General features: G+C 42.0%; 4 protein-coding genes across 17 annotated transcripts in view; 2 read left to right on the forward strand and 2 right to left on the reverse strand.

Annotated features, from left to right (window-relative positions):
- Positions 1 to 6509: 6509 nt before the first annotated feature.
- LOC140519555 (uncharacterized) lies at positions 6510 to 25542 on the reverse strand. Its single transcript, XM_072632679.1, has 7 exons — positions 25284 to 25542; positions 24958 to 25048; positions 20957 to 21117; positions 15582 to 15744; positions 11683 to 12130; positions 7266 to 7366; positions 6510 to 6720 (listed from the first exon to the last, which is right to left on the reverse strand). The coding sequence occupies exons 4-7, from the start codon at positions 15692 to 15694 to the stop codon at positions 6687 to 6689; spliced, it is 696 nt and encodes a 231-aa protein (XP_072488780.1). The 5' UTR covers positions 15695 to 15744; positions 20957 to 21117; positions 24958 to 25048; positions 25284 to 25542; the 3' UTR covers positions 6510 to 6686.
- Positions 25543 to 26633: 1091 nt separating this feature from the next.
- Positions 26634 to 52631, forward strand: NTMT1 (N-terminal Xaa-Pro-Lys N-methyltransferase 1). 10 transcript variants are annotated; one of them, XM_072632670.1, is made up of 6 exons: positions 41853 to 42385; positions 48820 to 48888; positions 49041 to 49262; positions 50292 to 50544; positions 51156 to 51289; positions 51462 to 52631. In XM_072632670.1, exons 2-6 carry the CDS (start codon positions 48835 to 48837, stop codon positions 51567 to 51569), a joined length of 771 nt encoding a protein of 256 aa, XP_072488771.1. In that variant the 5' UTR covers positions 41853 to 42385; positions 48820 to 48834; the 3' UTR covers positions 51570 to 52631. The 10 variants fall into 10 exon arrangements, with proteins under 10 accessions (XP_072488775.1, XP_072488779.1, XP_072488772.1 ...); XM_072632669.1 differs by lacking the exon at positions 51156 to 51289; XM_072632676.1 differs by lacking the exon at positions 48820 to 48888.
- Positions 52632 to 52849: 218 nt separating this feature from the next.
- Positions 52850 to 62049, reverse strand: ASB6 (ankyrin repeat and SOCS box containing 6). 3 transcript variants are annotated; one of them, XM_072632665.1, is made up of 7 exons: positions 61948 to 62049; positions 59145 to 59327; positions 57683 to 57864; positions 56441 to 56547; positions 56102 to 56210; positions 55156 to 55242; positions 52850 to 54925 (listed from the first exon to the last, which is right to left on the reverse strand). In XM_072632665.1, exons 2-7 carry the CDS (start codon positions 59255 to 59257, stop codon positions 54258 to 54260), a joined length of 1266 nt encoding a protein of 421 aa, XP_072488766.1. In that variant the 5' UTR covers positions 59258 to 59327; positions 61948 to 62049; the 3' UTR covers positions 52850 to 54257. The 3 variants fall into 3 exon arrangements, with proteins under 3 accessions (XP_072488766.1, XP_072488768.1, XP_072488767.1); XM_072632667.1 differs by having other exon boundaries at positions 57077 to 57864; positions 61948 to 61966; XM_072632666.1 differs by lacking the exon at positions 61948 to 62049 and adding an exon at positions 61320 to 61817.
- Positions 62050 to 120935: 58886 nt separating this feature from the next.
- The window catches only part of PRRX2 (paired related homeobox 2), a 62796-nt gene continuing 52618 nt past the window's right edge, over positions 120936 to 131113 (forward strand). For 2 of the 3 annotated variants that reach the window (XM_072632681.1, XM_072632683.1), the window contains exon 1: positions 121052 to 121492. In XM_072632681.1, coding sequence (XP_072488782.1) covers positions 121204 to 121492 — 289 coding nt within the window. In that variant the 5' untranslated portion in view covers positions 121052 to 121203. Of the gene's footprint in view, positions 121493 to 131113 lie in introns of all 3 variants that reach the window. The other variant, XM_072632680.1, reaches the window with a different exon arrangement.

A 131113-nucleotide genomic window follows, 5' to 3' on the forward strand; every position in this document is an offset into this window, starting at 1 on the left:
TTTTGATCTCAAGTTTGGTAATATTCATTCTATTTTGATGTGCTGCCCTTAATATTTTTTAATATATTTATGCCTTGTCACTCCTAAGTAGAAAATAAGCGTCTTGAGGGCAGTGATCTTGTCTTTTGTACATTGTATCCTTCATAGCCCTGGCATGCTGCTTTGGATTCTTAGTTGGCTTTTCATGTTGTTTATACTTGTCTTACACAGTAGATATTAAGCTGGTTGAGGACAAGTTCTATGTACTGTGCCCTTTTAAAAAAGAATTCCTCTTCATAACTCACATTTAAATATCAATTCAAGGCTTGGAGTGTGTGCTCACAGCCACCCCATTAGGCATGTCCCTTCTAGTGCTGAGCCTTGCCTCAGGTAAATTGTATACACTTTTAAAAATACAAGCTCCCTAGCCTGACTTTTAAGGTCTAAGATCACTGGCTCCTTTCCAGCTTCATTTTAGTCCCTTTGCTTTCACATACTTTACAATACAGTCAAACTGGACAACTAACTGTTCCCAGATCTCATCTAGCATTCTCTCCTTTGTCTGTACCTTCATGGAGCCCATCTCTGTTGGCAGCTATCTACTCCCTCACTGCCTCAGCTTATCGAAATCCTTCTCAACCTTCAAGGTTTACCTCCTTTCTGAGGTCTTCTCTCATCGCCCTTAGCTAAAATTGGACTACTCCAGTTATATTTCTCACAGCACTTTGTCAGGCTCTGCTCCCTTACCATTTTTATATTCTCACTCTCATTATTTTTGTGTACAAGTCTTCTTCCCATCTCCTTAACCCATCACCCCCACATACTAGATTGTGAACCTGAGCACAGGAATTAGTGTCTTTTCATCTTTGTCTCCCTACCCACAATCACAAAACCTTGCACACAGTAGGGACTTAATACTTGTCTACTGAATCGAATTGTTGATTTTTAAGAGAGTGACCACTGGGGCAGCTCAGAGAGAGGAAGGCTTTTTGTTTGTTTTAAGGTTTGTTTTAAGAGGGGAACAAAAAGTCCATCAATTGTTCTTTGACCTGCCCCCCCACTACCTTCCCAGGACCCCCTGCTGCCTGGGATCCTGGGGGCTGCAGTCCTAGCCCAGATGTGGGGAGCCCCTGGCTGGCTGAGCAGCATGGACCCTTGCCCTGGAGCTGCTGGGAAGGCATCGAGACAGAGGCGGTGTTCTGTTCCTGCTGAGCTTTTCCATGAAGCCTTCTGAAAGGATGCTGGCTCCCTTCCAGCCGTTAGAAATGGAAATGTACCCGTCTCTCAGTGAAAAGGGACTTGCTCTTTTTCTCTGGCCCCCTTGCTTCTGTGATCCCAGGGTGGGCAGGAGCCCCTACCTTCCCCTCCCTCAGGGTTCCCAGTGAGTGAGGGGAGAGGGAAACAGAGGTCACTATGAGTCCATTTTGAATTGGAGGCTCCGGCCTATGTAGTGGCTGAGAAAGGGAGGGGAATTACCTTAGTCCCACCCATTCATTGCTGTGACCCTCCCCTCCCCTGTTGTTCCCCTTGGTCCCCCAGTGTTAATGGTCCAGGTGACTTCCCAGCTCAGCATAGGCTGGTTCCTTCGGGAGGTGGGGATGTAGATAGCAGAAGAGCTGGCAGCTGGAGTCAGAGGATCAGGTTGAAACCCTAGCTCTGTTACCTGCTGCCTGTGTGACCTTGGGCAAGTTACTTCTCTCAGGGCCTCACTTTCCCCCTATGTAAAATCAGGTTGAACTAGATGATTACCAAGATTTCTTTTTGCTCTAAATTCTAGGACTCTAGGACTATTCCTGTTAGTAGAGGACGACTATTTAGGGAGGGCCAGGGTAGAGAGGTTGGGGAGCCTGGAATGTTTCACTCACATCCTCTCTGAGAACAGAGGAGCCCAATGAGCCAAGGGCTCCAAGCTCAGAAGGAATATGGCTTGGTGTCAGACCCAGCACAGGCAGTCTTGTAAGGAGGAGGAGGGCAGAGAGACGAGTAAAGAGGAAGGAAGATCCTAGTTGGCTTCTCTCCTTTGTGTGCACTGTGAGGCAAAAAGAATTACCCAGTGAGTGACTAGGGCAGTACAGCCTGGAGGAAAATGTACTGAGGGAAATGGGTTTGGGCATCGAAGCTGAGACTTCTGAAAGGTCAAAGGAAAGACTTGAACAGTGGTCCTAGAAATTGGAAACCTGGCTGCCCAGGACAGGGGAAATGGAATTTTAAGACCCAAGAGGGAATTCTGACCACAGGAGACTCCATTCATCTGAACCTAGGGCCCCTGTGAACTCATCTGTTGGGTGGATTTTGCAGTTGGACTCGCCAGGCAGGTTCAACCCCTGCCAAGGAACAGCTCTGGGTCTTGACAGCACTATCTGGTATGGCCCCATGCCAAAGATCTGGAGAGTGAGCAGTGGAAGGAAACAGTACCCTGACAGGAGGGGCAGATCAGGGGCCAGGGCTTCCCAGTAGTATGGGGGTGCTGGGGAAAGAGCATTGGTTGTGGAGACAAGGGACCCAAGCACAAATTTTAGCTCATGACCTTGAGAAAGTCTTTTAACCTCTTGGCCTTTTTGTTGTTGTTCAGTCCTGTCTGACTCTGTGACTCCATTTGAGGTTTCCTTGGCAAAGATATTGGGGTGTTTTGCCATTTCCTTCTCCAGCTCCTTTTACAGATGAGGAATTGAGGCAAATAGGGTTAAGGGACTTGCCTAGGGTCACACCGCTAGTCAGTATCTGAGGCCAGATTTGAACTCAGCAAAATGAGTCTTCCTGATTCCAAGCCCAGCACTCTATCCACTGTTCCACCTAACTGCCCTAAAAGCCAGTTAAAAGACTATTCTTTATAAAATGAGGGGTTTGGATTAGATGACCTTAAAAATTGCTTCCAGTTCTAAATCTGTGATCCTACTACCCTAAATCGTTTAACCTCTCTGGTCCTCAGTTTCCTCATGCACAAAATGAGGGGATTGGACTAGACGATCTCTAAAGTCCCCTCCATTCCCAAATCTATGATTCTGCCATGTCTAGGGCATAGTTACCTTCTGCAAATCTTTCCCCATACAGCCTTATCTCCTTCAAAACCTAAGACCAGTGCTTAGCACAGTGCCTACATAGTAGGCACTTTTATGTTCGTTGAATTGAATCTGCACTGCCTGGTGGGAGAAGGACTGGGTTTGGACTCAAAAGATCTGGGTTCTAATCCAAGTCTATTTACTTCTCTTGTGACCTTGGGCAAATCATTTCTCCCTCTTTTAGCATCATTTCCTTCTCCTGTAAATCTACGGACTGGACTGGATGATCTCTAAGGTCTCCTCCAGCTCCAGCTAACATTCTGTGATATGTGATATTGGGGGGCTGGGGTGGAGGTGAAGAGCGTTGGAAAGCAAGAGGAGACAACTCTGCCGTGCAGCCCTTTCTCTGTGCCCAAAGCAAGAAAACACACGGCTAACCCTGGGCTCCCTCACTCAGGAACTTCATTATTCACCCAGTGGGTAAAGTGCTTTGAGATCTTGGGGAAAGATAACAGTGGAACACTGGGCTCGTCTCCAGCGAGGCGGAGGAGGCAGGGGAGCCGAGGGAGGGAGGGCTGGGCGGCGAGGCTCTCTGCGTGCCTCCTCTGTGAGTTTCAGAGCTCGATCGTGACTCAATTTCCAGGGGTCGTTGCTGACAGCAATGTGCCAGCCTGAAGATTTTTGTTTTTAAAGAAAGGAAGGGGGCCGGGGATGGGAGGGGGGGGGGAGAGCAGGGGAAAGTCATGCATTTCTTCTGTCCCCTCACCCCCGCAAAGGGGGAAAAGCCAGGGCAGGTAGAGGAGAGGATGCTGAAGGTAAATTCATGATCCACACCAAATCTGTTTGAACAGTCCCAGTGCCCAGCTGACTAGGGCTGGTATTATCGCCTGCAGCAGCGAGAAAGCGGAGGGAGGGAGGAGGGATGAAGGGAAAGAGGGAAGGAGGGAGGAGAAAGGAAGGCTGAGGATGGGGGTGTGGGGGGGGGGAGGGAGTTAGGGAGGGAGATGGAGGAAAAGTTTCCGATCTATTAGTAAGAAGCAAAGTTTAACACAGCTCCAAGAGACGAAGGCAGAAAGCAAACCCAGGCCAACACTGCCCTCATGTGGCCTCCCTTGGACATTGCGGCCAGGCTCTGCATTAACAGTTGCATACAGGTGTGTTGGGGGGGGGGTCGGTAGAGGGGTGCGGCGGGGCAGAGGTGACCCAGTGGGGAGATGCTGGGATTATACAGGGAGTCTAACGCTGCCTTTAGCTGGGACTAGGAGGGGTCTCTCTCCACCCTCCCTTGCTCTCACCTGAAACTGCTGCTTTATAGAGGATGGTGGTCGGTGATGACAAAAGCTTTCTCTCTTTTCTCTTTCCATGTTTTGGGGATGAGATGCGGACTTGTTGTGAGGGAGGGAGGTTTGGAGTGAGGAGAGAGGAAGGGACAGGAAGGGAGTGAAAGCTCAAGCTCACCCAAGCAGCTAAGGTATTAGAGCTTAGGCTGCTGAGTGGAGGGGGGAGGGGAGAAAGGAAAAAGTGCAGGATGGAGAAGGTCGGCAGCAAGAGGAGAGGGAGGGAGGAGACACGTCATCCCTGCCCATGCTATTTGGTGTGTTGCCACCAGGAGTAAAATGTTTAACTCTACAAAATTCAGTCCCCTTCCCCAAGGGATAGTCCGAAAGCTAGCATTCCCTAGGCCTCTATCTCATCAGCAGAGAGGGGTCGGTTCCAGTTGCTCCTGCTCACATCATTCCTTTCTTCCTGAAAGTATAAGGAGAAACCCTTGGTCTTCAGGATGCCCCTCCACTCTTCCCTCCCTGCCTCCTGAGGAACCTGTGCTGCTGTTCAGCTGATTCTTCACCACCAGTTCAATTCAGATCCACCTGATGCATTATGGTACAGTGCAAAGAGCATTAGTGCTGGAGTTGGTGGACCCCAGGGGTTCAAATCCCATTTTCAGCAGTAACTCCCTGCATGATGTTGACCAAGTGACTTAATTAAACTTCCTGCGTCTTAGTTTCTTTATTGTAAAATGAGGAGATTGGACTAGTTGGCCTCTGAGGTCCCTTTTTAGCATGGCTGTGTCAACATGAGACAAGGTCTTACCCTAAAGGAGTTGAGAATCTCCTAGAGATAAATGCCCAGATAAAGAGAATATAAATATTGGAGGATACAGGATGAGTGGAAAGGGAATAGGGTACAGAAGAATGGCCTTCTTCAGTAGTCCTGAGCTACTAGTTTAGATAGGAAGTTCCCCCTAACCAAAATTATAGCCAGTAGCATTTTACTCAATATTCTGATGTTGGTGAGTCATTCCTTTAGGTTATGTGTTTCTTTCTCACTGGGATCCTCTTTTAAAATAGATTCACCATCTTTCCAGCAACCCCAGAGGTAAAAGGGCAAATTCCTAACATTGAATTTATGTGAACATGTGAATGAATTTGTCCTCACTGTTCTGAAGACAGAACAGAAACACCAGATGTCAGAGAGGAAAAGAACAGGAATGAGGAAGAAGGAAAGATATCAGATTTTTTTTTCCAACCTGCTTGACCTCTTGGCCAGCTGTTGATGTGAGTGCCTGTCACAGCTGCATAGTCAGCTACAGCCCAGAGGGCAGGTCCAGGTGTGCTCCCATGGCCATAAGCTAATCCAGATATATAAATTGCTAGTGAGCCATACCAACCTGCCCACCCACTCTTTCCACTTTTGGCATAAATCTTACTTTCCCTCACCTTCATATCTAGGTACAATTCTGGGCCAGGGGGAGACAACCCCTCAATATCTTCCTATTCTTCACACATATCCCCAAAACCCTAACACCTGATTGTCTATCCTTTTTTTTGCCCCAGAATGAGGACTTCTGGTTCACATGTACCAAAGCTTTGTCTATCCATATGGCACTGGAAGCAAGGTGAACCTGGGCATGGAGCACACACATCCATATGGAATCTAGAAACGAGGCCATATCTGGTACCCAAGGCTTTTCCACTAGCAAGGGAGAACAGAAACTCTGCATTTTCTAGCTATGTGACTTTAGGGAAGTGAAGTCTCAGTTTAAACGTCTGCAAGGTGGGGATAAGTACACTTATGGGGCTAAGAGGATTGAGAGCTGGGAGGGACCTCATATCATTTAGTCCAACCCCCTCATTTACTGATGAAAAAACAGAAACCCAGATTGGTCAAGTGACTTGCCTAAGGTCATACAACAAGCAAGGAGTTCAGCCAGCATTCAGACTCCAAATCCAATGCCCTTTCTATTTTATTGTGGGAAAAGTGCTTTGTAAACCCTAAAGTATTACAGATGTGTGATCTATAATTGATGTCAGTCAGGGCTGGCTTGTTCACCCAGGGAGGGGAACAGGCTGGAGAGATGAAGAATTTAAACTCAGAGCTGGGGAGTTCTTCCTCCCATGGACTTTTGGAGCATATGGCCCTGGGAAAAAGTCAGAGGGGAGAAGGCCTTTCATGGAGCTGAGATATGTCTTCAGAGAAGACATTTGGCTCTTGGTTTTTGGAAAGGCTTCATAGCCTATGAGCTATTGGTTGTTTGTGTATCTGTTTTTAGTTAATTTTATTTGGGGGGAGAGAGGGAGTGTCAGGGAAAAAGGGGCAGAGGGAGTTGCTGAAGTTGTCCCTTTCTTCTGCTCTCCACCCCATGTCCCTGGGGTTGCCATGTTGTTTTTCATGTCGCCTTGTTCTTCAGGAGCCACTCTGGCTAGCTGTCTATCTGGGAGGCTCAGAGCTGCCTTGGTTGGTACTTCAGTCCCGTTGTAAGGGAACAAGGGGTGGGAGGATGTTAGCACTCTGCATCTGAGTGGCTCTTTTCTTCCTCCCACATCCCACAAAGAGGCAGTTGGCAAAAGTCCAGCTTCAACCCAACCCCAACATCTCCCATCAACCTCAGTTCTGACTGGTTGGTGACTCCCCTCAGCAACAGACAGGGAGGAAGACAAGGCTAAGGATGCCCACAATTATTTGTCCAAGTTACCTCCCTATGTAACTGGGAGGTCTCTTCCTTTAGGACAACCCAACCACTCATCTCCTGCCACCTCCCCAGTCCATAAGCTCTCTCCCCCCAGCAGGGTCTGACTAGAAAGGTTTGCCTTGGGGTTCTGTCTGCTGTGGACTCTGTGACTGCTGGGCACCTCCAAGCAAGTGTATGCCATGATAGCCATGGATGGGGAATGGGTCCTACCCACAGTGTGAGACAAGTTAATTTGGTTCTAGAATAGTTTCTTCTTCAGTCAGCATTGTGACCACTGTCTTACTTCTCTAGTCTTTGAATCAAAGTTTCTAGTTTACCTTTGAGTCCGGAGTGGGGTAAGTGGAGGAAAGAACTGGTAAGCTCCTGTCTGTCCTCCCTTCCGGCTAGTTGACATCATCAAGTGAGGTATAAAGGTATCCTGCAGGGAAAGAGGAAATCCAGAATGGCCCAGTGGAAAAGGCAATGGGGGTGAGGGGGGAAATCAGAGGATTTGGGTTTAACTCTTGTCTCTGCTACTTAGAACCCCAGTGACCTCTGACAGGATTTCCACCACTCTGCCCCTCTGGACTACCAGGGACCCTAGGACTCATGAACTTGTTTTTATGTTTTGATAATCATTTCAATAGAATTGATTTCCTTTGTAATCCTAACTATTTTATTTTGTGCATTTAAAAACAGTATTTTGAGGAGTCCATACGTTTCACTAGATTCCCCAAGGGGTCCAGGACACAATAAAGGTGAAGAACCCTGGCACCAAATGATCTCTAAGCTCCCTTCAGGTTCTGGGAAAACAGAACCCTGACTCCTAACTTATCTTTGGGGGAAGAAGGAAACACAGACGTACCGGGCAACTCTGAAGGTTACATGCTGAATTTGTCTTGGAGGGAAAAAACAAGCTGTATGTGGTGGATATAAGTGGTTTTCTTGTGTGGTTCTCTTTTTCTGTTCTGCTCTGTATATGGAAATGCTTATTTGTCTGGTGGTTGTTGGGTTTGGAATTGATAAAATAAAAATTATTGGGGTGGTGGGTAAGGCATAGGAGCTCTGGCATTATTGAGAGGAAGGTGTGGCTAATCTAAATTGTCCTTGCTTTTTAAATTGAGAGGAATGCTTAGTTCACTCCATAGAACAGAGTGGAAGAGGCAGTAAGGTATACTGGAAGCAACAAGGGACCCTCATAAGAATAAAGAGACCTGGATTCCAACATAACTAATATCACTAACTTACTGTTTGACCTTGGACAAATTACTTCACTTTTCTGAGCCTCAGTTTCCTCATCTATTAAATAAGAATAATCCTTCCTTTGGCTACTTTACAGGGTACTAGAGAAGATTCAAAAGTGATCATAGATGGGGGAAATGTTTTGAAAACTGTGAAGAGCTATACAAAGCACGTGGCCTAGTGATAGGCCAAGTATGGGCACAGTCCATTAGCCTTACTCTGTTCCCTAGCCTTACAAGGTAGTTTCAATTCCACCTAGCCAATGGTCACATAGAGGCACAATTTAAGGCCACACCCAGGGGTGTGCTGGAGGCAGTTCAAACCATTTTGTGAGGCAATTGCCAAATTTTCAGTGTGACCATTTTATACCTTGGAAATCAGCAAATACTACAATTAGAGTTTGATTTATTCTTTTGCTGACTGTCTTGAGTTCAGACTTAAGAAAGTGACAGAGAAAATGTTACTTATGGAGGGCGGAGCTGAGATGGCAGAGTAACAGCACAGACTTTCTAGAGTGCTGCCCCAAAGCCCAGCCAAATACCTGTAAAAAATGGCTCTAAACAAATTCTGGAGCTGCAGAACCCACAGAATGATGGAATGAAGCAAATCTCCAGCCCAATACAGCCTGGAAGGTCACTGGGAAGTATCTATCATGCCACACTGGGAGCAGAGTGCACAGAGGGGATCTGAGCAGACCTTGAGGAGACTGAATCTCTCACACTTGTGGTGGTTTCCAGACTTCACAACCCTAAAACACTAAGGATAAATTGGAAGGTCAGTGGGAAAAGCCTGTGGGATCAGTGCAAGAGAGTGGAGAGGTCTGGCCCCAGCTCCAGGACAGCTGAGGGGCTAAGGGAGGAACCCAAGGCAGCCACAGCAGCAACAGGGGTAGCTACAGCCACTGTTTCTGGAGCTCTAGACCCACAGATTGTGGGGGATCAAGAGGCTGACAGTACACCCCCTACCCCCACTGGAAGCAGAGAACTACCTTGACAAAGAGCTCAAAAGTTAAGTAAATGGTTGGGAAAATGAGCAAAAACTAGAAAAAGAATCACACTATAGAATTTTACTTTGGTGACAAGGAAGACCAAAGCATGTAAACAGAAGAAAACAAAGCCAAAGTTCCTCCATCCAAAGCCTCTAAGAAAAATATGAATTAGTCTCAGATCATGGAAGAGCTCAAAAAGGATTTTGAAAATCAAGTAAGAAAAGTAGAGCAAAAACTGGGGAGAGTAATGCAATAAAATCATGAAAAAGAGTCAACTGCTTGCTAAAGGAGACCCAAAAAAATGTTGAAGAAAATAACACTTTAAAAAATAGACTAACCCAAATGGCAAAAGAGATCCAGAAAGCCAAGGAGGAGAAGAATGCCTTAAAAAGCAGAACTGGTGAGATGGAAAAGGAGGTCCAAAAGCTCACTGGAGAAAACAATTCCTTAAAGATCAGAATGGAGCAGATGGAAGCTAGTGACTTTATGAAAAATCAAGAAATTTTAAAACAAAACCAAAGGAATGAAAAAATAGCAGACACTATGAAATACCTCATTGGAAAAACAACTGACCTGGAAAATAGATGCAGGAGAGACAATTTAAAAATTATGGGACTACCTGAAAGCCATGATCAAAAAAAGAGCCTAGACATCATCTTTCATGAAATTATCAAGGAAAACTGCCCTGAGATTCTAGAACCAGAGGGTAAAATAAATATTGAAAGAATCTACTGATCACCTCCTGAAAGAGATCCCCAAAGAAAAATTACTAGGAATATTGTAGTCAAATTCCAGAGTTCCCAGGTCAAGGAGAAAATATTCCACACAGCCAGAAAGAAATAATTCGATTATTGTGGAAATACAATCAGGATAAGACAGGATTTAGCATCTTCTACATTAAGGGATCAAAGGGCTTGGAATATGATATTCCAGAAGTCAAAGGAGCTAGGATTAAAACCAAGAATCAGCTACCCAGCAAAACAGTATAATACTTCAGGGGAAAAAATGGTCATTCAATGAAATAGAGAACTTTCAAACATTCTTGAGGAAAAGACCAGAGCTGAATAGAAAATTTGACTTTCAAACACAAGAATCAAGAGAAGCATGAAAAGATAAACAGGAAAAAAAAAACCATAAGGGACTTACTAAGCTGAATTGTTTACATTCCTACATGGAAAGATAATATTTGTAACTCTTGACTTTTCTCAGTATTTGAGTAGTTAAAGGGATTTTATATATATATAGATATATATAGATATAGACAGAGGGCACAGGGTGAGTTAAATAAGAAGGGATGATATCTAAAAAATAAAATTAAGGGATGAAAGAGGAATATATTGGGAGGAGAAAGGGAGAAATGGAGTGGGACAAATTATCTTATAAAAGAGTCAAGAAATAGTTTTTTCAGTGGAGGAGAAAAGGGGGGAGGTGAGAGGGAAAAAATGGAGCTTACTCTCATCATATTTGACTTAAGGAAGGAATAACATGCACACTCAATTTGGTATGAAAATCTATCTTATACTACAGGAAAGTAGAGGAGAAGGCCATAAGAGGGGTGTGGGGGGATGATAGAAGGGAGGGCAAATGGGAGGAGGGGGTAACTAGAAGCAAACACTTTTGGGGAGGGACAAGGTCAAAAGAGAGAAAAGAATAAATGGAGGAAAAGATAGGACGGAGGGAAATAGTCAGTCTTTTGCATAACTACACATGTATAACCTATACTGAATTGCTTGTCTTCTCAGTGGGGACGGGTGGGGAGGGAGGAAGGGAAAGAAGTTTTTAAAACGAATGTTAAAAATTGTTTTTACATGCAGCTGGGAAATAAGAAATACAGGTGATGGGGTGCAGAAATCTATCTTGCCCTACAAGAAAATAGAGGAGATAGAGATAAGGGAAAGGAGGGGTGTGATAGAAGGGAGGGCATATTGGGGAAGGGGTAATCAGAATGCATGGTGACTTGGGGTGGGGGGAGGGGAGAGATGGGGAGAAAATTTGGAACTCAAAATCTTATGGAAATGAATGTTGAAAACTAAAAATAAATAAATAAATTTTAAAAATGTTAATTATGCAAATCAAATTTAAAAGTAGGTTGTGCACATTGTAGGCAGCTAGGTGTCACAATGGATAGAGCCCTGGGCCTGGAGTCAGGAGACTTGAGTTCAAATCTAGCCTCAGACACTAGCTGTGTGACCCTCTTCTAGGCACTTAAACTGTCTGTCTTGGCGTCTTCAACTGTAAAATGGGGATAATAATAACCTCTACTTCCCGGAGTTATTGTGAGGTTCAAATGAAATAATATTTGTAAGGCACTTGACACATAAGTGCTTAATAGATGCTTGTTCCCCTTCCCTTTTTGCCTGCTTTTTTCCCCCAAAAAGCTGGTTGTTAAATATTTACCAGTGTACTGCTGTACACTTCAATGAGGCCTGTCTTCGCGTTTGAAGAATAGCTTATCATAAGAAAGAATGTGATCTGGGAACCAATGAAGGTAGGGCCCTGGGCCTAGGAGATGGCAGTGAGCTCACCATTCTGGGAGCCCACAAGGAAGACGCGCTCTCATTCAGTGGGGAGGCTCCGGTGCTGAGGGTTCGGCTCCTTGGCCTGTCGGTGTTGATTACTGGGCTGCTGAACAGAGGGGTGTGCTTAGCAGAGTCGATGGGCAGATCCTGGAATGACCTAGAGCTAGAGAAATCAAGGTTAGCCAGTGTGTTGGTGTACAAATTGCTGAAGTTAGAGCTCTTCTTAGGGGAGTCGCCGGGAAGGTCTTGGAATGGCCTGGTAACCGAGAAGTCAATGCTACTAGAGGTGTTGGTGTGCAGAGAACTGTAGGTGGAACTCTTCTTAGGTGGATCAGTGGCCTGGTCCTGGAATGACCTGCTACCAGAGAAGTCAAGGCTGGACAATGGGCTGGTGTGCAGAGAGTTGTAGGTGGAATTCTTCTTTGGATTATCAGCAGACAGCTCCTGGAATGACCTGGAACCAGAGAAGACTAGATAAGTCAGTAAAGGGCAGATGTTCTCACCTTGGTCTTGGCTAGGGATTGGAGATCTGATGATTTGAAGGGGGTGGGGTAGAGGGGTTGGGTGTGGGGGTGTCATCTTTGCTTTTGGATTTGCACATAGTAAGTGCTTAATAAGTTTTTCATTCATTCATTCATTCACTCACTCATTCATTCATTTACCTATCCATTCATTCATTCTTCCAGTCCTATTATCTTGCAAGTACATCTCCCAGAACCATCTTTATATAAAATACATTAGGTACCCAGAAGACTCACTACAGACAAAGCGGCTAGGGTAAAAACATATATTTCCCACCAACAAACATTTTTCTGCAGGCAAAATCAAGTTAACATTCAATTCCAATAACAATAATTAAGCACCCACTACTATGAACAGGGCCCCGTGCTAGGTAGGCATTAGGGTAGACACAACAATACACAAAACATTGACCTTGCTTTTACAGGAGGAAGTCTAATAAGGAGATAAGATAGGAAACACAAATAACTGCAAAAATAAATAGGATGATTAGCTGGTAGAAGAGTCATGAAGTGTTATAGACAGCCTAAGGCTCAGATACCCCCCTCCCAGTTTTGTTTTGTCTTAGAAGGGGAGCTGTTGGAGGGAGGGGGTCCCACAGTAAGTATCCAAGGTGGGATTTGAAACCAGGTCTTCTCAAATCCAAGACCAGTGCCCTATCTACTACACCAGGGGTGTCAAACACAAGGGCAGTTGGTCCAGGTAACATTCTCAAGTGCAGCCCAAACTGAATTAAAATATAACTGCTATTTGAGGTGTTGATGCACAGAGATTTACAGATGAAACTCTTCCTAGGTGGATCAGTGGCCTGATTCTAGAATGACCTGGTACCTGAAAGTCACGGTTGGCCAATGGGCTGGTATGCAGAGAGTTGTAGGTAGAATATAAATAAATAACAAATAAAACATAACAAAATAAAAAATACAATAGAACATAGAGAATGTTAATATGTGGTTTTCTTTAATATGTATTTAGCTTTTTTTTTTTTTTTTTTTAGGCAATCAGGATTAAGTGACTTGTCCAGGGTCAGACAACTAGCAAGTGTCTGGGCCCAGATTTTAATTCAGGTTCTTCTGACTGCAGGGCCTGTGCTCTATCCACTGTACCACTAGCTGCCCCAATATGTGGTCTTCTAAGTCAATAGGTAGCCAACAGAAATCTTTATGTACTGTCTAGTTTAGTGGCTACATCTGAGTTTGACTCCACTGGATTATACCACACCAATTTGTGATCTTGAACAAGTTACTTCAGCCACTCTGGGCTTAAGTTTGTTTATCCATAAAATTGGGGGGGGGGGGCCTACTGATTGGATAGGTTTTAAAAATATCTTCCAACTGTAAATTCTGTGATATAATGACCTTGGACTTCATTGAGTGGGAAACTGCTGAAGGCTTTTCGATAGGGGATTAACATGATCAGAAATTGCCATTAAGAGTTCCCTGAAATCAGAAAAAGTGGTGTCCTGTTCCCCCTAACTATCCATATACAATCAATTGGGAATTGTGAGAGGACTTTGCTGTATTATTTGAAGTAGCCCTGCATGGTTGGGAAGCTGGACCATCTCTACCTGCTCCTTAGAGACCTTTAATTAAAGACCTAGATTATGCTAACCAAATTCAAAGACTGATGAAAGGAGCTTTCTCATAATTATACATTTCAAGCAGCCCATGCATCATATCTGAAAACGGGGCCAGTACTGATCAATCTGTTATTGTTTCCATGTTCCTTTGATTGCATATAGACACTTGGGGGGAGTGGGATACCCCTCTAATTTTAGGGTATTATACTTGTTTGCTTTTCCCTTTCTAAATTGAAAAGTCTCTACTTTTTCCTTCAATTAGAAATCAGATTACCTAATTCTGTATCCTGGTTAACCATTTTCTTTTAATTAATTAGTCTTATTTGATTGTTTTTAATTCATACAAGTCTGTCTCCTCCTGTGTTTGGGGTCCAGCGCCAAAGCTGAAGAGACCTGATCCCAGTTTGTTGAGCAACTGGTATGCATTGCTTAATAAATCAGTATGCCCAGAAGTTTGAACTTTTGTTGCCTTGGTCATTTCATCTTTCACCCACACCACAGTATGTAGTATGGATGCCAGGATGGAGAGATTTTGAGGTACAGAGACCATTGGTCCAGGTGAGGCAGAGAGGTAATTATGGGGATGTAAAAAGATTGATAGGACTTGGCACCTGATTGAATTTGAAAAGTGAGGGAAAGAGCTAGGGTTAGGAAAAGATGGGTAAAGACAGAGATTTTGAGGAGTGGGGTGTGGAAGATGGTCAGGATTAGATAATCTCCTCCTCAGTTAAGTTAATAAACCTAGAAAAGCATAGATTTTTGAGCTGAAAAGCACCTCAGAAATTATCTAGTTCAACCCCTTCATTTTCTAAATGAGGAAACTGAGGCCCAGAGAGAAAGTGACTTGTCCAAGGTCATACAAACAGTAATAAGAGAAGGATTTTAAGTGGCAGAGTAAGAATTTGAGCCTAGGTCCTTTGACATCAAACTCAGCCTCTTTCTACTGTATATCTGAGAGGAAGCGAGACAAAGTGAAAATGGAAGCTTAGAGAGAGTGGACAAAGTTTGGAAGAATTGACTTGATAAATTTGATAAGGAGTCAGTAAGATAAATTAAAGGACTTCCAGGCAGCAGTGAAGGACCAGACAGGGCTAGAGAGCATAAATTTTTAGTGGATCTGGGTAGCAATTTAGGGCAGCCTTGATGGAGGAGAGAAATCACAGAGGAGGAGCCTGGGACGGGATATGGAGTATGTTTATCTTAGGGAGTTCAACACAAATCAATTCAAAAAGCATTACTGGTGAAGATAGGGACTCTTATGAGCTGAGTGTATGTATATGAGCCTCAAATCATCTTTTAAAAACAGCTAGTGGGAGCTAGATGACTCAGTGGATAGACAGAGCACTAGGCCTGGAGTTAGAAAGGCCTGAATTCAAATTCGGCCTCACACACTTACTAGCTGTGTGACCCTGGGCAAGTCATTTAAGTTCTCTTTGCCTTAATCCACTGGAGAAGAAAATGGCAAACCGCTCCACTATCTTTGACAAAAAAAACTCCATGAACAGTATGGTCCACAGGGTCATAAAAAACCAGACATGATTGACCAACAACAGGGGAAGGTATTTCCTTCCTTTCCACTAACCAGTTGTCAACAAGGGGATTTGGCCCAAAATGCAGTCAGAAGCCATAAAAGTATCACAAATAATTATTCTCATGACTATTCTTATTATTACATCTACACAATAGGGCCTCCTCTGGAGTTGCTATTGGGAAGAAGATCTAGGTCAGACCTAGTCTTATCACCATGGGCTCTAAGAGTCCCTAGAAACTAGAACTGATCCTAGCCTATAAAAGAGAAAAACCTTACATGGGCATGGTGTCCAATCTCCCAGCACGAAGGAATTCGTCTCGCCACATGTTTGTTTGCTGAGATCCACTCCTTGGGATTTTCTCCATCCAAACCCCCAGTTTCCCTGACATCTCTTCTGGGGACTTAGATGATGTTGGGCTCTTCAGGAGGCTCCTCTGAACTGGCGAGAAGAAAACAACAGTATCTGAATACCTATTATACTAAAGAAAATGGGAATTCTGAGCTAGGGAGCAAAAAGTAGAGGACCCTGTACATTTACTACTCTAGAAAGATCAAGAACTATAAAAGAGATGGTCCTCCCCCACCAAGCCATCACTGCTACCATACCACCTTCCATCATTAGCTCACAGATATCTTCAAAAAACAAAAACAAGGTCAAATGATATGAACAGGCAGTTCTCAAGAAATCCAAGCGACCAATCACCATATGAAAAAAAGGCTCCAATTCACTAATAGAAAAATGAAGATTAAAACGACTTTGAGGCTCCCCCTCATAGCTACCAGATTGACAAACATGACAAAAATGGAAAATGATAACTGCTGGAGGGCTTGCAGGAAGATAGGCACACTAATGTAATGGTGGAACTGTGAGTCCAGTTCCTCTGGAAAACAATTTAGAATTACGCTCTAAAATTCACTTTACACATATTCGGTGATGCTATTAGGCTCACATACAAAAGAAAGATTTCAAGAAAGAAAGGGAGAAGACACGTATTCCAAAAATATTTATAACAGCTCTTTTTGTTGTAGTAAGGAAAGAGAAACAAAATGGTAGCCCTCAAATGGTGAATGGTTAAACAAACTGGGATATGAATGTAATGAAATATTATACCTTAAGAAATTATAAAAGGGATGATTTCAGACTTGAATACAGAATGAAGTGAGCAGAACTGGGGAAAAAAACTTATACAGTTAACAACATTATAAAGAAAAGTAACTTGGGAATACTTAAGAACTCTGATAAAATGACCAACCACAACTCCAGAATTGTGAGAAAGCATGCTACCCCCCTCTTGATAGAAGGACAGAATGAGTTATATATTTTTGGATGTGGCAAATTGTGGATTTGTTTTGATTATCTATGTTAATTTCTTTTAATAATTTTTTTAATTTGGGGGAATTTGAAGTGGGAGAAGGGAGCCACTGTACTACCAAAAGAAAAAGAAAGAAAAGAGGATTATTGATACATTTTTAATGCACATAAGAAAATAGAGGGAAAATGAGACAAACAAAACAGCATTGAGAGAAACATGTTGAGTTTACCATATATTTCAAAGAAAGAAAGCTATACATAAGAGACTCATGGTTTCACAATGCCACCTATTAAATGAGATAATTGTAAAGCACTCAGCACAGTGCCTGGCACATAGTAAGCACTATACAAATGTTATCTGCTATTATTATCCTCTTTTTCTGTTCAGTTTTGTATATGAGAATATTTTTATGTTTTAGTATTTGCTAAAATTCAGAACAAAAAAACTCCTTTTGTTTTTTAGGTCTAGTCTAAATTGCTAGAAAATTCTTCCTTAACAATCAAGTGAAGCTGAATGCTATGTGATTATGGTGCCCAATTCTTGGCCGTTGGAAAAGAAATGAAGAAATAAACTTTCTCCTTTTAGTTGAGGAGGCGGGGGACTACGGGTATGGAATGGTGCATTTCATTTTAAATAGGGAAGATATGCCAGTTAAGTTTTCTTAACTTTTTCCCCTTAGTTACAAAAGAAGCAAGAAAGAAGGAAGGAAAACATCCAGAATTAACTGTGATGTAAAAGGAACTTTAAAAGCATCAATAAAATTTTTAAAAGAAAATAATGTTCTATTGAGCAAAACTGTCTCCCCAAAACTTTGCAGACCACAGATTCCCCACCCCTGTCCTAGCTGTATCTCCCAGATCCACCCAGGACCCACTTGTGGAACCAGAGTGTTTTGGATTAAAGAGGTTGAGCTAGGGATGAAGTTGTCATAATTCCGCTCTAGGGTGGGGGAGGCATTTTCTCCGCACATTTACAGATAATAGTCTTCATTCCCACCTCTTGTTGCCTGCCCACTTTTCAAGATTTCTGGAACATTTGTGCCAAAGTGGAGCATCCTTGCATCATCAATGGTTGAGAAAGAAAATCCTGATTGTTGATGGCTTCATTTTACTTTATCTTCGGCCCAGTTCCCCCCACCTCAGGGTCTTAGTTGATTCCTCCTTCTCCTTCACACCCACGCTCCTCCAGGGGCCAAGTCTGCCCACATCTTGTCCATGCCTCTTTCCACTGCCAGTCCTGCAGAACAGTTCAGTCCAGGGATGACAGACCTCTAGTCCATTTTGTATAGGCCGCCAGACTAAAGGATAGAGACTGGACCCATTTTAATTGATATATGGAATCTGTTAAAGTAGTTGTCACCTTCTCTGCAACTCATAGCTATCCCTCACTCAAATCAGTCAACTGAAAGTCATGTCATCATTTCCCTGATGCCATGGTCCTCTTTGAGAATAAAGGACAAACACTAGTTGTCTATGGGGCTGAGAAGTCGTCACCTGCCCAGCATCATATATCCAGTATGTGTCAGAGAGAAGTAGGATCTGGCTCCACGGCCAGCTTTCTGCCACCATGTGTGAATCCATATCACTTTTTTACAATCCCTAAACTTTCTGGAGTTCTCGTTTGATTACACATCTAAACTTTTTTGCTTGTTATTCAGTAGTCCTCAGTGATTTGGCCAGAGTCAATATCTCTATATGTTTTAAACCATCTTCCTCCCACAAATCCTATATTTGTGTCAAACAGGACTGTAGTTATCCCTTATATAGCAGGGGTTAGAGGTGTGGAGTCCCTGAGATCTGGAAAATCTGCATAGAATTTTTGACCCTCCTTTCATACAAGAGGAGTTGAATTATTAAGGTATTAAAAGATAGAATATGTTGATATCATACAACACTATACATATATTTCATGCATTTCTGAGTTTTTAAACTTTTTCTGTGTCATTCGCTGGCCTTGCATGTCACCTACAGCTTCTACGTAACTCCCAGAAAGTTCCCATTTAATTTCACATGCCGACCTGCAATGGGGAAAGTTGTGATGTAGAAAGGATAACTGTAGTTGATTTTCTTAGAGCACACACTGCATTTTCCCTGCTCTGTGCCTTGGCTTATACTTCCGTCTCCACCTGGAATGTTTTCCTCCTCCCTTCTTAGAATCTGACCCATTCTTCAAGCCCCAAACTCAAATGTCACCTCTTTTATGAAGCTTTCTTCCATTCTCTAATCAGATGTAATCTTCCCTACTTTCTTCAGACCTCCATAGTATTTATCATATTCTACTTTGCAAGACAGTTATTGATGTATGTCTTATTTTTGCTAGGATCATAGATTTAGAATTGGAAAGGGCTACAGAGGTCATGAAGTCTGACCTTCATTCACAAATGAGAAAACTTAAGCCCAGAGAGGTGATTTGCACAAGGTCAGACTAACTGGTGAATCATCCAAGGCAGAGATCATATTTTAACCCCTCCATGTCTAGCAAAGGATTTTGGATGTACTAGGTACTTAGTAAATAAATGCTTGTTGAATTAATGAGTAGGGTCTATTTCTTACCTCTGAAGACATGAATTTGACTTTTGCTTTTGTCAAGATCCCCTATCAAAATTCACACACACGCGCACACACACACGGGAAGGTCTCAGAAGTGGTACTGACCATTATCACTCAGTCCTTTGGTGTCTGTTTTGCCAAAGACCCCAAGCAACGTATACCACAGCCGAACGCACAAGACGCACAATGCAAGGAAAGTTACTCAGGCAAGAAAATACCCTGAGCCTCAACAAAGGTCTCACCTGATTCCCTTGCTCTTTTTTTTTATAACCACATTAAGCGTTTATAGAACTACAACCACGGAATAAGGTCAGGGTTCTTCATGCTTTAGTGTGGAGTCTAGAGCTAACATCAGAATACAGCTAACGACAGAGACCAGTGCCCTTGTTTGAGCTCCTGGAAGAAACCACTGCCTTCCTGCACCCATAGCTTAACTGCTCTGCTATCCTGAAAATAGTCACAACTTCAATTACTAGTGAAATGAGTACCAGCAGTCTTAAGGCCACATGTGGCCTTCTAGATCCTTAAGTGTGGCCTTTTGACTGAAGCCAAATATTTGTCAAAATACTGTCAAAAAGGTCACACTTAAGTATCTAGAAGGTCACATGTGGCCTCAAGGCCTCAGGTTCCCCACCTTTGGAGGTGATCTCAAAGTAATTATTATAGGAGTGAGTTTAGAACCATATCCCCAAGGGCCAATTGTAACAGATCATGAGGAGGTTCTGGGAAAGAAAGGGACCTTTGGGATATCCTTGTTGACTCTAGATTTGGCTTCTGAAAAGTCCTAAAAACCTCTTTTGCCATCCTCATTTCCAAATATAGAAAGGAAAGTTTCCTTGAGAAGGAGGAGGGAGGAGCAGAAATCAATTTCTTTCATACCTTCTTTCAACTTTGGGAGTAGAGACAGAACCAATGTGCATTCTCTGAAGTTTGAGGGGACATGCTTCCTTGATATGGGTGAAAGATCTCTGTTTGGGACAAGTTTCAGTATTCTGGTTCTTATGCCAAGATTATAGCTGACCACAAGATATTTGAGGGGCAAGAAGAGATAGCAGGGAGATGGAGGCAGAGAAAATTTTAAATTCAAAAGCTTATGAAAGTGAATGTTAAAAACTAAAAATACATAAATCAATTAAATTTTTTTAAAAAAGAATAGATAGCAGAAGCTCTGGATTCATGCCAAGTAGACCTCATCTTTAGCAAATCCTCCAAGAGCTCCCTCTCCTTCACGCAAAAACCTTCATTGCCATCTCCCAGCCTCCCCTTTCTCCTCCATACCCCAAGAGTGTCTGGCATCTAGTATTTATAATCATTCATCAATTGTCAGAGCTAGAAGGGAGTTTATATAAATTGTGTGGTTTTCCTTTATTTTTTCAATTCCTTCATTTGACCAATGTGGAAATTGAGACTGAGAGGTGTGATGTGACATGCCCAAGGTCACACAGCTAGAATACAAACCCAGGCCTCTTAACTCCTAGTCCAGCGTTCCCTTAATTGTACCCTGTTCTTTCTTTGATTTCCTTCAGAGAAGCCTGGAATCATGGAAGAATCATGGAAGACTGAAAGGGAGATTGCACTAGTTATGTCTCTGGCCCTTTAGCCTCAGGATTATAAGAGTATTTCCCCCAGCTACCCGCTTTGGCAGTGGACACCAGACACTAAGTGTCTGCTTGGTTCCTCCATCCTGATTGAGTACAGGGTTCTAAAAGCCAGAGGACCCTTCAGAGGGAACCCACAGAAGACACAGCCAACCCTGAGGCCCAGACACATCTCCCTCCCTCCTTCTCACCCTCATAGTTCCTCTCCCAATATCGCAATGCTATGTCCTTGGGGCTCTCGTCTGCAAAGCGCACCCGAAATGGGCGGAACCGTTTCTGGGATCCTGACGCATCGTCTGAGCAGTTGGTAATAAGAGCTGGTTTCAGCTTCACAGTCTGCCTGTTCTTTGACCTGTGGGATACAATGAAAAGTAGGATATATGAGGAAGAGGGGGGGAAAGGGGCACAAGCCTCTTGCCTACTCTTCTTCCTAGAAGCTGACCATCACCCTAAAACCAAGATTTTCACTCCCTGCTGGGTAATTGGAACACTCATTCATTCATTTAAAAATATTTGTTAAGGGTCTACTGTGTACAATCAATATAGGCCACAAGGAGAACCACCATGAGTCCATCACCTTGCTGTTCTACTGCCAGAAAAAGCCCTGAAGATGGGCCCATTTGGTACTGATGGCTCTACTCCAAATTTATGTTCTCTAATCTCAACCGGGCCCTCACAGCCTCCAGGCAATTCTTCTATATTTCCCTAATCGACTCTTTTACAAACCCCACAAAAATAGTTCCAAATCTTCTCTCTTCGTGCTTTTCATACCACCCTCCTCACCTGCCCTCAAAGCTGCTGATTTTGCCTCATACTTTACTGAAGAAAAGAGGCCACTGATCCTGATCTCCCCCTTCCCTTCTTTGCTACATCCCCAAACTTCTCTAGTTAATCTCCCATTCTTTTATTATCTCCAGTTTCTCATGAAGAGGTGTCCAGTCTCCTTGCTAAGGTCAGTCCTTTTGCTTACACGCTAGCCCTCACCGCCTCTCGTCTCTTCAAGAATATTGCCCCAACAATCACCCCTCTTTCTCTACTGTGCTTACAAACACACCCAAGTTTCCCCCAGTCTTTATATCCAGCTGTAATTCTATGTCTCACCCAGCTTCTACAGGAAGCTGCCTCTAGTCATCCTCCACACCTTGCAGACTGGCTTCTGAACTCATCACTCAACTGAAAATGCTTCTCTAAAGCTCTCAGCGATGTGGCCATAATTGGTGGCTTTCCCTCAGTTCCCAGGATTCCTAACCGCTCTGCAGCATTTGACATTTGCCCATCCTGTCTTCCCTGGATGCCCTCTCCTCTCTGGGTTTTTGTGACATTTCTCTCTCTTGGTTATCCTCCCACCTATCAGACCCATCCTCAGTCTCTCTTGCTGGATCATCATCTATGTTAGCTAGTGGTAGAGTATTGGACCTGAAGTCAGGAAGACTTGAGTTCAAATCCAGTCTCAGACATTTTCTAACTATGCAACACTGGACTTAATCTTCATCTGCCTCAGTTTCCTCATCTGTAGAATGGAGATAATAATATCACCTCTTTCTCATCGTATTATCTCATAAATGAGGTAACATTTGTAAATAGTTTTACAAACTTTAAAGTGCTACATAAGTGCTAGCTATTATTGTGTCCTATCCACTAATTGTGGATGGCTGTGGACTCTTCTCTCTTTACACTCTTTCTGTTACTAATCTCATTAATTTAATGATACTCCACATGAAGATAACTCACAGATTTATACTTCCAACCTTACTCTCTTCTCTCCCAAACTTTATTCCCATATCACCAAGTATTATGGGACGTTGCAAAATGGATGTCCCATATGTATTTCCAACTCAAAATATCCAAAAGGGAACTCATTATCTTTCCCCTCAAACCCACCTTCCTTAATATTTCTGTTTCTGTCAAGTAGATCACCATCTTTCTAATTACCTGGGTCACAACCATAGAGTTCCCCTTGGGTCTTCACTTTCCCTACCCCACTCCCTCCCTTACCCTCTATCCATTCAGTTGATAAATCTTGTCAGTTCCATCCTAGTTCAGGCCTTTACTATCAACTTGACTTCAAACCCTAAAAGCCTCCAACTCCACCTCCAACTCTGACACTAGCCCTAAATCCGACTCTTTTGCAGTATTAGTCTCCTTGCTTCTAGTCTCTCCAATCTCCAATTCATCCTTCACACAGCTATCAAAGTGAGATTCCTGAAACATAGGTCTCACCAGGTCATTGCCCTGCTCAAGAAGCTTTCATGGTTCCCTATTACCTCTACAACTGAAAGCAAAAATGCCTCTATTTAGCATTTAAAGTCCCTTTACCATCAGTTCCAGCCTATCTTTCCAGATTTATTATACATCCTGTGCTCCTTCCCCCAAATATATACACACTCAGCCTGCCCCTCAAACACAACATTCCATTCTCCAGTTTCCTTACATTTGTACAGGCCATTAGCCCATGCCTGGAATGCACTCTCTACACATCTTAGAATCCCTTGTTCCCTACAAAGCTCAGTTGAAGAGCTACTCTCTACATGAGGCTTCCTGATTCCCCTCAGCTACTAATGCCTTGACCAACCTTGACATGACCTTATATTTACTTTGGATATATTTCATATCTGCTGCTGTGTATATATGCTATCTCCTCAAAGGCAGGTATTGTTTTGTTTGGTCTTTGTGTCCCTGGTGCCTACTACAGTGTTTAGAACATAATAAACACTTAAGAGCTGTTGGTTGGGTGGTTGATTGGTGTGCTGGATGGAACATGAGCTCTGGAATCAGAAGAACTGGACTCAAATCTCAGCCATGCTACTTCTTACCTAGATGATGTTGAGTTATATACTTCCACTCTTTCAGCCTGCTTTTTTATCTGTTAAATGTAAGGGTTGTCAAGGTGATCTCTAAGGGTTCTTTCTCATTTTAAATCCAATGATCTGTAGGAACCTTGGGCAGACAGAGTTGTCCACTCTGACATGAGCCTCCAAATTCATGTCTATCAAAGACTGACCCTTAAGACTCAGTTGTGATTCTGTCATTTAGAAGCAATCATGCTATCTCTCTCTTTCCCCTTCCCTCCAATTTTAAAATATAACTAACTCATTTCAATTTTCCTTAGTTTTAAAGATAGCTATCAACGCTGCCTGGTATGCCTGCAAGGCATTATTTCTTCTCCCTTACCACATATCCTGAATTACTCCTCTTATAGTTTGGCTAAGCCCCTTGCTTTTCCTCCTGCCTCTGTGTTCTCTATTCCTGAAGCTGAAAAAAGGATACGTCTGTGTAGGATTGAGTACTGGAAGAGACCTTACACATTATCTATTTCAATACTGATATTTTAGAAGGTCATACAAGTATTCCCCTAAAGAGTGGGTGCAGAATTTGAATCCACGGGCCTTAACGACAAATCCAGTATTTTATTCTACCATACTGCATATTTCTGTAAGCACCTGATGTCAATACCACTCTGGCTATTTGGCATTCCTTTTTTTTTATCCTAATCTATTTAAAGTGTAAGTTGGATGCCCATCCAACCATAATCTTCAGAGTCAAGTATAACTTGGGATATAACCACTCGCCCCCTTTCTCTCTCCACTCAATCCAGCAGAACTATTAATTCCTCCTCCTTTGATCTCTCAACTTTCTCCCAGACCCACTACATACCATCTTGTTCTATGAAGCCTTCAATCTCTCTCCCTCACATTCTGTCTCCCTTGCTTTCTGTCTTTCTCTGTCTCTCCCTGTCTCTCTCACTCTGTCTCTTTCCCTCTCTCTTTCTGTCTGTCTGTCTCTGTCTCTCTCTGTTTCTCTCTCTCTGTCTCTCTCTCTCTGTCTGTCTGTCTGTCTGTCTGTCTGTCTCTCTCTCTCTCTCTCTCTCTCTCTCACACACACACACACACACACACACACACACACACACACACATCTTTCTGTAACTCACACTTTGGAATTCTTAGCCATAGTGGACGTATTAGCATTGGCATTCGGGGAACTCATTGAGAGATGGTTCAGCAGCACAATCTTCACAAGGTTCCTGGAGAAGGCAATTCCTGAGGATACAGTGACTGAAACTTCTGAGGCAAAAAGCACCACTTTCCTCCACACCACCAAAAAACCTCCGGAGGTCAGGTCACCTTCCTAACTTGAGGAAGCCCAGGGAGAATGGGTGACGCCCCCAGTCCTAGAGTACCATGGGACTTACCAGAGGTCTGGAGGCTCAGAGCAAAAAGAACAGCCAGGTAAGTCACAGCTGCAGTCTGAAGAGCTGTCTCTTAAGGAGGGAGATGACGTTGCTGGGAGTAAGGAAGGGAAGAAAGCTCAGTCTACTTTTCTTTCAAAGGTAGGTTCCGTATTGTTGCTGCTGCATGGGGCTGGGAAGGGGTTGGTGGCTATCTTTGGGGGACTTGAAAGCCTGTACCCAATATCTTGAGTGAACAGGGAACCTCCAAATACTATGGGGACCAGAATCCGCCCCACCTCCCTTGCCCCTCTCCCACTTCCCCCAAGGGGCTCAGGGAAGGGGCTTACAAAATTGTGGATTCTTTCTGCTGGCCTTCTCTGTTGGTTCCCGCGAGACTTGGGGCCTGTTGGGGAGTAACTCTCCCAGGACTGGGCTCGGGGAGTCCTTTGCTCCCCAGCCTACGCTCCACTGGGGACCCTTTCTCTCACTAGTGGCCCAGGTCTGTGTCCTTGGGAATGCATGGCCTGTTTTTCCACCCTGGACACTGTTGACCTGTCCCCGGAATGATAAGACTTTGGACTTCAGCTTCTCCTGCTTCTGCTGGACCTGCTGTGTGAAGGTAGGCAAGTAGTGGGCCTCCGGATTTCTCTTGGAGCCCTGTCCTGCTGGGGTCTGGGGCCCTGGCTTGAAGTCCCAACAGAAGCGCACATCCCCATCAGGAGACAAGCCTCTTTGGCCCTGGGGTATTTTCTGCTCCTGCCTTCTTGGGAAGTAACTGGATTTCCTCGGGTCGGGTTGTGGTGAAAATACAGGTTGGAGCCTTGGCGTCAGCTCCAGCTGCCTTCTTTTTCCATGATTGGTAACTTGCACAGCAGGGAGCTTCTGATGGTGATCATAGGAAAACCCTTCTGGTTTTGACCCCTGGCCCCATAAATTGGTGTGACCCCAGGGCATACCTGACCTCTCCCTCGATGGTGCTCATCACTCTCCAGCCTGGCTTGAGGGAGGGGGTAGTAGGGAGGGTAGCAGAAGGCAGCAGGAGGAGGCAGAGAATAGCCCCCATACACAGACTCCCCCCACTTCCCCCTGTCAGCACACGGGAACTAAGCATTCAGTAGGATGTCAGAAGGCAACTGTGGTGTAGCAGACGGACCAGGAGACCTGGGCTCTCTGAGGCATCTTCCTGCTGGCCTCAGGACCAGGGTCTCAGGGGCCGTTGCCCAAGGTCAGGACCAAGAGGAGTTTGTCCAGAAGGTTGCCACGGGGACGTGTCACACTAATGGTCACTCTGTCCTTTTCCCTAATCTTATTTTTCCAAGTGAGCACCCACCTTTTATTTCCCTAACCTCCCCCTTTAAAGGCTTAAAGAGGCAACCCTAGACTAGAATGCAAGAAGCTTGGATTCTAGTCCTGGCTGGACCACTAAGTAACCCAAGGCAAATAACTTCTCCATTGGCCTTCAATTTCCTCCTCTATAAAATGAGCAGATTGGACAAGATGACCTAAATGGTCCTTTCCAATCTCAAGGTTCCAAGTTCCAGACTCTAGGTTCTCTTTGTTTCTATGACTTCTCTACCTCTTTGCCTCTATTCCCTTTCCTACTCCTCCATTTGTCCCTTCCTCTCTAATTCACACCCCACCCTCCCCAGCTTGTTGTCCTCTATGAGCTAGCTCAGCAGGTCATACTCACCCTCTGGGCCCTGTAGGTGGGGCCCAGAGAAGATCCTGTGAGGAGGCCCCTCTAACCCAGGGACTTCACTTGGGCAAGGAACATCTTCCCTGCTCTGTGCCCTCCAGACTGACGCCTCTGCTGTTGCCTGAAGGGGCAAGTTCAGGTTCATTGTGATTCATCCCTCTCCTCAGTACCCCAAGGGCAAAGTGAGTATGGCACATAGGGCTGAGGGGAGAGAGGGCAGTAGTCAGAGGAGACATTGCTTTGAAACAGTGATAAGGATGGAGTCAACCCCACCAATCTAAGAATAAAAGTGATTAAAAAAGAATAGAAAAGACAGAGAGGGAAGAGAATCAGTTCAGTAAAAGTAACTAGCACATCAACTAAGTCTGACGATACATGTCATGTTCTATACCTACAGCACCTCATTTCTGTAAAGAAGGAAGCAATGAGGATTCTCGTGTCTCTCCTTCCGGGGCACGTTCAGTGTTGATTTTTTTGGTGGTGGTGGAATTCTTTCCATTCATATTGTTGTAGACATTGCATATATTTTCTTTGTTGTTGTTCTGAAGATATTTTAAAGTACAATTTTATATTTTTTAATTATCAAACTTTTCTTTCTCTTTCCTACATTCCCACCTTACTAGCGGAACCCCCCCCCTTTTTTTTTAACAAATAAGTCAAGAAAAATAAATTCCTATATTGGAATTTATGTGTGTCTAAAAATGTGTATCTCATTCTGCATCCCCTTTCTGTCAGAAGGTGGGAATATGCTTTATCATTGGCTATCTGGAATCATGATTGATCAGAGTTCTTAAGTCTTCCAAAACTGTTTTTTAATTTAATATAGTATAGACTGTTCTCCTGATGCTATTAGCTTTGCTCTGCATCAGTCCATATAAGTCTTCTCATGTTTCTGAAAATATTTCATTTCTGATATCATGTTAATATTCCATGACATTCATATGCCATAATTAGTTTAACCATTTCTCAATTGAGGGACAACCCCTTAATTTCCAATTCTTTACCACCACAAAAAGAACTACTATGAATATTTTTGTACATATAAGACGTTTTGGTCTTTTTTTTTATTTCTTTGGGGTATAGGATGAGTAGTGGTATTGCTGGGTGAAGGGGTATACATAGATCAATAACATTTGAGCATAGTTCCAATTTGCTCCCCAGAATGACTGTACCAATCTACAGCCCACCAACAGCTCATTTAGTGTGCCTATTTTCCCACAGACACTCAAATATTTATAATTTTCTTTTTGGTCAACTTTGTCAATATGATGGATATAAAGTGGAATCTCAGAGTTGCTTTATTTGTATTTCTTTAATTTAGTAATGATTTGGAGAATTTTCTTCAAATGGTTATACATAGCTTGGGCATCTTTACTTTAAAACTCACTTTTCATATCCTACGTCCATCAATTGGGGAATGGTTCTTATTCTTGTAATTGTAATCAGTTCCTTACGTATCTTGTAAATGAGATATTTATCAGAGAAAACTTGTCAAAAATATTTTTCCCAGTTAACTACTTCCCTCCTAACCTTAAATGCAATGAAATTGTTTACATAAAACTTTAAAATTTTATGTATTTCCCTCCATTCTATTTTCTTATGCTTTTTCCTTACTCAGTTTGCTCCCCACCTCTTCTTTACGTAGAAGAGACTCATGGAACAGGGAAAGAGTGTGCTCAGCCCTGATGGTCAATGCTCCATATGAACAACTTCCACTCCCTTGCCCCTCTTGTCTTCCTCTTACCCAAAACTCAATCACAGTTTCTTGCCTTTCTTTCCTTTTGAACTCTTCTTCATGATATCACCCCAAAATTTAGGGTTTATTTCACTTATGACTAATCTCTTCCCAGATCTACCTTACCTCTTATTTCTCCCTTTTTCCTTTTTTCTATTTCCTCTTGTTTTCCTTTTATACTGAATGAATGTATTATACACCAAGCTCTATTTATGTAATCTATCTTCCCTTGACCAGTTCAGATAAAAAAGGAGGTTCAAATGATACCTGCTCATCCCTTTCTTCTTTCTGTCGACTTATATTTGTACTCCCTAATGGTGTGAAATAGGTTTTCTCCCCAATCCTCTAACACCCATTCCTCCTTTACTTTTCTTCCTTAGGGCATCCTTTCCCCCCTACTTAAGATCATCAAAACATAACAAACATCACTTTTAGTCACTCTTTCTTATTTGAATTATAATGGTGCCATAATTTTTAGGGGATACTTGCATTATCCTCCCCTCCCCCACTAGAATGCAAACCCTTCATCATTATAAAATCACTTAGTCTCTATGCAGACATTCCCTAACTAGTCCTAACCTCTTTCCTGACCTCATCTTGCATCTCCAATTGCCAATTAGGCATCTTGAACTGGTTGTTCCAGAGATACCTCAAATTTGACATGTTCAAAACTGAATTCGTTATCTTTCCCCCCTAAACCCTTTCCCTCTTCCTAACTTCCCTGTTACTATTGAAGGTACCATCACCCTCCTAGTCACCAAGATTCACAACCTAGGTGTCATCCTTGACTTTTCACCCTCTCTTATCCCTCATATCCAATAAATTGCCAAGTCCTGTCAATTCTACCTTCAAGACAACTCTCATATAAAACCCCTTCTCTCCTCTGCCACTGCTTCCACCCTAGTGCAGGCCCTCATAATCTCACACCTAGACTATTGCAGTAGCTTTCTGCTTGGTCTCCCTGCCTCAATTCTCTCTCCCACTTGATCCAATCCATACTCTGTTCCATCTGTCAAGCTGATCTTCCTAAGGTGCAGGTCTGATTACTTCACCCCCATTCAATAAATTCTAGTGGCTCCTTATGTCTCCAGTAACAAATACACAATCCTGTTTATCTTCTAAAGCCCTTTATAACATGCCCCCTTCCTATCTTCTCTCTCTTCTTACATCTTACTCTCCTCCACATATTCTACTACCTAGTGACACTGGCCTCCCTGCTATTCCTTGTACAACACACTCCTGGTTGTAAGCCTTTTTTTCTTTTGGTCTTTTGGAATATCATATTCCATGGTCTCTGTTTCTTTAGGGTGGTAGATGCTAAATCTTATGTGACCTTGACTGTGACCTCTTGGTACTTGAACTCATATTATTTTTCTGGTTCTGCATACTTCACTTTGTAGCAACTTTGTATCAAGTCTTCCCATGTTTTTCTGAATTCTTCTTATTCATCATTTCTTACAGCACAAAAATATTCAATTACATTCTTGTTCCACAATTTATTCATCCATCCCCCTATATTTACTCGATATATATTTTGTATATACATATGTGTGTATGTTATTTCCCCTTGCAGAATGCATGCTCCTTGAAGGCAAGGACTGTTTCACTTTTATATTTGTATCCTCGGTGCCTGGTATAATGCCTGGCACCAATGTAAGCCTTTAAGTGTTTGTTCATTAATAAGAAAAACACACTGTGTACAATTACAAAAGTTCCAACTGGACCTATTTAAATAAACTATTGACTTTGAAAAATAAGAACAGTTTATTTAGAAGATTTGCCCAGGAGAAGCCTGATCCAGATTAATGGTACAATGGACAGAACAGTGGCTCTAGAGTTAGAGGACCTGGTTTAAATCTCAATTCTGAATCTTCCTACCTGGGTGACCTTGGATACATCAGTTAAGTTCCCTAGGTCTTATTTCTTCATCTCCAAAATGAAGGAGTTGAACTGGGAACTGGGATGGCTCCTGAAGTCCTTTACAGCTTTCTGTCTATGATATTAAAGGATAATACTTTTCTTCTGGTATTGAAACTGTCTCCCTAAACAACATATAACCATTCCCACATTTTAGACTTTGTTCTGGCATTGATGATGCCTTGACTAAAGTATGAGCTCACTTTGCCTTGGGAGTTTACATTAAGGGTGATTGAATGAGTCATGACTAGGCATGCACCAGAGGTAAGCCTTTGGACTTGGTCCTTAAAAGGGAGACTAGACAGAGAGATAGAGAGAACAAGAAATAAGATAGCCAAAGAGAAGTCAGGCAGATACAGCTCCTGGAGGGCCCCGCTGCCACTCCAGGAAACCAGGTCAATCAGGGAACCATGTAGCTCCAGAGATAGCAATAGATAGAGCCAGTGTAGCTGCAAGGAATTTCTGGAAAAGCAAATGTCCTGAATACACTACCCATTACTTGGACAAAACAAATGCCTAAACTAAGCAATTTACTGAGAAGAGAAATTCATGATCCAAGGAGAGGCTTATTAGGACCAGGAGAGATGGGCTAAGAAGCACTTAGGAGGTGTAGCTGTGTTGTAGAGGAGTAAACCAAGACTTTGCCCCTCATTAGTAATAGTTACGACTCTCGTATATCCAAGGGAAGGAGGTTACCTCCAGAGGAGCCTTGAGTGTTTGCTGAGAAGTTTCTCTACTCAAGGGTGATGCTATAGACCCTGAGGATTGTCTATTACCTTAAGAGAGGTGGGACTCATCACTGGGACAGTTTGTTTCACTCTCTAACAGCCCTACATGCTTTCCCCCTTCTAAGGGCTGAGGAATTGGGGAAACTCAACCAGGGTGCTACCATAAGTCTGAAGAACTATATAAATCAGTGGGAAGAAAGGGCTGCTTGAGTCTTTAGAATAAGTGCTCCCCCCTTGTGAGAGGGGGACCTTAACCAGTTTAATACTATAATTCAAATGGGGATTGTGTCACTTCCTGGGAAGGTAGGACTAGTAAGTCTGAGTGCTTTCTCCTTGCAAAGGGGAAAGAGATCACCTAAGGTGCAGTATTTTAAGGCTATGTGCCTGGGAGAGATGATTTACCAGAGATGAAAAAAGAATTATCCTTACAATTTATGGGCTCAGATAAAAATCTTTTCTCGTGTATAGGAATTAGAGCTAGAAGAGACCTTAGAAGCCATCAAGTCCTGCCTCCTTTTTTTTTTTACAGTAGAGAAAAATGAGATCCAGAGAAATTAATCAGGTCATATAGGTAGTGATAGTAGTGGTAGAATTTGAACTCAGGTCTTCTGACCACTGTTCTTCCACTACCATTGCACCATGATGCCTCCTCAATCTAATCATTTCAGGAGCATTTGTAAATTAAATTGGAAGGGAAACAAGAAATATATTTGAAATGGAACATGTCTCCCAATGTTTCTATAGTAATCTGTTCTCTTCATTGATTATAGTAAAATCATTACATGTGGATTCTAACATGTTCAGTACCTAGTAGACCTCATTTGGGGTTTTCTTGTCAAAACTATTGGAGTGTTTTGCCATTTCCTTCTCTAGTTCATTTTACAGATGAGGAAGCTGAGGCAAACAAGGTTAAATGACTTGCCCAGGGTCACATAGCTATTAAGTGTCTCTTTCTACCTACCTGTCCTTTTATCTATGATAGAGTTATACTAAAAGTTTCAGATGTTTTGTTTTAAAACTGATTTAATAAATACATATGTATTATTATTATGAACCAATACATTGTGATAATGATTTAAAACGTAGTTGACTTCACATGTATAATGGGCATCATATAACTTGCTTTCTTGGGGAGGAAACATAGGGAGAAAGAGAATTTAGAACTCAAAAATTTTTTTAAATGAATGTTAAAAATAAATAAAAAAAGAAAAAAAACATTTGGCAACAATTTGACTGATCTATCTCAGTCTTAAAATACTCCCAATAGTCTTCATAATCTTTACTTGTTATTAAAAGATAAATTTATTGTTTATTATGAAATTTTAATTATTAATTGTTTATTATTAAATTTATTGTTATTAAAGATACCTAAAATCATTTAATAAATAAGAAATATTAAGTTTAGTAGTATTTACAAAGAAGTGTAGCCTATACAAAATATTTAAACACTGAAAAAAGCCAGCAAACATTATTGAAGAGTATTTTAATACCATTCAGATCTCTTAGTAAGGTTAACAACACTGTATAGAATCACATGTCTGAATTATCAATTTAAGGATTTATTTTGCTTCTCCAACTCACTTCTTAGATTACCACTCATAAGATTTGCATACTATGCAATAAATTTATTGATATTTATTTTATTTGCAAGAATGATTCACCATCAGCAGCAGACAGGGCCATGAACACATACTTAGAGCATCTTTGTGAGTTTCTGTGGTTGACGGTCAACTAGGAGAGGAGCCATTCCAAATTCAACCAGGTTGATCCTTGGACAGCAAACAAAGTCTATTGTGGGCTCTGTACTCAAACATTTCCCGCTTGGTCCTCCTACCAAAACTCATGCTCCCCTAACTTAGCCTTGCAGAATCCAGGGCTTCTCTGAAAACCAAGTGTATGTCAATCATTTGGGTAATGAATGGAAAAACTTTGGAATGTGAATTAATGGAATAATTTCAAATTGTAAGAAACAATGAATAATAAGAATTCAAAAATACACAGGAATGTCTGTATAAACTATTGTAGAGGGAAGTAAGTAGAACCAGGAGAACAATACATACATTGAGGTATCAGAAGGGGATTTTAGTAAAGGAATCTGTTTCTTTCTTTAGGAAGTGATTTGAGTAGAGCTGAAAGAATCCAACACAAAAGTTGTCAGCTCTACCCTACCTCTCTAGCATTTCTAACTAAAGTTCCACAATAATCTGTATGGCCCTGATGAAAGCTTTCAGGAATATGCTTGAAGTTGAAAGGAATTTACTCATGCCCACTAAGTATCTATTGGGACTAAAAGAATTCCTGACCAAGCAAAGAAATAAAAATAAAAAAGTGACCTAACCCAATGGACTTTTTTTGTGCTGACTAGGCGGAACTGTGAGGAAGAAGAAGAAGAAGAAGAAGAAGAAGAAGAAGAAGAAGAAGAAGAAGAAGAAGAAGAAGAAGAAGAAGAAGAAGAAGAATTATTGAAATCCTCTTGAAGCTACAAGCAGGCTCATGAAAGAGCTGTAAAATTCTTGCTGTGGGGGGAAACAAGCTACCTAGCAGCTGCAATTCAGCAGAGAAGCAGCAGATGGCGGCAACATCTTAGTGGAGAAGCAGGTCCCAGTCAGACAAAAAAGCAGATGTTATCTGCAGCAAAGTGGAGAATCAGACCATGACAGCTCAGCACTGGGCATCAGCAGATCTGAAGGAAGCAGCAGCTTGGCCGGCAGAGAGACATTCTAGCCAGGATACAACTCTAGGAGCATGAGGTTGCAGGCTACAAGTATTCCCTTTCCTGCCAGGGACATGGGAATCTTTAGGTTATTTTGCCTAGTATGTGTGGAATGATTTTTCCTTGTTATTTACCTTGCTATTTAAAAAAACTAAATGTCTTTGCTTTGAATTAATGTGTCCTCTGGTTTGGTCTTTTAATAGGGGGGATAAAAGTTGGAGGCATGTGCACTATGGTTTCGAATACATGCTGAACCAGAAAAGACCTTGAACCTGGGTATAGCTTTCAGGGGCCCTAAGCGATATCCATGACAAAATTATGCCCCTTTTCTATTATGTCATTTTCATTTGAGGAAAAGCAGTATAGTATAGAAGATAGGAAGATGGAATTGGTGGGAGTAAGCTGTGGATTCAAAAACCTTCTTCTAGTACAATAGCTGTAAATCAGAATATCTCTGACCCTTAGTTTCCTCATCCATAAAACATGGATAATACCCACAGTAACTACCTCACAAGGGTTATTGTACGGAATGGGATAGTAATAAGCATTTATGAAGCACCTACAATATCAGGCACTGTACTAAATACTTTGCAAATATCTTGGATGCAGCTAGATGGAGCCATGGATAGAGTGCCAGGCCTGGAGTCAGGAAGACTCATCTGCCTGAGTTCAAATCTGGCCTCAGGCACTTACTAGCTGTGTGACTCTGGGCAAGTCATTTAGGCCTGTTTGCTTCAGTCTCTCACCTGTAATTGCATGTGTCTGTCCTTTGTTGCTGAAGAAGACCATGACATCAGAGAAATAATGACATGACTTGCACTTGACTTTCTTTTGAGTGAGGGAGGGCTGTGCAGGTCACCCAGCCTCACTTCTCCTCCAAAGCCATCTGAATCCAGTGACATCAGGGAGATGACCCAGGATAAAGCAATTGGGGTTAAGTGACTTGTCCAAGGTCACACAGCTAGTGAGTGTCAAGTGTCTGAGGTGAGATTTGAACTCAGATGCTCCTGACACCTGCACTGGTGCTCTATCCACTGCACCACCTAGCTGCCCCCTCCACCTGAGCTGGAGAAAGAAATGGCAAACCACTCCAGTATCTTTGCCAAGAAAACCTCAAATATGATCAGGAAGAGTTGAAGTAGTATTTCATTTGATCATATGAACAGCCTTGTGAGGTAGGTGCTATTATAATCCCTATTTTATTATAGAGAAAATGGAGGCAGATAGAGATTCAATAACTTGCTAAGGGTCATAGAGGTAGTAAGTGTCTGAGTCCAGATCTGAATTCAGTTCTTCCTAATGCCAGGCCCAGTGCTCTAGCCATTAGGCAACCTTGCTACCTCCGAGGAAAGTTCAAATGAAAAGCACTTTGAACTTATTATGTGAATGACGTTTCCCATGAGAACATTTCTCTTACCTTTTCTATTACCTGCATTTTATTATGGTTTTCTTTTCTAATTTTGAACAACCATAAGAAATGTTTCCTTGGTTGATTTTCTTGATTTCCAAATATGGAAACAAATCAGGTCATGATCACTGCTGTGTAATACAGCTAACCATGATGCCCTACCAGGGCTTATGCATGATGGTACACTGGTGACCTGGAAAACAGCAGAATTCAGAGGGCAGAGCTGAAGACAACCAGACTTCTGAGGGCAAAGGAAGAAATTCTGACAAATACGCAGTCAATTGGAGGTTTCTAAGGGAGTTTCCAATGTACTAGATCACAAGCTTCATGAGGGCAGGGGCTGTGCTTTGATCTTTGTTATCTCCCCTCAGTGCTTAGCACAGTAGTAAGTACTCAAAGAATGCTTGTTGCATTAGATGTATGAAAAACAGAATTCTCTCTCCTTTTGGAGGTAACTTAGTGCTGGGGATCAGAATCCTTTGTAAGTATGTAAGTAGGTCAAGTGTGGAGACAGGGCTGACCTTGGACCTCAGGATGTACAGGAAGCCCAGAGTCACTAGAAAGGGTTGATGGGCTGGGTGAGATGCGAAGGTCTTAGTAACTGGAAGTCACATGGGAGGAAGCATAGGTTCAGTGAGTATGTGTGTATGACGTTGGCGATTGGAAGAAGTAGCATGGAAAGAGGCTGTGATGGAGGAAATAATAAAGATTGAGTTAGAAAGCTCAGAGGTGGAGCAATGCCCCCTGATAATGAGTTGCTGGTTGTGGCCAAGGCCAATACAGGAGTGAAGATGGAAATCAGAAGATGCCAGGGGCCTTGGAAGCTTACGCCAGTAGTGCCTGTTAGGACCTCACCATGGCTTCTGGTATTTGAGGGGGGATCTGGACTGGTGATTTCATCAGTGGAAGGTATTCTCTGTGTGGAAACTCCTTGTTAATAGTATTTTATTTTTTCCCAATTAGTCATTTTTAATATCTTTTTTTTTTAACGTTGAGTTTCAAATTTTCTTCTTCCCTCACTTCCACCCCTCCCCAAGAAAATAATCAATTTCATACCGGTTATAAATGTGCAATTATGTAAAGCATATTTCCATATTAGTCATGTGAAAGAAGAAATAGACCAAAAGAGAAAAAGTGAAAAAAAGTAACCTTTGATCTCCATCAGTTCTTTTTTTCATCATGAGTCCTTTGGAACTGTCTTGGATCACTGTTTTGCTGACCATTGTACAATATTGTTACTGTATACAATATTCCCTTAATTCTGCCCACTGCTTTGCATCAGTTCGTGTAAGCCTTTACAGGTTTTTATGAAATTGGCCTGCTCATCATTGTGGAAACTCCTTCTACCAAAGTAAATCTTAGATTCTTATCTAGGAATACTGTAAATTAGATCACATGGCTAGTATGTGTTAAAGGCAAGATATGAACTCAGATCTTCCTCAGTCCAAGATCTGACCTCTAACCCAGTGGTTGATCTTTTTTTTTTGGTAGGTGTGTCTCTTGGGCTTCTCTGGCAGTCTCCTGGCATTCCTCCCCACAAACCCTCATATGAGACAGGATTGCAGAGTATAGAGTGCAAGATTTGGAGTCAGGGACAATCAACTTCAAATCTATCCTCTGACACTTACTAGCTAGGTGACCCTGGGCAAATCACCTCTGTTAAACCTATGCTTGCCTCATTTTCCCCATCTGTAAAGAGGGGATAATAACAGCACCTACTTTGCAAGGTTGTTGTGAGGATCAAATAAGATACAACTTGTAAAGTGCTTCGCAAACCTTAAGGCACTATATAAATGGTAACTATTATGACAATTCTCAAAATGATCTTTTTAAATAATTGGAGCAAATGCTAAATTTCAATTAAAGGGTTAGTAAAAATAAAGATATTATTTTTCCCCAGTCAGGTTCACATAACTCATGAAATGTGTCCACAACTGGACCCCAAGTTAAGAATCCCTGCTCCAACCTCTAGGCAATGCTGTTATGACAACAATTCATCTTTACGGAGTGCGCTAAAGTTTACAAAATGCTTTTCCTCACAACAACCCGAGGTGGTAGGCAATGTAAGCATTATTTTTCCCATTTTAAAGCAAGGCACAAAGTAGGAAAGTGACTTGCCCATCATCACACTACTAGTTAAGGTACAAATCCAGGTCTCCTGACTCCACACTTTGCCCTTTCTCCTAGCAATGCCTCTCTTGGAGGATGGTAGAATAGGATCGCTGAGGATGGTAGTAGAGACATGGCAAAAAAAAAAAAAAAATGGATGAAGAGTCAGGTGTCGATGTTTCCTAGAGTCAACTGAGATGACTGAAATAGGTCCTGGAGGACCACAAACAGTGGTAATACTATAAACAGACAGCATGGACTTTTGATGAAAAGAAATATGGAGAGAGTGCCCAGAAGTGATCAGGAGAATAAAGAGTGGGCTAAGGGGCAACAGTTCTAGCAGGGGGGACTTCAGTTAAAGCTGTGACAGAACTTATTTACATGAAGGCTTACTTGGCATTGAGACAGGCAACAGGTAGGCTATGGAGTCTCCCCTAAAGGATTTAACAAGTAATACTCTCATCTGGCAGGGAGAGCTCAGTTAGAAACAGCCTGGACATGGAAGGAGAACAGAGGGGAGATGACTTCTCAGCACTGGGGTCATTGGCCCCTGTATCTGGTGCCCAGACCAGAGTGCCTTTGGTGCTGGACTCTGCTCTGGCCCCTGGTGCAGGTGGCACAGCTGCAGGACCACTCCCTACCAGTCCTACCTCTGTCTCATGTGAACTTATTTTCTTTTCTCCTTCACTTGGAGGCTTGTATTTGCTTCTTCTTCCCCCTTCACAGAGGCCTCGGACAATAAGGGTGGAGACAAGAAGGCAGACTCAAGAGTTTGAGTTGTGGGCTCTGGGGATGGGCCAGTCCTGTCTCCTTCACCATTTTTCTCTTTTCTTTTCCTTCCTTCCTTCTTCCCTCCCTCTCTCCTTTTCTTCCTTTCAGAGACTTTAGAGAGCTCATTCCAAGCCTTACCTCTTCTGGGTAAGATGTTGCAAGGGGTTTGCCCATTATGTGCGTAAATGCAAGTTTGGGGTTCAGGTCCTCAGGTTGTTGGGCTGGGACCTATACTTCTGTGTGATGTGACCCAGATCAGCTTTGGAGAACAGAGATCAGTTTGAGGGAGGCAGTTGTGACCATGACCTGAATCTCTACTTGCAGCATCAGGACAAGAATTGTGGTAGCAGTCTAACCAGGAGCAGTGAACCAAATCCAGAGTCCAGAGGGGTTAGACACTGTCAGTTTTCACGAAGCTGATAGCAGGAGTGATCTGAGGCCAGGGGAGCCCACCTTTCTTACCATGATGTCCTGGTAATCCTATCTAAAGTCCTAGGTCTAGGTCTGAAGCTGTGAGTGGATACTGACCTCTTCCCCCTTTCCATCCCTTTTTTCCATCTCCAGGACACAAAGAAGCAAGTATGCAGGACTGTCCCCCAAGCTTCTCAAACAAGAGGTACAACAAGAAGGCTGGGAGATGGTTAGGGCAAACATTCCACTCTGGGGTTTTTTTTGCAATTTTTCTTTACTATAAACCATGTGCTCATAGGAAAGTCGATTATATATGCCTTATAGAGAGGGCTGGACTGTGCTAGGAAATTTCACAGATATGAGGTAGGGGCAGGGCCAGTAGGGTTCCCCATAATTCTCCAGTGATTCAGAGTCCATATTTCACATTACCCCTAGATCTATGTGGAACCCAGGTCATTAGATGTTTTCTTGTGGTCCAATCATCTGAAGCAGCTCTGCTTGGTGGGGTGGGCAACAGGTACTCTTACATACAAGCCCATAGGGAGGGTATTCCTCATTAGTTAATTAATTGAAAAAGTGACAAACTATTTCCCATAGCCTACCTCTAAAGGGAATACACCTGCTGGGTGTGAGCTTCCCTGTTAATGCACTATACTTTGTTTCATATGGGATAATCCCTCAGTGCCTGTCAAGCTAAGCCCAATACAGCCTCACCAGGGAGACTGCTCTCTAGGTGTTCAGATCTCTTCACCTCTGGACTTCCTGTCTGTTGTCCCTCATACGGGGAGCTTCCCAAGAGTTAGGGTCTGTATCCAGTTTTCTCTGCATCCTCAGGACATAGGGTACCACACACGGGGATGAAGGGAGTGATTTATGACTCAGATTTGATCTTCCTGGGCCTCTGCCCAGATTTCCTTAGGTTAGAAATGGGAGAAGCCACACAGTGGTCCTGAACTTCCCATCATCTCATTCCCTAGCTTTTGTTCCCAAGATTACAAGCTTGCTGGGGGCTAAGAGAAGTAAGGAGCCCTCTGGTGCCTTCAAACACATGTGGATGGTGCACATGTGATTCACCTAAGAGTGGTATTCACTACTCTTCCACTCATAACCCTCCCCTCCCTAGAAGGCAAGAATGACTTCATCCATCACCCCAGGATGATCAGTACTAGATCAGATACCCTCACCAAATTGAGCTATCAGCTCTTACAGCTTAGACTGTAAGAGGTTATCTTCCCCACTGTGTGTAATCTAGGTTTAGGCCACAAGGTGGCAGCACTAGCCCAGATCCCTGCAGAGTAAGGGGCTATTGTAGAATGGTAGAAGTTTGTAGGGTCATAGGTTTAGAGCCAGAAGGGACTTTGGATACCTTTTAGTTTAACTCATTCATTTTACAGATGAGAAAACTGACGACAAGAGAGGTTGATCAATTTACTCAAGGTCACCCAGTTAGGAAATGGCAGAGCTGTGAAGGTGGTGGCTGAAAGTGGATTGGAGTGTTATAAGACCCCCATCAGTTCCACCATTTGGCTGGTAGGACAGGGCCCCTACAGGACTTGAGTCCCTCTGACCTTCTAAGAACCAGGAAGAATTGTTTTGATAGTCTGTATCAGTCATTCCGTTATTAGACACTTACTAGATTTTATTCTTCTCTCCGTGGTAGCCACACAGTTAGATTTATCTTTTAGCAAGATCACCTTTCTATGACTTGAAGCACCCCCCTACTCATCAGACAACATCACTCACTGCATTTGGGACAATCATCTAAGTTTGGCCCCAACCAACCCTCTCTTTGGCCAAACTTCACCTGCTTTCTAATATGGGCCCTACGTTCCAACCAAACTAGACTAATAATTAGGTATGCCTTGGCCTTTCCTCTCCACTTTTGTTCGCTGTCTGGAATACCTTTCCCATCCCAACCCCCTAATCCAACCCATTGAACTTATCCAGTTCAAATTTTACAGATAAGGAAACTGGGTCATGTATAATGCCTTCCGGAGCTGGGGAATGGATAAGACAAGTCAATTTGGAGCTTTAAAATTAATTCTGAATAATTAGTGTCAGTTGGGTATGCGGACTTTGACCTGAATTAAGCCCCATGAACCCTTGCCTGTCCACATAAACCAGTTAGCACTAGCAAAGAGGGCTAAAGGGACTGAAGATGCAATAACCAGGTTAAGCATCTGGTGGCTCAGGAATTGGCAAGGCTGAGTTCTCTGTCATTTTGCTTCCCCAAAGCAAAGGAGATATGGAGCTCAGAACTTCTGAGGTCAGAGAAATAAGCCAGTCAATGCTGTAAGGCGTTTTCACAGAGAACAGGGGGAGAGGGAGAAATGTGGGATTCAAGTGTGTCCTCTGTACCTTAACATTTATGGGAAGGGGAAGTAGGTCTTTTCCTTTGTGCTATGCCAGCCCAACAATGGATAAGACAGAGGGCACCAATAGCCCATACAATGGTGCCCCCTTGAGATTTATGAGATACTGGTGCAGGAGAAAGATAAGGCAAAGAATTAGGAGTCTGCAAGGTTATGGTAGAATAAGGAGACTTAACTGGCAGGGTAGAGGGAGTTTAGAGGGAGAAGGAGGTAGGGTGATACATAGAAACTGGAACAGAGAAGTGGCTAGGGGTAGGTGGCAGAATGCAGGTGGCTTAGGAGGGTGGTTACGTAGCCTGGCACATAGTGAGGGTTCAATAAATGCATGTTGTTGACTGTGGGGGGAAAGAGGAGGCAGGGATTAGAAAGCAGGTGATGGGAGATGGAAAAGAAGATGGGATGTTGAAGGGATAGGCTAGATTAAAGGGGGAGGTCAGAAGGCAGCGGATCCCATCTCTCCCATGGGGATCTGAACGCCCACAACACCGAAGCCCTCTCTAGGTCTTGGCTGCAGTTGCTGTCTCAGGGGCCCAAAGCTTTTCTGTTCTGTGGGATTACAAAACTACCCCGATGGTTAATAGCTCCAGTCAAAGGCCATCCCAACTAAGCCCGCTTAGGGTGCCATGACAAAATATGTTCCTTTAAGGATCCACAGCGGCTCCTCTTCCCTCCCATCCCTGCCCAACATTTTGCCCCCCTCCCTTGGTTACCCCCTCTTCCCAGCTCTATGGGCAGTGAGAACATTTCCCCCATTCTCTTGTCTTTCATCAGCTTGACACAGGGCCCAGTCCTCTGGGCCGGTCCTGTCTCGCTGGGCCTGGCCAGAACGGGTCACTCACTGTGCCGCCTCACCAGGGGTGGGAGAGTCTGCCGACTGGACAAAGCAAACGTGGCCGCTCCTCACCCCGGGCTGCCAAGGACCCGGGCTCGTGCTGCCACCCTGCGGCCCTCCCTGGTGCTGCAGCCGCTCAGGTGCTGCACCTGCTCCCGGTCAAACACCGGACTTCCGGGCCACCGCGGCCGCCAGGGAGGGGGAAGCGTTCACGTGCACGCGGAATCCTCCCTAAGGTTCCGCCGTTCGGTGACGCACTCGTTACCGCGGCTCGGACTCCGCACCGGCGGCGGCCGCTCGTGCGCTGCACAAGGTCGGGCAGTACGTTTCTAAACGATGCGCACCCGCTGGGCGGGCTCACGGAACAAGGACTAGTGCACTTGGCCAGCCCACTGCGCACCGCGGCCTTCGAGCCTAAGACGTGGCAAAAAACGTCCTGGACTGGCGGCACACGGGGAGGACTCGCTCCCGCCCAGCACACGCGGCATCCGTTGAAAGGCGGGGCCAATCGGGTGGGCGGTGCCCGGAAAGGACCACGCCCTCTTAGGGGCGGAGCCAGCTCTCGCCCCGCCCCCTCGCTCCCCGCGGAAGGAAGTGACGTAGCTAGGACAAAGGGAACGCACGCTGGCTGGCCACGGACGCCAAACTGAAGTCTCGGTGTTGAGGTTGAGGTTTCCTGGGCTGCTGCGGCCGCTGCCTTTGCCACCCTCCCCCCCTCCCACTCGGCCCTAGGTGTCTCACCGCCCTCTGTCCGAGGGTGAGTAGCGTGGGGGGAGCCCTTGTGAGGGCGGCGACAGGTGAGGGTGGAGGGGGGGGAAGTTTTCCTCCCAACGGCCTCAGCTTCCCCAGCCCATCCCCCCCGGCGCGCGAGCCCCCGCCTGACCGCGTGACCCTTCGACCCTCCTGCCAGCCCCCCGCCCTCCCTCTGGGAATAGGTGTTTACGTGACCCTGCGTTTCTGGGAACCACGTGCCCCCCCGCCCTACGAAGAGTGCGTGCCGCAGAGACCCGCCTCTCCTTAGGTTCACCCCCAGCCCCCTCTCGCCTCCTGCAGCCTTCGGCCTCCTCGCCGCTAGCTGGACTCAGGCAGCTAAGTCTCGTTCCTCCTCCTCTCCCCACGCTCACACCCACCCCCCAACTTTGTCCCATTAATGGGGGGAGCTGGTGCGAAGCCCGAGGCGCCTGCGGCCGGGAGTTTGGGGGGCTGGTACTTGACCTTCCGGCCCTGAGGCATTGGGGTTATGGAGGAGAGGAATGAGGACTCGTTACCTGGGATCGGGCCAGCCTCCAGGAGAAGTGGTTACAGAAAGGAACCCAAACGGACCAGGCGGCACTGTTGAACGTAGCCCCCCAAACCCCCACGTTCTGCCCCCAGACAAAGAAGTGGGGCCTGCCTGACCCTTGCCACGCATTAAAGACTGAATTTTGTCTGAAGGTGATTTGTTCCGGCCTTGTACCCTGCTAGAGACAAACCTGACATCACTGTTCTGGCCGAATGCAGGGATCATTTCAAAGACAGTGTCTACTTGTGCCGTGGTGGAAATATCACTGGCTAGGGATTCAGGGCCCACCCTGTGTATTAATACTAAGGTAGCACTTTAATGTTCGCAAAAATTCTTTCCCTATGACAACCCTGTACAAATATTATCTTGCAGAAGAAATGTAATGGGAAGAGCACTGGATTTGAAGTCAGAAGACTTTACTTTTACTTGCTACCTTAAGGGCCTTAGACAAGTTTCTTAACCTCTCTGGGCCTTGGTGTATTGGTATATGTGGGCCTTGGGGATTGGAGTAGATGAGCTCCATGTAACTAGAGAGGAGAAGGCATCTGCTCATGGGTCAGACATAGGATTTGAACTCATGTCTTCTCTAAACCTAGCCTCCTTTCTCTACATACTGTTAATGTTTTCACCACTAATTCACCTGGTGACCACTGTGGGTAAAGTCTGCCTCTGTGTTTTATATAAAATGAGAGAGACCCTTCTTAGGCTCATTGGGCTGTGACTTTTCTGATTCTGATATCACAGAGAGATGATAGAAAGGAGTGCCTTGGTAAATGGTAATAGCTTCATCTCTATCATCGTACATACATTACTATCTCATTTGATCTTCACAGCACTATGATACAAGGAGCACAAGTAGTAGCATCCACATTTTATAGCTCAGAAAACTGAACTGCAAAGAAGTGGAATGATTTGCCCAGTTAGTGTTACAGCTGGGACTAGAACCCATATCTCTTCATTCTAAGGCTGGTATTTATGACCAGTAATAGTTTCTCATGCCTCATTTTCTGTAGCAACATGAGTTGCCCCTAGCAGGTTGGCAGGATATAAAATGCCCCTCAGCTGTAGATTATTTGCTGATGTTGGACCTTGATGGTGTTCCTAGCCATCATATTGAGAAGGCAAACTTCTTCATGTTAGAAAGCCAAGTTAAGTCAGGGTCCAGGTTGATTCAAGGCTTAGTTCTATCAAGTATCAGAGGTGACATGGTTTCTGTTAAAAGCCATTTCTTTGTAACAGATACATGTCATGTTGTATTTCTCAAAACTAATCAAATGTTTTATCAATCAAATCATATATGTATTGGTGGACCTAGTGTAGACAAGAATCCTACTGCAAGTAAAGCAGTACTGACCATGCCCCCCAAAAATTGTTTTATGAATATCCTGTAGTATACGCCTTACATGGTTGAATTTTTATCTGCAGAGTCAACCCCTTCCCCCGTAATGTTGTCCTGCCAATATAGGTTTACATTAATACCATTAATGTAGTATGACCACATTGTAAGAAAATATTACAAAAACCTGGTAGTAGTAGTACTGGTAGAAGGAGTACTGGATTCAAATCCCACTTACACATCCTACTCACCTTCTTTGTATTTCATTTTCCTAATCGATTTAATGGGAGATTGGTCTAGAACAGGTATCAAACTTGTGACCAGTTGCTGGCTACTTTTGAAGTGCAGCCGAACCAGATTAAAATGTAATTGGGAAATGTTTTAACAAAAATAAAATAACAACGTTAGATAAATGTTAATTTGTGATTTCCTAAGTTAATCTGTACCAGTAGGGATCATTTTCTATTTCATTTTGACACCACTAGTCTAGAATACCCCTAAGGTTAGTCAAGTCATTAAACATTTTTTAAGTGTTGTCTTGTGTGCCAAGGACTGTGCTAAGCACTGAGAATGCAAAGAAAGGCAAAATACAGTCCCTACTCTCAAGGAACTTGTAGTCTAATGGAGAGAGACAACTGTGTACAAACAAGTGATACTCAAGGTAATCAGCAGAGGGAAGATCCCTTCCTGCTTATGTTGAACTGATCTTTAAATTCATATTTTTGCAGAACTAATTATTATTAGGTAGAGTGCGTCTGTTTTAGGTTTTTAAAAGCACAATGTGCTCCATCCTGCCTCAAGGGAACTCTGGTTCTTTTACTGGTGCTTTTCTACCTTCAGACCTCAACCAGATGAAGCAGCTCCTCTCTCCCTCCCCGCCCCCATTAGGTGAATATTAGCTGGGCCATTACTCATTCCTGTTAGCTCCTGAGGAATGGAAACTTTTGAGGGAGTGAAGTGACATTGTTTTGGATGTTGCCTGATTACTGTGTTCTTAGCCTACCATAACATACCTCAAGACACTGAAAAGGTTCTAGGATTCTTTCAGCTATTCTGAGCAGAATGCCTCCTTGCCAGGATATACTTATGAGTGGTAGGGACTCTGACATAGGATTACAAGGGGCAGTTGGATATATTTATATCCATGATCATCACAGCCTGTTACTCAGCACAGTCACATAATGGCCTGTCTTCCAATTTTATATCCCCAGTTGTTAGTTTGTGCATTTTTCTCCCCCACCACTTGACAACTGAAATCCTGAGTTACAACTTTTATTAACTATTCCATTGCCCTTCCCCTCCCTCCTACAGCAATATAATGTGTTGAAAGACATAGATATGTTGTAGTTCTGTATTCAACATAATTTATTCAAATCCATTTATACACTTACCCCAGGATAACATTTACAGCCTATTTCATAGTCATCACCTGGTTGATCCACGCAATTTGACATGCAGTGCAAAAACAAAACACTTAACACTACTTTTCTGTATTTGTTTTCAAGTTATTTTATAAGTTTATGTCCATGGTAAAGAAAGAAACCAGTTCTGGCTCCTTGCTCTGTCTATGTCACACAAAACCGTGACTCCCTATTTACTTTGACTTGAGTTTCCTAAGAGCAGGAAGCTGTAGTCTGGGTTAAATAATTTCTGTTCCTGTGGTGACTGCAACTTCATTTTTAAAACTATACATATATCAGCAACATTGTGTGATGAGCAGCTATGATTGACCTTGCTCTTCTCAGCATTACAATGATTCAAGACAGTTCCAAAAGATTCATGATGGAAAATGCTGTCCATGTCCAGAGAGAGAACTGTGGAGTCTGAATGCAGATCAAAGAATACTATTTTTACTTTATCTTTTTCATGGTTTTTTCCCCATTTTGTTCTGTTTCTTTCATAACACGACTAATATGGAAATGTTTTACATGATTGCGCATATATAATTGATATCAAATTGCTTACCATCTTAGGGAAGAGGGAAGGTGAAAATTTGGAACTCAAAATTTTATAAAAAATGAATGTTAAAAACTGTCTTTACTGTAATTGGAAAAAATAAAATACTGTTTAAAAAAACATACATGAAAGATTGGAAGGAAGCATAAAAAGAATAAAAAATTAATCTCAATGTATATAAGACATGGGGGTGGATTTAGACAAGTAGATAGTGCTTGGCAGGCTATAAAAATGAGGAAAAAATCAAAAATTTCTCTGAGTTGAGCTTTGGTGATAGGGAAAATGATGATGTGGCTATTAACATAGTGAAATCAGAAGGAGCAGATATTGAGGGGAAATGATGAGGTGGACTTGGAGTATGTTGAGTTTGAAGTGCTACCTAAAGATATAGCATGTTTCAGTAAAACTCAAACATTGATTTAGCTGTTGCTGTGTTTAAGACACTGCACAGCTTTGGGGGCACAAAGACAAGACGAAAAACTCTCCCTGCCTTCAAAGATCTCACATTCTACTGGAGAGTTACAATATGGTAGTATGTGCACAAATGACTAAAATTAATTTGAGGAGGGATGGCACATTTGCAAGTAGTAGGATCAGGAAATGTTTTCCTATGCAGCCTTTTTGGGAGAAGCTAAGGATTCTGGGAAGTGAAGAGAGTGACATTCCAGCCTTGGAACGTTGCAGCAGCTCAGACTGGGAAATTGAATGTTGAGTTCAAGGAATAGGCTGGTTTGACTAAAATAGAGAAATGAAGGGGAATAATGTGAAATAAGTCTAGAAACAGCCCAGACCCGGAATGCGAAAGGCTTAAATGCCAGTCTGAATACTTGGTATTTTATGCTAATGCAAGTAAGGAGCTGCTCGAGATTGGTTAACTGGGAATTGACACAGTTAGATCCTGTGCTTTAGGAAGATTGTTTAACAGTTGTGTGGAAGTTGGATTGGGTAAGGAAGATCCGATGGGAAGCAATAGGTCTAAAAGGAATTACTAGAAGTTAATCTGTTAAAGTGGCAACTGACAATAGGTTGATCTGAGAGTGAATAGTTGGGCTGTTTAATTAGGACAACGTTGCCTCTGCTTTGATTTCTAACTCATATCATACCCCTTACCCCAATCCAGTCTGTTGCCAATTTTTGCAATTCCGCCTCTTCAATTTTTATATCCTATCATCCCTTCTCTCTGTCCCCACCAAAACCACCGTTTGATCCCTTTTTACATTTCACCTAGAGACCCTTACAATAGCTTCCTAAACGACCTTGTAACCTATCTTTCTCTCTCTAATAGAGTTTTCACACAACTCTCAGGTTAATACTCCTTTTAGTGGCTTCCCATTACCTTTAGGGTAAAATTTAAAAACTTCCGTTTTAAAAATTAAAAACTTCCGTTCCAGATTGATTATACATTATATTCCTCACATTCTACACTCTAGCTAAACTGCCATTCTTGCTATTTCTTGTAAATATTAAATTTTATCGCTCACTTCCATGCCTTTGCACAGGCTGTTTATTCATGACTAGAATGTTCTCCCTTGTTACTTCAGACTCTTGGAGTCACTACCTCCCCCTCAGCTGTTTCCATCTCAAGGACAATCCAGCTTCAAGAAGTGTTTCCTAAATTCCCTTAGTTGTTAGTACCTCCGATTATTGTTTGATCTATTTTAATATATGTCCTATTTTTACATATCTGTGAACATGTTTCAGTCCTTATTGGAATGTAAACTCTGAGGACAGGTTTTGTCTCACTTTGTCATATTTGTGTCTCCAGAGCACAACACTTTGCCTGTTCTATAGTAGGTGCTTAGTAAGATGCTTGCTCATTAGTGGTGGTACACTAAAAACAGAAATGAAAGCTTAGAGAAGCAAATTTGTTTTGGATGTACTGTTTGAGACTGCTTATGAAACCTTCAGGTAGAGACGTACAGGAAGCAGTTGTGACTAAAGCTTAGTTAGGAGAGATGGGACTAGTTTATATTAAGAGTCTTTTAAGGCACCTAGAATAGTGTTCTGTATTTCAGTATTTACTAGTGTATGATTGTGGTCAAATGCTTTACCCATTGGGTGTCTGGAGTTCCTTAGTTCAGGGCAGCCTTTATGAGATTAAACAAAAGTAAATACATGTGCTTTAAAGGTGAGTGAAATAGATTGTTGAGCCCATGTGTGTTACCGTGGAAGGTCCTTTGGAATCAAAGGACCTAGGTTCAGATTCTACTTCTGACATTCACTTCGTTGGAGACTTTGGCAACTTAGCCTCCCTGGGTCTTGATTTCCTCATCTGGAAAATGAGAGGTTTGGATTTAGATGAGCTTTGAGTTTCTTTTCATCACACCAATTTAAGATCCTAAGATCCTTTTTGGTCTGTAACCTTCATAACCTGTACATGTGAAAGAGAAACATAGGATGTGAGCCTTCTATTTCCTTCTCTCCCTGTTGTGGCCAGGGCATAAATATTTAAAACTTTCTATGAACTTTAAGCCTGTGCCATAATTAGAAGTTAAGTTTGTCTTCATGTGTACCATGATTGTTATTTTCCCCCAGTGCTGTGCTGCTAGCATGACATCCTTTTTAATTCCATCTTCTATCCAAAAATGTTATTTTGAATATTTTTGTCCAATTCCAGACATTCATCAGTAGAATGAAGAAGGAATGCTCACCTTTTCATACTCCCTCAGTCAGACCCTGTTCTCCTGTAAGTAGGAGTAGAAATTTTTTATTACGGAGGAATATTATCCAGAAGATAGTGTGTACTTGCATTTTAAAGGGTAAATTATGTGAGTGCAGAATAGAGAACCTTGTGATTCTCTCCTACTGTTCTAAGTTGCTCTTTTCTTCTTTCTTGAGGAGGGAAGATCCATAGCTGATTGTGTTACTGTCCAGGAAACAGCCCAAGTTGGTTGCAACATGACAAGTGAGGTTGTGGAGGATGAGAGCCAATTCTACTTGAAGGCAGAGAAGTACTGGAAAGATGTCCCACCCACAGTGGACGGCATGCTTGGAGGGTATGGCCATATCTCCAACATCGACATCAACAGCTCCAAGAAGTTCCTGCAGAGGTTTTTGAGGGTAGGCAGGTCTGGGGTGCTCTACAGGCAGGAGTGGGGTGGAAACCTTATTGGCTATCATGGTACAACGTGACTTGAATGGGAATATCATGAAGCGGCTGCTCTAATGTGTTGCAGCTCAGACCAGCTCCCTTTTTTATGTTCAATGCTTATAGACTCTTCTATTTCCTTCCAGCTACCTCCAATCCCCCCAAAATAAAAGTCATCTGTCTTGTCAGTTGTGTAGATGACTATGAAGAAAGCCACAGGATCCTTCCAAATCCATGGCAATACAAAGGGACTTCAGGGACAGATCTAGACTCAGTGCTGAGAAAAGCCACCTTCCTCCACTTTTTTTGACTCTAAAATTAGTGACATGCCACAACCACCACATTCATCCTTAATACCCTAGGCTTTCACTGCTATCTCTTTGTGTAGGCCATGTATCCACATATTTTCCAGTTTGTTTGATCTCTTTCGTTGGTAGGGTAATAGCAAGCTCCATGCCCATAGGTGATTGGGTACTTTTATTTGACTCTTTATCAGATAATGAGATATTTTATTGGCAGTCTGCTGTCCCATATGGTCAAATGATTGGAATAAAATTCTACATGATTGTGACACAGAAATATTCAGATAGCACATAGGTTCTTACATATAATATTCATCTAATTAACACAAAGTTCATGTAGAAAACCCACTTCTACACAGTGACTCAGATGACATACTTTGCATATTGAAAACTTTTACAGATGTTAATATGCTAACCCTCATAACTGCCCTGAGAAACATGTCTCATTTTACAAAGTGAAGCATCAAAAAAAAGGAATTATATGTGCTCAGGTTACCACAACAAGACAGTGGTGGAACTAGGAATAAATAGATCCCACAGGTACTTCTAACTATCAGCCAAGTGATGTACTGACAGCTTACTATTTTAGTACTAATTTGTCCCTCATTCCTAGCTTAGCGGGATCTTCCCCCTTTGTTTTGAAAGGGTCTTTGAGGTTTTATTGTCCTTTCTTACTAATCATATGCCCCTTCTTTTCAGGAAGGTCCAAATAGAACAGGAACTAACTGTGCTTTGGACTGTGGAGCTGGCATTGGCCGAATCACCAAAAGGCTGCTCCTCCCACTCTTCAAAGTAGTGGATATGGTTGATGTTACTGAGGATTTCCTGATTAAGGCCAAAACCTACCTGGGTGAGGAGGGCAGGAGGGTGAGGAACTATTTCTGTTGTGGTCTGCAGGATTTCAGTCCAGAGCCAAACTCCTATGATGTCATTTGGATCCAGTGGGTTATAGGTAAGGACTGTCATCCTTACTCTGGTTTCTTTTGCATTGGGGTGGGAAGGAAATGCCATCCAGGCAGTTATATTCCTTCTAGTTTGAAGGATGTTCTTTGATCTCATTTTCTGTTTCTGCTGTGGTATCCCAGTACAGTACTGGAAACATTGCTTTCATCGTTCTAGCAACACCCCTATCCCAGAGAGGGTCTCTTGATGGAGACTGACTTGGTTATTTAATCTAATATAGTTCATTTGGTGAGATTATTTTAACCTGTAACATTTTTTTAATTATCAGAAACAGATTTTGACAGGTACTAGTTGTAATAGGGAAGTAATATACTCCATATTGGATAGACTAACCGAGGTGAAGTTTAAAGCCCTAAGCTTCTAGTCCTATCCTGAGAGAGATGGTTTTTCATTTCTCTGGGGCTATTTTATAGGCCACAAACAGCTTTGATAATCCTTTGTACCTACTGCTTGCAGTTTATTTAATATGTCATTTACCCCTGAGCTGAAACTCAAGAGGAAGTCCATGTACTCTCTCAGTGGCTCTGTTATGTAATTAGATGATTGTCTTCTTTGAGAATGGCTTTTGAGCCATTAGCAGTGCCCCTTTTTCTATTATAGAGCACTCTGCTTCAGTGGCAGCCCACCATCCTCTAACAGTAATAGAAACAGTCACCCAACTAGACTCAAGCCCCACAAGGGAGAATGAGCTTAGCCCCATCCCCAGAGGAAATCATGCTATCACCAGCAGTAAAGTGAGTAACCTATGTTCTGTTCCTCACATTGCTAAACATATTCTCGTTGTCTCACCTCTCTGTGATCACATGTAGGCTGCCTGTAAGAATGGAAGTCTGCTAGTGAGCTACTACTATGTAGAGAGTTGTATAACAGCTTTCTGCACCTCTGATTCCTGTCTGTCTTCTCTAGGTCACCTTACTGATCAGCACCTTGCTGAATTCCTACGAAGGTGCAAGGCAGGCTTGCGGCCCAATGGCATCATTGTCATCAAGGATAACATGGCCCAGGAAGGTGTGATCATGGATGATGTGGATAGCAGTGTGTGCCGGGACCAGGAGGTGGTACGCAGGATTGTCCGCCATGCAGGTCTTAATCTCCTGGCTGAAGAGAGGCAGGAAAACTTCCCTGATGAGATTTATCAAGTCTACAGTTTTGCCATGAGATGAGACCCAGTTTGGCATGAGAGACACAAGAAGGGACCAGTGTGGGGTTGGGGAGGGGGGAATGGAGCCAACTGACAGCTGTTGGGTTCTGCAGTATTGTGTTATGGTTCAGGAGTATAGAAACAGCCCTGTGGAGGCTGCTAAATACACCTGTATGTTTACTGTCAGTTTACTCTGTATAGATTCTATAATTAAAAGAAAAGCCAGACACAGGAGGTGAAAGTGTGGCTGGACAGGATAGAAGGTGAGTTGCAGGGGTTCCAAAGCAGAGAGTGCTAGTCATCTATTTTTTGTGATCAAAATAGAGTAGGCCCACATCATTACCATCTCCTAACTTTCTCTCCCTCCCACCCCACACCTTTTTCCCTTGTGCCTGTATGGGGACTTGTTATTTTTCTTCCACAAACATGATTACACATGATGATGGGTCTGGGAAAACACTGATCCTACCAGATGACTTTTTTTTTTTTTTTAACCAAAGGTCTGGCTGTTTTAACAGGAATTAAAATCACCTTTAACTTTGCTTCCATGGACTTTAAAAAAGAACCCATTGTTGTTTACTTAACTGGGAAGCAAACTGTTCTCATCCTGTTAAGATAAATTAAGGCTTTGTTTCCTTTCACAGCCTTGGTTAATCTAAGCCTCACTTTGGTAACAGGAATCTGGGGTTCAGGCTATTCTGTGTTGTGGGACTGTTCAATGTTTCACTAAGTATTTTGTGTGTTTGTCCTTAATGAATGTAACAAATTAGGAAAAGGGTTAAAGCCCCAACAGTTGCTCTCAGATTAGAGCAGAGAATTTGCTTATGATTTTACTACTCACTGTGCCTTGCTTTTGAATGTGGTTCTTCTGTGGCAAGCTGTTAGTGTCATTTTCAGTCAGAAATAAAAGGTTAAATTCAGTGTTAAAACCCCTACATAAGGCAGAATGAAAATGTCGTTTGCTATTACTCACGAGCAGACCACTCCTTTCTTCCAGATATCTACACCTGGGCTGTTTCTGTCCTCAGAAGTCTCACCTGATGGCTCACTACTTTTTCTCCACTGGCTACTGGCAAAACTTTTGCTATTCTTAACAGTGGAAGATAGAAAATGTGACTCTTAAAACTCTTGAGAGAAAGAGACTCTGTCAGTGTTTAATTTTACAAAAGATCTTATTTAATTGTTTGAGCTTACATCAGTGCAGTATAGCGTAGTGTTACACATCTTCAGATGACCAGCATATCTTCAAAAGTTTTGTGGGGAGGGGACAGTGACTGTGGGTTTTGGCAGTGAAGTTTCACAGTCTGAAATTAACTAAATGGTGATTTCCCATACTCAGTTGAAGCTCTCTCACAAAGACAAGACTGACTTTGATAAAAGGCCACATACTTGAATATACTCATAATTGTTTTTAAACACAAGTAGTACCATATATAGCACTTTATTTTCCAGTAGTGAAATGAGAAAGCTCCTGGTTTTGGCACTTTACCCATAACTTACACTGGGGATAGGGAGACTATCAACATGTTAACAATGTTAGGTTCTTTTTACAGACTACCTACAGCCCACTGATAAGGTGAGGTAGTTCAAACCAGCTGTATTTACACACAATGCATTGTGACCTAACGTTTCAGCCTCGTAGCTCTGCAGTGCTGTTAGAAAGAGGTCTGAGCTTATCTTTCACCTATGGGAGAATAAGTGAATTTATGCAAGTTTTCAGTAGCTATTTTCCCCTGCCACCCAAAAGGCACTTTGGCAGGAGCTGCCAAGTAACAGCCAAGAGAACCTGTGGTGAAAAATAAGAGAGCAAAGGGCTACTTACATCTGACCTCCTCTTCCCACCCCACCCCCCACGCCTCTTAAAATCCCTTCAATTAGCGGGAATAAATAATATCACCTTTTACCAAATGACTTCTCCAACTGGGAAGAATGTTAAATTTCCTACAGCTCCCAGAAGACCAAATGTTTGTTAAAACCTAAGAGAGGTTCACAGAGCAGTGGTATTTGTACCAACATAGGCATATTTCTTGTTCCCTCCAATACAACGTAGAGGTGAGCTTCAGTGGCCCAACTGCTGCACTGCAAGTAAACTCCCACTTTAAAGAGATGCAAATTAAAGGATATCATAGCTTCTCCCAGACCTAGAATCCAGTGCTTGTTTTCTTCAGGCAAGGGTTGGGGTCCGTAGCCCAGGGGGCAGAGCCACCTTTAATAATGCATCTTGTATTAGGAATGAGTGAAGCTTCTATTATCAAGCACCCTGGTCAGAAACCCTAGGGGACATCCACCTATCTTTCCTAGTACCCAGCAAGAACCAGGTCTTTCCCAAACCTCTTTTTTGTTTAGATGGAGATAAATGAGGAAAGGGGCTACCCCCTCTCTCCTCCCAGAACCCAGGGACCTACACTTATTTGGTGCATAAATGGTCAAATTGTCACATTAAAGATGCACCAACCATTGTGCCTTTCAACCTGGGAAATCTCAAGAGATCCAGGGGAGGGGGCGGAGGACAGGGCTGGCAGGAGACAAATGGAAGATGAAGGGGCTTGCCTGAGTCCTTATCAGACATCATCATCATTAGAACCACTGTGCTCAATGAGAAGATACCACTTTAGCCTGTCAGGAAGAGGTAGGGCCTTGACCTTGATGTCCACAGGCCAAGGTCGGAGCTGCTGGCGAATGTACACACGACACAAATGTTTAAGGGGTGGGGGACAGTACTGTAGTTGCTTCAAGGAAGTATAGAGGGCCTTAATCTTTTCTGCCAGGCAGCCAGCAGGGTTGACCTCAAAGTTGCTAGGCAGCTGGATTCTCTGGGAACTAGCTACCATGAGCTCCAAAACAGTCTCTGCTTTCTGCAAGAGTTCAGAGTGGCTTTCATCTTCAGGGCAGCCTGGGTGGGAACAGAGTCTCTCAAAGATAATATGGAAGCCAGACCAGCAAGATGGGCCGTGAAGGGAGCAATTGTAGGAGACTCCAGATTCCAGAAGGAAACACAAGAGTGGAAAGTGTAGCTTAAAGTTCTTGAGGCAGATATTAGTGAGAGATTCATGGGGTGGGCATTCACTAGGGTCTGCTCCATGAGCCAGTAGCAGCTGAGTGACACGGAAGCAGAACCGGTTGATCATACGGGCTTCCTCTTTGTCCCCTCCCACTGTTTCACCAAGCAGGAAGATGATGCATGTAAAGACTGTGTCACCATCTTTGGTGGTGGCCTTTACATTTGCTCCTGGAACATAAAAGAAAGATCACACTGCTAATAGGGCCAGTATATAAATTAAAAGAGATTAATGGACCCAGGTATTCATAGTAGATAAACCTACACCAGAATGGTAAAATTGTGTACCCAACATGTGAAGAAATCATTAAGGTCAGAAAGAAAGTGGACAAAGGGGGAATATGAGTGGAAGTTATTACATATAAAGTGGGCCTTCATAATGCCTAGCCACAGCTACCTACCTCCTTCCAACAAGAGCCGGATATTCTCAGTGTTATGGATTTGGACCCCATCGCTACTGGCTAGCGCATGAAGCAAAGCTGTCTTTCCTGTAGAAGGACAACACTGTTAGTAAATATATTCAGCATCGTGAAGGAGACTGTCTAGCTAAGGGTTGTTGTATGTGTGGAGAAAGAGCTACCTCTGAAAATATCCCATGCAGCCAGAGCTGCTGCTCTCCTGGACACTAATAAGGCCTCTACTGCTTCTATTCCTTGGATTAAGGGGATAGCACAGAAAGGTAAATAAGACTTTGCAAAACAAAGACGTATTTCAGGGAAGTTATATTTTGAGTTTAGGTCAGGGAACTTTAACCTATTTTGTACCACAGAACCCTTCTCAATGTTCTAAGAAGATGTATAATACATTAGGATCACAAAGGAAACCAATCATTGAAATTCAGTTCTCAAAATATTTAAAATACAGTATTGCAGACCCCAGTTTTTGAACCCCTAACCTAAACCCTGGGCTAGTTTGGTAGCCCACAAAAGGTGAGTGAAGTCCTAGGTACACCCCTTTATGACTCATTGTAGCTGAAAACCAATGCTAGGGTGGGAAGGGACTCAGGGAGTCAATAAAGTACAGCTACTTCATTTTTAGTATGCTTTGCCAACTATGGGGAAATAAAGCTTTGTATGTTACGAGTGCCTTTCAGAAGAATTACTTGACACCCTAGTGAGAAGAAAATGTATGCTAAGTATATTATTTAGAGCTAAACTATTAGCAAAGGTAACCAGAATAGAACTTGGCAGCCTTAGGGTCCATGGACCTGTGCTACAACAATAAACCACCATTCACTTTCTTTCTAATTCTAGATTTCCTTTTTTGGGAGGGGAAGGAGTTTGAAGAGGGAAGGATTCATATCATATTCATAGAGTGTTATCAACCTATCCTCCAAGAGCTACCAACCATGCTTGTCAGCTGCATTAACATCAGCCCCAAGGTCCAGAAGTCGTTGCAAGCAGGGCAGCCGTTCAGGTTCCTCACTGGCCAAGTCCAGGGGACTGCTCTCATGGATCTGAGCAGGAAGAACAGAAGGGGGATGGGGTTAACCAAAAGCCATCAGTGGTCACTGGGGTAGGATGGGGGAAGGAATTAGAACTTAAAAGAATCTAGGTGGGCTTCTTAGAGATGGGACATTAAAAGAAGCTTTGGATAAATGCCATTCTTAGCATGGGCTTGCTATAATATGTAGAGATGGTTATAAGCTTCCAAGCTTTTTCATCCTTTATCCCTGGACCAGCATACCCGGTCTCTTCTGTTAATGTCAGCCCCATGATGCACCAGCAGCTCTACCATGTCAGGTTGATTTCGGAGGACAGCAATGTGCAGAGCAGTGTAGTAAGTGACAGGATCTAAAGACAGAGAGGATATGAGATTTCAACGTCCAAAGCAACATACACACTCTATCCCACAACATCTAGCTCCGGAGCCCAGCTTTGGTCTCATAGTAATAGGTTCTACAGATGTATTGCCAGACACCACAAAGGCATCAAGGGCAAAAGATGTAAGATGGAACAACAACAAAATTGAGGCTCGTTCATTTCTTCCTGATTAGAACCATTTATCTAGTCCTATGGTAATTAAGCAGGACCTTCCCTTCCCTAAACTCATCCAGTTTTACACCAGGATTTCCCCTCCCACTTAGTAATTCAAATTCAAGCCAATGATTCTCAGCCAAATCCTCCCTTCTAAAGCTTTCACAAATCAAAAGTGCTGGACTAGCAGTAGAGTCTAGTCAGTCCTGAGGACAAGCACAACATGCTCCACCCAACCCCGCTATCTGTAATGAAAGCAGCTGTGAGTCACCAATGGCACAACTGTTAAAATGCTTTCTCTAGCTATACGTTACCCATGACTGCCCACTACCCAGGCCCTACCTACCCCATGCCATCCAAGGACCACATTCTCCTTTGCATGAAGCAGCCTGGTTCTGTGGCCATTTACACGACAGGAAACTAACGCCTTCGTGCCATGATTTATGCCCAAAGCAGCTTATCTGCTCTCCTCTCCACACGGTATTAACAAATAAACTGCAAGACAGCTCAGAGAAAAGCAGCAAGAAATTATCTTCTCTTAGGCCTGGGCTCAGTGCCAGCAGGCACATTTTCATTAACGTTAATGGGAGAGGCGACATAACTGGGGACTTGGGGAAAGGCTGCTAAATCAATCACACAGGAGGAGCTGAAGCAAAGACAGGCTTCAGCTAGAACAGAGGTGGCAAGAGAACCATTTAAAAGGCAGAGAGAGGAGGAGGCATTCAGCCAAGTCCTCTTCTCCCCCTCATTAGGCATTTGCCCACAAGTTGAAAGCTGCTTTCAGAGCTTAAACAATAAAAATTAAAGTGACACCTGAGGAATCAAAAAACCAGAAACATCCAAGGCCTGGCCTTTACACCAAGGTATGATCTCACTCTTAAGCTGCCTGCTCAGCCCCTACTAGGGCTGTCAGAGAAACTATTTTAGAATGAAACACCACTAATCAACTGACCTTCAAAGTTGAGGTTAGCTCCATTCTGCAACAGGGTGTCAGCCGCATGTGTCAGCCCAAGCTCTGCCATCTTCAGCAAGGAATAGCTCACACCTTCCTGGTAAAAGGGGGAATGCGCCTCCCTCTCCAATAGCTCATTGAGAAGAAGGACCCGACTTCCATCATCAGCCAGGTAAGTTGGGCTAAGACATAGGAAGGAAACCAGAAGGTTAGAAGGGAACACACTGGAATGAGGCCCAAACATAAGACATCTGGTATGAATGGGTAATACCTTCTTGAAGACCTGCTCTATGTTAAAAAAGAAAAATGCCTGCCTCAGTATTATGGTTTAGTCCTGTACTAAAATTGCCCATTTGATCATTTGCTCAGCTCTAAAAATTTTCTGACAATTTTTTATACAATGATATTTATCTGCTGAATGAGACCTCATGCCAGTGTTGAATACTGGAGATTTACAAAGTCCTAGGTTCCTCTCACTGGCTTCTCTGGATGCTTTCTCAGATTACTGCCTGATGGGATGCCTTCAGTGTGAAGCTATACACTTGGGACTGATTTGGTCAGCAATGTCAAGGAGCTGGGATATCAAGTTAAAAAAATACTACAAGTATCAAGAATTCAATCTATCATTGCTCTTAGTAATTCCAGAATGATGAAAAGGCAATCTATTTTTCTACCCTATTTTTACACACTCCTTCCTAAACAGACTCCCTTTATATGAAAATTAAAACAAGTCTAAATTACAGAATGTCAGAGGTGAAAGGGATCTTTCGTGATCATCCAAACCTTATAACAGTATGTAGTTGTTTTTTTTCCCAACATAGTTGGAAGCTTTTTAGCCACAAATGGTTTCCTAAAAATTATATGGAAACTTTCCTACAGAGGTTCATGCACATCCACTGGCCAAAACTGTAAATGCTGAGACGATACTAGTCATTAAAGGACATTATAGGACATAGTTATGCCTCAATTTTCAGGTAAATCTAATACATGAAAATGTAGGTTGCCACAGAAGGCATATTAGGGGAGTGACTTTTCCCCTTCCAAAAGGATTTAACGTAGTATTCTGTAAGGGTTTGCTCCTCAGATGCACGTTAAAAAGATTTGATGGCCAGATCACGCAACTTCAGAGACACACTTGAATATGATGTACTGATACAAAGGCACTATCTCCATTCATCTCTATTACAGATAGAGGATATCAAGATACAAGGAGGAAGAAAACTGAGGCAAAAATGTAGGTTTCTCTAAAACCACAAAGTCTTGGTTAAAATTCTGGGCTATGACCCCGTGAATACAGTACCCTGATTCCTGATTCACTGCTTCCTAAAGACTGGTACTGGCTCTCTCATCTTTGCCCCAGTTACAGAATTCATTGTCAGAAAGCTTGTATCTCCACTTTCCATAAGTATCAGGTAGCCTTCACTGCTTTAAACAAACCATAGAGGAAAAAAAATGTAATTACCTCTCCAGACTGTCCTGTCTGTCAGGATCTTGTATCCCCAGAGATCCCAAAATTGTATCTACCAAAGGCTGGTACTCAAAAATGATCCTCCGGAAGCCATGCAGAAAGGGCATTGTGGCAGTTTGGTCGGAGTTCCCAAACGAGACTCTTGCATCAGTTGCAAGAGTTAAGGGCTGGTTTTCTCTGAAATCAAGAGATTGATCTGGGTTCATTCCCTTAGTGGAGTCTCTAAGCATTTCTATATTGCTTCAGAAAATAAGACGTGCATAAAAAAAGTAAAGAATCACAGACTATTATGAGTTGAACAGTAACTTAGGATCATTTATAGTCCAACACCCTCATTTTACTGCTGAAGAAACTAAGACCCTGAGAAGTCAAGTGACTATCCTAAGATCATACAGTTCATGTTTGACAGAGCAGAGTGACAGAACCATGTCTCCCGAGTTCTAGCCCAGGAAGTAATATCCACATCACAATGTCTCTTAAGCCCACCCAAATGAAAACACTCTCATCTTTTAGCCTATAAGAAGCCTCTGAGTGTTCCATAGCTGTGTTTTATAGATAGTGAGGCTCAGGGAGGAGGCTATCAGCAATACAGACAAGGTGCCAGGGACTGCTATGACATTAGAACTACTGCTGCTACACTGATAAACAACATTTACTAGTTGGATGATCGATCCAAGACAGTTCCAAAGGACCCATGATGAAAAATGCTGTCCACCTCCAGAGAGAACTGATGAACTCTGAATGCAGATTGAAGCACACTTTTTAAAAAAAACACTTTGTTTTACTTTGTGTTTTCTTTTTAACATGGCTAACGGAAACATGTTTTTCATGACTTCACATGTACAACTGAAATCAAATTACTTGCTTTCTCAAGGAGGGGAAGAGAGAATTTAGAACGCAAAATTTTAAATATCACTGTTAAAATTTTTTTTACCCCTAACTGGGAAATATTTAATCAAATAAATAAAAATAATTTTTAAAAAAGAACTACTGCTATAAGTTCCCTGAGAATAGAGATGATGTTTAATTCATCTTTGTCTCTTCCCCTGCACCTAGGGCAGTACAGTCACATAAGAGATACTTAATAAATATTTGCTGAATTAATGCATGAGTCAGGTTTTCTCTGAGTTGAAAGGGACATTGGATGTTATCTAATCTAACCCATTTCTGAATGGGAATTCCCCCTACAACAACCCAAGAAATGGTCATCCGGCTTCTCTTTGATGTTTCCCAGTGATCTCCTTGGACAGCCCAGCACATTTTTGTACAGATCTTCACTGCTGGCAAGGTTTCCTTAGATTATGCAGAAAGCGGCCTCACTGTAAGTAACTTCTACCCCATTGGCTCCTAGGCCTGCCCTCTAGAGGTCCCATGGGGAGCAGGTCTAATCCTTCTTCCACATAAATGCATTATCTTTCCTCCTTGGCACCTCAAGTCACACGTGGTGATTCCCTTAAGTTTATATATAATATCATGCTTATATATAACACAATAATCTGCTTATATATAGTACTTCCTACATTATAGTTCTGTATGATTTCTGCTTATAGTAATATATTTTTGATTCCCCTACCAAACTGTGACCTCCATGGCATGAAGGACTATGTCATCTTACCTGCCTCTCTTCCCACTGTGGGATACAATGCTCTCTACACATAGCATCATAAATATATGTCAAATAAATGCTTGCATCTACACTAGCTGTATGGAATTGAGATCCCTAAACACCCAAGAGGCTGCGTTCAGTTCAACTGAACAACATTTACTAAGCATGCATCTGAAAGCAGAGAGGGGAAGTTATTTCTCCAGTCATCACGTAAATAAGTGGCAAAGCCTACGTATTTATATACTTTCTTACACTTATGTCGTATAAGTTAAAGACACATGGCAAAGCACTTTGGGTAGGGAGTGCCTTCCCACTGTGCCTTCCATAGTGTTTTAAAGGTTGCACAATATTTTCCTTGAAATCTCATTAAAAGAAACTGAAGCTCTTGGCAATGAACTGTCCAAGACCACACAGCTAGAAAATAGCTGCGCCAAAACAATATTCAGGTAGAATACACACACACACACACACACACACACACACACACACGTCTTCAGGACACAGGACAGGACAGGCTGGTGAAGAGGCCGTCTCTGTGCTATGTCAGAGGACAAGGTACTGACCGGGGCAAACGAGCTCCCCCTGTGACCTAGGCAATTCGCTTTCCTTCTCTGGGCCTGCGTGTCCTCATCTACAAAACGCGGAGAAGACTCAAGCCAAAGAACGTGGCTGTCTTCTTTCAGAACTTTAAATCCCTCCAGGTGAGCTGTCAATTATTACGAGGGGAGGGCAGGAGGCTCCCTGGAGAAGGCAGCAAGCACAGGATGGAGAGTGCGGGGCTCGGCTTCACCCTGAGGAGAGCTGGGTGCAGCCATGGAGGTTGCCGAGCAGCCATCGGCCGGGGGGAAAGACTTCCTAAGAGTTAACACTGCCCTGCAGAGAATGGCCGCCGGGCTAAGCAGCGAGCTCCCCCTCGGCGGCGGTGCCCAGTCCGAGGCCGGATGACCGCCTGTCAGGGATGCAGGGCAGGGTGAGACGCCGGGCCCCTCGGATCGCGCCCCAAGGAGACGCCGGCAGGACCCGCGCGGCAATGGGCCGGAGCTGCGTCTCCGGCCCGGCCCAGGCGGCCCCGATTCCAGCCCTGCCCTCCGCCCTTTTCCCTCCCGAGACTCCGGCTCGAGCCACCACCCCGGCCCCTCAGCCCTGCGCCTGCCCGGGTGCCCCATAGCTCCAGCGGCCGGCCCCGCTCACCCTCATCGATCCCGCGTCCGAAGCTGCAGGGAACCCGGCACCGGAGGTGACGGCAGCTGTCTGGAGGAAGAGAACGGAAGCGGCAGAAGGTACTGGAGCGGAGGGATCCCTACGCCTTGCGCCCCCTTGTGGGCCGGAGGGGCAGGACAGGGCGACGAGAAGTGATGCGAAGCGGGGCGAGGAGGGGCGGGGCGGGGCGGGGCGAGGAGGGGCGGGGCGCGATAGAACTTTCCCGCGACTAGGCAATGGGGCTGGGCTGAGAACTGGAGATCCCTGGCCTCTCTACCTGTCCGAGTTTTCCCCATCTGTGAAATGAGGGGCCTACACAGAATAGTCTCTGAAGTGTTTCTTAACTGTGACATTTAACTCCTGACGTTCTCTTCATTCAATAGAAAAGTTTTATTTTTGTTTTTCGGTTTTGTTGGGTTTTTGATTTGTTTTTTGGTGGAAACCTGTAATCCTTGACATATGGGGAACATCCTGTCTGTTTTCAAAAGGGATGTGACAGGATCTCCTAAATTTAAAAAAAATCAAGATGAAAAGCTAAAAGAGGAAAGCCTTTGCAGTTTAGTCGATGGGATAGCTTTTACTTTCTTTTCTTTCCTCCTTGGCCTATAAGGAAATTGTTAAAGGAGCCCAAACAACAAAAAATCCAACGTGTTCGACTTTTAATAAAGCCTACTGTAACATGATAGACAGGAGCCATGTAAGACGTGTGGATATAAAAGATGAAAAAATGAGGCGGCACCTACACACAAGAACCACAGAGGGCGAGCTAGGAAAGACTTTAGAGGTCATCTAGTCAAATCCTCTCATTTTATAAATGAGAAAACTGAGACTCGGAGACATTAAGTGATCTGCCCCCAGAGGCCCCAGCATTTCCACACAGGCCTTCTGACTGCAAAAACAAACTTTCCATTGTACCACGTTACTTCAGGGATATGAGAAACGTGTACAAATAAGTTTAACCCTGGTCAAGTCATTCAATCTCTGCTGGCTCAGTTTCCTCACCTGTAAAATAAGGGGATTGGACCTGCTAGCCTCAAAGGGCCCTTCTAGCTCAAAATCTATAGTCCTATAAAGTAGAATATAAGGTAGAATATGATTGGGACGTAGGAAAAATCCATTCGAAATTCTCTACCAAAATTTGAGGAGGGAGCAATCATTTTCAACTAGAAAAATCAAGGAAGGCTTTGTGGAGGAGGTGATACCTAAGGTGAATCAAGAACAAAGAGAAATTTCCTTTTTTTTTCCTTTTCAACAATTTAATTATGTTTAATTAACCAGCATTTATAGTCTGTCCCTCCCACAACCCTCCATTGGAAAAAAAAATAAAAATAGAGAAATATGTGACAAATATGCAAAATCATAATTAAGCACCCTTTCAACTCCCCCCTAAGCCTTTTTTGTCTTCCCTGATTACATTGTCGCTATAAGCCCCTCAAAGGCAGAAGCAGTCTTTGTTTTTTCTTATTTGTATCCCCAGTGCTTAGTACAGTGCCAGCTGGGCACATAGTAGGCACTTAATGAATGTTTATTGAATTAAATTGAATCAAGCAAAAATAAATTCCTGCATTGGCTATGTCTAAAAATGTGTGTCTAAGGGAATCTGGGTGGCACAGTGGATAGAGCACCTGCCCTGGAGTCACAAGGATCTGAGTTCAAATCCAGCATCAGACACTTTATACTTACTAGCTGTGTGACCCTGGGCAAGTCACTGAACCCCCATTGCCTCTGTATAGTGAGTCCATCATCCCTCTGGCATTCTTCGTCATCAGTCCTCTGAACAACGTTGTTGCATTTCTCAGCCGTCTGTCTTTGCAGTGTTGTTATTGCATAAGTTGTTTTCCTGGTTCTATTCACTTTTCTCTGCATCATTTCAAACATGTCTTCCCAGGTTTTCCTGAAACTATCCTTTTCATCATTTCTAGTGACCCAATAGTATTCTATTGTATTCATATATCAAAATTGATCCAGTCATTTACCGATGGATGGACACCTTAGTTTCCAATTCCTTTGTTACTACAAAAAGAGCTGCCACAATAAAAGAATTTTGAGTCTAAAATGAGAAGGGATGAGAGGGACACCTGTATTGATACAAAGACTGGGTGAAGGGGGGTACTGTGAAATGAAGTTAGAAAGGTTTGTTAGGGTTGGATTGTAGAAGACCTTACATGTCAGGCTAAAGAGTTTATATCTTCATCCCAAGGGCAATAGAGAGCCATTGAAGGTTTTTCAGAGGGAAGTGACATCAACTGTGCCTTAGAAAGATTCAGGTAGGCTTATATGACTCAAACAGAAGTCAGAGAGACTGGAGAAAAATCTATTTTTAAAAATGATTACTAGAGTGCAAGCCAGAGGTGATTAGGACCCAAACCACAGTGGTGGCCATGTAAGTGGAAGAAAAGGGGGACAGTTGCAAGAGTGAGGTGTTGTCTACAGCACTTGGAGATAGAGAGGATAGGTGTGAAGGAGGAGGAGGAGGGAAGGATCAGAAGTCATTCTAAGGTTTTGAGCCCGCATAATTAGGCAGCATTGTCAACGGAATTTAGAGGAGAAATGGACAGGAGGGGTAAATTTAGAGGGGACCATGAATGTAAATTTGGTTTGGGATGTGTAGAATTCTCAGTACCAAAGGGCAATCTAGGTGGTGATGTGTAGACAGTGGTTGAATGCAAGATTAAAGCTAAGGAGAAAGATTTTGTGTTCTGAGGTCCCATCTAGCTCTGGCAGTTAATCTCAAAAAGTTCCCTGGCTCTTTGGGCTCTAGGATTCTCTATGATCAGGACACTTGGACCAAGGGTATGGCAAGGGGAATGGGAGCATTCATTGTTCATGAATGGTTATGGTGACTAGGATGAGTTCAGAGGCAGGATAAAGGCCGAAGAGCCCTCAAGCTCTCTTCTTCCACTTTTCCTCATTATTGCACAGCCGGAACAAGGCTTTCAGGGGATGGGGATTCACTCTGGATAATCAGAAAAGTTCTCATCAAGCAAGGGAGAATGTATTATCAATAACCACAAGGGGGCAGCATGGCTTCAAAATTGTAGTCCTGGGGCTCAACTATTCAGAAAAACATTGATTAAGCTCTTACGGTGTGTGAGGCCCTGTGATTGGCACTGGGTAGCCTTGGACCAGTGGAAAGATTAAAAAAAAGGTCATACTCCCTGCCTTCCTGAAACTTAGAGTCAAACAAGATGGAATCAGACCTCTGCACAAATAATTAGAATACCAAAAAAAAAGATCTATTAAAAATTCAAGGAGGGTGAGGACACTTGGAGAAGGTAACACTTTGTGCTGGGTCTGGGAAAGATATCAATAAGAAGGGATTACAGGGAGGCCTTCCGAGCCTAGCTGAATGCGTGATGTGGCAGGAGGTAGCATGAGGCTGGAGTAACCAGTAGTCCACCTATGTTTGGAACAAAGAGAGATAATGTGAAACACAGCTGGGAAAAACTGGTGTTGTCCAAGCCTTGTTCTAATGCCTTGTGGTGGTGGTGGCATGTAACTGAGCCTAAACCTTAGCAGGTTCTCCACCATGATGGAATAAGGCTAACAACCTTCATTTCTATAGTAATTTAAGGTTTGTAAAATACTTAATGTGTGTTAGGATGGGGGTTAACCCTGATCATCTAGCACATCCTTTCACACACTTAAAGTAACTAACAAGATCCAAGCCCTGAGACTTTTGTCAGAGGAGAACACCTCCAATGAGTCAATCAATCAGAAAAGTGAATAAATGTGAAGAACACTTAGATATATCTATGAAATCAGCTAATCAAAGGCATGTCAACGAGGTGCGACAGGAAGTCTGTTCTAATTAGTTGAGGGAATTCAGTCACACTCTGTGGGTTTTCTATAAAATTAGCAAGGTAATTCAGAAATCTCCCTGCTCCTAGCAGCTTAGTGGTGGAAGCCATCCCAGATAAACCACTGAGAAAAAAATTGGCCTTTGCCTCTCTCTTCTCCCTTTCCCCCTTTCAAACTTTGGAGAGGGAGGATTTGGAAGCTTCTCCCTGGGACAGTAGATGTCAGAGCCTAGGACAAACCTGACACACTGAAGGATGGCTGCTTCAGAACCCCAAGAGGAAACCCAGAATAAAAGCTTCACATCCCTGTGGGGAACTTCAGGAAGGAGGGGGAAAGACTTATGAATTACCTATTGCCACATGGAGTCCCTAAGTTTGGGCCAACTTTTCTTTGGATTTTGTAGTTATCACTGAATGGGGGATGGGGAGTAGGAAGGAGTTGGGGAAGGGTGCTCCTACTCTTCTTCCTGTACTACCTTAGTAGAATCTGCCTTTCTAAATGCTAATTAAATCTAGCTGATAAACTGATATCAGCTGATAATTATGGAGGGTGTATTATTAGAAAGATCCTCAAGAGTGTGCTGAAGTCAGCTAAAATAGTCTTGGGGAACCAGTTTTTAAATTTTCAGTGTGAGCATAGACACCTAGGAAATCAACAAACTACAAATTGTTGCTGTTTTCTTTTCATTCATGACCAATTATTCCTGACCCAATTTGGGGTCTTCTTGTCAAAGATGCTGGTTTGCCATTTCCTCCTCCAACTTATTTAACAGGTGAGGAAACTGAGGCAAACAGGGTTAAGTGACTTGCCCAAGCTCACACTGCTAGTTAGTATCTTCGGCCACATTTGAACTTAGGATCTCCTCAATCCAGGGCCAGCGCTCAATCCACTGCATTACTTAATCTTGTTCTGACCCATACTGATTGTATGACTCGGAGCAAATCACCGAATCTTTCAGTGCTGGTTCTCCATTATGCCATAAACCATTGAAATGTCAAGGAAATTCCAATATTTCAGCAAATAGTAACTGAATGAATCAAGTCAGTAAGCATTGCAATAAAAATATACATAAGTCACCGAAAATGGAGAAATGTAGGCTGAAGAAACATTGAGATTCACACCCTCGCCCACATGACACACATCTAGAGCCATGAACATCATATGTGCTCAGCCGGGATGACAGATGACTGGGCTGAAGGGCTCTTGACACTTCTAGTGGTACAGCTAGAGTGCTGGCCCCTTCATGAATTCTCATCCTCAGTTTCCCCATCTACAAAATGGCAGGGGGGGATGGACTAGTTGGCATCCAAGGGGCCTTCCAAGTCTAGGTCTGTGGTCCCTTATCACCCAGCTTCAGAAAGACCTTCTGCCCAGGACTAACAATCACTTTGAGGCCCTTATATGTCATCAATTTGTTCTGCAAAGAGCCCTTCCTTATTGAATGTTTGTTAAATGAATGGATGATCCCATGAACCCTTCCCTGTGGACACCAATAGGAAAACTGTATACAATTTTGGCAGCTTTGCAAAGCTGATAAGTAAAATCATAGATGGTGGAGAGGGCAAAAGGAGAAGGAACAAGGACACCACAACCTCCCTGTAACTTACAACGCTGAGAAGGTTGTCTGAAGCACAGAGAGATGATTTGACCTGCTCAGGGTCACATATCTTTGTCAGAACATGTATCCCAATGTTTGGTTCTGATGGAGGCCAGGATGAATCACTCCTGCAGCACTTGGGAATGAGCTTGAGGACAAGGCAAAGATAGGGTTGGAAGGAGAAAAGAGGAAGCCCAGAACTTGTTATGCCAAGAAAATTTTATTTCAAGACTGCTTTTTTCCTCTGCCTCCTCTGCTTCCTGCTACCTCACCCTGACTTACTTTATGCTTATGTGTGAGATACCAAAAAGCTGACCTAAAATAAATTTCAACTATTTGAATCTTATTTTTCCATTGGCTTACACTCTACTATTTGGGGTATGTTCCCAGGAAATACATGTTGAACCCAAGACCATAATGTCTTCTAGTGCAGGAACCAACCTATTATATTTCTTTATAACTCCCTAGGGCTGCCATTTACCTTCTCTTAAGCCTCAGTTTACCCATCTTTAAAATGGCTATAATGATAATATCTCCTACTTCACAAGGTTGTTGTGAGAATCAAAGGTGATAAAATTTATAAACTTAAAGGCTAAATAATTGTCAGCTATATTGTTGTTATTATTGGCATATATTATGTGCTCAATGAATAACAGCTGAATGGATGGATCTAAAATGTAGTAAACCTTTTAAAAGAAAACATTTTTTCTAATTAAACATTAATAATACTCAAACATAAGTCATTTGAGATAAAATACCACCGTGCTATAAGGAATGATGAGCTGGTTCATTTTAGAAAAACATGGAAAGACTTGCAGGAAATGAAGAATGAAATTAGAAGAACCAAGAAAACACTGTATACAGTAACAGCAATATTGTTTGAAGAACAACTGTGAATGACTAAATTATTCTGAGTATTATAAATACTCAAATCCCAACTATAAAGGACCTACGTTGCAAGATGCTATCCACCTCCAGAGAAAGAATTGATGAATAGAAGATACATACATACATACATATATATATATACATACACATATTTGTGTCTAACGGTAGTCTTTTTGAGTGTGGGATGGGGAGAACAGGAGAAAAACAAATAATTTTTTGATTTCTTGTATTTAAGTTCAAAATGAATGAAACAATTTTGACAAATCATTTTCCATTTATCCTATTTTTTAAAAAATCATTTGACGTAAATTGTGTTCTACAGTGGAAGCAAGGGCCCTACAAAATTTCTGCTGATCCCCTACAGTCCAGAAGAATGTTGACTCCTTAAAAGAAAGGATTTTCTTCATTTTTGTCTTCAAATCTCCAGTATCTAGTACAGGATCTCACACACACTGGTCAGTCAGTAAGTCAATCAGCATTTATCAAGCATTCACAACATGCCAGGCTCTATGCTAAGCTCTGGAAATACAAAGAAAGGCAAAAGACAGTCCATACTCTCAAGGACCTCACTGTCTAATGGGGAGAATACATACAAGGAGCTATGTACAAACAAGATATATACCAGGCAAATTGGAGATAATCAACAGGAAGAAGAAACTAGAATTAAGGGGGATTGGGAAAGACTTTAAAAAAAAGTTATAATAATGTCTTTTGTTTTTACATTTCTATAGTTTCCCTGTGTCCCTCCCTGTCTCCTTATCAGAGAGCTGCCCCATTTAATAAATAGTATTTCTTAAAGAAAGAAAAAGAAGAGAAAAAAGCCAGCATGATATTAATTAATACAATGAAAAACTCTGAAAATATGTGTAATGTACAATACTCCCACCTCTGCAAAGGGGGGTGGTATTTTCCTCTTATATTTCTTCTTTTGAGCCATACTGGTTCTTCATAATTTTGTAAAATCACTTTTGATTTATGTATGGCTGTTCTTTCCATTTACATTGTTATAGGCATCCTGTGTATTGCTTCTTGGCTCTGATTACTTCATTCTTTCCATGCTTTTTGTATTCATTACATTTGTCGTTTCTTAGAACCCATTTATGTACTACAGTTTGTTTAGCTAGTCCCCAATTAATGAGCATCTACTTAGTTTCCAATTCTTTGCTATCACAAAAAAGTACTGCTATAAATATTGTTAATATAATATAGGTACTTTCTTGTCAGTGACCTCTTTAGTGTATAAACACAGTAACTTAATTTCTGGTCAAAAGGTATGAATATTCTAGTCACTTTACTTGCATTATTCCAAACTTCTTTCTAAAGTAGTTATACCAATTTGCAACTCCACCAGCAATGTACCAGTATGCCTATCTTCCCACAACCCCTCCAACCGTGACTGTTTTCCTCTTTTGTCATCTTTGCCAATTTTAAGGATGTGAAATGAAACTTCAGGGTTGTTTTAATTTGAATTCCTCTTGTTATTAGTGATTTGGAGAATTCTTTCACATGGTTGTTAATACTTTGGAATTCTTCCTTTGAGAACTATTTGTTCATATTCTTTGATCACATAGCTATTGGGGAATGACTTCTAGTGATAGATTGATAGATTTAGATATATCTATATGTAGATATATACATATATCTATGATAAATAACTAGATCCATACTATCTATATCTATATTTGTTAATTGCTTATGTATCTTTGAAACAAACATTTGTTTCCATTCAGTGGCTTCCCTTCTTATCCTAAGTGCATTGAGTTTATTTGTAATTGAAGCTATCTGTTTTCTCTTTTGTATCATGTTTATCTTGTGTTCTATTAAGAATATATCTCCTACCCTTGACTGTAAGAAGTATGTAATCTGTTTCTCTTCTAACTTTTTATAGTATGATCTTTAATATAAACTTATATATCCATTTAGAATAAATATATTGTGGAGTGTGGTACAAGATGTTGATCTAAGTTTAATTGCTGCCAGACTATTTTCCAGTTTTCCCAACAGTTTTTATTTTTAATCAAATAGGGAGTTCTTGTCTAAGTAACTTATTTTTTTTCTCATTATCCAACACTGGGTTATTAAGTTCCATTATTTCTTATTCTTCTTTATCTAATGTCTTCCATTGATCTAGTTCTCTATTGTTAAACACTACCAGATGGTTTTGATAACTCCTGCTTTATCATATAGCTTGATAATTGGAAGTACAATTTTCCTTCTTCTCTACCATTTTTCATCATTTCCCTTGATATTCTAGGTCTTTTGTTTTTCCAAATGAATTTTGTTATTATGTTTTGATAACCTAATTTGATAATTTGATGGATATAATATTAAATGTGTAAATTAATATTGGTCGTATTATAATTTTTTTATATTGCCATGTCACATCAATGAGCACTGAATATTCTTCCAGCTATCGAAATTAGTCTCTATTACTTTAAGAAGCACTTTTTAATTGAATCTATACATTATGTGCTTTGGTAGATGATCCTGAGATACTTTATACATTTTGTAGCTATTTGGAATGGGATTTCCCTTTCTGTTATTTTCAGGCAGGGCTTCTTGGCAAAGACAAGAATTTTAGCCAGGACTTGGAAGAAGCCAGAAGGCAAAGATGAGGAGAGAGAGCATGCTAGGCATGGGTGACAACCAGGGAAAAGGCACTGAGTTGGGAGTTGTAGTGTCTTGTGATAGGGCCATTAAGACCAATGTCACTGGATCAAAGAGTTGGGGAAGAGGATAGGGAGTGAGTGTAAAGTGTAAGAAGGCTAGAAAGAAAGAACTGATGGAATCTGAATGCAGATCAAAGCATACTGCTTTTTAACTTTATTTTTCTTGGGGGTTTTTTTGTCTGTGTTTTCTTTCACAATATGACTAATATGGAAATATGTTTTGCATGACTGCACATCTATAACATATCAAATTGCTTGCCTTCTCAATAACAGGAGAAAGGAAGGGAGAGAATTTGGAACTCAAAATTGTAAAAAAATGAAGGTTAAAAATTATTGTTACATGTAAATGGAAAACTTTTAAAATTTAAATATAAACAATAAATGTCTTCTTAAAAATAGTAATAAAAAAGAAGACTGGAAAGGGCTTATGTTATGATGGCATCCAAAGTCAAAAAGATTTTAAACATTCTCACAGAATGTTAGAGCTGGTAGGAAATTACCAGCTAATCCAACCTCCTTATTTAAGAGATGATAAAATTTTAGCTCAGAGAGTCACCTGCCCAAGGTCACACCGTTAATAACCAGCAGAACCAGAATACAAACTGAATCTTTTCATTCTAAATCAAATGCTGTGCCCACTACACCAGGCTTCCTCTAAGGAGCCTTTTAAGGCTGATCAGAAGACTGGTGTCTGGTCTGCCCCAGCGGGTCATAATTAGGAATGAGTCAAGAAGCAGGCGATAATAGAAAGTCTTAGCAGACTGGAGGGAGGATAGGGAAAGTAAGGATTGTTTCTCACTTACTCTGCAGCAGTTAAATTTCCATTACTCTTCCTTTCACCTGCTTGCTGGTTTATTGACTCTGGCAGAGGCATTTCCTCTGTCTCATTCCTGAATTAGAATCCCCAGTTTGCACTGTTTCATGTTCTGGGATGAAGATGATACAACTACGCTGATAGTATGATAATGATGGCTGCTTGGATTTCTGTTGGACTTCAGGGTTTTCAAAGCACTTTATTCACCTCTGCTCTGTGGGGAGGGGTGTGAGTATCCTTATCCGTGTGTTATTGACGAGAAAACTGAGGCTCAGAGAGGTGAGGAGACTCACCAGAGGCAGCTTCCTCATGATGTTGCTAGTATGATAGCCAAGCTGTGTAACTTTAAGTTTAAAATTTCTCTCATTTTAGTTTTGCTGTTGTTTGGGCATTTCAATCAGATTTAATTCTTTGTGACCCCCTGTGAGGTTTTCCTGACAAAGATACTGGGGTGGTTTGCCATTTCCTTCTCCAGCTCATTTTACAGAAGAGGAAACTGAGGCAAACAAGGTTAAGTGACCTTGTCTAGGGTCACACAGCTAGTAAGTGTCTGAGACCAGATTTGAACCCATGAAGATGAGTCATCTTGATTCCAAGTCCAGCATTCCATTCACTGCGCTACCTAGCTGCCCTGTTATAGATTGACTGGGTCCTGATCAGAGCCTTTTGCACAAATTCAGTATGAGACTAGGCAAAGGAACAGCAAAGCTATAGAACCACCTAGAAAAACAGATTTAGAAGGGTATGAGAAAACCTCAGTGGGGAGACACTGCATATGGAGTAGGGGGAGCCAGCCTGGGTTCAGTCCTGCACTGTGCCCTACTGCCTGAGGAACCCTGGGCAGATCAGTTCCCCTCTCCGTGCTCAGACTCCTCTCTAAAGCTCCACGCTACGGGGTCTGATGAAGATGTACATTGGTGGAGGGCGTTTCCTTACTGGGAGTTCCTTATACCAGTGACCCAAACAAATTAAAACTAGACCCAGTTTAAAGAGAGAAGCTTCTTGTGGACAAGAGCTGCCAGCCCAGAAGACTGAGGTCCCTGACCTCCCAGCTCAGTCTGGGACAGAAATAGTAATACAAGGGCAAGTCAAGTCAGTCAACAAATACTTATTGAGTGCCTACTAGGAACCAGACCCTGTGCTAAGTGCTGGGAACATAAAACAGTCTCTGCGTATGAGATATTTAGAGTCTGGTGGGAAAAAGCATCGCATGAATGAGGCTGACAAGCACGGGGAGAAGTCTCTTTGAGGGGGTATCATGAGAAAGTCCAGAAAGTCAGCAGTACAGAATGAAGACACGGCTGTCCTGGGCATCCCTCTTACAATGGAGGTTCTGGAACAGGAGGCAGAGGTCAAGCATCCTTTCAAGGTGAGAGGTCCATGGGGAAGTGAACTTCCAGGGTGATACATCTGTGGATATATATATATACATATATATCCTGCTATATATAGCAGAGAAAGTCCAGAAAACTAGAAATATAGCTTGAAGTGGATACTTTGGCACAGCATTCATAAGCTGGGGCCTGTGAACTTTTAAAAATAATATTTGGGTAACTAAATTTCAATATAACTTGTTTCCTCAATGTTATTATATATTTTGTGAATTTAAAACCATTATTCTGAGCTGGGATTCATGGACTTCACCAATCTCCCAAAGGCACTCATGACACAAAAAAAGACGAAGAACCCCTACTTTAAGGTCTGCTGAGCATATTACATACATCATCTCATTGGATCCTCACAAATACCCTGAGATACTACAGGTATCATTACCCCTATTTTAAAGATGAGGAAACTGAAGATCAGGGAAGTTAATTAACCCATAATCACCTTGATAGTGAGGATCAGGCACAGGATTTAAACTCAGGTTTTGGCTGAGTTCAAACTCTTGTCTCCAAGTCTAATACTTTCCACCAAACCACACTGACTCATATGGTCTATTGGTTGTATCATGCCAGCAAACTTCCTTCCCTAATAGGTTGTAGACATAGAGATCACTACTGGATACACGTATCATCATTGTTGTTTTATAGTCATGTCCCACTCTATGTGAAGGTTTTTTTGGCAAAGATACTGGAGTGGTTTGCCATTTTCTTCTCTAGTATGTCCTCGTTTTACCGATGAGAAACTGAGGCAAGAAGGGGTTATGTGATTTGCCCAGAGTCACACAGTCAGTAAGTGTCTGAGGCTGATTTGAATGCAGGTGTTCCTGACTCCAGACCCCGTGCCTTATTCACTACACCACCTACCTGCTCTATAAATGTATACCCACTCAACGCAGGTGATAAATACATTACTAAAATATAGGCTAATCTTTCCACATCCAAGTTGATGTCACAACAGTAACTAACGTATGGTGATGAAGGGAGAAGATGGTGAGAAAGAAGAGCTTTCCAGACTCACGCCACGTTACTCCCCTTCCCACACTCTAGGTTCCTCCCCAACCACCCTCTTTTTTCCACAGTACCTGACACCCCATCTCTCATCTTTACCTTTGCACTGGCCATCCCAGATGCCAAGAGTTCCCTCCCTCCTCACCTGTGCCTCGCAGAATCCTTCTCTTTCTTCAAGACTTAGCTCAAGAGCTATCTTTTGATAACCTTTCTTGATTCCCAAATACTAGAGCCCTTCGCACTGTGTATTTATTTTATATTTACAATATTCTGTATATGTTTATATAAGTAATATCTCCCTTCATGGAATGTAATCTTCCGGAGAGCAAGAATTGTCTTTTTTTTCTTTTTAATCCCAGCAAAGTACCTGGCACATAATGAGTGCTTAGTAAGTGCTATTTACTTGATTAAGAAATGGCTCACAAATAAGGCATCATTTTTCCAGCAGCTTATTCAGTGTCACATCCTAAAGCCAGAGTCTGGAGAGAAAGGTTTCAAAGGACTTTCACTAGCTCCTCCACCATCACTGGATATCAAGGACCCCATAGGAGGGGGTTAATTGAGGGAGTTACTTGATCATCTTAACAGTGTTGGAGAATAATATACCTTCAGGGCTTTTGTTTATGTCTTCCTAACAAAGAGTATGGATAAGCACACATGGAATGTGTGTCTTGTTGGTCAGCCTGGAATAATTTGATTGACTGGGACTCTTGGTGGGAGGGGTTGGTATGATAGAGTCACTCTTTGGTGCTGGCCACTCAGTAGGAACTGAGGGACCCTCTTGATTCTCTTTTCACTCATTTCAACTTGTCTATGCAATCCTGAGAGCACAGCTGAGCTAAGATTAAGTCTTTCTGAGGCCAGCTTCCCCCAATACCCAGGAGTCACTAGTGGCTGTCTTTGGGCAAAGGGCACATGGGAATTTCATAGACTCATTCACGTAGCCCAAGAGGAGAGTTCTCAGACAACGTTGAGTTCCAGGTACCTGCCACCTAGAAATAAGAGCAAGATTGTCCCAATCATGTGGCAGGAACAGAGAGGGAAACCAGGTAGAGGAATGGTGAGAATTCCTGAACCCCAGTCTCCCAGAGAGAGAAATGGGAAATTTCTGGGCAGGACAATCCCAGAATCTAGCCATTTAGCCAGCTGAGGGGGATCTCCAGGGCAGTGCAGGAAATTCCAAGCTCAAGAGTTTGGGATTTAGCCCTTGTGTAGAAAATAGAACTCTCTTCCAGCAGCTCCCTTCTTGATGGATGAAAAATGAATGAATAAAAAAAGAAGAAATTATTAGGAACTCTGTTGCTCAATTATGTATAAAGTAATAAGACAATCTATATGAACTGAATGAATATTTACAAAAATATAAAATGTCTAGATTATTAGAACAAGAAATAGAGGGCTTACATAACTCAATCTCAGAAAGAAAGAAAAAAAAATGAAGCAAGCCACAAATGAACTCCCAAAGAAAAAACCCCAGAGCTAATTGGATTTAAAAGCTTATTCTATCAAACTTTTAAAGAGCAATTAATTCCAATTAATTTGGGGGAGGAGGGAAACCCTGGAAAAATAAAAAGGAAAAACAGGAGTCCTACCAAATTCTATAATGTGAATTTGGTCTTGATACCTAAATCAGGGAGAGTCAAAACAGAAAAAGAAAATTATAGATCTATGTCTTCAATGAAAATTTACATAAATAATTTTAAATAAAATTCTAGCAAGGAGACTATAGGAATATATCATAAAGATTATACACTGTGGAATTTTTCCAGGAATTCAGGTCTGGTTCAGATTAGGAAAACTATAAACAAAATTGACTATATTAATAATGAAAAAACAAAAATCATATGATGATATCACCAAATGCAGAAAAAAAACCTTTGACCCTCACATGAAGAGGATGCCAAGGCAAACTTCTCTTGCCAAGGTGAACCCCTCTACATGTATAAGTGATCCTATTCCATCCCATCATCTCCAGCAGATTGCCACCCCAACCCCATCATCCCTGTCCCTTCATTTATCTTAATTCGCTCCTTGTCTACTGGCTGCTTCCCTACTGCCTGAAACATGCCCATTTTTTCCCTACCCTCAGAAAATCTCCACTTGACTCAAGCATCCCCACCATCCGTCCATCATCCTGCCTGTCTCCACCCTCTTGTGATTAAACTCATCTACAGTAAATGCCTTCCCTCCCTTTCCTCTTACCCTATTCTTAACTCGTTACAGTCTGTCTTCAGACCATCATTCAGCTAAAACTGCTCTCTCCCAAATTACTGACAATTGGCTAACTGCAGAATCTAATTGTCTTTGCTAAATTCCCACCCTTTTTGACCTCTCTGCAGCATTCAAGACTATCCATCACTCTCTTCTCCTTGACACTCTCTTTTCTATAGGTTTAAGTGACACTATGCTCTCCTAGTTTTCCTCCACCTATATGACTGATCTTTCCCAGTCTCCTTTGCTGGATTCTCATCCAGACCATGCCCTCTCACCAGGGGTGTCCCTCAGGGCTCTGTTCTGTGAACTCTTCTCTTTCTTTTTTTTTTTTTTTTAATTTTGTGATATCATTAGTTCCCATAGAGTCCATGATTATCTCTTTGCTGATGATTCTCAGATCTCTCAAATAGGCCCCCTTTTCTCCTCTGCATTATTGCAATAGCCTTCTGGTTGGCCTCCCTGCCTCCCAAGGTCTCTCTCTCCAATTCATCCTCCACTGAGCCCTCAGTGCTCTTCCTAAAGTGCAGGTCTGACCATGTCACATACACACTTTCCTCCCCACTCCTCCCACACACACACTCAATAAACTCCAATGGCTCCCTATCACATATAAAATCTCTTTGGCATTCAAAGCCTTTTATAATCCAACCTTTCGTATCTCTATGGTCTCCACACACACTGCATTTCAGTGACACTGACCTCCTTGCTGTTCCAACTCTGGACATTTTCTCTGGCTGTCTCCCATGCCCAGAATTCTCTCCTTCCTCACCTCCACCTACTGATTTCCCTGGTTTCCTTCAAGTCCAGGTTAAAATTTCACCTTCTGGGGTAGCTAGGTAGCACAGTGTATAGAACAATGAGTCCTGGAATCAGGAGGACCAGAGTTCAAATCTGCCTTCAGACACTAACTAGCTGTGACCCTGGGCAAGTCACTTAACTCTGTTTCACACACAAACACACAGTTCTCACTTTCTACAGGAAGCCTTTCCTAATCTCCCTTAATTTTGCACTTTCCCTCGGTAGATTATCTCCTTTCTATAGCTTATTTATACATTTGTGTTTTCACATTGTCCCTCCCATTAGACTGAAGTCCTTGAGAGGAGGAACTGTCTTTTGCCTTTCTTTATATCCCTAGAACTTAGCACAGAACCTGGCACATAAAAGGTGCTTAATAAATGCTTATTGATTGGTAGATTCCAGGGTTTTCTAAGTACACAATCATATTATCGGAAAAAGTAATAATTCTGTTGCTTCTTTTACTTATTCCTCAATTTCTTTTTTTCTTTCGTCTTTTTACTATAGCTAGCATTTCTAGCACTATGTCAAATAAAATAGGTAACAATGGACATCTGATCTAATTGGAAAGGATTCTGGTTTATCTCCATTATGTATGATATAAGTTCTTGGCTTTAGATATATCCTATTTATCATGTTAAAGAAAGATCCATTTATTCCTATGTTATGTGGGTGGATTTAACAGATATGAGTGCTATCATCTGTCAAAAGTTTGGTCTGCATCTACTGATATAATCATATGATTTTTGTTGTTTTGGTTATTAATATAGTTAATTAAGTCTATTGTTTTCCTAATATTAAAATAGCCCTGCATTCCTGATATAAATCCAACTTGATTGTACTGTATGATCTTTGTGACATGTTGTTATAATTTCCTTGCTAATATTTTATTTAAAATTTTTGCATCAGTATTCATTAGGTGTACTGGTCTGTAGTCTGTTTTTTGCTGTTTTGACTCTTCCTGGTTTAGGTGTCAAGACCATATTTATACCACAGATAGAATGTAATAGGATTCCTTCTTTTGTTATTTTTGCCAACAGCTTGTATAATATTGAAAGTCATTTTTCCTTGAAAGTTGGGTAGATTTAGCTTATGAATCCATCTGATCCTGGATTGTTTCATTTTGTTTTCGTTTGGGAGTTTATGCCTCATACAATGTCTTTTTCTAACACTGGATTGTCTAAATTCTTTGTTTCTCCTGCTAATCTGGATATTCTATATTTTTGTATTTTCATTTCATTTCATTTCTTAGTTTCATTGGAATATAGTTGAGCAAAAAGAGTTTCTAATAATACTCTTAATTTCTTCATTTGTAGTGAATTCTCTTTTTTCATTTTTGTTACTTGTAATTTGGTTTTCTTCTTGCTTTTAATCAAATTAACTAATTGTTTATTCTTTTTATTCCTCCCCACCCCCAACAAAACAGATATTAGTGGTATTATTAATACAATGTAGGGTTTTTTCTTTCAATTGCTAATCGCTTTCTTGATTTTCAGGATTACTATTTTAATAGTAACTAAAAAGTAGTTTCTTGATTTGTTAGTTTTCTAGGTTGGTGTTTTGTTGGTTTTTTTTGTCATTGCATTCCCAATTTGTCAATTTGCTCTTTCTTTCATGGTGATGAAAGTGCTTAGAGATATACTTTTTTCCCCCAAGGACTGCTTTGGCTGCATCCTAAACATTTTGTTATGTTAACTCATTGTTGTCATTGTCCTTAATGAAATTATTTATTGTTTCTATGATTTGTTCTTTAACCTACTCTTTCTTTAGGATTAAGTTATTTAGTTTCTAATAGATTTTTAATATTTATTTCAGTGACTCTTTAATAACATTTTTATTTCACTTTGGTCAGGAAACATGTTTAATAATTTTTGCCTTTCTGCAATTGTTTGTGAATCTTTTTATACCTTAAATAAAAAAAAAAAGCTCTCAGTTTCTGTGAAGGTACCATGCAAAGCTCAGGTATATTTATACTCCTTCTATAGCATATTTAAATTTTCTAAAATCTATTCAGAGTCTTCATTTCTTTTTTGTTTATTTTTGTTAAATTTATCTAGAAATGAAAGGGTTACATTGAGGTCCTACAGTATTATAATTTTACTATTTTTTCCCATAACTCATTTAACATTCCTTTCAAGTATTTATGTGCTGTGCCATGTGGTGTATATATGTTTAACTCATTATCTATGGTACCTTTCAGCAAAATGTAATTTCTCTATTTATCTCTTTTAATTAAGTCTTTTTTGTTGTTGTTGCTTTGTCTGAGATCCTTCTTTCAGCATCATCAAAATAAAACAAAACCATTTCTAGGTCCTCAATCTCATTTGACTATATCTATGACCCCTAATGACAACCGCCCTTCCCCCTCCATTAGAATATAAACAGTTTATCCTTGTAAAGTCCCTTTATGTATGCTTTTTTATTCTTCTCTTTACCCCCCCCCCATTTGTATTTCAAAGTTTCTATTCAGCCCAGTCTTTTCATCATGAATGTTTGAAAGTCTGTTTAATTGAACATCCATTTTTCCCCCTGAAAAGATTATGGTCAGTTTTGCTGCATAAGTCATTCTTAGTTGTAAGCCTGTATCTTTTGCCTTTTGTAATATCACATTCCATGTTCTCTGCTTCTTTATTGTGTTAGCTGCTCAATCTCATGTGATCCTGACTGTGGTTCCTTGGTATTTGAATTCTTTCTTTCTGGCCACTTGCAGCAATTTTGCTTTCATCTGGAAGCTTAAAATTTTGGCAGTGACATTCCTGGAAGTTTTTATTTTGGAGTTTCTTTCCATATTCACTTTTCCCTCTTGTTATAATATGTCTGGAGAATTTTATTTCATTATTTCTAGAAATATGATATCTAGGTCCCTAGTCATGGATTTCATTCAGGGCAGTCCAATGACTGTGAAGTTATCTTACCTTGATCTGTTTTCTATGTCCGTTTTTTTTTTTTTTTCAGTATTAGCTTACTCTTTTTTTTCAATTTTTTAAATCTTTTGACTTTGTTTTACTACTTCACATAGTCTCCTGAAATCATTAACTGCTATTTGGTCCATTCTAATTTTTAGAGAGTTTAAGTTTAGATTAAGATTTGCTATCTCTTGTGTTAAGTTGTTAATTCTTTTTTTCTAAGTCTCCCCTCCATAGTTTTCATTTCATGTATAATATATTTTTAACTCTTTTTAAACTCTTGGATAATTTCTTCTAGAAATTTTAATTCATCTTGTGGGCAAGTTTTTTCTTTCTTTGAGGTTTTTATTATGGTTATTTCGGAGTTATCCTCCTATTTCCAGTTTTGTGTCTTAGGCATTCCTGGCACGATAAAAATTCCTTTTTGTTTGTTTGATTATATGTTTATTTACTCATTTTTTGGTACTGAGGCCCTATTCATCTGGGTAGTGAGGGGAGATATTAAGCAGGTTGAATCTTGGATCAATCTTGTTGAGGCCTTTTTCTTTCATCTGAGGGCCTTTCCTTTGTCTCAGAAGTTAAGTTCTAGGTCCCACTTACTCTAGGGATCAGACCAAGTTGAAAATCTTTTCTTTACCCAAAAGACCTTTCATCTACCCTAGGGTTCTTTCCTTCTGCTGTACTCTCTCTTTCCTCGGAAGAGGTCAGACTAAATTACAACCACTTCCTTGGCCCCATGCCCTTTCTTTCACCCAGGATACCAAAATTCACCCTTCGTTTTGGATCAGCCTTAATTGAAGTCCTTTCTTTGGAAGGGAGTGAGAGGAAAGAAAGGCTTTTTCTTTAATTCACAGCTAAGGTCAAAGTCACCCCTCTTCTTGTGCAGTGGACCTAATTGAGGCCTCTTCCTGGATGTGGAGGAAAAGAAGGGGAACTTTTTATTTACCTCATGACTCAGTCTAAGGTTGCACTCCCCCCCCCAACTCCGCCAGCCTCCTAGGATCATACTACATTGAAGGCCTTTTTCTTCCGCAACCAGTTAAGGCCCCTTTCCCTCTTTTTTCCTTTGTGCTGAAGTTCTTCACTTCATTCCTCAGGGGAAATAAATTATATTAAATACTTGCCAAATAAGATGAGTTGTGTGGTAATCAGGTTGTTGTATAGTGGCAAGTAAGAGCCAAGCTTTATCATTCCCTTCTACTCTACCATCTACCAAGTTCAGTACCAATAATATATTAGTGGAATTGATTTCCCATAGCCCTTCCATTTTCCTTCTTCTTTGCTAATTTTCTGGATGCTGACACAAATTTATAAGAGTATTCCAAAAGATAAGTAGTCAGTGAATATAAATAGGAATTCTAGAAAGAATAGATATGTTATTGATAACCACATGAAAAATTTCCTAAACTTTCTAATTATCAGAAAAAATACCAATGAACACACCTCTGATTCACCACCTTACACTCATTAAACCAGGAGAGATTGTTTAAAAATTATCAAATTCAGTTTTGACAGGGCTGTGGGAAAGCAGGCATACTATTTCATGATGAAGCTGTGAGTTGATAGAATCATTTTATTTTATTTTTTTTATCTTTTTTAAAAAATTTATTTAACTTTTAACATTCATTTTCATAAAATTTTGGGTTCCAAATTTTCTCCCCATTTGTCCCCTCCCCCCACCCCAAAACACTGAGCATTCTAATTGCCCCTATCACCAATCTGCCCTCTCTTCTATCATCCTTCCCTTCCGTTGTCCCCATCTTTTCTTTTGTCCTGTAGGGCCAGATAACTTTCTATACTCCATTACCTGTATTTCTTATTTCCTAGTAGCAAGAACAGTACTCGACAGTTGTTCCTAACACTTTGAGTTCCAGCTTCTCTTCATCCCTCCCTCCCCACCCATTCCCTTTGGAAGGCAAGCAATTCAATACAGGCCATATCTGTGTAGTTTTGCAAATGACTTCCATAATAGTTGTGTTGTGTAAGACTAACTATATTTCCCTCCATCCTATCCTGCCTCCCATTGCTTCTATTCTCTTTTTTGATCCTGTCCCTGATCCTGTCCCTCCCCAAGAGTGTTGACTTCAAATTGCTCCCTCCTCCCATTGCCCTCCCTTCCATCATCCCCCCCACCCTGCTTATCCCCTTCTTCCCCACTTTCCTGTATTGTAAGATAGGTTTTCATACCAAAATGAGTGTGCATTTTATTCCTTCCTTTAGTGGAATGTGATGAGAGTAAGCTTCATGTTTTTCTCTCACCTCCCCTCTTTTTCCCTCCACTAAAAAGTCTTTTGCTTGCCTCTTTTATGAGAGATAATTTGCCCCATTCCATTTCTCCCTTTCTCCTCCCAATATATTTCTCTCTCACCACTTAATTTCATTTTTTAAGATATGATCTCATCCTATTCAATTCACTCTGTGCTCTCTGTCTCTGTGTGTGTGTGCATGTGTGTGTGCATGTGTATGTGTGTGTGTGTGTGTGTGTGTGTGTGTGTGTGTGTGTGTGTGTGTAATCCCACCCAGTACCCAGATACTGAAAAGGTTTCAAGAGTTACAAATATTGTCTTTCCATGTAGGAATGTAAACAGTTCAACTTTAGTAAGTCCTTTATGACTTCTCTTTGCTGTTTACCTTTTCATGCTTCTCTTCATTCTTGTGTTTGAAAGTCAAATTTTCTTTTCAGCTCTGGTCTTTTCATCAAGAATTCTTGAAAGTCCTTGATTTCACTGAAAGACCATTTTCCCCCCCGAAGTATTATACTCAGTTTTGCTGGGTAGGTGATTCTTGGTTTTAGTCCTAGTTCCTTTGACTTCTGGAATATCGTATTCCAAGCCCTTCAGTCCCTTAATGTAGAAGCTGTTAGATCTTGTGTTATCCTGATTGTATTTCCACAATACTTGAATTGTTTCTTTCTAGCTGCTTGCAGTATTTTCTCCTTGACCAGGGAACTCTGGAATTTGGTCACAATGTTCCTAGGAGTTTCTCTTTTTGGATCTCTTTCAGGCAGTGATCAGTGGATTCCTTCAATACTTATTTTGCCTTCTGGTTCTAGAATCTCAGGGCAGTTTTCCTTGATAATTTCATGAAAGATGATGTCTAGGCTCTTTTTTTGATCATGGCTTTCAGGTAGTCCCATAATTTTTAAATTGTCTCTCCTGGATCTATTTTCCAGGTCAGTTGTTTTTCCAATGAGATATTTCACATTATCTTCCATTTTTTCATTCTTTTGGTTTTGTTTTGTGATTTCTTGGTTTCTCATAAAGTCATTAGCCTCTATCTGTTCCATTCTAATTTTGAAAGAACTATTTTCTTCAGTGAGCTTTTGAACCTCCTTTTCCATTTGGCTAATTCTGCTTTTGAAAGCATTCTTCTCCTCATTGGCTTTTTGAACCTCTTTTGCCAATTGAGTTAGCCTATTTTTCAAGGTGTTATTTTCTTCAGCATTTTTGGGGGTCTCCTTTAGCAGGATGTGGACCTGCTTTTCATGCTTTTCTTGCATCTCTCTCATTTCTCTTCCCAGTTTTTCCTCCACCTCTCTAACTTGATTTTCAAAATCCTTTTTGAGCTCTTCCATGGCCTGAGCCCATTGAATATTAATTATGGATATTTGGGATACAGAAGCCTTGACGTTTATGTCTTTCCCTGATGGTAAGCATTGTTCTTCCTCATCAAAAAGGATGGGAGGAGATATCTGTTCACCAAGAAAGTAGCCTTTCTATGGTCTTATTTTTTTCCCCCTTTTCTGCACATTTTCCCAGCCAGTGACTTGACTTCTGAGTTTCCTTTCCACACCCACCACGCCTCCAGATCCACCCAGCTAGTGCTTAGGGGCTGAGATTCAAATGCTGCTTCCCAGCCTCAGGGCTTTTGGCAGGGGGTGGGGCTGTTATTCAGTGTGGGATTAAGTTCAGCTGCTCAGGTGGGGCAGGGCCTCCACACAGGGCTCAGTTCCCTCAGGGGGTTTATGTGGAGACCTTCAACAATGGATCCAAGCTCCTGCCTGCTTTGGGAGCCCCTGTCTGCTGCTGCCTCTGCTGCTGCCTCCCGAGGGGGCCTGAGTTATGGGGACACCCCACTCCCCTCTCGGCGAGCCAAAAAGACTCTCCCACTGACCTTTGGCTCCTGTGGATGGAGGGACCTGCGCAGCCGCTGGAGATTCTGTCCCTGGAGCCTGCTCGGATCTGCTCCTCTTGGCGCCACGCGACGAAGGAAGGGCTGGGTTCTGCTCTGGTCCAGTGTGATGGACCTTTTGAGTCAATTTTTCAGGTCTCTCTGGAACAGAAATCTCTTCCACTCCATTGTTCTGTGGCTTCTGCTGCTCCAGAATTTGTTGGGAGTTCTTCTTTACCGGTATTTTATGGACATGGGTTTGGAGCTAGCATACGTGTATCTTTCTACTCCGCCATCTTGGCTCAACCCTCATAGAATCATTTTAGAAAGCAATATGGCAACCCTGTAAAAAGAGCTATAGAACTGTTCACATCCTTTGGACTCACTATTCACACTATCAGTGCTATAACCTAAGGATGTTATTGAAAGAATTAAAAAAATTTTTTCTGAACAAGAATACTAATGATAGAGTTATTCCTAATAGCCAAACAAAGTTAAACAATTAGGAAATGGCTTAAGAAATCATCATGGATGAACCTAATGAATGCATTCTAAGAAATGATAAATATAAACACTGCAAAGAAATATGGGAACTTATACACAGTTATGCAGTGACAGCATGTAATGGGAGTTAAAAATCTTCCCTACCCATTAACAGGTCTCAGGCGGAGTTTGATTAGGGAATACTTGTTTGCTTGAAGGTGTTCACACCTTTTGGTAATTAGGCACTGAAGCACACTGGATTGTGATGCCTTCTGGCTCTATATATACTCTGAGGTGAGGTTTTTTGCTTTGGGGCTCAGTCATTGGGAGAGTGTTCCTATGATTAGGTCAGATGAGACTCTGGGAAGCTGCTAAGGAGCCTTTGAAAACAGATGTTGGTGCTTGTCTCTCTGGTAACTATGTACGTACATAATGGTCAGACAGTTGGATCTGTCCATTAATCTGCGATGTATGTCTTGCCTGTGGTCTGACAGTTGGAAGGCCTGTCTGTTGGTCCTGCTTGTGGTATATGTGTTTGATTAAAGTGATTGTTGATCTCTCAAAAGTTGCTTTCTTTTTAGAAAAGCAAGTCTAAGAACCTGTGCAGCAGGCCCTCCTGTGTATGCCAGGGTGCTTACTGCTACACTGCATCACAGCATGACAATTTTTCTGGTGCCTGTGATAAGAGTACAAAATGCACCCAGGACAAGAAGTTGAGTGAGATGGAGAGACCAAGACACCACAAGGAAAGAAACTGGACCCCAGGGCATTGCTCCATGAAGGTAAGATAGAGATCCTGGGCTCCCTAGAAGAGAACAATGATATCCAGTAGCTTCATGTCTTATCTTATTCTTCTTTCTAATGAGGTACTGATTTCAGTTATTTCTTCCTGATGGAAGAACGTAATTGTTGTCAGTGCTTTTCATCTCAATGTCCTGAGGCAAAGCCCTAATCATCCCACTGTGGGTATAGCTTTGTTGAATTAAATCATGAGAATAACAATACGCACACTGACCACAAAATGTAGCAATGATAATGCTTTACATCATCATCATCATCACTTACATGCAAACATTTGTTCAATTACACAAAATACTTGAGCAACAATCCACATGGTAGGATAGCTACTTGTTCTTGTACTATTTCTGTGCAAGTATCATCAAAAACAGATGAGAGGAATGAAATAACAGTGATGATGAAAATGATAATAATAGCACAATCCCCCAAATTCACAGAACCAAAGGAAATGAGAAAGAAGACATAGAAACAAAGAGAACATTTTTATTTTTTGCTAAAATTAATATATACATGTTTTAGAATTATAAATTTTATTGTCATTTAAAAGTTTTATTTTACGTACCATAAGTTTTAGGATTTATTTAAAATTTTCAGCTTTGTTCATTGTATTTCAGTTTCAAATTAAATAAATAAGTATATGCCTGCTGAATTTTGTTGTTGAATATTGATCAAATGGGTTGTTTTGGGAAAATTATATTGTGATTTTTCCCAGAAGACAATAAAAATGTTCACCTTCCCAGTGGTGCCATTTGATTGTAAATTTTTTAACAACAGAACCTCTGAAGATTCCAAGTTGCAGGTCAATAGAGAGTGTCATGGTAGGTATAAGTAGGTTGCAGCACATTCACAGGGATGACTTCCAAATAATAAGTAGTTTAAGGACTATCCTTCAGGAAGAGTATGATTTTAAAAAAAGAGATGGGGCGACCACAAAGCAAGAGCAAGAGCCAAAAGCAAGGCACTAGTACCTAGACAATGTAAAAACACAGAAGATGGCCTCAAGTCCATTAGGTGAACCCTCTTTGGATGGTCTATGGGAGAACATGAACAAGAGTGGTACAAGATGAGAAGGCTTGAATGGATTATGATCAGCCCCTAGGGAGGGAATATCCACATTGATGAGATTATAGCTGTATTAAAGTTTTGATGAATGAATGAATGAAAGAACAAATACCCTACCTCCTCTGTGTTGAATTAGGAAAACAATGATGTTTGCCACACGGGGAGTCCCCCAGAGCCACTAGTGAGGGGGGTGAGGTGCTTGCAGGTTGACCTCTGAGACTGTTCTAATGTCATCCAAAAGAAAAGGTGAAGACTGATAGGACATGTGCTGGATGAAGGAGCAGAGTTCTTGTGTAGGCCACAAGGGTCTCCGATCTTGTCCATGGAGGCAGGAAGATGGATGTGAATTCCTAGGACTTCTCCCAGACCTAAAGTGGAAAATAAAAGGCAAAGAGAGAAAAAAAATAGCTTTCCTTGAATCATAAAATGAACTCTTGGAGGGCATAGAACCCAACTCTTGGGTTACCAAAGCTGTTTTTCATAATTCTCAGTCACTTTAGGAGATAATGATGTAGTCTTAGTAGGGGTTGCCTCCTCATATCTCAGGATAATATGCAGGAAAGAGTATGGCCAGTGAATATATTTGGCTCTCTTTGGGCAAGTATCATGCCCCACATGGAGACAGAGACAGAGATTGCCATATGCAAGAGAGGATTCCCCTGTACTCTGGGAAGCTTCAATCACTGATAAAGTAGCCTTAAAAGTGGGGCAAAAGAGGCTATGGTATAGCCCACCTCTCTACAATGACTGCTCTCTCAAAGCAACCTCTGAAGGTATCTTAGCTTTATTTGTTTCCTTTTGGCTCAGGTAGGAGTCATGCTGGTTCATGAGGTAGGAAAAAGCAGTGAAGGTGGTTGAATGGAGTGAGGTCAGACCACCAAAGAACCCCATTGTTAAGGGGATTTTGGTCCGCAGAGGGTTAAGTCTTGGAGCTCTGCCCCTTGGATCTATAAACTTTCATGTAAGTACTGAGGCAAAGGCACTAGGAGGTCATGATATGCTCCTGCCTTGCCACCTTTTTCATTCTCCCTTCACTTCTCCCTTCCATCTATCTCTCCCCCCATTTACTGGTTGTTCCTCCTCCTGCTCCCCTCCCCTAAGGCAGGGGTTCATAATCTTTTTTGGACCATGGACTCCTTTGACAGTTTGGTGAAGTTTATGGAACCCTTTTCTCAGAATCAGGTTTTTAAATGATTAAAAGAAATACTAAATTTCACTAAGAAGTTAGTGAAAATAAAGCTGTAAATTTGTCATCTCATCTAAATTTATGGTCCCTTCTCTCCTGCCCCAGGTTGGGAAACCCTGCTTTAAAGTTATTTTTCATATACTCTGTATGTATTATACATCTCTTTCACATCAGTGTTGTTTCCTCCTTTAGAATGTGCACTTCTTCAAGTACTTTTGAGGTGGGACAGGGTCAAAGGAGAGAATAGAGGAGGTGGGAGTCAAGATAGGATAGAGGGAAATATAGTTAGTCTTCCACAATATGACTGTTATGGAAGTGTTTTGCATGACCACACATATGCATAACCTACATCAAATTTTCTTGCCTTCTCAATAAGGGTGGGTGGGGAGGGAAAAAGAGAATGTGGAACTCAAAGTTTTAAAAGCAAGTGCTAAAAATTGTTTGCACATGCAACTGGGCATAGAAATCTATCTTGCCATACAGGAAAATAGAAGGGAAGGTGATAAGAGAAGTGGGGGAAGTGGGAAGTTATAGAAAGGAAGGCAGATTGGAGGAAGGGGTAATCAGAATACATGCTCCCTTAGGGTGGAGAGATGGGGAGAAAATTTGGAACTCAAAATCTTGTAGAAGTGAATATTGAAAACTAAAAATAAATTAATTTTTTAAATAAAAAATTGAGTAATACAGTAAAAAAAGAAGAATATAAGTTTCTTGAGGGAAGGTTCAGGTTCTGCTTTTTCTTCTTTAAATCCCTGTGTTTAATAAATATTTCTCCACTTATTGATCTGTACTCAAATTCTCTGCTTCCAAATTCAGTATCTCCAAAGGTGTAGATGGAAATTCAAGAAGTATAATGACAGGTGTTTTGATGAATCAATACTGTGACAGTTGAGAAGGCAGCAGAATCATCTTTGCCCTGAGCTGGCCCTGGAGGACAAAGAAGCACAGGTTTCATCTCTTGGTTCTGTGATAGCTGTTCAGCTCAGACTCTGGGTAGGTGGCCAGGGGGATTTTGAATCAGGGTGACTAAAGTTCCAATCCTCCCTCAGATGCTTGCTAACTGTGTGACTCTGGGCTAGTCATTTAACCTCTTAGCCTCGGTTTCCCCATTTGTAAAATATAAATATCACCTATCTCACAGGATTGCTAGAATCAAATAAGATAATATCAAAAATGCTTTGTAAACCTTAAAGCACCATGTAAATGTTGGCTATTATTGTCAGGTGAGGCATTAGGGGGAATCCCTTTCATGCATGATTTGGACTAGATGGTAGCTGGGGTATGTGATTATGACAGAGTACTATTGTGCTATAAGAAAGGACAAGCAAGATACTTTCAAAAACATCTAGGAAGACTTACATGAACTGATGCAGTGAAAGAAGCAGATGTGGGAGAATAATGCACACAGTAACAGCAAGATTGTAGGATGGCTATCTGTGAATGATTTAGCTATTCTCAGCAATTCAGTGATTTAAGACAATTCTGAAGACTCATGATGAGATATGCTAACCACCTCCAGGGAAAGAACTGATACAGATCAAAGCATACTTTTTTAACTTTATTTTTCTTGGGGCTGTGTGGTGTATTTTTTGCAACACAGATAATGTGGAAATATTATGTATAATCTTTACCAAAGTGCTTGCTTTCTCAAGGAGGAGGAAGGAAAGGGAGGGAGAGAATTTGGAACTCAAAAATGATACAAAAAAGAATGTTAAAATTGTTTTTGCATGTAATTGAGAAAAAATAAAAACATTCTTAAAAATAAAGAAATTATTGAGGAACCCTCCCCCAAAATAGATGGTTTCTATGATACCTTCTAACTCACACTCTATGATTCTGTGATTTTATAGGATCATAGATTTTAAGCTGGAAGGAACCAGAGAGGTCATCTCTCTAGTTCATGTCCCTCATTTTAAGGATGAGAAAATGAGAATAAGTGACTTGCTTATAGTCACCCAGCTGGTAAATATCAGGGATGGCAATTGAACCCTGGCATTCACAAGTCTCTACTGACTTCAAGTCTGGTGCTTTATCTACTAGATACCCTTTAACCTTTGGGGTTAAAGCTGGGATAGGTAGGAATAACCAGAGATAGAAACTAGCAAACAACAATGCCAGAAATAGTTCACCCCAAAGATTCTGTTCTGGGTAGGGGAACTGGACACAGAGGGATGGCTCACCTCCTACCAGCTCTGGCTATTGCCTGGCTACTTATTTTGCTTGGCTCCTATCTTTAGAAAGTTCCATGCCCTTTGACCTCTGCTTCCTGTCAGCAGGAGTGACCCCTCTTCCTCTAGGTCTCCCATCTGTCTCTCATTAAGGTTCCATCTCTCTTAACTTCTAATTTCACACTCGTCCCTTTCCTCCTCCCTTTCTTATCACAGCCCCCAGATTGACTCTATGCCACCCAGCCTTTTTCCCTAAGTTATTGAGCACCTCAGTTAAAAGGACATTGATTTCTCACTTGCTTGTCGCCATTCCCTACTAAACCTGGGGAAGTAGTGGACAGAAAGACCCCACTGCTGCACATCTCCCAAGAACATTTATAGCTCTCAAGTGAAAATTCAGGGTCTAGATAATAATAATAGATAACTTTACATAGTACTTACTATGTTCCAGGCACTGTGCTAAGTATTTTACAATTATTTTTTCATTTGATCTTCACATGCATAGATAAAATATGGATGCATTTGTCCTCATTTCTACAGGACAAGGACTCTGTCTGAGAAACATTCAGGTCAGAGAATCTCTATCCATAGTGCAAGAACCATGGTCCTCTGAGCCACCCATCCCACTGGCCCCTTGGATCCCCATTATCAACCCAGGTTCGTCAAAAGTACAGAAGCCGGGTATCAGTACCATTGCCCACCAGGCCCTCCTAATCAGGACGACTTGGGAAACTCTTCACTCCACCATCCTTGTCCTATGCTCCTCTGAGCCCATGTTACTCCCCTCTGTGCTGCCCCACTTGAGCTCACAGGGAAGGGCCCAGATCATACTTCACCCTCTCTTGGCAGGAAGAGTCGGCAACAGTGACAGGCAAAATTACTATCCTGCAGACGGCGGGTTTGGAGCTGATTCTTGAAAGAAGCCATGGAAACTAAGAAGCCCGGTAATCCCTGTCAAATGTCACGTAAATATTTAGACACTCCTTTAAGGCTGGCAAAGCACTTTACATAAATTCTCTCATTTGATCCTCATAACAGCTCTGGAGATAGGTGCTGTTATCATCCCCATTTGACAGATGAGGATACTGGAGCTCAGAGAGGTTAGGTGATTCCCTACGGGCCCACAGCTAGCGATTGTCAGAGGGGAACTTCAAGCCCCAAGCCTGTCTGACCCAGCACACTATCCACTCAACCCGCCAAGGCAGCTAGTGACCTGGAAGGAAGGAAGACTTGACTTCAAATCCAACTTCAGACTCTTACTGGCTGTGTGACCCTGGGCAAGTCACTTAACTTCTGTCCACCTGAGTTTCCTCATTTGTACAATGGAGGTAATAACAGCACTTACTTCCCAGGGTTACCGTAAGGATCGAACGAGATATAATTAATTGTAAAGTGCTTGGTATTAAGTCTGGCACATAGTAGGTGCTCCCTTCCTTTGTCACACGGCCTCTTGCAGTCCTCGCTTTGTGATTTTGTGGTAAATTACTGAACCTCATTCTAAACTTTAGATTCCTCCCCTATGCAGAACTGAGGCAACTATATACTACCCTCCTCACCTGACTGTTGTGAGGAAGGTATTCTGTTCTCCATCTTTTTGTTTTTGTCTAGACCTATGATTTCACCTTTGTAGGGAGCTCCCAGTGTGGAAACTCCTTCTACTGAGCAGAGCCTCTGCTTCTCATAAGAAAGAGAGAGAGATGAGGGACCCAGAGAAATCAAGCGACTTGCTTGTGGTCATTCAACTAACATGTGTCAGAAGCACAATTCAAACCCAGGTTATTCCTGAGTCCAACAACCCCTCCCACGTTACCTCTGCTGCTCCCTGTCAATCTAAGCTGGAACTGTTGTTTATGGCTATTAGTCACCACTAATAATCCCTGCTGGTCACATATCCGTCTGTCTATCTGCAGTTTATCCCTGGCCTTTTCTTGCCTAGTCTGGGCCCTGGCAGGGCTGGTTGATCCTGGACCAGGCTATTTACCCCAACAGCCAGGCCAGCAGCTCTCTCCGGGCTGGCCTCCCAGCCTTCCCTCCAACAGAGCCTAGCTTTTTCCTATAAGGCCAAGGCAATTTAACTGTGGGGGGAGGGAGACGGGACAATAGTTTATTCACTTAAAAAACCTCATGGAGTTTCCAGAAATTCACATCTTTGGAAAAATTAACAATAAACTAAACAGATTTTTTTTTCATGGAAAGAATCCAGATTTCAACACATGGGCAGGTCCCAGGGGCACTGAGGAACAGAGTCCGAGCAGATTGGCATTCTTCTGAAGTTCAGTCATGACATGCTCCTGCCTTCCCGCCCTCTTCATTCTTCCTTCACTCATCCCCTCCATCCATCTCTCCCTTGATTTGCTGGGCTTTCCTCCTCTCGCTCTCCTCCCCCCAAATTCCACCCTCTGTCTGTCATCATCATTGCCTTTCTTTCTTCCTGGAAACCTCTAGGAGAGGGTGAGGTATGAACTGAGATCTTCCCTATGAGCTCGAGAATCAGCCTGATTGGAAGTAATGTGGGCTCTGAGAGCACAGGACAAGGAAAAGCCGGAGCTTCCACAGATGCCCTGGTGGACAATGGGACTGACCCTTGACTTCTTCACATGTGGATCACATATATCTACCTCACCCACAAGGTGAAAGGTTAAGAGAAGTGCAGCCCTTCCTTTCTCCTTCCCAGCCCTAGTGAAGAGCCTGGTCTCTACACAAGTTGACTTGAGGCAGTATCATGATATGATGGAAAGAGTCAGTAGTCTTAAGTTCAAATTCCCCCTATGACGCTTGGAGGACTTCAGGCAATCACTTAACTCCCTTTGCTCTTTATTTCTTCAATTGTGAAAAAAAGAGGGTTACACTACTTGATCTCTGATATCCCTTCCAGCTCTAGATTAGTGATCCATGGGTGAAAATTAAATCCATGTCAGCTACTTGAGGACAGGGACCACCACCCTTGTACAGTGGTTGGCACATAGAGAGCATGTAATAAGTGTTTCTTGACTTGACTTTGGTAATACTCCAAGCTGGAAGGGGCCATCTAACCTATCCTCCTTCATTTTACAGAGAAGAAACCTGAGACCCAGAGAGGGGATATGACTTGCCTTACTACCTTATAGGTAATAAGTGAAAGAGCTAGAGTCCAAGCCCAGGTGTTCATTCTGAGTCTGAACCCCAGCTTCCTTTCACTACTCCATGACAGATGTGAGAGCTGAAGACCTCCCTCCCTCAGGATTTCATCCTATTTCCTTTAAGGGGTCCAAGGACTCAGTGGCCATATTTTTGTAACTGATGTCCAAAATTCTCTTATAAATTAACACATTTTGTCTTGTATCATAGTTACATAAGGGTATATGGGATGTTCAGGGAAGACTGGCATCTCGAATGAGAGGGCTTGCCAAGCACTTTTCAGGGCTACTCACCCACCTTTGGTATCCATCTGTCACCCGGATCTCACTTGTGTTTACAAAAAGCTGTAACACATGCAACAACCATACCCTGGGAAAAAACCATCTCAGCAGATGGACTAAATGAGGTTGAAGTTAACTAAGGGGCCTCAAATCCTTTGATGAGTTAGGGGGATGCCTACCCCAAACATGTGAAGATTTCTCCTGTAGGAATGGGCAGATATGAACATGTAACGGCCATGAAAGTGACTGAACAAGGCAAAGACACTCAGGTCATCCACTGCATCCCTGGCCATGGCCAGTTATCTTGACTTTTGTCTTGCTACTGGACTTCACTGACTCTGGAAGACAGAGTGAGGCTGATGACTGTGCAACTGTACCTCACTTACATCCAATTTACTCGCAAGTCTAGATATCACCCAACCACGATGTCATTGGTCTTATTTGAAAAACGAAAGATGAGAAACTGCAACAGTCACATACATATCCTATCCACCTCTTTCCCCAACAGATTACTCTTTGGGGGTGGGGGGCAGGGTTTGTGACTTCTCAGAGCATCCTGCATATAGTAGGTTCTTGGTAAATACTCGTTGAATGTGTCAGTATTTAAAGGTAGCTCTGTGGAATCTGAGACATGGTGAAGGCAAGCAGCCTTACCAGGAAGGTGTAAAGAGAGATGGTTCCCCCCACACACCCAGAAAGAGAATGGGATTGGCTATGGGGAAGGGGACAGAGAGGAGGGCTCAGAAACACCTCCTACATCAGGACTTCTGGGAGAAATCAAGTCATCCCCATGCTTGTTCTTGTAAATTTTGGAACATTCACTTTTGATTATTTTGTGATTTTTTAAAATTTACATTATTATCACCATTGTGCATATTTTTTTGGCTTTGCTTACTTCAGTCTGTTATAAATCTTCCCATGATTCTCTATATTCATCATTTTTGTCCTTTTTTTACAGTACAGTAGTATTCCTTTTCATTCATATACTACAATGTGTTTAGCTATTTCCTAACTGATAACATAAATGTTTTGGTGGGGTTTTTATGTTTGTTTTTAAGACTGTATTCTTATCAGTGATTTCCTAGGAATAAACCTGGATCAAAAGGAAAAAAAAGAAATCATGTTGTCCATGCCCTGGCTCTTAGGAGGAGTGTCGTAGAGGGGAAAGAGAAATAGATTAGAGTTAATGGGACTTGGGTTCAAGGCCAGGATTTCCCCTTCAATCACATACACACACATACACACACACACACACACACACACACACACACACACACACAGAGTTTGCTCATCTGTACAATGTTGGGGGCAGGGGTAGACTAAATAGTCTCTAAGGTTCTTTCCAGACCTTTCTCTTGGGACCCTAAGTATGACTCCAATGTGGCTCAGTGCAGATAAGCTAGCCGTCAAAAAATCAAAGCTTAGACAGGCTAAAGAGAAGCAATGGAGGAGGGCAGGAACCTGTCCCTGATGGTAGTTTGGGGTTCATACTCATCCCCCATTTTAGCTTCTTGCCCCCTCAGCACTAAGGAGCCCTTGTCCTCCCAGCTGAGCTATTTCTATGCTGGGGACCTACTTCGGGGATCTTTCTCGGGTAGGTGTCCGTCTGATGTCATCCATTATTCCCTCCTCTCAGGCTCAGTTAGCTTCAGTCTCTAAGTCTTGGTCCTGGGGACATAAACCAGACCTAAGATAAGAAAAGTCCCCACAGAGCCTTGGAAGAAAGAGAGAAGGTGAGCCACTGGGGTGATCTCCGACTATATGTGCCTGTCCTACTATGGGTGCCACCCCTGCCCTGTCCTTTCTGAAATGTTTATGGTCCAAGATAGACTAAAGTTAGTGATGCAAAGTCATGAACCAGAATTTCCCAGGTAGGGAGAAGATCACTACTGTTCCTAGACCCTTATCTAGCCACACAGCCCTTCCCCCACCCCTGGGCTCCTACAGAGTTTCTTTTGAACTCAGTCCCTCAGTACAGAGACAGTTCCTGGAGAACAGAAAGGGTTTCTGTCTTTATCTCTGCTCCCCGCCCCCCCCCCCCCAAAAAAAAAGCATCAGAGGAGAAGAGCTAAAAGATTTGTTTTCTGCCTCTCCTTCTCCCTCCCCCACTACCCCCATGATAGAGACTGGGCCTGAAACTCAATCCCTCTGCCAGGGGTGTGGTGAGTCCTGTCTCCCAGGGGCTTAGTCACTGCTCTCAGTCTCCCTGACCCTCTTGGAAAAGAGGGAGGGAGGAAAGAGTTTGGAAGACATTCCTGCTGTCTGAGCTATACCCCTCCTCCCTCCCTGCCCCAATCAAAGAGAAAACATCAAGTGAAGATGCCCCAGGGGTTGGCACTGACTCCCTGGTCCATTCTGCATTAGAAGGTTCACATGGTACATGAGACCCAGAATGACCCAACAACCTTAAATTCTTCCTGCAGATCTTAACTCATATTCTTCCCCTCTAAATACTGATGAAGAGAGATGCTCCTGAGATCAAGAGACCTAAATCCTAATCCAAGTTTTGCTACTATCTCACTATGGGACTTAGAGCAGTTTTTTCTTCTTTCTGGGGTCAGTTTCCTTTTCTATAAAATAGTTGAAAGACGTTGATATGTACATCCCTTCCAGCTCTGAGATTCTCCAGAAAAGAGTGGAGTGTCATGGAGTAGCTGAAAAACTAGTGGCCCTGAAGTCAGGGATCTGGATTCAAATCTCTCTTCTCTCTTCCTTGCTGAATGAACTTAGGCAAATTCCTTTTCTTCTCTAAGCCTCAGCTTCCAATGTTGTTAATGGAGACAATAATGCAACCATTAGCTACCTCATAGGGCTAGTTAGTGTTTTGTAAATCCAAAGCACTGTATAAAAATGTGGGTTTTTGTTGCTCCAGTTCTTATTATATGGATGCTTAACCTGACTGTTATCTTGTGGAAGCTGGAGGAGGCCTTAAGGGAGACAGCTTTGACAGTGGTCCAGTACCTTATCAGTACAAGGCAGAGGGTTTTACACATAGTACGCTCTTAATAAATGTTTGTTTAGTTGACTTGACTTGAATTCGACTCAGCTCATTCCCCTCCCCCTAGAAATGTCTTCCCTGATCTTCTCTAAATCGTATATCATCCTTCACCTCTTCCATAAAGCCTTCCTGACTACTAGCAGTAGAATGGACACTCTTTGAGGGCAGGCACAGTTTCATTTTTGTTTTTGTATCCCTTGAATCTAGTGCAGAGCCCAGAACATAATCAATGTTTAATAAATGCTTGTTGAATTGCTTTGAATTAATTTGACTTGCTTTAGCCCTCACTCTTTTCCTTCTCTGAATACCTGGGACATCCTTCAAGGCTATAGAGATACAAGTACAAAGAATGAAACTATCCCTCCTGGCAATGAACTTGAATTCTACAGGCCCTGTCCTCTAGGATCTTACAGCCTAATAAGACATTTACATAAATACCTAAGCCACAATTTAGAACCTAAGTGCAAATATGAGGTCCCAAGTTCTAAGAGAAATCTAAGAACAAGGAACATTGTCAGGCTGTGTAGACCTCTCCACCCAGGGGCCTAGCATAGGCTTTATGGGTACTTAAGTCTTAACTCCAATTAATTAAACAAAGCAACAACAAATCCCAAAGCGGCCACCCAGGCCCCACGTGGAAAGAGAACCAGAGATTCCTGACTAGGGAGGCACAGCTACCCATGTTCCATTCCATTGACTGCTGCTCAGGAGCCCAGATGAGTCCACAGGGCTTGGACCTTCTCCCATTTCATACCTGCCTCCCATGAGAGGGCAGATGATTCCCTGTGGCAAAATATATGTTTAGGGGTGGGAGTTGGAGTAGGAGAACCAGAATAAGGTGCCCCTGAATACTGTCCCAAGTTTTTACTCAGTCTATGCCAGGGGAGATGGGGAAGAGAAGGGAGGGTAAAGCTCAAAGGCTCTGTGGTTGAAGCAGAAAGGGTGTTTTGCTAAGAGCCTTGGGGGTGGGGAGAGGGAGAGGGAAAATGGACAGGAGGACCACAGGGTTCTCTCTGCTCTGCTAAGAGCTCTGTTTGGTGGAGCTGATTGCAGGAAGAATACCTTTGGCTATCCATCAGGGAGACAGAGTGAGCAAGAGAAAAGGGGCATTTTAGGAGGGGAGCCAGGGAAATTTGATCATTAAGAAACCCTCCTGGCTGTCTGGGGGAATTTAATTAAATTGCTGGAAAGGACTGTGTGCAAGGGAGCACATCTGGATCCAATATGTGGAGCTTTGATATTTTTTTTCTTCTCTCTCTCTCTCTCTCTTTCTCCCTTTCCCTCCCTCTTTCTCTCCCTCCATCCCTCCCTCCTCTCTGATTATCTTGTGTCTCGGTTTCTCTCACATCTCAATCTTCTGTCACTGTTTCCCTCTTTCTCTTCTATTTCTCTGTCTCTGCTTCTCTCTCATCTCTCTTCTGTGTGTGTGTTTCTGTCCTCCCTTCCCCTCTCCTCTCCTCCCCTCTTCTCTTTGCTTCCTTCCCCTTCCCTTTCTCTCTCTCTCTTTCTCTCTCTCTCTCTCTCTGCTATTTTCCCAAATCAGTGCTGAAAAGGGGGGAAATAGTAGAGCCACGAAGTGTTGGTTCACATGAGACAGGATTCCTGGCAGGAAAAGAAAGAGGGGGAGGGAGAGAGATTCAGAAAGAAGGATACCAAGAGATATAGGCAGGAAGAGACAGAGACTGAGAGAGAGAGAGAGACAAAGAGAATTAGACTAAAAAAAAAAAAGAAGGGAGGGAAGAAAGAGAGGAGGGGAGAAGATAAGGAAAGAGATAGAGGAAGGAGAGAAAGACACAAGGAGAGAGGGAAAGAGAAAGAAAGGGAGGGAGGGGAGGGAAGGAAAAAAGAAAGAAAGGAGAGAGATAGAGAGGAAGATAAAAGAGGAAAAGAAAAATGGAACAAGCAAAGGCTGAATTAGAGATGAGTCCTTAACGATGGGGCTCCAGGTAAACTAAAAGGCAAAGAATGATCCTCAAAACCTCAGGCCAACAAAAAGCAATCTCACATCTTTGTTGTGCCCCTTTAAGAAGCAATTCTCTCTGCAACAGGACAAACCTTCTCCTCTGAGACTACTGTGGTTTCCCAAGGCTCTGGGGTCTTACCAGATACCCACTAACAAATGAATGTGGAACCTAAGCATAAACACCCATCTAAACTTTAGGATACAAGGCTGAAGTTCACTGAAGAGAGAGTCTAGGAGAAGAGACAGATAGATGGACAGACAGAAGTAAAAGGTCATGGCTAACAGCTAACCAGAAGGCAGTTGGATAACATAGTGAAGAGAGCTTTGGATTAGGGATCAGGAAGCCCAAAATTCAAATCTTGCCTCAGACACTAGCTGGGTGACCCTAGGCAAGTGAAAATTCTATTTGCCTCAATTTCCTCATCTGTAAAATGAGTTGGAGGAGGAAATGGCAAACTGTTCTAGTATCTTTGCCAAGAAAACCTCAAATGGGGTCACAAAGGATTGGATGTGACTGAAAAATGACTGAATGACAACAATGAATATGGTATTTGTTTTTACATTGACTGCTGTCTAGTGGACTGCTAGGCTTTTATCTCCCCCAACTAAACCAAGAGAAGCAGAGTAGTACAGTGGAAAGAATGCTGGATTTGAACTTAGGGGACCTGGATTCAAATCCTGGCTTTGCTACTTACCACCTATGCATTCTTGGGCAAGTTATCCTCCTCTGTGGGCCTCGGTTTCCTCACCTGTAAAATGACAGGGACAGCTTTTAAGGTCTCTCTCATCTCCACATTTAAGACCCTTATGACTATAAGCTCCTCTAGACAGAAACCATCTCTTCCATCCTTGGATGTTTACAACAAACAAATCAGAACTTGGTTTTTCTTTAAAATTTTCCTTGGCCACCAATGTGGCCAATGATTAAGGAATAGTTGAATAAACTTGGCACACCAGCATAATGGAATAGTACTGTGCCATCAGAAATGACAGATGCAAATACAAAGGAATAAGGAAAAACATGTTTGAACTGATGCAGCGCGATGAGAGCAGAATTGGAACAAAAGGCATACTGGCTATGACTGTATCTTTTAAAAATAACAACATCAAAATCTGAAGAAATTCAGAAGAAAGAATCAGAAGAAAAGGACGAGAAGAGGGCACCAGAGCACGTAAGTCATTATTGCTATTGTTTTGTGAAAGAAGTTAGAATGTGCATTTTTAAAGATGACACATTGTAAAAAGTTTATGCTTCTGTGTATCATTTCATTTCTAAAATCTTGGTTGTTTATTTGAAGGTTTTTCTTTGTTGATGGTTACTAGGGTTATACTAAAAAAAATTATTTTTAAAACCTTTAACTCCTTCATAGAGCATTCAAGGCCATCCCGTGACAAAGGAACCAACTTTATCTTCCATTGCTTTCTCTTTGTTCAAGCCACACCAAGCTTCTCACCATCCAGGCAATATGCTACTCTCATATTGTTCCCCTGTTCTTGTCTGAATGTCTTCCCTCTTCCCTTGTCTGAATCAGCTCAAGGACTTCTTCCTCCTCTTCTTCTTCCTCCTTCTCCTTCACCTTTTTCTCCTTCTCCTCCTCCTCCTTCTCCTTTTCCTTCTCTTTCCCCCTCTTCCTTCTCTTTTCTTCATTGTCTTCTTCCTCTTCTTCTTCCTCTTCCTTTTTTTCTTCCTCTTCTTCCTCTCTTTCCTCTTTTTTTCCTTCTTCCTCCTCCTCTTTAAAGGTATAATAGAAAGACAACTGGATATAAAGTAAGGAACTTGGTGTTGAATCTTTATGTCTTGTATGAGCTCAAGGAAGTCATTCCACCTCAATTTGTTCATCTGTGAAATGACAGTTAGACTAGATCATCGCATTTTAGAAGTTTGGTGCAGCCTATCAACACCTTCTCAAAATAATGTTTTAAATGCATAAAATGCATGATATTGAAAAGAGAATTAATTATATTGAAATACAGTTATCAAAACATTTTTTAAGCACACAGATTCCAGGCTAGATGATCTCTAAGGTCCCTTCTAGCTCTAAATCTATGATTTTTTCATGAAGCTAGCCCTCTTTGGAATCCCTGCAGCACTTAGTGTCTGTATCCAGTAGTGTTCTGGTAAATATTTAACAACCAGCCCAATGTGGGGGGGGAGAGCATGCGGAGAAATGTACTCATCACACACTTTTAAGTTTCATCTACATTATTAACATTTTCCCCATTGACTTCTTAGGTCTAGACAAAACAATAAATCAAACCCTAATTTGTAGTTTGCTGATTTCAGAGTTGTAAATACTCATACTAAAAATTCAACCATCAGCTTTCCTGAGCTGGTTTGAGCTGACTTCAACACACCTGTCTGTACCCCTCACTTCATTTATTCTTCTTACTTGTTTACTACTTTTCCATATATATATATTAGTCTTATCTCTACAAAAAAGATTGTAAATTTCCTAGGTTTAGATGCCTCTTTGCCTCTTTTGTATGTACCAATCCCCTAGCAGGGTTTCTGGTCCTGAATGGGTGATGAATTGATTGGTCTAGACATCTTAGCATTTTGTCGCTTCAAAGGGACCTGGGCTCTTGAGTATAATAACCCCCTACATGGCATAGCACTTGGTATTTTTAAAAGCATTTTTGCGACAGGCATATAATTTAAACTTTGCAATTATCCTGCATAAGACACTAACATAAATACATTGAAACAAAGAACTGGGAAGTCAGAGAGGCTGATTAGTCCAAGGTGGCACAACTAGTCAGTAGAAGCATAGAATGTAACAATAACAACAACTTACATCTCTGTATCTGCTGTGTATCTCAGTGTCCACAAAGTACTTAACTAACTCCAACCTTATGAGATATGGAGTACAAGTATTATTATTCTCATTTTATAGATGAGGAAACTGAGGCTAAAGGACCTACTATTCTAGTGATTGGTGCAGCAATGTGTGGATGCTAGAGAGGAAATTGAGGCCCAGATTTGGATGAGCACCTCTTGAGTTCTGCCCTTGACACAAAATAATCAGCAAGGGCAGAACTCAAGGAATTTTAGAGGTGCTCATCCAATTCTCTCATTTGACAGAGGATTAAATGAAAGCCAGAGAGGTAAAAGGACCTGTCCAACAGGACCCATAACGTAGATAGTAGCTGAACAGTTCAGATTCAAACTCAGCTCTTTGGACCACTATCAGTCATAGGTCCAGCTTCCCAGACCAAAGCTCTTATCACCAAACCTATACTACAATGTGACTTTAAATCTTATCAGGGCTGATATTTACCATAATAGTTCAAAGCATTTCCCTATACCCCTTCCCACAGCGTCTGGTACAAGGTATCTGCACACAGTGAGTGCTCAGTAAACTTTTTTCACTTTCCTCTCTAGCATCCACTCATTGCTGAACCAATCTCTAGAACAGCAGATCCCTTTTAATCCCACCAGCTTCCAGGACTGAAGCTCTGTATGCCCAAGTATATGGAGAAGTGAGGGGTGCAGGGATATTACCCTTTCGACCATGAGACTTACTGAGACTGGTTTGATGTTTTTCTCCAATGGACCTTCTAGATTCCCAGACATCAAGACCACATCAATTGCCCTAATTTTTGCATGAGAAAGAATTCAGGCAGAAAGAATTATAGACTGATTGTTAGAACAAGAACATAGATCGTCTGAGCTGGAAGAGGCCTTGAACACTTCATATATCAACTGGAAGAGATCTCAGGACATCACAGTTAAAAGGAACCTTAGAATACAGAATGTTAACCCTGGAGGGATCTTAGGAGAGTGATTGTCAGACCTGGGAGGGACCATAGCCCACAAAATTTTAGAATATAGAACATACAATGTCAGCACTGGAAGAGCTCTAAGCATCAATCAATTAATCAACAAGCATGTATTAAGTACCTATTACATGCCAGATAGATGGGGCAGTGAACAGAACACTAGGTCTAAGGTCAGGAAGACTCACCTTTCTGAGTTCAAATCTGGCTTCAGATACTTACTAGCTGTGTGACTCTGGGCAAGTCACTTAACCATGTTTGCCTCAGTTTCCTCACCTATAAAATGAGCTGGAAAAGGAAACTTCAAACCACTCCATCTTTGCCAAGAAAATCCCAAATGGGGTCATGAAGAGTTGACCAAGACTGAAAAACAACTGGATGACCAGAAGACAGGCCAGATACTCTTTAAGGTGCTAAGAATACAAAGACCACAAACAAACAAACAAAACCAGCCCCTGACTCCAAGGAGCTTCTATTTATGAAGAGAACCCATGTATTCATACAGAATAAATATAAGGTAGTTAGGAAGGGAGGACCTCAGCTCTTAGGGGGCTCAGGAAGGAAAGGTTTCATGCAGAAAATGGCACTTGAGCTGAGTCCTGAAGAAAGAGGGATTCTAGCAGGTGGAAGTGAGGAGAAAGTACATTCTAGGCACAGACTGTTTAATTCAAGCCTCTCATGTCGTAGGGCAAGAGTTCTTGAAGGGAAAAGACAGACGAGAAGTTCCTTTCCTCCAGCTGTGGCCCTAACTATCATACCACATTTAAAATATTTCCTGATCTAAAATCCTCCCATAGCTATAGTTCAAAGCTCCATGGTCTAGTGTTCCAAGGTGAAGAACATGAGGGATGATTCCCACAGGGACCCCCTCCCAGAAAGGGGAAATTTGCAGAAGCTTTGAAAGCAGTTGGAGGTTGGGCAGATAGGCATGTTATAAATGGCCCTCTCAAACTCAGCTTTTTTTTTTTTTTTGAAGGTAGATTTATTAACTTGACATCCTGAATCTTCTTTACCTTCAGCATAAAGGGAAGAAAGAAAAGAACATGACCCAGTGGGAAGAGAGGTGAAATGGGTGCTCACTCTATCATCTTGTACGTGTCCCTCTCTGAGTCTCAATTTCTTCCTCTAAAAATGGGGTGAAACTAAATGATCTGCAAAGACTCTTTTAGCCCAAATTCTTTGATCCTGTGAGAATGGTTTACACAGACTATTTCTTAAAAAGACAATAGGGAGGTCAGTTAGTGATGGTTAACATACTTAGTGTTAGAACACACAATTAGTGATAGAACACATACACACACACTCTCTCTCATACAAACATATACATGTTGTTTTGGCTATTTTTTCAGTTGTGTTCAACTCTTCTTGACTGCTTTTAGGGTTTTCTTAGCAAAAATACTGAAGTGGTTTGCCATTTCCTTCTTCAGATCATTTTACAGATGAGGTAACTGAGGCAAACAGGGTTAAGTGACTTGCCCACGATCACATAGCTAGGAAGTGTCTAAGGCTGGATTTGAACTCAGAAAAATGATTTTTCCTGACTCCAGGCCTGGTACTCTATCCACTGTACCACCTATCTGTCTGCATTTACACATACGTATGTATATATATGCAATATATGTACATACACACATATGTGTATATGTGTGTATATATGTGTGTATGCATACATGTATATATACACACAGACACCTACACATACCCCTTAGTCCCATATTTCCAAACTCTACACAAAAGATTTCTTTAGGTGGGTGTAGAAATACCTCTTAAGGACCAGCTTATGTACCCTATTTGTCTCTTCCTCCATCATCTTGACCCTACCTATGCAGCACTGCCCACTGAATCTTTGGAGTTCAAAAAGACAGTCTTGCTTACTTTCTCTTTTCCATCTTCCTCCAAGGTATGTGGATTCAGTGATGCAGATCATCCTTGAAGTTCTCCAAAAGGGAAGGAAGAGGGGGCTGAGCCAGGGACTTCTGAGGGGCTGCTCTCAGGGCAGATGCTGGTGACTCAGAGAGAAAAGGCCAGCCCCTGGCTACAGTTGTACATGCAAACTTAGTTGGGTTTGTTATTGTTTAAAGTTAACTTCATATTAAATTATTTATTTTAAGAAAAAAAGAAAGACTGGATTGGCAGAGAGCGCTGGGTCTGAAAATTTGGGGCATCAGATTATCCCCTGCCCTAAGATGACCTTGGTTTCTTTCCTTCTGTGAGCCTCCATTTCTCCATATGCTAGTCACACCTGGTCAACAGGACAACTTGTCGATAAACATTTGTTAAGCACCTACTATGTGACAATATGTTCTGGGGATACAAAGAAAAGCAGAAATGCTCTCGACCCTCAAGGGACCCACATTCTAAGGGGGCTACAACCTGTAAGCAACTATGTACATACAAGATATATGCAGATACATACAAGATACATATGTATATGTATATTTACACACACACACACATATATATACATATGCATATACATGCATGGGTATGTGTGTTTGTTGGAGGTTGTCTCAGAAGAAAGGCACTAGCATTGAGGAGAACCAAGAAAATCTCTTATAGAAGATAGGATCTGAGCTGAGATTTGGAGGAACAGCCAAGTAACAGTCAGCCAAAGACAGAATAGGAAACTCTTAACTGCTTAAGTAGCACTGGGTCCATTGGCACCAGAGCAAAGTACAGGCCTTTAGATCTCCCAGTGCCAAAGACACATTGATCAGAAAGAAGACTCCTAGAACTAGAAGCCTCTTGAACAAATCTCTTTCTTCTCACTGAAAATCTGCCCTTCATCAGCTTCCTGTCTCCATCCTCACCTGGCTGGCTGTGAAGTAGGGAATACATCATCCCAGAGGGGGAATTGCAGCTGTTGTGGAAGGCAGACTTCTGTCTGGTCCTGCGAATGTGCTGCTTTAAGAACTCCTTCCCCCTGGGTCCAAGGCACCAGGAATGGTGCATATGATGCTGCGATAGGTTGGCTTTACTGAACTATTTTTCTTTGTTGTAAAGGAAGGCCCACTGGGCAGGTTGGACAGTGAGGAAAGCAAGGGGAAGGGGAGGATATGCATGTCCAGAAATGACTGTAAAGTGAAATTGAAAGGCACAAAATTAATCTTTGATGAAAGAATAAAGATAATTTGCTCTAAATCCTGTTGTTTTTATCTGTTATTGTTTGGGGGGGGTGTCAGGAAAGATAAGCTCCTAGGGAGTAGGTCAGCATTTGTCCCAGATTCTTCCTTCTAGCCAACTACAGACCTAAAGGTACCTTCATTCATTCAAGAAATAAGTATCCGGAAAAAAAGAATTGCAAACTATAGTCAACCATGGGAAACAATACCCCCAAGCCACTAATAATAAGAAAAATGCAAAGCAAAACAAGTCAAGCCAAGTCAATAAGCATTTAAGTGCCTCTTGTGTGCTAGGCACTGTGTTAAATACTGGAGGTACAAAGGGAAAAAACACCAGTCCCTGCTCTCTAGGAGCTCACCGTCTAATGGGGGAGACAACATGCAAGCAACTGTGTCCAAACGAGATATTCTATATATAGGATAAATTGGAAATAATCCCAGAGGGGAGGCACTAAGGAGGACATTCTTGGTTACTTGCAGAAGGTGAGACTTTAGCTGAGCCTTGAAGAAAACCACAGAAGCCAGGAGGCGGAGGTGAGGAGGGAGAGCATTCTAGGCATGACGAACAGCTGTAAAAATGATTGGAGTCAGGAGACAGTCTTGTATTCAACAATCAGCAAGGACGACAAGAGCAGGGTCACTGGATCAAAGAGGACCTGGTGGGCTGGGGTAAGGTGGGGGAATAAAGTGTAAGAAGACTGGAAATGTAGGAAGAGGCTAAGTGACCTAGGACTTTAAAAGCCAGACAAAAATCTTATATTTGTTCCTGGAGGTAATAAAACACTGGAGTTTGTTGAATGAGATTGAGGAGAGTGATATGATGAGACTCTACTTTAGGAAGCTTACCTGAGTGAAGGATGGATTGCAGTAGGAAGAGACTCGAGGCAGGGAGACTAACCAGTAGGCTACTGCAATAATCCACTCCTAAAATGGTGGTGACAGGAAAAAGAAGCATATCTGAAAAATGTTATGCAAGTGAAATGACAGGCCTTTGTAACTGATTGCATACAGGGGATTCGAGAGAGTGCCTGAGAACTGCAGGAGAGAGCACGATCGGGAACTGCAAGTCTAGGTGACGAGGAAGATGGTGAAACCCTTGACAATAAATAATAAGGAAGTTAGGAAGGGGAAGAGTTTGGGGGAAAATGAGTTCAGTTTTGAATATGTCGAGTTTAAGATGTCTATGAGATTTCTAGATTGAGATATCTAATAAGTAGTTAGAAATTTGAGACTGGAGGTCAAGGGGGAACTTTGGGCTGGACAAATAGATTTGAGAGTCATCAGAATAGGAGTGATAAATGCACGGGAACTAATAAGATCACCAAGATTATTGTTATTTGTCCATCATTCTCAAAAAAGATCATGACATCAGGGAGGTGATGCCATGATGAACTGGATTGAAGTGAGGAAAGGCTGTGCCTCACTTTCTCCTGAGGAGTCATCTGGATCCAATGGCGAAATATAGATCAGGAGAACTGGAGATGGCCCTGGATGTAGTGGGAGACCTTAGTCTTTTTAAGTTGAGGTCTTCAACAGGTCTCAGTTTGACTGAGGGGATCACCAAGAGAAATAGCCTAGAGAAAGAAGAGAAGAGAGTCTGAGACAGAGCCTTAGGGGATATCCACAATTAGGAGACAAGATCTGGATAAAGATGCAACAAAGGAGACAGAGGAAGAGAACTAGGAGAGAGAAGGGTCATAAAAACCTAGAGAAATGAGAACATTAAGAAGAAGGTGATTGCAAAAGCTCCAGAGAGATCAAGAAGGATTGAGAAAAAGCCATTGGATTTGGCACCTCATAGCCAGCAAATCAGCAGTGGTAGAGATGGTAGAGTAGTAGAGATGACAAAAGTTAGGAAAAATTAATGTTCAGGGGATTGTGGAAAAGATAAGCACACTAATGCATTGTTGGTGGAGCTCTTAGTGCAAATATTCTAGAAAGCAACCTGGAACCATGCAAATAAAGTGGCTAAAATCTCCACACCCTTTGACCAACAGATTTCATTACCAGTCATATACCTCAAGGAAGTCACTGATAATAATAAAAGCTTCCCATGCACCAAAATATTTATAGCAGCACTTTTTGCATAGCAAAGAATTGGGAAATAGATGTCCATTGTAGTAGCTACATGAGTAATGGCTAAACAAATTATGGTTCATGAATGTGATGGAAAATGACCATGCTGTCAAAAATAATAAATATGATCAATACAAAGAAATATGGAAGAACATGAGCTGATATTAGTAGAGCCAAGAAAACAATATACACTCTGATCACTGTAATGTACATGGAAAGAATAACCTTGAAAGTGAATGTTGCAAAATTATGAACAAGATTGGCCCCAAAGAAAAGGTATGAGAAGATACCTTCCCAAATTCCTTTGAAGAGGTGGAAATCCACAGGTGTGAAACATTGCATACATTGTCAGATTTTTAAAAAAATATCTTTTAAAAATGCTTTGTTATAAAGGATAAGTGTATGGGAGGGAAACAAGGAGAAATATGAGAAATTTAGGCAATATGAAAGTAAAAGATCAATAAAAAAAATTTTAAGTACTTACTGAGCACCAACACTTTGCCCCGCAGTGATAGGAGACACAGATAAGCACCCGATCAGGTCCTACCTTCAAGGAGTCCAAGGTCTAACTGGTGAAAAATAGGTACCTGAAACTAGTACAGGGCACAGGTCAATCCCAAAAGCAATGGACTCAGGCTTTGGGTTAGGGTTGGACTAGATGATCCTCTGAGATTTATAGGGTCCTAAGATTTAACAATAAAACATGCGTTAGAGGTAATTTAGTCCAACCCTCTTTTTACAGAGAAGGAAACTGAAGACCAATGAGAAAGTAAGTCCTTACCCAAGGTTATCCAAGGAGAGAATTATAAGTAATAATAAGTAGTAAATGGTAAAGCTGGAGCCCACGCCCAGGTCTTTTAATTTCAAATTCAGTGCTCTTTCCATAATATCAGTGGTTTTCAAACTTTTCGGTCTCAGGACCCTTTACACTTAAAAGTTACTGAGAACCCCAAAGAACTTTTGTTGAGGAGGGAGGGTGGATTATATCTTTTAATATTTACAGTATTATAAATTAAAAGATATTATTATTATGAAGATAACTTTGAACTCATGAACCCCCTGAAAATCTCTTGGGGACACAAGTGTCCTTGAACCCTACTTTGAGAACTGCTACACAATTCATACTGCCTTATGACCATGGGATTCTAGGATCATAAGACTAGTGGTGCCAGAATTCTGAGCGATGAAATCAGTGGAGCCCAAAGTGATCTAAGAAGGCTTTATGGAGAAGATGGGGGCTTGGGTTGAGCCTTGAAGAACAAATAAGGGCAGTTTCTTTCCTAAACTGTGATCTATCTATGTGGTGGGAATAGGGACTCAAGATCTTTTTCTTCTTAAATATCAAATTATAATAATTATTATTTATTTGCATATTTTATATACATAAATAATTTGTATAATAAGTTATCATAATCAAAATTATTTATATCAAAAATAGGTAACCATGTGGCAATTTTTTTATATGAAAAAAGACTTAATTACTTATATTTTATTCCAAAATTTCTTCAGTCCCTTTTCCCCCTAGAAATATTCTATATCTTTGGGCCAGCATTTATCGGTTCTATCACTATATTTCAAGCCCCAAAGTGGCATATGGTCAGATTAGTTTCAGAAATGATGAGCCCAGACCACAGAGTCAGTCCCCAGCCTTGCCCAAAGAACCTTGCATATTAGGAATGAAATGGATTAATATTTTGTCAAAGGAATCAAGAGAAAAGAGAAAGGTTTGAGGTTGAAGTCAACTCCAAGGCATCGTAGGATGCCAAGGGCAGCAGCACCCCTCATTGGATGGGAGCCTTCCTCCCTAGCCCACCAGCCCTCCTCCTACCCCAGAAGAGGAGAACCTGATTTCTGCAGACCCTATTCAAGGTTAGCAGGGAAACCCTTAATCATAAGACATCCATCTAGAAAGCTTCAGAGACAAACCTGGTCCCACTAGCTTTGGATAATCTAGAACAAGTGAAGAGAGAAGCACTGGAATCAGGCATGAGGAATCTGACAAGGTGATGATAAACGGATTTTAAAATAAACGTATCTAATTAGGGATGCATTGTTTGGTTTAAGAAAAATGATGCTTCCTCCCCCTCCTCTCTCCTTTTAACAGGCTTCCCGCTCCCAATCTAATGGCTAAAAGGAAATTGCATTAATACAGATTGTTTTATTTAAAAAACCTTGACCCCAACTTCAAAAAAGTCATTAGACACTCTCTCTCTGAAAGGCCGACAGGGTCTATTATGGAGAGGCCTGTTAATTTCTCAATGACTTACTGTTCTTGCTCTGCTCAGGGAAATGGGTAAGGAGTTGGAAGGTAATTTAAGGCTCCCTGCAGAAAGGTGTGTAAATCTTTGCATGTCTAAAGAAACTTTACCAGACCACTAAGTTAGAGGAAAAGCAAACTTGAATACCATTTTTCCCCCCTTCTTTCCTTTGGAGCTCTGATCTCTTTGATCGTTAAAAAAAAACTAAAAAGGTCATATTTCACCCCCAAAATATCAGCAATCAGCAAGCTGAGGAAGTGGGCACCCACAGGGAATTTCGCCACCGATTAGGGCCTCAATTTAATTATTTAACGCCTGCCTGGATTGCTGAGCACTGCCAACACCCCCTCCAAGAGACACAACCTAAATTCAAGAGGGGGGTTATAAATAATAATTACAATTATAACTCCAATTAAACAAGCTAGCTGAGAGGCAAGCCCACTCATTCAGCTGCTCTTCCCTTTTCCCTCCATCCCTCATCACTGAATACCCACCCCCCTCCAGCATCACAATTCACCTCAGCCATTCTCCCCCACCCCCACTGCCCAATCCTGGGCACTACACAATGAATAGCCTTGCATATTTCCACTTTACCGCAAAGTAATCACAGCAAGATGTTGCCTGAGGAAGAAAGGGTCTGAGCAATGGAACAGTCTTTGTGAAGGCCAGCAGCAGGCTCCATCTCAAAGCGTAGGAGTCTCCCAACCATTCCCCTTGCTCCGGGCTATGATGCCACTGTCTCCCTTTTTCACGATAATCCAGGTCTCTAGCATCTTTCTACAGACTTGTACGAAGACCTAAAGGGGCTACTCTTCAAATGCCTATTGAGAAAGAACTCTCAAGTTGGCCAGCCCTCAGAAACCCAGAATCCCAAAGCACTTGGTTGAATAGAAAGTTCATTCCTCAAATAATATTCAAGCATACCTCTGAACCTGTTTCCTCAACAGTAAAATGAGGGAGCTCAATTAGCTCATGGGACCACAAATTTAGAGCTGCAAGTCCATTTAGTCCACTGTCCTCATTTTACACATGGGAAAACTGAGAATCAAAAAGTTTAAGTAACTTGCCCTGGGTCCCATAAACTAATGAGGGCAGGATTCAAACCCAGATCTCCATGACTCCACGCTTCATACTCACTCACGCTTACCCTTAAGTTCTCTTCCAGATAGACATCCATCATCTTATGACACTTCTCAGCAAACAAAACTTCACTTGAAGGCATCAGTGATACAATAATGTCTTCTGGAGGACCAGAGAAAAGATAGACAATACCCACACTGAATCTGGACTAGTTCCTCTGGGGATCCCATCTATAAAAGAAGGAAGTATCTCAGCAGCTTCTTAGGCCATACTCTTTAAATTATTTTTATTTCATTAAATCTTTCCCGATTACATGTTAAAATGTTCAGCAATTATATTCTTCACATTTATTTATTTTATTTTAATTTATGGAATAAAACAAGTATTTTCATAACAATATAATAAAAAAAGAAAATTACACATGAAACTGCAAATCTATTATATACAACTTACTATTCCTTTAAAGTATATGATAAAGTGATCATGCAAATTTCATTTTTTCTTATATATTAATTATGTAATATATATATAATTATAATAAATAAATATATTATATAATTATATTGAAATAAATATATAATAAATAAGATTATATAATTATATATTAATTACATAATATATATGTAAAATCATTCTATGCACACTTCTAGTTACCAACTCTTTCTCTGCATGCAGATACTGTCTTTCTTCATATATCCTTTACAGTTAATTAGGGTATTTACAACAGTCAAAAATGACTTAATTGCTCAGTCATTCTTAAAACGATATTGTTGGTACCATATACAGTGTTCTCTTGGTTCTGCTCATTTTACGCTTCATTATTTTGTGCAATTCTTTCCATGTTTTTCTAAGATCATTGAGCTCATCATTTCTTATAGCACAGTGGTATTCCATCACAATCACACAACACAATCATTTTTTTTTAAAGTTTGAGTTCTAAATTCTCTCCCTCCTGTCCACCCTTCCCCCTTCCTTGAGAAGGCAAGCAATTTTATTTCAATTAGACATTTGAGGTCATGCCAAACATATTTCTATATTAGCGAGGCCGCAATTTTTTTTTGCAGTTTCATGTGCAATCATCTTTTTTATTGTAAATAAAATATGAAAATGTTTGTTTTGTTCCATAAACTAAAAATAAAATTAAAAAAGAAATGCATATGTTGATTTTAATAAAGTAACAAAACTTTCTTGTTTCCTTCTACATCTTCTGATCTCTTTTCCTTTTTTTTTTTTAGGTTTTGTTATATTTCTTTTCATCCTTAGACTCTATTAACTTTGCAAATATCTCACAAGAACTATAGTGCTTAATTTATACTGTACAACGTGGTACCATATAGCACTTAACTTAAACAAGTCTCAAAAGGCTTAAAACTGCACTAATACTCTGGGGATACCTTGTATCCAGCTGTTTCTCATGTACATCTCTGGCCAAGAATGTAAGTTTCTTGAGAGCAGAGACCAGGTTTTTTACTAGCATATACATGAACACATTGTTAGTGCTTCTTGAACATAAATTCTATGCATGGAGCTATATATACATCAATGCATATAAATAGAACATATATAGATATTCATGTACAAACATATCCACATATCCATATCCATTATTGCACTCCTGCTGAATACAATGCACTTAACACTTCTTGACTGATGGAAAGAACATGAAAATAACATATTGGATCCTTCTGCACTCTGCCCCTCCCATACATATATACATACATACATACATACATACACATCATCTATCCTTTCCAGTAACACTATATATGAGGACCTGTGTTCCTTCTATGACATCAACCTCAGAAGTTAGGATGCACTGGAAATGTTCCTTACTTTCCCTTAATAACCCCTTATAATAATAATAGCTCCCATTTATATGTCTCTTTACAATCCACTTACATCTGTCAGTCCTGGATTTCACTAAATTCTAAAACCTCTGTTTTATTTTCAACTCTATAAACTTTTTCATCTGGTATCCATGGAGGGTAAAGAGGGAAAATGGAAAGTAGCAACTAAACATTTACCAAAATAATGGAGCTGTCTTAGCAGCCTCAAATTTTAATGATCTTCTGGGACTGAAAAATAAAAGCTTCCATTTGTGAACTTTGAAATCTCTACAGAAGTTATTGAACATTTATTAAGCACCTACAGTATGGAAAACATTGGATGATGCAAAGTTTAGATAAGACATTGTTCCTGTCCTCATGGAACTAGTACTCTAGTACAGTGTATTAGAGGGCAGGTAGGTGATTCAGTGGATATAGCACCAGGCCTGGAGTCAGAGAGATGCATGTTCTTGAGTTCAAATCCAACCTCAGATACTTTACTAGCTGTGTGATCCTAGGCAGCCACGTAACCCTGTTTGCCTCAGTTTCCTCATCTGTAAAATGTTCCGGAGAAGGAAATGAGGAATCACTCCAATATCTTTGCCACAAAAACCTCTAAAGGAGTCATGAGGAATCACACACAACTGAACAACAAAAACAGGAGTATATTAGATACAAGCACACTTAAACATAAGTGAGAATTACCTGTGTTCAATGTAAAACAAACGCTCTGTGAGGTCATTACCAGTGCAGGGAATTAAGGAAGACTTTCTGGAAGACACAGCATTTAAGTTGGATTTTAAAGGCAGTCCATAGGTGAAGAGGGGAGAAAAAGGACATTTCCTCATAGGGAACAAGGTGAATAAAGGTATAAAGGTAGCAAGTAAGAATACTTGGGGTGCGTTTGGGAAACCGAGTTAAAATGTCGATTGCCCGGAGAGTGGACAAAGGCTACAAAGGTAGGCCATCAATGAATTATGGAAGACTTTGAATGCCAGAATACCCCTTTTGATTTGGACCAAAGTTGCCCCTGCCAACTCTGCCTAGCAATCTGTGTCCTAGCTTGGGACCCATCAGCACCAGATTAGGCATGGACTCTACTCTCAAAAAGCTACAGGTCATGTTTTCAACTTTGTAGTTTTTGTCTTTGGGCAAAGAATGACCAGTAGGGTCATGATTAAGGATTTTGTGTGTGTGTCTAAAATAGAAACTGTGATGCTGTGGGTAGTTTGGTGACAAGCTTTTATTAAGCATTTACTATGTACCAGACACTAGGTTAAGCGCTAGGAATACACATACAGTGTGTGTGTGTGTGTGTGTGTGTGTGTGTGTGTGTGTGTGTGTGTGTGTGTGTGGCTATGAGTGGGTAGGTGGGCATGCATAGGTGGGTGGGTAGGTGTGTGTAAAGGTGTCCAAGAAGGTACATGTGACAAAGTCCAGAGATTCAGAAACATGGCATGGCCAGCCTGAGCTCATCTCCAAAATGTGAACCCCACCCAGGAGGTTGGTTGTTGTTGTGTTTGTCCTTTGTTCTCGAAGAGGACCACAACATCAAGATGACGACATGACTTGCACTTGACTTTGATTTGAGTGAGGGAGGGCTGTGCAAGGTCACCAGCCTCACTTTCTCCTCCAGAGCCATCTGGGTCCAGTGACCTGATATTCTTCAGGATGACTGGAGATGGCCCAGGATTTGACATGAGACCCTGACCCTTTTAGGCTAAGGTCTTATCAAATTCTCACTTTGAGTGAAATACACCCATAGACCTCTTTAAGTAGTTACTCATGGGATGACCCCTTTTAATAAAGAAAAAAAATAACAAAAAAAATCAAAATGGAAGGGGAAGACCCTCGGGGTCTCCCCAATGGTAGATGGGAACCAGAGTGGTGGGAGGAATGTTTCAGAATGAGAAAGAGACTTCAGCTTCTCCTTCTTGCAGATGAAGAGCTGTGGCTCAGACAAAGGACATAACTTACGTGTTCTGGGCTTCTGTAGCTCTGCTGAGCAGCTAGGTCATGCCTCCCAGACTGCCTTTTCAAACCTGGCTCCACTGGGAGAAATGGAAGAGAGGCATAGGACTGAGCCCCTGCAACAAGCAGCAAGCCCCTGTAATGTTTGCAGCTTGATATAATATTTATAAAACTTCACAATCTATTAGAGCAACTGCAAGACATGACTGAGTCATATCTGCCTGACAGTGTTTATGACTCCCCTGATGTGTGATAATGGACACAGACTGCGCAGACTTCCCTGTACACAGCTTTCGCTCAGCCATATTCTCTGGAACATGCAGTCCTATGCCTGAGGAGCCCCTATGCCCAAGGTAGCCAGGGCAGCTTTCAGGCTGCTCCAAGAGCAAAGCAGGGAAAGGAGATGGGTGCAAGGGAGCCTTCCCTTCTATGAAAGGAGACTAGTTAGTCATTAAATGACTGCAAAAGACCCAGGACATGACCAATATGATAAAAGAGAGTAGCCCTTATGAAGATATAGAGAAGAATTAACACTTTGAGATAGGTTCACTATCTAGTACAGACTTTTTTCTCTGACAGAGGGACAATTAGAAGTTTGTTAACTGAATAAATGGATAAGTAGATGGATAAATGCATGAATGAGTGAGTGAATGAGTGAATGAAAAAAGGACCTAATATGTGCAAAGTACTGTACTGGTCTGTTGGATACAAAGATGGAAAATAACAGCCTCTGCCCTCAAAGAGCTTATAGTTAACTAAATGGATATGACATGTTCAGAAACAAGTCCAATCCAAAGGCAAAAATAGGGAAACCCAAAGGAAATCCACATACGATGCTCCAAGATTTCTGAGGAAGGTGAAACTGCATAAAATTAGGAGTGATCAAGGAAAACTTCATAGAGGAGTTAGCATGGCTGTTTTGCAAAGCCTCCCTCCCATTCTATCTTCCTTAATAACCTACTATGACTATATCATCATTCATCACTGGCCCTGAAAGCACTTGGGGTTTTTTCCACCTAATAATCTTATTTGTATTGTTTTTAGTTGTCTATTCTCTTTCTGTGTCCCCACAAGATAGTAGGCTCCTGGGGTAGGGTCCATTTCTCCAGAAGGGTGCTTGATAAGTTTTTGTGAAATTAAATCTAATTAATTTGTTAAACTTTCTTTGAAATTATGCTTTCAGTTTATCTCTTAGGATAAAGAGTTCCCTAAGCTTACTCCCCGTTATATTAAATAGGACTTCCCATTTTTTTGTCCTACAGCTGTGATGGTCTAGGAGTTAGAGTGGTTGCCTCCAGATAATGACCCTCATCTTGGACAGGACAGTCATTGCCAACTGGAGAGAGTCGGTTTCTCCTCTCACTTGCTTCTAGATCCTCTGCAATCTGGCTTCCATCCTCATCTTTCAACAGAAATGGCTCCATCCAAACTTAATAATGACCTTTTAATTGCTTTATTTAATGACCTTTCTTTGATCTTCATCCTTTTTAACCTCTCTGTAGCTTTTGGCAATGTCAATCATCCTCTTCTCCTTCATCGTCTTCAAAAACAGCATCACCATCATCATAACAATAATAGCTAATATGTACATAGTTCCTACTGTGTACCAAGCACTTCACAAATACTAGCTCATTCGATCCTCACAACAACCCTGGGAGGTAGTTACTATATGTTGTTGTTAGTTGTTTCCATTGTGTCTGATTCTTCCTGACCCCACTTGAGGTTTTTTTGGCAAAGATATTGGAATGATGAATTCCAGTAGGATAATCTCTAAGTTCTGTCAAAAAAAGACCTCGTGTTTATTTTGTATATATCTTCCCTGATAGACTGTAAGTTCTTGAGGGCAGGAACTGTTTTATTTTTGTCTTTTTTTATCCCTAATACCTTGACACATACTAATAAATGCTTGATTGAAAGATTGATCAATTTCAGCTGCAAGATTCTGCAAAACTCTTTGCTTCTGCTTTTAAGGGAGGAAGGTAATAGAGACTAGAATTAGAGGCAAGACACATTTTAAATGAATATGTATTCTTTGACTACATGGAGTAAAGCCCTTGAAGATCCGTTGCTACACTGGAAGTTCCCTGAGAAAAGGAAGAGTGTCTTCTCTAAACTTTTTACATCATGTGTAAGTTAACTGGATCATTAATATACTCTTGCTTTTGACCAATTGGTTCAGTGCTTAAAACATTTAAACTTGCAATTTGACCAGTGAAGGAATTCTACTGGGGGAACACCCCCATACACCAAACTCTCCCCCATCGGAACACACCCACTTGATTAGTAAGGGATTTCACTTAGATGACCGATCAACATTGCCCTAATAAGAACCTTTCCCAAGGGTTCTATGACAAGACAAAACAAAAGGTTGTCCAGCAGTTCACTCAGTAATCTCTGAACTATGTGAGGACTGATATTGAATCCCCAGCTAATCTAAATCTCCTATACTTCCAGACATGGGCAAGCTAGAACCTAGGATAAGTGGAGTATGAGGGAACTCATCTATGACCAGACAGACCTTCAAAGTTTAACAAAAATTTAAAATCATAGGATTCTGGTAATGAAGGATTCCCTCCCCTCATCCCACTTTGGGGGGAAGGGTAGAGACAGAAGGAGGAAGGGGAGAGGAAGAGGACCCAGAGAAGGAAAAGTTGGTAAAAGGAGAAAAGGATTCCTTTAAACTGGGGTCTACACTCTTAAAGTTGATCCATCTGCCTTCATTTAAACAAAAGAAATGTGGATACAAAAACAAAAGGGAGATAATCCAATCCAATCAACATTTATTAAATACCTACTTTGTGCCTGGCATTGAGGATTGTTGTTGTCTTTCTGTTTTAAAAAGGACCAGTGATATCAGCTGATGTCTTGACTTGTATGTCAATTAGACTTAAGTGAGACAGAGTTGCACAGTCTTCAGCCTCATTCTCTCTTCCTTGAATCATCGAAGTCTAGTGGCAAGATAAGTGCCAAGACCTGTCAATGGCCTGGGATGCAGTGGATGACCTTCAGTGTGTGACCAAGCTGTAAGTGCTCCACAGCACCTGCTCCTTTGGCCTTCATAGCCACTGGAACAAACTGTTCTCATCTGACCATTCTTCAGGGAAAGTCTTCACATGCTGAGGGTGGACACCCCCCTATCTCTTCATGGGTTTGAGGTCTGTCACTTGTGGAGTGGAAACCAGGCAGAGTACCAGATGGGGAACAGAATGAGTGGGAAAGTCCAGTTTCTGCCCTCTATAAATGAAGGCACTGGGAGGAGTTTGGTGCTCCACCCTCCAGTCCTCCAATCAGAGGGGAGAGGAGGCTGAGGGAGGTGCTGTCTGTCAAGCCTTGAAATAGGTCCCATGATGGTGGGATTAGAGGCAACCAATTTAACCAGGGAAGAGTATTTTGTTTTGCGAAGTTGAACCCCCACCCCTCATTCTGCTGGTGGTGGTAGGGAACATATAAACAGATAAACAAAAGAGATGATGTGGAAAGCAAATACAATGCGTTTAGGGGTGGGGTGGGGTGGGAGGGAGCAAAGGGCAAGGTACTAACAACTGGATAAATCAGGAAAGGTCTCAAGTAACAAATGGGGCTTTCGTTGAGCCTTGAAAGAACCTAGGGATTATAAGAGGTGGAAGTAAGATGAGAGCGTATTCCAAGCATGAGGGCACAGCCTTTGCAATGGCCCAGTGTCAGGAAATGTCATGTCAGGTACAGGAAAGAGTTGAAAGGCAATTATACAGGGGTGGACAGCAATGTGAAATCAATCCGAGAAGATAGGTTGTTATTACATTGTGAAAGGCTTTAAATGCAAAAGAAATTTTTGTTTTATCCTGACTTCTAGGTCATTTGACATTCCTGAGGGGGTGGGTGACATAGTTAGACCTGTGCCACTCAGCAGTTTTGTTCAAAAGTTTTCAGTGGTTCCCACTTGTCTCTAGAATAAAACACAAACTCTTCTTCCTCATGTGTGAAGCCCTTCACAATCTGGTTCCACTCTACCTTTCTAGCCTTATTTCACAGTGCTCCTCTTTATGTCTTTTGTATTTCAGTCACACTGGCCTACTTTCTGTTCTGGAGCCGCATCCCACCTGTCTCCCACTTCTAGGTATTGGCACAAGTCAGGCTCCTACCTGGAATGTACTCCTTCCTCATCTACCTCTCCCAGAATGCTCTTCTTTACTCCAGTCACAGCTCAGGTACCATCTGTGTCCCTGCAGACCTCCATGATCCCTTCCTTAATCCCAAATTAATAATGCTCTATAGGGACTGTTTCTTGTTTGCCTTTGTGTCTCCAAAGTCTTGTATAATGCCTTGTACATAGGAACTTAATAAATATTTGTTGAATTAAATCTAATCATGAATTTAGACTCCAAATGGACTTTTCAGTATTATCTAATCCAACCTCCTTCCTTTACAGAGGAGGAAGCTGAAGTGTCTTTCCAAGGTAACACGCACAACAAGTAGGAGAGCTGGTATTTGACTCCAAATCCTAGATTGTCCCTATGCTCCATGCTGTCTGATAAGCGGGGGAAAGAACCTATACTCTCTGGCCATGTGGTGTAGAATCATAATTGTTTAAGCTTCATGAGACTGTACCTAATGCAACTCCTTAATTTTATAGAGGAGGAAAAAGAAGCCAGCTCAGAGATATGAGGCAACATGTCCAAGATCACACATGTCATAAATGACAGACCCAGGTCTTCAGATTCTAAATCCAGTACTTTCGTGCTTTATCAGAAGTCATGGAACATCTGGGGTTGACTTGCCTCTGACACTTATTGGCTGTGTTCCCTGAACAAATTATTTAGGTTTTCTCAGTCTCAGTTTCCTCATCTGTAAAATGGAGCTCGGAATACTTGTAATCCCTTACCTACTTCACAGGGTTGTTGCAAGCTTTAAAGTCCCATATAAATACTAACTGTTGTTATTAAAATTGTCTGTGTCTCACTGGCTTCATTCTTCATTACTCGAGATGCTATTTGCAAGGAAGGGAAATCTTTGTTGTCCTTGGTGCTTTCTCCAGAAACTCAGCCCATTTGTTTGTAACCTCCCAATCAGTTGCTATGGATGTGGTTGTGACAAGAGACAATGAGGTCTACACTAATTAGTTTGGGGTTGTTCCTTTAAAAGAAAATAAAAAGGCTCATGCAACTCCACAAAATTTCAGTTGAATCAGCAGTTGAAATTGTTATGAGAGTAACTTAAAAAAAAAAAAAGGAATGCCTATAATTTTAAAATGAGCACACAGAAATATTTCCTTAATTATAAAAAAAATTTCAAACCCTCAATGGATTATGTTGTTATTAAAGTTATAGTACAATAAGTTGAAACAGTTAAATCATCTGTACATATTTGTTTATAGCTGTGTTTTCTGCAAAGAGGAAAAACTGCAAACAACCTCAGTGTCCAATGGTTGGATTTGGTATTAGAAATTTTACTGCCATTGAAAATGGGGAGTAGGATGAGCTCAAAGCAATGTGTAAAGACATATGGTCTAATGTAAGGCAGAGGAATCAGGACTGGAACGGTAAATCCATTGACAATTGTAAAAACTATGCAGTTATGCTTATGTGAATGGACAAAGATAAGGCAGGGGACAATGGAGAGCAACTTATAAGTTGTTATCCTTATTTGTAAGTTTTTATTGTTCATTATTTTGAATGAATCTTCTAATTATTTTCTTGTTCTGTACATATTTATAATACAGAAAAAAACAGTGGCCAAATACCCATAAAAAATGTCTCATGGTGCTTTCCCTCTTGGCTTTGCCGCAACCGTGGAGTGTAGTTAAAACTCTTCCAACCATACACCAATCATAAGTTCTAACCCCAGTTTCAAAGCTTATCTTTACTTTCTTTTCTTTCACAAAAAAAAAAGTTAAAGAAAGGAAAACTCATTTTTTCCTTTCCTGGTTTCCATTAGGGAGGTTCCTTGAACTGTCCCTGGGGATGGGGTGTTTTTGACTGTGGTATGGGGCACAAGTCGGAGAGCTAGACTTGCCCACTGAAGATGACCTTGATCCAAATGGGGAGGCAGTGGGGATGCTGAAGCTTCTGGGGCCATTCCACCGTGGGGGTCTTGTGTTGGTGCAGAGTTGGAAAGACAGGAGAACATTGGAGGAGGGGGGAGAAAGAGGGTTATGAAGCATTCTCCCCCTTAACCTTCTGCATCAGTTCCCCACTTCCAGAGGAATTTGCAGATGGGATGGACAGGAAAAAACACACCCCCATCCACCCACCACTACTATCCATTGCAGTCTTCTAACTAGAAGAAAACACATTCTCTGACACTTGTTGATAGAAGTTCTTAACTTTCCCAACCACTGTTAGCTCTAAGAAACTGGCAGAAGTGAGGGACTGTGTGTGTGTGTGTGTGTGTGTGTGTGTGTGTGTGTGTGTGTGTGTGTGTGTGTGTGTGTGTGTGTGTGTGTTGGGGGCGGTGAGGGAAGAAAAACAATTACTGTTTTCCTCCTCCAATACCCCCAACTCCCAAAGCTTCTTTTTATACCTTTGGGTTTTGACTCCCCTATTTTGACCCCACGCCCACCCCAACCCCCACCGCCCCTCCACGGACTGGAGAAGGGGAGAGGACTAGAGTGAGGAGGAGGAGGAGAAGGAGGGGGAGGAGGAAAGGAAGGAGGGAGAGACGAAGGAAAGAGGATCCCTTCGAGAAGGGGCGTGTGGAAAGAGGGGATTGTGTTTTTTAACAAGTTCAGGGAGAAAGAGGAGGAGAAAGAGGAGGAAAGAGAGAAAAAGTTTGTTTTCTCACAGAGTCAGCACGAGGCGGAACAAGAGTTAGAAAAAGTGAGGGGGTGCAGGGGGGCAGAGTTGGGAGTGAAGTTTTTCAAAAGTGTATTTCGGAGAGAGGCTCCGGGTGGCCGGAGCTCGCCCGCCCGCCGGGGGCATGGATAGCCCCAGCGCCCCGGCCGCTGCCCCCGCCGCCACCTCCGGCGCCTTTAGCATGGACAAGGCGTTCGGGCCGCAGCAGCCCCTGGGCGGCCGCCTCCTGGAGCCGGGGGACTGCGCCCAGGCCAGGAAGAACTTCAGCGTCAGCCACCTCTTGGACCTGGAGGAGGTGGCGGCCGCAGGCAGGAACGGAGGTCGCGAGCCCCGGGCCGAGCCCCGGGACGGCAGCCGGGGGCTGCAGGAGCCGTCCGGGGGGAGCAGCGGCAGCGAGGCGGCGCCCCAGGACAGTAAGTGACCCTGGCACTTGGTGGGAGGAAGGGGGTCGGGAGCCGCAGAAGAGAAGGGGATCCTCCCCACCCACCGCCCCGCCAGCCAAATGAGCTCATTAGGAAACCCCTCATCCTGGGTAGGGGCGGAGGGCGGCAGCGCTCTAATGAGGACCAAGGACGTCTAATGGGAAACATTTAATTCTAATGCGTACCAGAAGGCTGAGGATGCCTCCAGCCCGGACTAGATTTCAGTCCCCTATCTCCCAACCCTTTCCCCACCATCCCTTGCCAGTAGGGGTCCTGGGATGAATCGAAAGGGGACCCCGAGAGTCATTCAGCTAAGAGCAAGTGTCCTGCCTGGTGGACACCTTCACTTTATTCACTTTTCCCCCTCCCTAAACCTGTGCTGGTGTGATGCCAAGGCCTCAGGAGGGAGTTGGAGAGGGATGTCAGAGGATTAGTGGGTGCTAGAGATGAAACAACAGCGAAAGCAAGACCCTGGTGAGCAGAATGAGTCAGCCCATGGAAGGGACTTTGCAGATCTAGGCGGAGAGGTTTTGATTTTTTTTTTCTTTTTAAGAAAAAAAACAAAACAACATGAAACTTCCTAGACAAGACTGGGGGAGGTGGAGGGAGTGTTGGCATGAGGGAAATCTTAGTGGAAAAAGCGCTAAACTCTGAATCTGGACACCTGAATTCTGGCTCTGGCTCTGACACTTAGCTGTGTGATCTTGGGCAAGTTCCTTTGCCTCTCTGATTCTCAGTTTTTTCTTCTATAAAATGGAGATACTAATACACTATCTACTTTGTAGGGTTCTTTTTAAAGAAAATGTCTTGTGGACCGATAGCATAAAGGCATTGGACTAGGTGATCTCCAAGGTCCTTTCTAACGCTAAAACTTTATTATCTTAAAGCACTGTATACATGTGCATTGTTTTTATTCCTACTTCTCAAAGGCGGGTGGGGATTATTGACTTTCTGTGAGTTGCTGGTGAGAGCCAAGGACTAGCTCCCCCCACCCCCCAACTTTCACCTAAATAATGGGCTTGTTTATGTATTGAGGTGGGAGATTATTCTGCTTGGGTGTTTGGAGAGTTTAGATTTAATCAAATTGTCTTTCTGGAATGTGGGAAAGTAAATTTCTAGCTAGAAGAACTGGAGAGCCGTTGGGGTAGCACAGGAGATTGCAGTCCTGGACCTAAAATCAAGAAGACCTGAATTCCAGTGTTGCCACAGGTGCTTGTTTACTTGTAGTGTGATCCTGGGTGATTTACCTTCTTTCAGCCTCAGTTTTCTCATCTGAAAATGGGGTAATAATAGCATCTACTTCATTGGATTAGTGTGAGGGTTACATGAGATAATAAGTTCAAAGTGCTTTGCAAACCTTAATGCGCTGTATAAATACTAGCTGTATGCATTTAAGGGCTAGGCACTAAGACTCCTTTACTCTCAGGATCCAGAATATTTTTACACATTTCCATTTCCTGGGAAGTCATCTTTCTCTTGAAAGATCCAGTAGAGAAAAGTGGAGAGAGAATCCAAACTCTTAACGAGTTCGTAAAAAAACCCCTATCCCCCTTCAGATTTGTATTCCAAGTTGCTTCCAGGACACCTATCCTGCAGTTGTTAAAGAAGGGGAGAAGGCCAGATCTAAAAGTGTATCAGCACCTCCTCAAATTGTAAGGGAAATTAAAAGGGACTTGGGAGAAGCAGAGGTAACAGAGCCCTTGTAAACACCCTGAAGGTATGGGTTTCTCTGTCTGCTCAGGAACTTTCTTGGTCAGGGAACTGCTGCCTACAGAGCTGCCCAATGACTACCCCCTTGGTGAATGTGGGAGAAAAGTCACTCAGTCCCCTCTCCTATCGTTAGCTTCTCCATGTTAGGGCTATATTCATATTTCACAGCATCGTTCCTGCCAGGAAATTAGGACAGCACAGCATCTGTAAAATGACTAATAAGTTCCCCAGTCTGAGTGAAGCCACAACTCTCTTCTTCCAGCATCAGACTCCCAGGAGCTTTAGGGGTTTCATGTTGGGTGATGGTTTGGCCTTTTTATTTTTTATTTTTTTTTTTGCCTTGCTTTGTTTTGTTTTTAGACAGACACGACCACAGAAAACTGATGCTTAACCTGCATAGAAGGTCAAGCAGGAAGCAGCGATCAAAAAGTGCCTCTGTAATTAATGGCAAAGCTGTGGCCATGCCTAATCTCTCTGTGAAGAGAAAGAGCCCCATTTGGCCAAGTCTTCCTCCCTCCAGAGTGCTTTTGGCAGCCGGGTTTGTTATTCCTAATGAATCAAAGGTGAAGCAAGCTGTCTCCTTTCCCCAGCCTGTCTCTCTCTAGTCAGAGGAAACAACTGGAGCAGTGACTCTCCATAGAGAGAACGACGGGCCCTTTTTTTCTCTCCAAGAGGGAGTTTAGGGAGCCAGGCTCTGGAAAGTTTGTATTGAATTCAGTTGTCTTTCCGGGATGATGGGGAGTAACTCCCCCATTGGGGCGAGGTAGAAGTGCTAGCTAAAAAACCAATTCCACTGTATTGGATATGTTCAGGGAAAATAATAACAACAACAATGCAGCTAATGTTAATATGGCACCTACTATGTGCCCTGGCATAAGCCTGCACTGTGTTTAGCACTTGACGTATATTATCTCAAAGAACAAGCTAACCTCTGGACATGCTAATCACTAGAACTGGGAGAAAGCAGAGAGGGGTTGATTAAATCAGATAATTTGAATGATGATATAATTTCCATAAAGGTGCCTCAAAAATCTGTGAAGTGCTACAGACATAGTGTGTGTGAGTATCATCGTTCATTTATTTGACAGACATTTTTAAGTGCCTCCAATATAAAAGACAGGTGTGCAAGATGGTGGGAAAACATCACTTTCCTACGAGTTTACTAGGTCTACTGGGGAAATAGGGGAAGGGAGGGAGGAGATGGAAAAGAATGAAAGACCCAAGAAAGCATGGAGAGAAAAAAGGCAAGGAACTTGAGTGATTTGGGAAGAAAACTTATCTATTCTTAGAAAGTCATGCCCCAAAAGACTCCTTGACTGGAATAAAAGGTGGTCTCCATTAGCACAGTCACAGCCCCAGCATGGTAGGAGACAGAAGTATATTACTGCTCCTGGCTCAAGATTTCTCGGGAGACAAGTGGAGGCATCATTACATTAGTCAAACCAAGAGCCTGAAGTTTGGGAGAAAAGCCCTGCAAGTCATTGACTATCCATGGAAGTCAAGGTTTCTGGGCATCTGGGTTCCATGTGCACAACCATGATTCAGGAAGCTCAGAAGCAAAAGTGCCCTGTTCAAATCACGCGGGTGGCATCCCCCCAGCAAAGCAAAGATGCTTATTCCACTTGTCATATCTTAAATTAGTAGAAGTTTTTGGAGAATAAGAGAGGACTCCTGGTCCAAGAATAGCTCTCCTTCACTTCTGTGCCTCAGTTTCCTTATCTGTAATATAAGGGAGGTTGATTTATATGGCCTCTGAGGACTCTTTGAGCTCTGGACCAGAGCTCAGAAAATTACTGTCTGCAACCCAAATCTGGCCCACTGCTGGTTTTTGTACAGCCCACAGGCTAAGAATGTTTTTTTTATTTTTAAATAAAATTTTATTGTTTTTAAAATATGAAAACCATTCTTAACTCATAGGCTACACAAAAACTTCAGCCATAGTCTGCTGATCCTTGCTTTAGACGTGGGGTTCTTAACCTTTTTTGGGGCCATGGACCTAATTGGCATTCTGATCCCTTCTCAGAATAATGTTTTTAAGTGCAGAAAACAAAATACTTAGGATTACAATGGAAAACAGTGATCTTGAAATAGTTATAGAAATATTTTTTAAAAACAAGTTCACAGACCCCTGGTTAAAAACCTCTTCTCTAGGGCTGTGATCCTGTAAATCCCTGCCTCAAAATACATCATTTCTTTCTGTGATTTTAACTTCCTTTTCAGTTCCAAGCTAAGTATGCCATTGACCACTGCTCTCCCTTTTCTGAGACCATTATCTATGACCTGGCAGGTCTTAAAAAATATTCAGGATAATATTAAGTTGCCCAGGCAGGCACCAGGCAGATCTCCAAGATTCGGTTTCCAGCCAGCTTTGGCCACATGTTCCAACTTCCTTCTGGCCCCTTGGCCTTGGAAATGCTCTGCCTACTCCCAAAGGAGTCCAACATGTTTGTAAGTTAGTTTCCCCGAAGCATCAGGGAGCTATTTTCTAGATCTGGAGAAAAAGTGATGTGTGCCCCCTTTTAAAAAAATGGGGGCAGTAGATGGAGGAGGAGAGAATATGATATACTAAAAAGTGAAGAAATGGATATCTTTTGAAGAGAGCAAGCTGAATCACAACAGAGAGAAAGAGACAGAGACAGAGAGAGACCAAGACAGAGTTTCTGAAAGGCCAAGGTGGACCCAGCTTGTCTCCAGCGGGTGGTTTTCCCAGACATCAGGCACCCCCACCCCTTTCAGAGAGATAGCAGGGAAAGGCAGCGGCTTCTTCAGTGAGTCAGAGCAAGCCAGGGGCTCGGATTCCTCCCAAATCAAACTCTGAGGTCTGAGCTGGGGCGTTAAGATATGCCAAGCACGTTGAGAAAATAAACCCTTGGGTTACTGCCTTCGCAATGAGTTACAACAAAAGAAACCACATTAATAACTGGGCTTTTCTTTAAGATTCCCTCCTGTAGGCAGGGCAGAAACTACATGGATGCTACAAAAATAAAAGAGAGTCAAGAGTGGAAGGTTAAAACTTTTTGGCTAAAATGGAATTCCCTCTTGCCATTTTTCAGTTCTCTGTTGCCTATACTCAAAAAACTCTAGGACTCAAAATTTGTTCTTTCCACTAGGATTGTCAGACATTTGGGAGGGAGAAAAAAGCAACCACCAAACTTCTACCTATTTTCCATTAACTCAGAACATAGTACTTACTTGGTGATTGAAAGAAATGAGCAAAAATGAAAATCGGAGGATGCCATAGACAATGTGAGACTGGCATTTTAACCATGATTATCATCTTACAAGTTAGGGGTTTCAAGCCAGTTTGTTAAAAAAGTGAAAGTGACAATGAGGGAAAGTCTAGTTTGTGGATTGTGTCCTAGCCCTAGAGGAGGGAAAGAAAACGTGAAACACCCTTTTGTCTTCGAAATGGATGTTCACATGTGACCATTACTGCCAGGGAAGTTCCAACATAACTTTCATTTTAAATTTGACTTCCCCACCCTCCACTTATTTTGGCTTGGCACAGAGGGCAAAATCTGTCCTGCATCTGCTGTAGGATACCAGCTCCAAGGGTAGGAGAAGTAAGAATTTGGAGAGAGGGTAGAAGGGGTGATTGAACAAGAGACAAAATATCTATTGATCTGGAGCACTTTTAAAAAAAAATCCATTTAATGCGTAAATTTAACTTTTAATGCTTTTTAAAAATCTTTCACATCACATTCATTTCTTGATAAAGACCTCCTTTCTCACTCCAGATTGAACACTCTATTGTAATAAATAAAAGATCATTAAGAAAAAAGCCCAATCCCATCCCACGAGGGCTTTCAATCATGTATACAACCCTGTACTCTAGCATTGTCACATTTCTGTGCTATGAGGAGGTAGGTATGTTTCGTTACCCATTTTCTAGCACCATCATTGGTTTTTCAGTTACTTAAAGTATGACTTCCTTTTAACCTACCCTTTTAGTATGTATCCAAACCTCTGATTTCATAATCCCTGCACTACTAAAGGCCACGTACCCTACCAGAAAATCTCAGAATAAAGTCAGTGTTGTCAGAGGCTGAATTTTTTTTTTAAAACCTAGTATAGGGTAAATATTCTTACCCCTTCTATTGACAAAAACCCTCAAGGTTTGAATACTCAGAAAACTAGGAGCCTGATATATGTGTATTTGAGATTTCTTCTCAATGGAACACTAGAGATCTGAAGCATACATACCACTGGCAGCTGACCCTTACAGGGCAACTCTACACAAACTTGTTGGGATAAACAGACAGCAATGCTGTTGGCTTAAGCCATCTGCCTTATGGTGGCTCACTCAGCCTCATGTTTGCGGATGGCTTCTGTGTAATGCTAACTCATTAGCTGGAAGGGTGTTTTCCATTTTATTTTTTTTTAATATATTGCAGCTTAGATGCGGCATCTGGTTTTGAGTGAGATCTTGCCTCCCTACCCAACTTAACACTTGAGTGAAGCTAACAAGAGCCCCATAGAACCTGGGAGTCATCGTGCACAGTGTTCAGCTTGTGACACTGACACCATCCCAGGAAATCATTTGGGTCAGCTGCCTCAGAGGATTACCTGAACCCCAGAAATCATTGTGCTGTAATTATTAGGAACTCAACTATCTGAATATATTGTTGTGTCCTTTGGTTCATGCTTCCTTTCCACAGGCTGGTTATAAATGACAGAGAGGGACCCTGCAAGGGATTGATGCTGGTCTAGAGAATTGAGAACTGATGTTAAGTGAAGGGGGAATATATTATGTGTTTGAAGTAGGGTGGAGAGAGGAGGATTTGGCCTGGGAGTTTGGATGACTGGATGTATAAATGTTAGCTACACTGAGATTTTAAAAACTGATTTTGTTCTGATGACAACAACTTAATGCTTAACCAAGTGACCCAAGGTGATTGTGCAGATTTCCCAGTGGATCTCCATTCTTGACTGCCTTTTTTTTTTTTTTTAAGATGAGCTGGTTTTGAAGGGAGCAAGATAGCAAATATTTACTGAGTACCTACTGTACGTCCAGTCCTGTGTCAGCATCGTGTGGCATTGTAAAAGGGATTCTACTGGATATAGAAAGAGTTACTGGAGTTCCTTGGTTACTGTCACAGAAATATGGAAAACATTACAGCCCTGCCGTACACAAGGATGGAAGCTCTTTGGAGGTTTCAGTTTTTGTCTTCATTACTCCTGGCTCGGTGACTTTGTACACAATAGTTGCTTAGTAAGTGTTGAGTTTAATTAAATTGATGAGACTCCCATTGTTGAAGCTGGAGGGCAGTACAAGAAAGACAATGTATCACCAAGAGATACATTGTAACCTAGAGACTAGCTGTTTCATGACATTTGGAATAGAGAGCCCTCAGCGTAAGCAAGGAGAAAAAACTTCAGGACGTGACTCTTGAGATGAGAGTGTAGAATTTGGATGAGGAGAAAAGGGAGTCAAAGGCAGAATCAGGAATAAGCATGACTTGAAGAAGGATGAGAACCTGGGACAGTTAAGGGACTGTTCCATAGTAGAGGGTTTGTTCAAGGAATTAGAGCCCTAATAATAGGAAGAATGGTATTTATTTGGGGAGGGCTTTGAATAGTAGGTTCATAAGAGATTTGGACTTGCTCTAATGGACCATTAGAGGGAGGGAGATGCACTAGTTCTAAAGGTTGCACTAGTCAGCCCACATTTGCAGGGCCCTACCTAGAACTGCCCATTTTAGAGGAGATGCTGAAAAGCCCAGAAACACCTAGAGAAGGCCAACTAGGATGAGCAGATTTGATACCATGTCATTCAAAGATCAGTTGAAGAAGCAAAGGATGTTTAGCCTGGAGAAGAAGATGGACTTGAGTGGGTCATGATAGTAGACTTTGTACATTTGATGGGATGTTAGGTAGAAGGATCAGACTTATTCATCTTGGCCCTTGACAGAAGAAAGGGGCCACTGACTAGAACTGAGTTTCCTGTGATTAGAGGCCTTCAAGAGGAGGCTAGATGACCACTTGTGAGGGATATTAGAGAAGGGATTAGACTAAACTAGATAGATTACCAGCAAGAAAGGGCTCCAACATGATAGAATGGAAAAGCAGGTAAATACCTTTCCATTCTATCATGGGTAGAGTGTTAGACTTGGAGTCAGGAAAGCCTGAGTTCAAATCTAATACTTACTAGCTGTGTGATCCTGGGCAAATCGCTTAACTGCTTTCTGCCTCAGGTTCCTCATCTGCAAAATGGGCCTAGTAATAGCACCTACCAGCACTTTGCAAAATTTAGAATGACATATAAATGCTGGGTACTATTAATATGGAAAGAATGTTGGCTCTGGAGGACCTGGGTTTAAATACCAACTCTGCCCCTCACTACCTGTGTGACTTTGGGCAATTTGCTGAAACTATCTGGATCTCAGTTTCTCCAAATGTAAAATGAGGGGATTAAACTCAATGACTTCTGAGTTCTCATCTGTGTCTAAATAAGTCTATCATCATTTTTATCTTTGGATCCCTAGTGACTGGCACATAGTTTGTGCTTAATGAGTGCTTGTAGGTAGATTGATCCCTTTCCATCATTCACAAATTGTCATATTCCTCCAGAGCAGAAAGGACGTAGTAAGAAGCAAGTTCGCTATACTTATAGTCTTGGTAGGTGTTGATATCAGTCAGACCCAAGCTGAGGGGCTGACTTCCTCCACCCTGGTCCCCTTGTTCTACTTCAAGTACAACTAATGTAACTCTAGGCTGGGAACTGCAAATGGGAAATGGTATAGCAATAGTAGACAGAAAAATAAGATCTCCAGGCCCAGGCCCTGTGCTGAACTCCCTGTATAACCTTGGGCAAGTGGCTTCATCCCCTATGTCTCAGTTTTTTGAAGCTGTAGATTAGGAGACCTGGACTAAATACTTCCCATAATCCCTTTCAGTCAGGTTGTTTTGTGATTCTATTCTGCCCTTATTACTCTCATGTCTTCCTCTTGTATGGAATGTAAGTTCCCCAAGACACACACACACACACACACACACACACACACACACATGCAAACACAAGAGCATGTACACATATACCACATACATATATCACTCACACACACACACACACCTTTTAGCATGTACACTCCTTGAGAGTAGGAATTTTCGTTTTTTGTATCCCCAGTGCTCAGCACAATGCTTGACACATAATGGTTGGTTGTTGTGCTTCGTTCTCAAAGAGGCCCAAAATGGCAACACCATGATAAAGTGAAGCTTCAATGTGTCCAATTGTGGTCAATCAGACCAATATGAGCTCAGAATGTTCTACCACAGATTGGGCACAGATAGTCTGTGTGAACATTTGGGTGGTTACTCCAAATTTGCGCATCCTATGTTTCCTTTGTGCCATTTTAATTCTGCTTTGTTCATAGAGCACAGACACATAGTAGACACCCAATCAGTGCTTGTTAGTTGGCTGATTGGTTGGTTCTCTCAAGAAGAAAATTACATAGACACCTTCCCCTTTCCTCCCCCAGAATTCTTGGAGTTGAAGATATAGAATACCAGAATCTGTGAGCTGAAAGGGACATCAAAGCAGAGGACATCTAATCTAACACTTATCTTACTAAGAATCCCTTCTTGGGGGATCAACACATGGATAAACTTAGAGAGAACACCCAGAAAACAGTGATAGGATAAATACTAATAAAAGAGTAGATGAGATTACCTATTTGTATTAGGTAGGGGCCAAGGGTTAAGTGCCTTTTGTGAGGTGGTGAGTAGGGGAGGACTGGGGGAGTTTCCTGTTTAGCCAAATGTGGTTGGAGAGAAGTCATCCTCTCTTTTGGTGAAGGTCTTGTGGGAAGAGGTAAGAGAGAAGGGGAAGGAGGGAAGGATTTGATAAGCTAAGGAAGGGAAAATGTGACATCAGGGTATGACTTTTAAGCCAGCAATCTCAGC

Source organism: Notamacropus eugenii, chromosome 1, assembly GCF_028372415.1.
Source record: "Notamacropus eugenii isolate mMacEug1 chromosome 1, mMacEug1.pri_v2, whole genome shotgun sequence".
Lineage (NCBI taxonomy): Eukaryota > Metazoa > Chordata > Mammalia > Diprotodontia > Macropodidae > Notamacropus > Notamacropus eugenii.

Bases quoted from the DNA above. Each gene is read 5' to 3' on its own strand.
- LOC140519555 (XM_072632679.1), bottom strand. From the start codon at position 15,694: ATGTCAGGGAAACTGGGGGTTTGGATGGAGAAAATCCCAAGGAGTGGA. The intron at 12,131-15,581 runs GTAAGGTTTTTC...CTCTGGTTCCAG, and splicing joins AGATTGGACACCATGCCCAT to GTCATTCCAGGAGCTGTCTG. The intron at 7,367-11,682 runs GTGAGCTCACTG...CTTTCCCTGCAG, and splicing joins CCTTGTGGGCTCCCAGAATG to GATACCTTTATACCTCACTT.
- NTMT1 (XM_072632669.1), top strand. From the start codon at position 48,835: ATGAAGAAGGAATGCTCACCTTTTCATACTCCCTCAGTCAGACCCTGT. The intron at 49,263-50,291 runs GTAGGCAGGTCT...CCTTCTTTTCAG, and splicing joins TCCTGCAGAGGTTTTTGAGG to GAAGGTCCAAATAGAACAGG. The intron at 50,545-51,461 runs GTAAGGACTGTC...TGTCTTCTCTAG, and splicing joins TTGGATCCAGTGGGTTATAG to GTCACCTTACTGATCAGCAC.
- ASB6 (XM_072632665.1), bottom strand. From the start codon at position 59,257: ATGCCCTTTCTGCATGGCTTCCGGAGGATCATTTTTGAGTACCAGCCT. The intron at 57,865-59,144 runs GTAATTACATTT...CCTATGTCTTAG, and splicing joins AGACAGGACAGTCTGGAGAG to CCCAACTTACCTGGCTGATG. The intron at 55,243-56,101 runs GTTGGTAGCTCT...GTCCTTCTACAG, and splicing joins TAATGCAGCTGACAAGCATG to GAAAGACAGCTTTGCTTCAT.